The sequence below is a fragment of the Rhinopithecus roxellana genome, chromosome 15, assembly GCF_007565055.1.
Source record: "Rhinopithecus roxellana isolate Shanxi Qingling chromosome 15, ASM756505v1, whole genome shotgun sequence".
NCBI lineage: Eukaryota > Metazoa > Chordata > Mammalia > Primates > Cercopithecidae > Rhinopithecus > Rhinopithecus roxellana.
This window is the reverse complement of record NC_044563.1, coordinates 107,885,302-107,999,479: the sequence shown is the minus strand read 5'-3', so window position 1 is coordinate 107,999,479 and position 114,178 is coordinate 107,885,302. Positions and strand designations below refer to the sequence as shown.

Here is a 114,178-nt window from a genome sequence, read left to right as displayed (position 1 = left end):
AACAACCCTAACACGTAGGTTTTGTAGGGTGGCAATGACCAAATCAAAAAATGAAAATGAGTCTTGCTCAGTTTTGAGATAAAAGGACACGCACATCTTTTTCTTTAGCAAATGTCACTGTGGTTTCAAAGCCTATGTGTGATGTGCGATCGGGCAGCATTTTTAAAGTATTTCCTGCTCAACCATAGGGTGAAATGATGCAAGTAGTGAGTCCTGCAAACAGCTGCACTACATTCTTAACACCTGCAAAAACAACAACAACAAAAACCCAAAAAAACCAAAACAAAACAAAACAAAAAAGAAACAAAACACACACACACGAACAGTTTTCAAAATAATTATGCATTGTTTTTAATTTTTGGCTTGTTGGTTTTCTGTGGTATTCAAACTCTGAAGGACCCTCCAATTCATTAAACCTGCAGTTAGAAAATGAGTTTGGGAGCTTTAAAAGAATTTGCAAACAGGGGAAAGATTTCACTTGCATTATGTTTTCATTAATGCACTTGAAACAACTTCTGGAATCGCCCTAGGGACTATTCCTTAAAAAAAAAAAAAAAAAAAAGAAAGAAAGAAAAAAAGTTCGAGGCTCCAGTCCTCTATTCAGCTCCGCCCTGCTCCTTTCAAGTGAGCCCCAGAATCACCTCTTGGCTTGACAGTTTCCCATTGCGGGGCAGCAGGGCCAGGGAGCTGCAGATCTCTCCTTGTGTGAGAGAAACACAAGCGCGGAGCTCCCTTGACCTGCATCCTCCTCGGTATTTTTTGTTGTTGTTGTTAAGTCAAAAAGTTTGGGTTTCCTGAAATCGTTGAACTGGATTTAAGTGCAGGGCCCCCCTCTCCGCTCTCCCCAGCAGGGTGAGAGTTGCTGAAGGGGAGGAGGAGTGGGATGGTGTGAAGTGAGGTGGGGGCCGTTGGAGAGAAACTAAAGCGAGGTGCCCGGGACAGGAAAAGTGGGAGGAGGAGGAAGAGAGGAGAGGGAGGAGGGGGAGGAGGAGGCCGTAAGATGAGAGAGGAGGGAAACGTGTCACCAGCCCGGCTGTGGGAGCTCCGCGGCCGATGCGTTTGTTGACTAGCTCTGGAGAGGAACCGAGGCTGGACGAGACCCCATCGGAGGGCAGAGCTGGGGGAGGAAGGAGGGAGGGAGGGAGGGAGAGCTGGGCAGAGCGCGACGGGGAGAACCATCCAGGTCGCTCATTTCTCCCCGGTGAGAAAACTTCCTCGGGAAGACCGGAAACTTTTTCCTAGGCGTGCGGAGTCTGGGGCGGAGGCGAGCGGCGGGTGTGCGACTCGGTGTGATTCACGCCGGACACCCCAAGGAGGTGAGTGGTGGGTGGGGGGCGTCTCTGGGAGGGGCCGGAGTCATAGGCTCAGCAACCGCGCAGGATTGAGCAGAAAATTACCGCGCACTAATCTCACCCGGCGCGGCGGGGCGGGGGTCGGGGGAGGAGCTGGGGAAAAGTGTCACATTTGGGGGGCAACCAGGTGGGAACTCCTGCATGGTTAAGGATCCTCCGATCGGACGCTGCAGGCAGGCGTAGGGGATCCTACTCGCGACCACCATGGTGGGGCGGTGGGCAGGCCACGCTGCCGGTCTGCTGTTTAGGGTGGCTGAGGTACCGCCGTGGGGTGGGATGGGGATGCTGGTGATCACGGGACCTAGGCTGAGCCGGGAGGTCGAAAAAGAAAGTCGGCTTGTTTGACTCTCTTTTTCTCCGTCGGTCTGGGGCGCAAATCTAAAGAGCTGTCCCCGCATAAGCGCGGGTGATTTCGCGCCTGCAGCAGCCTTTTCCCGGCCGTCCCCCTTTTTCTGGAAGGAGGCGAGGGAGAGAAGGGCAGGGAAGGGAGCCACTTTGTCCCGTGCGCTGATGCACACGCGCGCTCTGCGGACTAGGGCGGGCCAGGGCCCAGCCCGCGGGGACCCCGCCGGGACGGGCTGCGAGCAAGCCCTGGGACGGCCCAGCTGCGGACCCCGCGCTGGGAGGCCGCAGTATCCCCCTTCGGTTTTATTTCTCCCGTCTGCCTTCCTTATGGCGAGACTGTCCTCTGTGCGCCTACTGTGCGCGCACGCCGGGCTCGCTGCACGCAGGGGGCGCTCTGGGGACCCCGCCCCGGCAGCTAGGACCCTGCCTGCCCAACCCTCCGGCCGGTTTTCTTAGAGGCCGCCGCCCGGGATGGGACCAGGCTGTGTGCTTGCTAACTGTGCTTCAGGAATCGGCTCTGGGATGCCTTCCTGTCTGGCAATAGGGGTTTCCCCCAGTTCCACCCAGCCCCTGTCCTCGGTCACATGCCGCCGCCGCCTCTTCCTCCGCGGTGTCGGGAGCCCGCGTTTTGTTTGTCAGCAGTTAGGCGGTGAGTATTTATAGACGCCACGGCAGTCCTGCGGTGTGCAAGGTTTCAATTACTGCGATGCACTCCACAAGACGAAAGGTTCACGCGCTGCGTCTGAGCTGCACGTCTGCCCCGGAGACCCGCGTGGAAAAAACTTTGGGCTGGAATCTCCGGGCTTCCCTGCTTGGGCGGAGTTCTGGACCTGTTGCCCAGACGACACGTGCACATTCAGATGACCCATACTAAGGACCAAAGGGATGCCACCGGCCCAGTGGACGCCTTCAATCCCCCACCATCCTTAAGGGACCCTTGCTGATCAAGCCCGCGAGACTATCATTTTTGACCTCTCTTTGGTGATCCTGACCACTGTAGAAATTTGCAGTCATGACATTTCATTGCCCTACATACTGCAAAATGTCAAAGTGCTGAGCTGTGGTAAATTGCTCTGGGGTGGAAGGCGCTGTTACAACACGAAGCAGCTAGCGGGTCAGACCGGAGGGGGAATGGAGCTTGCAGAAACTAATTTAGCCCCATTTAAAATTTAGCCCCTGGTAAGGTTCTCAGTTCGACTGAGGAAGGTGCAGGGCTCCTGTCTGTGGAACCTGGCTGGTTAGTCTTCTCTGGTTGCAGCCCTAGAATCAGGATCAAGGGTGCTGTTTAGAGCGGTTTCTGTAGAATGTAGCTTTGCAGATAAGGGAAGTGATGCTTCATCAGTCCACAAAGTTGTCTTTAGTTTTTCCAACTGCAGCCATTGCTCTTTGAGTATGTTACTGATGCTTCTAACAACTGGAACCATTAATATGTAAAAGAAGAAAGGCACTAGAAATAAGAAAGTCAAAAAAGGCTTAGTTTAGACTAGTTTGTTTCTCAAGGGACGGACCTCATTTCTTTCAGATCCAGCCGGCCATGGATATATATTTATTTCTGTGGGTGAAATTTCAATAATGTTCTGTGTTTGAACATTACAATATGTGCCACTTGTTTTAAAAAGGGGAAAGGTGCAAACACCTCTTGAGGTCTTAAAATGTTTTAAACTTTGCACTGAGAGACTTTGATAATATTATATACTCCTCATGCAAACAATGATATAGGTACTATTATATCCCTATCATATAGATGAGCCCACTGAGGCTTGGAGAATTTAAATAATTTGTCTAAGGCCATAAACACAGGGATGGAGCTGAGAATGGATTACAGATTTTTACTCCAGACTTGTAGTCTGGAGATGTCTTTCCCTTCAATTCTCCATTGTTGATTAGCTCACATTATAGTTGATTAGATTGATGGTTTTTTATTTATTTTTAAAATTTAACAGAGTGTTACAAATTGGCTCAGTTATTGGGGAAAAAAGCCCTAATCTTGTCTTTAGAAAACCATTACACTGATTATCTGAAAATCTCTTGCTAATAGTCCAGACCTAAATTATAATCCTCACTTTGCTCCTTGACTTAATGTATCTTCAACATTAAAGCCATTTATCTTTAGAGAATTGAATTCAGTAAGGACTTTGTGGATTACTTAATTTTTTTCAGATTTCTCCATACTAATGATTTGTAGGTATGCATGTGTCTGTTTTCCTGTGGCTGTTCCTTTCGTACAAGGTGAAATATGCTGAAATTTCTCTTAAATTGCAGCCTTTTTCCTTTTCATTCTTTCTGCAGAGCTAGACCTAATACAGAATTGATTTGAAAAATAGTGTGTGAGTTCCTCTGAAAGATCCCTACAATGTCTAATGTTCATCATTAAAGGTTTGTTCTCAAGAGTTGCCTCTCTCTATGGAAAATGTAAATACATGTTAAAGGCAATGCTTGTAGAAATGACCGTTTGTTAACAAGTCAGTGTGAATTAATATGTTAGTTGCTGAAATATAGGAATAAAATATTTTGTGGATTTTGTACATAATACGGGTTTTGGAATTGGGGAACAAAGAGAGCAGTACCCTGATAAGCAGAAAGCACTGTTTTACAGGAGATTTCACATGGAGCCAAGGAGGGGGACGGATGGCAGTGATGGGGCATCAGAGGTGAACTTGAGTTAATTCACATTTTTGTCAGTACCTGGGGATGCAGGATTTACTTTGTAACTTGTACAGTTAAAGCAAATGAGCTGACTTATTTATTGGGCAACTTCTGTGAGCCAGCTATAGCTATGGTAATGGTATTCGTGCCTCCCAACAACCCAGGCAGGAAGATATTATTTTCTCTATTTTCAGATGAGAAAACGGAAACTCAGAGAGGGTTGTTACTCCCCCAGTGTCACACAGCCATGAACTCAAGCGTCTTGCTCTTTTCAGTACATTTTGATATCTACTCTTGAAGGCCTTCCATGGAGAACCCAGGGTCCCAAGTTCTCAAGAAAATCCTAGTGGTTCAGCATGGAAGTTTCTGGATCGGAAGTTTCTGGATCAGGAGTCAAGGCTGGAGCTATTCAGGGACTGTAAAATGAGGGGACAGGAGGTGGGTGAACAATGAAGCCTGAAGGGACAGTCTGGATAATTCTTACAGTAGTGATGCCACAGAATAAGGAAAGTCACGCCCTGTAGTTATAGTGAATATAGAGAATTACTAGCATTGGCCTGGGCGAGGATAGCTGTCACACTGCAGAACACACCATACGAGGTTCCCAGAAGAGAAGAGTGGGGAAGTGTCTCCACCTCCCTCCCGATGTCTTCTGCTGCTCGATGTTGGCTTTATAGACAATATAAATTAGGGAGCCTGTGGGACCTGTTTCCATTTTAATTAGACTTGGCCCTTTGAGGTTCCAGTCACCCAGTCTCCCTCTTTAAATATTCTTTTTTTATGCTTTGCCAGTTTATGGCCTTTGTAGATCAGTCCTTGGATTTCATGTACGGGAGACAGAAAGAGAAAAAAAAGCAAAGGTTAGTGATTACCTAAATTGGATTAAGTTCTGTCTAGCAGCGTTTAAAGAAATGCCACTTGCTCCCTAATTATCATCAACTAAGAATTTAAACGGTCTATGAAATTTAAGCTGACTTTTTTTTTTTTTTTAAACTCCCTGAAATTTCCAGCTGTAACATATTCTGAGATTTTAGAGGCTTTTATATATTCTTCTAATGTGTAGAGGACATTCTCTGCTTCCCCCCCCGCTTTTAAAAAATATTGCATTTCTAGAGCAGGGTAATAAATGACATCACTATATACTAACTTCATTAAAAAGCAGAAGCTCACAGCTAGGCTCAGCTAGAAGGGTTTGTGGAGAGCGGCAGAAACGCGTCTGACTGTGGCCTGTGGGAAGACCTGATAAACATCTACCCCCTCCAAACAACCTGTCGTTATTATTTGTTCAATTTATTTAGCATATAATTATATGTTACATAAAATTATGTATTTACTCATGTATTAAACTCGCAAAGCTTTCATTCTTCTTTTTCTCTCCTCAATTTTGAGGTGCGAATATATTTCCCTCACCCACACATCAATATTGTGGTTTCACTTTAGTTGGTTGCCGAATGCCAGCAATACTTCCACTTTTCCGTTCTCTCCTTACTTTACCTATTACAGAACTTTCTCCAACTTGCTGGTTCTTTTTTTTTTTTTTTTTTTTTTTTGAGACGGAGTCTCGCTCTGCCACCCAGGCTGGAGTGCAGTGGCCGGATCACAGCTCACTGCAAGCTCCGCCTTCCGGGTTTACGCCATTCTCCTGCCTCAGCCTCCCGAGTAGCTTGGACTACAGGCGCCCGCCACCTCGCCCGGCTAGTTTTTTGTATTTTTTAGTAGAGACGGGGTTTCACCGTGTTAGCCAGGATGGTCTCGATCTCCTGACCTCGTGATCCGCCCGTCTCGGGCTCCCAAAGTGCTGGGATTACAGGCTTGAGCCACCGCGCCCGGCCTGCTGGTTCTTTTCGACACAGGATGCGTCCCGTATTTTGTTGATGGCATCTTTGACAGCAGTTGGGTTTCCAGCAAATACTAGGATTAAGGGACTGCACTGCACTCAGCTGTTTAGGAATTGGAGTATATGTCAGCTTAAGTTGAGCCTGGAAGAATAGCTGAAAGGATTTGTTTTTGTCTTCTTCCCAAGGACAGAGGGCAGGGTAGGGGTGGGTGGGGAGGGGGAGAAAATCTACCATTGGCTCTGATGTGTGTCTGTATCAGACTGAACTAGGCTGTCTCAAACCCTGTCACAACCTGCTTATGACTTCAGCCGCGTAAATCCTTGGTGTAAACCCTTTTACGCTTGCCATTTAATTCTAAATACTTATTTGGAACTGGTTCAATATCTTTCCCCAGATGTCTTTGGGGAGACCATATTGACTGCTGCTGTCATTTTGGAGAACAGTTTCATCATGCGAGCTCCTGGACATCACCACTATGGGAGCAGTATGGCCGCTTTCCTTGTAAAACATCTCGCAGGCTGAATTAGTGGGTAAACATGGTACTCTTTTGTGGTGTTTGGGATAATTTTTTATTATTATTATTATTCACCAACAGGACAATAGATTCCTTTCAGGCCTCTCCACCCGCTGGGCGTGGTGGCTCACATCTGTAATCCCAGCACTTTGGGAGGCTGGGGTGGGTGGATCATGAGGTCAGGAGATCTAGACCATCCTGATTAGCATGGTGAAACCATGTCTGTACTAAAAATACAAAAAATTAGCCGGGCATGGTGGTGCGTGTCAGTAGTCCCAGCTGCTGGTGAGGCTGAGGCAGTAGAATCGCTTGAACCCAGGAGGCAGAGGCTACAGTGAGCCAAGATCGCATCACTGCACTCCTGCCTGGGTGACAGAGTGAGACTCCATCTCAAACAAAAGAAAAGCTTCCCACCAAGGTTGGTATCAACTTTTCAGAGAGGCAGAATTGTTAAATGAGCCCTCATTTTGGTCCTAATGGGCATCATGGAGATAACACAGGTTGAGGAATTGAGATCTGCAATCTGATCTCAGCTCTGCCATGAGCAAGCTGTATAATCATGGTGAGTTATTCTGGGCCTCAGTTTCCCTATTTAAAAAGTAATGACTTTGGCCTACCACTAAGGTTCCATTCTGTTCTAAAATTCCTTGATGGCCAAGGAAGCGTGGTCTCGAGCTGTGCTTCTGAAAGTGCATGTGCATCACCTGGAGATCCTGTTAAACCACAGAATCTGATTCAGTAGGTCTGGGCTGGGGCCGGAATGTCTAAGAAGCTCCCAGGCAATGTTGATTCTGTTGGTTCCCAGATCACAATGTGGGTAGCAGGGCACTAGAGCCTTGGTCAGGGCTTCCCAACCTTGGCCCTATTGATGTTTTTGGCAGATAATTCTTTGTTGTGGGGACTGTCCTGTGCATAGTAGGATTTTTGGCAGCATCCTTGGCCTCTACCCATTAGATGCCCATAGCACCCCTCACTCCCATAGTTATGACTATCAAAAAGTGTCTCCAGGCAGTGGGACAAAATCGCCCCTAGCAGAGGACATTGGTCTAGACCAGTGTTACCAAGCCTAGTTGTACATCAGAATCACTTGGAAGATATCTGGAAAGTACAAATTTAGGTATCTTGGACCCAGTGAATGAAAATCTCTAGGGGAGGGCCCAGGAATCTATATTCTTTAAAAATCAGGTGATTGAGATGGCCTGGAATTCTTCTCTTTGAGAGTCTGAAAAAGTACAAGATCTACACCTGAGTTCTGGTGTTATCCCTCCATAGCTATGGGACCACACAGGCAAGCTGCTTAAATGCTCTGAACCAGAAACTCTCCAATTCTAAAATAGGAATAATAATAGTGTCCACCTCCTAGGATTGTTGGTGGTCAAATGGGATAACATGAGGAAGAGCTCTAGTAACTATAAAGTGCTGTGCAGATGTTAGTGGCAAGTGTTATACCACAGGCCTCTGGAGTTTAATTTTTTTGGTTCAATTACTTTTTTTCCCCAGGGCTGTATTTCTTTTTCTTGAGACTTAGCTCTGTAACCTTCACAATATGTCTTTTCATCATTCCTTTGGCCCTCACAGTCAACAGCCTGTGTACATTTGTCCCCACTCAGTCTCATGCAAGGGTCTAAAACTGGCAGCCCATGGGCCAAACTTTGGCATCAGACATGTACTGTTTGGCTTGCATTGTATTTTGGGGAAAAGAAGAAAACAAGATGATTTTTCCACTATTTAAAAGTTGGGAGAGTTGACATCTGAACACAGGTTTTCAGCTTTTCTGTAATAAACCAAAAGGAGTCTGAGGACACTCTTTAGTTTGCCACATTCCCCACCTGGCCCGCTAATCTTGTTCACATTCTCTGCTTTGGTCTGCTGTAAGCATTGTTTCCCATCCCAGCTTTAGGCTTTCCTGTCTTTTTCTTTTCTTTTCTTTTCTTTTCTTTTCTTTTCTTTTCTTTTCTTTCTTTTCTTTCCTTTTCTCTTCTCTCTTCTCTTCTCTCCTCTCCTCCCTCCCCTCCCCTCCCCTCCCCTCCCCTCCCCTCCCCTCCCCTCCCCTCCCTCCCTCTCCTCTCCTCTCCTCTCCTCTCCTCTCCTCTCCTCTTCTTTTCTTTTCTTTCTTTTTTTTGAGATGGAGTCTTGCTCTGTCGCCCAGGCTGGAGTGCAGTGGCAGCGATCTTGGATCACTGCAACCACCAGCCTCCCAGGTTCAAGTGATTTTCCTACCTCAGCCTCCCTGAGTAGCTGGAATTACAGGTGCCTGCCACCATGCCCAGCTAATTTTTGTATTTTTAGTAGAGATGCGGTTTCACCAGGTTGGCTAGGCTGGTCTCAAACTCCTGACCTCAGGTGATCCACCTGCCTCGGCCACCCCTGTCTTTTTCTTTAATCATGACCAATTACTATTCCCTTTTATTATTATATTATTGTAGGAGCCATATCTGGCTCATCTTTGTGGCAAGGGTAGTAGGTACTCCCTAGATATTTGTTGAAATGTGATGTTTTCATCCTACACCTGGTCTCTCATAGTTAAGACTTGAATACACCTTGAACTTTTAAAACTTCTTACATATGAAAGCTTGTTTTTCCTTCTCAAAATTTCCTTTCCATTCTCCAGGCCCCATATTCATTAGACTTATGGGCAAGGAAGTGGAGAACCTGTAGTTCTCAGCTGACCTTTCATTAGCTTTGTTAACTCTAGAATGTGAGTGAACCTTTCTGCCTCAATCTTGTCTCAGTTGTCCATCTTCAGTTACATCCCTTGGTGTCTGCTTGCATTTATAGTATTACTTTTGGATATTTCCTTAGAAACTCTGAGCTCCTTGGGGGAAGATAATTTATTCTTCTTTGCCCCTTGTAACTTCCTTTACTCAGATCCTGGCATCCAGTGGGCACTCTAATATTTGGTTGAGTTAAATGGGCTTGAATTGGACTCATTACGTCCATGAAATGATCATATGTGGCTATTTCATCAGTTTTCTGAGTCTCTATTCAATGCCTGTTATACCTGGCTGTACTACCTGAGAAGAAATTTCCCTTCCCTTCCTCTTCTCTTCTCTCCTCTCCTCTTCTCTTCTCTCCTCTCCTCTCCTCTCCATTCTTTTCTCTTTTTCCTTCCTTCCTTCCTTCCTTCCTTCCTTCCTTCCTTCCTTCCTTCCTTCCTTCCTTCCTTCTTCTTCTTTTCTTTTCTTTTCTTTTCTTTTCTTTTCTTTTCTTTTCTATTTTTTTTGGAGATAGTGTCTCACTTTATCACACAGGGTGAAGTGCAGTGGCGTGATTATAGCTCACTGCAGGCTTAAACTCCTGGGCTCAAGGGATCCTCTTGCTTCAGCCTCCTTAGTAGGTATGACTACAGGCATGTACCACCATGCCTGGCTATATATTTTTTATTTTTTTGTAGAGATGGGATCTGGCTATATTGCCCAGGCTGGTCTCAAATTCCTGGCCTCAAGGGATTCTCCCACTTTGGCCTCCCAAAGTGCTGGGATTATAGGTGTGAGGCACTGCACCCAGCCTCATCTCCTTTTCTTATGAAAAAAACATTTTATCTTATTTCTGCAGTGAGAGAGTGGAGCTAATTTTTTAAAGTTGCACATTTTAATCTAGAGCACATTTTCCCACACTTAAAACTCTTGTTGGCTGCCAGACTGTAGCTTTTGACTACTCTTTCTCTCACCAGGGTTTTATATACGTTACATGTCAGAAATGTAATGACTCACTCACGTAATGGTCAGTCTTAGCTACTGCTTGTGTCTAGACTTTTTGGCTTACCATCTGGTAGGCGCTGTGGAATCACTCTGGATGACATTTGTGGGCCACACCCAGACAATATGCACTTCAAGAAACTTGATACTTAAAGTGGGCTTATAGATGAGTAAATAAGATGTGTGGTTATTTCCCACAGCTTTGCTTAACTTGTACCACAGAAGGGGATTTTTCTGGTGATTATACAGTGGCTTGCAGGCCAATGTGACGATGACGTGATGATATAATTACTTCTAGGTGCGTCCAAATTGTCAGCTTTCTGAATCCTGTGGACACTTAGTGAACACTGTTAAGCAGAGATAAACACTTGAGTGTGTATCCTGTTTGCCCTAATATTTATTGTTGCGCCTAATATTTATTGTTGTGCCTAATATTTATTTATTGAGTCTGAGAGTCTGGACTCTCAGGCTCTTCTGTCTGCACTCGGTTTCCAGTAGCGCCTGAGAAAGTTGTCACTTGCTTCCTGTTGAGCCCTTTCCATAGTTCACAGTTGACCCTTAACATTTGCTTGTTTGTAAGAGTCAGTGTTCATTCCTTGGCTGGCTGTTGTCTCCTAAGAGTTGCAAAGATTGGTCCTTAATAGAAACAAATGTGCTATGCTATGTAGCAGGCACTTCTGCTCTGCCATGTCTGTAGGCTCCACTGACCAGCAAACAGACTCAGGATTGCTCACCTATGTGGCCCAGGTCTACGTCCCCGTGGACAATAATGCTTAGGTGGACCCAAGTTTAGTCAGCAGCAAAGAAAATTATTCTGATCTCTCAGGAAAGGGAAGGCCACTCTTCCTGGTGACTTGGAAGTGCACCTTTTATTCCATCATTTAAAAGTATTTGGGCAGGCATGGTGGCTCACACCTGTAATCCCAATATTTTGAGAGGCCACGATGGAAGGATCACTTGAGGCCAGGAGTTCAAGACTAGTCTGGGCAACACAGCAAGACCTGTCTCTACAAAAAATTAGCTGAGTGTGGTGGTACACACCTGTAGTCCTAGCTACTCAGGAGGCTGAGGTGGGAGGATTGCTTGAGCCAGGAGGTCAAGGCTGCAGTGGGCTGTGATTGTGCCACCATACTCTAGCCTGGGTGACAGAGTGAGACCTTGTCTCAAAAAAAAAAAAAAAAAAAAAAGAAAAAAAGTAAAAATAATTAAAAATATGTTAAAAAATAAATAAAATAAAAATATTTATTGGGTACCTTTCATGTGCTCAGTGCCATGCTAGACACCGGGATATGAGAGTGAACAAGACGGGCAAGATTTTTGCCTTTAAGGAGTTTCCATCCTGTCAGGGCTCATCAGACACTGAACAAGTAAATAAACACAACAACTGCAGCCTGGTCTGTGGGTGCCACAAGGAAACAAAGACTCCTTGCTTGAGGGGCAGAGTCCTCTTGCTCTAAGGTAAGAAGCTATGGGTGATGTTTATGAAGGGAAGCAATGGGTGGCGTTTAATCTCTCAGCTCTGTGTGTGGCACACACAAGCATTGTTTAAAACAGAGGGGTCAGGAGTTCAGGCTCTGAAATCATACAGGATTTGCCTCTTGGTCCCCCTTCCTAGTCTTCTGCCTTTGGGCAAGTGAATCCCTATGCTTCGGTTTCTTCATCTGCAGAATGAGCCTAATGAAACCTACCTCATTGGTTCAGAGTAGAAATTAACTGAGGTAATAGATGCAAATAGAGGCTTGACACAGTCCTGACCATCCTGGCCAGCCTCTGATGATAGTTAATATTATTCTAATCAGCAGTCATCATGATAATAAAATAGTCATGGTAAACAATTGATTTGACCAAATGGCCCCACCGCTTTTGAAAATTTGCTTGTGATCTAGTTTCCATCCAGTAGTCTGGCCCTGGGGCAGGCGTGGGGTCCAGATCTAGTCTCCTATGCTGGCTTGGAGGGTTCTGCTTTCTGTGTGTTTCCTTTAGCAATATCTTGGGTGCTGCTGGCTTACCCTGTATCTGGGTGTGTATATAATACATAGGGGAGGGAGTATGTCATACATAAGGCTTCATAGAGAAATCGATAATGAGTTGAGAGTGAGTTAAGACAGAGAGCCGCTAAGTGAAGAGGCTGGTGAATTAGATAATGTGGTAGGTGGGAGTTCAAGCATGGCTGAGGGATGGTTCTGAGTTTGTGTTGTGTTAGCGTATCAGTCCCTGCCTCCTCTCTCAAAGGTTCTCAGTGTGTATGGCTCCCAGGGTAGGGGCTGAATGCACAGCCAGAGATGGTGAAAGAACATCGTGGCCATCAGCTGGGCCAAACCGTTAATTAACTGGTGAGTCAGCAGACCCAGAGAAGTGAAGTGACTTGCCCAAGGCCACAGGGACTGATTAGTGCAGGCTTACCTTATACCTGGCTTAGGCTCCGCATAAAAGGTCTAAGAAGACTAGAGGCTGCAGCTGTGATGGTCGTAGAGTAAAGGTCACAAACCTACATGTTTGGCCTTCAAAGTGCTGGTTGGCCTGTTGAATTAGTTGCCAACACTTACAAATCCAGTGATTTCACGTTTCTAAAAGTTTGGATTTTTGGCTTTTCCTGGGAAATATCAGATCTGGCAAAACTGGGCTTATATCCGAAGATGGCAAACAGCAGATCGGATTGAGTAGTGGCTGCCTCCTTTAGCCAGGGCAGGTGCTGGTAGTAAAGCAAGCTTACTGTCCACACCTGCCTCACTCCCTAAGCTGGTCCCAGCCTGGCCCTTTGGGCCTGTTTATGATGCATAGTGCAGAAAAAAGAAAAGAAATTGGTTCTTCCTTTCATCTACTTTTCCTGCCAGTGTTTATTTGCTAGCCCATATGTTCCTGCACAGGGTCACTCCTGTTGTGGAATAAATGCTGAATACACAAAATTGGTGTCAAATGAATGAAGTGTCATTGCTAGAGTCCAACTTGGGATCAGAAGCTGAATCTTGACTTCCTCCTAACAGCTGGGTGACTTTGAAGAAATCATATGACCTTTATTTGTTGTCTTCCTTTTGTGAAAGGGAGGTTAAGGGAGTCACTATTGCCTTTACACTTAGTTATTTGAAGAAGTAAGGCATTGTCATGTTTCTGAATTCAAAAAGTCCAAAAGGGCTTGTAGAGAAAAGACTTCCCTACTGTGTCCCTGCTACCCAGCTCCTTGCCCTGGGGGAGACCAGTGTTATCTGTTGCCGGTTTGCCCTTCCAGAGACATTTTACGCACATGCAATGAAAAGGGTAAATGCTCTTTTTTATCTTTTTTACATAGATGGTAGCATAATGTACACATGGCTCTGTGGTTAGCCTTTCTTTCATTCAAGTTTGGCTCTTTTTTTTTCCTTTATTTGAGATGGAGTCTTGCTCTGTCGCCCAGGCTGGAGTGCAGTGGCCGGATCTCAGCTCACTGCAAGCTCCGCCTCCCGGGTTCACGCCATTCTCCTGCCTCAGCCTCCTGAGTAGCTGGGACTACAGGTGCCCACAACCATGCCTGCCTAATTGTTTGTAGTTTTAGTAGAGACGGGGTTTCACCATGTTAGCCAGGATGGTCTCGATCTCCTGACCTCGTGATCCGCCCGCCTCGGCCTCCCAAAGTGCTGGGATTATAGGTGTGAGCCACCGCGACCTACCCAAGGTCAGCTCTTTCTTAGAGCTGCTTTGCCTTCCAGTATATGGGACACCATAGTTTACATATGGCCAGTTCCCTGTGGGTGAGCACTTAGGTTATTTCCAGCTCATTGTTGTTATAAAGAAGGCTGCAGTAAAACCCATGTTACATAAGCCACTTGATGTGCCTTGAATAAAATTCTTGGAAATAGATTTGTTGGGTCAGAGGGTATGGCCTTTGTCACTTTGATAGATCTTGTCATATTTCCTTCCGCAGCAGTCAAGTCAGAGTGCTCTCCCTGCAACAATGCGTGCGAATGCCTGTCTCCCCCAACCCCACCACCCATCACCTTGTGAAGCCTAAGAGAGTTTTGCGAAGAACACAATGTTGTTTAAAAATATTAATAATAACTATAGCTTTTTGGGCCTCTACTCACGGCCAGGCCATGATCTGGGTTATCTCAGTTTCATCTTAACAACATGCACTTAAGCATTACAACCATTTGACAGACAAGGACACTGAAAATTCAGAGCCTATGAGGAACACACACAGGTCATCCAGCTAATAAGCTGTAGAGGCTGGATTTGAAGCCAAGTGAGTCAGATTTCAATACCCTGGTGTTTACTCATGGTGAAGCCCCATGTAATTTTTTTTTTTTTTTTTTTTTTTGGTAGAGTTTTGCTTTTGTCACCCAGGCTGGAGTGCAATGACGCCATCTTGGCTCACTGCAACCTCCGCCTTCTGGGTTCAAGCAATTTTCCTGCCTCAGCCTCCCGAGTAGCTGGAACTACAGACACCCGCCACCATGTCTGGCTAATTTTTGTATTTTTAGTAGAGACAGGGTTTCACCATGTTGGCCAGGCTGGTCTTGAACTCCTGAGCTCAGGTGACCCACCCACCTCGGCCTCCCAAAATGCCCGTGTAATTTTAAATGTTGGTGTTCTGAGCCAACACCTGCTTATAGTTCCTGTCTCTTAGCAGTGATGCTTCACATACACCTGGCTCATTTACTCATTCAGAGAATATCTATGGAATTCCTGCTTCACTAAGCCCTGTGCTAAGCCCTGGGGATGTACCTGAGAACATGACAGATAGTGCCTGCTCTTATGGGCCTCACAAAACTATAACAAATAATTCTGTAGTCATTTATTAAGGCAGATTATGACAAGATGACGAAGGAGGTAGGGAGGGTGCTCTCTGGGGTAATGGAACCTAATCAGGGGTGAGGAGAAAGGAGGGCCTCTCTGAGCAAGTGATGGTGGGCTATAAAGGGGGTGCAGGTTTGAACCTGGGGAGTGGGGTGGGAAATATTTCACATAGAGGCCACAGCACATGGAAGGATCCTGGGGCGGGGCAGAGCAGGTGCTGGTGGAAGACATGAAGGAAGGCCAATGAGAGGAACTGCAGAGTGGTGAGAAGTGAGGCTGTGAGGATGGAGTTTGTGAATTTATTTTAAGACTTGTGGGGAACATTTGAAGGCATTGCAGCAAAGAGTGACGTAAGCGTGGTGGGCTCTGAACTGTTGGGTTCTAGTCCCAGCATCCTTTCTCATGAGCTGTGTGACCTGAGACAAGTTAAACACTAGGCACCTCCATTTGCTTCTCTGTAAGCTGGGGTTGGTAATAGCACCTGCCTTCTTGTGGTCGTAAGATCAGACACAGGTACTCCCAAACAGATGCTTTCATGTAGTTTTGAGTGCCATATGAGGTATGAAATAAATGAGACATTTTAACCCAGTAAACATGAATACATTTGTTTTCTCCAAATGTGATGCACTCTGATACTTTCTATTCTGTTTCACTAAAAGTCAAGACCTTCTATTTTTAAAATGCTGAGATAATACATGGCAAGTGCCCGCCTCACAGTTGGCAGTCAGTAAATGGTGCTATCATGATCATCAAGGTTGTCATTAGAAAGACCATTCTGACTGCAATTAGAGAATGGATCAGTTGAGTTTGACTGATCATTATCTAAATCCTGGTGGCGTGGAAGGACATTGGGTCATTCCTGTGTTCATGGCCCAGGGAAGGATTTGCATCCTGGGCTTTCTGACTGCAGAAGCTTCCGAGGGTTATGTGTAAAAGAGGTCATCTCTCTTGTTTCCCTGCGAACTAGTTTCTCCTTGTTTTCCAGGCAGTCACATCAGGTGGCATGGCTGTTTTCTTTGACTTCTTTGTTATTTACACTCAGAATGGCTTTTTCCTGGAAGCCTCAGAGTTATTATAAGCCACCTACTTCTTTATTTTAAATTGTTGGGCCACGATTCTACTTCCCTTTTCAGAGTCAAAGGTTGGAGCCCTAGTGGAATTCATTTGCATTTTCCACTAAGTGCAGTATCTTCCTCTACCCACTGCCCCAGTAGGCAGGGCTTTGCCCCATCTCTATGCCCTGGCTGTGGCAGCTGTGAGGAGAAAGTGAGATGACACATTCTTTTTCTCCAAGAAACACATCATGGAAGTTTTTGAAGAAACTCATGTGAGCTGAGTGTTAGCAAGGCCTGTGATACCTCCCAGTAACTCTGTAACCGCCACAGAATTTCCTGGACCCAGGGCCTGGGCTTTCCAGATAACTGAAGTGAACCCTTTCCACACCAAAACTTTTAAGTTGCTTTTGAAGGGAATTTTTCTTAATGTAACTGGCATTGGTCTTTCAGAAAGGAATATGGACCAAAATTCTAGTTTCTCTAACTCAGAGACATTAGGCATAGAACATTTCTTCTAATTTTTAATTTTTGTGGGTACTTAGTGTGTGTATTTAGGGGGTACATGAGATATTTTGGTACAGGCATGAAATGCACAATAATCACATGAGGGTAAATGGGGTATCCATCACTTCAAGCATTGTTCCTTTCTTTGTGTTACAAACATTCCAATTATACTCTTAGTTATTTTAAAATACAGTTGACTGTAGTCACCCTATTGTACTATCACATACAAGATCTTGTTCATTTTACCAAACTATATTTTTGTACCCATTTAACATCCCCCCTTCCTCCCACCACCAATACCCCTTCTCAGTCTCTAGTAACCATCATTTTCATATCTCCGTGAGTTCAATCATTTTAGTTTTTAGCTACCACAAGTAAATGAGAACATGTGAAGTTTGTCATTCTGTGCCTGGCTTATTTCACTTAACATAATGATATCTAGTTGCACCCATGTTGTTGCAAATCACAGGATCTCATTCTTTCTTGTGGATGAAGAGTACTGCATTATGTATATGTGCCACATTTTCTTTAGTCTGTTGATGGACACTTAGATTGCACACAGGTCTTGGCTATTTTGAATAGTGCTGCAATAAACATGGGAGTACAGATATCTCCTTTATATTCCTGATTTCCTTTCTTTTGGGTATATACTCAGCAGTGAGATTGCTGAATCATATGGTAACTCTATTTTTTGTTTTTTGAGGAACCTCCAAATTGTTCTCTATAGTGGTTGCACTAATTTACATTCCCACCAACAGTATATGAAGGTTCCGTTTTCTTCACATCTTCACCAGCATTTGCTATTGCCTGTCTTCTGCATAAAAGCCATTTTAATTGGGGTGAGATGATATCTCATTGTAGTTTTGATTTGCATTTATCTGATGATCAATGATGCATTAGTCCATTTTCACACTGCTGTAAAGAACTACCTGAGACTGGGTAATTTATAACGAAAAGAGTTTTAATTGGCTCACAGTTCTGCATGGCTATGGAGGCCTCAGGAAACTTACAATCATAGGGGAAGGCAAAGGGGAAGCATAGTGGCAGGAGAGAGAGAGAGCAAGAGGGGAACTGCCACACACTTTAAAACCATCAGATCTCATGAGAACTCATTCACTTTCATGAGAACAGCATGGAGGAAACTGCCCCCATGATCCAATCACCTCCCACCAGGTCCCTCTCCTGATACATGGAGATTATAATTCGACATGAGATTTGGGTGGGGACACAGAGCCAAACCACATCAAATGATGTTGCACATCTTTTCATATACCTGTTTGCCATTTGTAGCTCTTCTTTTGAGAAATGTCTATTCAGGTATTTTGCCCATTTAAAAATCAGATTATTATATTTCTTTCCTATAGAGTTGTTTGAGCTTCTTATATGTTCTGGTTATTAATCCTTTGTCAGAAGGATAGTTTTAAATATTTTCTCCCATTCTGTGGGTTGTCTCTTCACTTTGTTGATTTGTATCTTTTGCTGGGCAGAAGCTTTTTAAATCAATGTGATCTCATTTGTCCATTTTTGCTTTGGTTTCCTGTGCTTGTGGGGTATTACTCAAGAAATCTTTGCCCAGTCCAATGTTCTGGAGAGTTTCCCTAATGCTTTCTTTTAGCAGTTTCATAGTATAAGGTCTTAGGTTTAAGTCTTTAACCCATTTTGATTTGATTTTTATATATAAGATGGGGTCTAGTTTCATTCTTCTGCATATGAATATCCAGTTTTCCCAGCACCATTTATTAAAGAGATTGTTGTTTCCTCAGTGTATGTTCTTGGAACCTTTGTCAAAAATGAATTTACTATAAATGTATGGATTCGTTTCTGGGTTCTCTATTCTGCTCCATTAATCTGTGTGTCTGTTTTTTATGCCAGTACCATGCTGTTTTGGTTACTACAGCTCTGTAGTATAATTTAAAGTCAGATAGTGTGATTCCTCCAGTTTTGTTCTTTTTGCTCTGGAAGATTTTGGCAATTCTGGGTCTTTCTTGGTTTCATATAAATTTTAGGATTTTTTTTTTCTATTTCTGTGAAGAATGTCATTAGTATTTTGATTGGGATTGCATTCAATCTGTAGACTGCTTTAGATAGTATGGACATTTTAATACTATTGATTCTTTCAATCAGTGAACATGGAATGTCTTTCCATTTTTGTGTGTGTGTCCTAGAAGAGGCAATTTGGACATAAAGAGAAACACCAAGGGCATGAGTGCACAGAGGAAAGACTATGTGAGGGCATGGCTAGAAGGCAGCCATCTGTAAACCAAGGAGAGAGACCTCAAAGGAAATCAACCCTGCTGACACCTTAATCGTGGACTTCTAGCCTCTAGAACTGCAAGAAAAGAAATTTCTGTTGTGTAAGCCATGCAGGCTGCTGTATTTTGTAATAGCAGTTTGAACAGGCTAATACAGGGGTAGCAGTAATGGAGGCAATACAATAAACCATAGGTAGCATTTATCAAGCACTTGCTGTGTTCAAGGAGCATTCTAAGTCCTACTTGAGTCATCTCATCCAATATCTTGCAAATCCTAAATCACCTGCTCAGTGCTCCACAGGAAGTGGTGACACCAGCCTGTCTCGGGTGACTTTTCTCCCAGCTTCCACTGCACCTGTGTCTAGCGCCTGTACAGTTCCAGGAACCATGCAAAGTACTTCATAGACAATCTTTCTGGTCACCACAACTCTTCCTTTTCCCACTTTTCAGATGTAGAAACTGCAGCTCAGTGGTGTCCAAGGTCATACTGTGAGTATATTGGTTTTTTGTGGCTGCTATAATAAATGACCACAGCTTTCATGGCTTCAAACAACAGAAATATATTCTTTCATGGTTCTTGAGGCCATAAGTGCAGAATTAAAGTGGGGCAGGGCTGTACTCCCTGTAGAGGGGAATCTGCTTCTTTTCTCTTTCAGCTCCTGGTGACTGCATTACTCCAGTCTCTGCTTCTGTCTCTACATCACCTTCTTCTCTATGTGTATCTGTGTCTTCTCCTCTTCTGTCTCTAGTACCTTCTGCATTCCCTTAATAAGGACACATGTGATTGTGTTTATGGCCCACCTGGATAATCCAGGACCAGCTTCTCTTCTCAAAATTCTTATCTGAATCGCATCTTTTGCCATATAAGATAATATTCACAGGTTTTGGTGACAAGTGAATGTATCTTTGTAGGGGGTTGGGAGATGTTTTTCTGCCTACCATAGTGAGCGAATGGCAAAGTGACCATTGATTTCAGGGTTTATCTGCCGCCAAAGCTCTGAATGATACACACTTGTGGCTGTACATCCTTCAGAGCTATAAGCATTATACTTCTCAACATCTTTCTGCAATGCTATTTCTAGGCTCTGGTAGGGCTGGGCATTAGAGTCATAACTAAGAATTTCTGGGCCCTTTGATTCAGAAGTTCCACTGCTGAGAAGCCACCTTACAAACGTGGTCATGTCATCCCTAAGACCCACAGATACACTCATTCTTTACAGTAACAAAAAAGGGAAACTCCCTAAATATCTACCCATAGGGGACTAGTTAAATAAAACGTAATACCTCCTAAATGGAATAGCCAAGCTACCATTAAACATAATAAAGTAGATCAATATGTAGTGATATGGGAAGATGGCCATGACGTGTTATTAAAAGGAAAGAAAAACATTACTCATTCTTATTAGCATATTAACAAGAATGTGTGTGTACACATGTGTACAGCTATTAAAAATTCAATAAAATTAAAATTCAGTTCTTCACTTGCACTAGCCACATTTCAAGTTCTCAGTGGTCATATATGGCTAGTGGCTACCATATTGGACAGCACAAATACAGAACATTTGTGTCATCTCGAAGTTCTACAGGATAGAGCTGCTCTATACTAAGTGGCTAGAAAGAGGCCTTTCACTATGTATGTTATAGAGTTATGTGAATTCTTATGTTTTTTGTAATATATGACCAAGTATGCTATTATCAGAAAAATAGGGGCACATAGAGTTTCCAAGGTAACATTCTATTTCTTAAGTAGGTACTAGTTTATTATCATTATTTATTTATTAGTTTTTTTTTTTTTTTTTAAATAGAAACAGGGTTTTGCTCTGTTGCCTAGGGTGGAGTGCAGTGACATGATCACAGCTCACTGTAACCTCGAACTCCTGGGCTCAAGCGATCCTCCTGCTTTAGCCTGCTGAGTAGCTAAGAATACGGGCAAACACTACCATCGCTGAACAATTCATTTTTATTTTTATTTTTTGTAGAGACAGGGTCTCACTACATTGCCTAGGCTGGTCTCACCCTCCTGGGCTCAAGCAATCCTCCAGCCTCAGCCTCCCAAAGTGCTGGGATTATAGGCGTGGGCCACTATGCCTGGTCTACTATTATTATTTAAAATATATGTTTGTGTGTGTATAAACTCTTAAAGCATGTTTCATAATGAAAACATTTTGAAACATATAGGAAAAAAGATAAAAGGAATCTCCTGGCAGGCTCAACAGTGAGCCAGGCGTGAGGCTGGGAGACATCCAGCCGGGGCTGAGTCCCTGATCTGACAGCTGTCCAGCCTTAGCCGAGTCAGGCACCTGCTCAGGCCTCAGTTTCCTAATTTGTGACAGACTGTCTGCTCCATCTGCCTTACAGGATTGAGGTAAGACTTAGAAGCACAACTGTGGGTGGAAAAACACTTTCAAACTGAGGAACTTGCTACAGAGAGGTGTAGGGTCAGTAAATAACGTCATGAGTTATCAAAGGGCTAAGGAGGCAAGCCTGGGTGCACTGTGAGGGGGATGGGGGCTCAGAGGACTTGTCTGCTCCTCAGTGGAGTACTTCCAGATGCCACTGGGTTACCAGAAGCAGAGGGAGCTGCTGTTGTATCCCCACTGCTATCACGGCTTGGCAATTTAGGAATAACTGCAACAACGTGATTTTATTTATTGAACGAGCTCTTATGTAGCACTTATTTGCCAGGTACAGTTCTAAGTGCTTGACAAATATTTACTCACTTAATCCTCCTTCAACCCTCAGGCAGTCACTCAGGGTCATTTCATGTGGGAGGAATTTGAGACTCAGAGAGGTCGAGTAACTTGATCAAGGTTACACAGCTAGTAGGGAGTGGGTGTCTAAGGCAACTGTGCTTTCTCCTTTCATCCTTTCTCACCACTCCTCTTGCCCCATCAAGTATGGTCATAGAGTTCCTTATGCCAGTTTATTTATCTCAGGGGCATGAGATTGAACTTTTGATATGAAATTTGGTTCCTAACTTAGTGGCTTCAGTTCTGGTTTTCTGACTGAGTTTGGTAGCACGGAAAAGTGGGAGTGGGCTAGGGAATGAGGCACCAGTCAATGATCTGTCACTCACTAGCTGTGTGACTTTGGGTAGGTTACTTAACTTCTCTGATGTTCAAGTGTTTTGTTTTGTTTTTGAGATAGAGTCTTGCTCTGTCACCCAGGCTGGAGTGCAGTGGCACGATCTCGGCTCACTGCAACCTCTGCCTCCTGGGTTCAAGCTATTCTCCTGCCTCAGCCTTCTGAGTAGCTAGGATTATAGGTGCGCCACCACGCCCGGCTAATTTTTGTATTTTTAGTCAAGACAGGGTTTCACCATGTTGGTCAGGCTGATTTCCAAACTCCTGACCTTGTGATCTGCCCACTTTGGCCTCCCAAAGTGCTGGGATTACAGGCATGAGCCACTGTGCCCAGCTCAAGTGGTATTTTGCGAGGGTTGAGGAAGTTTATGTATTGAGACAATGCTTGGCTTCATGGCAGCCAGGCAGCCGATGCCTTTTTTTTTTTTTTTCCCGAGAGAGACTGAAGCCTCGCTCTGTCGCCCTGGTTGGAGTGCAGTGGTGCGATCTTGGCTGACTGCAACCTCCGCCTCTCGGGTTCAAGCGATTCTCCTGCCTCAGCCTCCTGAGCAGCTGGGACTACAGGCACACACCATCATGCCCAGCTAATTTTTGTACCTTTAGTAGAGACAGGGTTTTGCCATATTGGCCAGGCTGGTCTTGAACTCCTGACCTCTGGTGATCCGCCTGCCTTGGCCTCTCAAAGTGCTGGGATTACAGATGAGAGCGACTGTGCCCAGCCTAGCCAATGTCTTCTTAATTCTTATATCTTCCTTCATCTCTTTTCTCCCCTCCCCTCCCCTCCCCTCCCCTCCCCTCCCCTCCCCTCCCCTCCCCTCCCTCTCCTCTCCTCTCCTCTCCTCTCCTGTCCCTTCCTCTCCTCTTCTTTCCCCTCCTCTCCCCTCCCCTGCCTTCCCTTTCCCTCCCCTCCCCTCCCCTCTCCTCCCCTTTCCTTTCTTTTTTGATGAGTTTTGCTCTTGTTGTCCAGGCTGGAGTGCAATGGCACGATCTCGGATCACTGCAATCCCCGCCTCCCAGGTTCAAGCGATTCTCCTGCCTCAGCTCCTTGAGTCACTGGGATTATAGGCATGCTCCCCCATGCCCCGCTCATTTTGTATTTTTAGTAGAGGCGGGGTTGCTCCATCTTGGTCAGGCTGGTCTCGAACTCCCGACCTCAGGTGATCCACCCACCTCAGCCTCCCAAAGTGCTGGGATTACAGGCTGAGCAGTGAGCTTAGTCTTGAGGATGCAGAGGTGAATAAAGCCCTATGCCTGTCTTCAAGGAGTTTGCAGATTGGCCTAGGTGGGAGCTGGGGAACATGCTCAAACAGGTGTCGGGGAACAGCTCTCACAGTCCTAGCTCTCTTCCTGCCTTGAGCACCCTGGACGAGTTTCTTTGTTTCTTTGCTATACCTTTGTCATCTGTAAATGGGACCTGGACTGGCCCCACTCCGAGGGCCCATCTGTTCCTGTCATTTTCTGATTTGTCAGATTTAGGTCAGGACAGGCCTGCGCCTGCGGGCCCAGCGCTGTAGCAGGTGAACCCAGGGTGTATCAGCGTTTCCCTTTAGGGCAGTCTTGTCAATGCTCCCAACGGCCTCCTCCTTCCTCCCTGTGCTGCTCTGGGGAGGTCTCTTGGCTCTGCCCGGAAGTCGGAAAGGTGGAGACAAAGACAGCTTCACATTCTCTTTAACTATCAGCGTTGAGAGTGGCGGATTCGGGAGGAGAAAAATGAGTCAGTGGCAACTCGTGTGTGACTCTGCAGTTTATGAGTCTGCGGGAGCCACAGTTGTAGGCTGAAAGTGACCCTTATTTAAGAGGGGCTGAGTGTGTGGATGGAGCTGCCCTGGTGCTTTGCTGGACTAGGCGGCCTGGGGACACTAACTGAGAAGTGGATGGGGACAGAAGCCAGCCTGTGATCCTCAGTGTCTTACAGTTTCCTGGAGAAGTGGGTGTCTCGGCAGGAAGGTGGTGGGTAAACACCTGGAACGATCCATTCTGCTCACTTTTCTACTTCCCTGTACCAGTACCATGGAATGAGAGGCAGCTCCATTAACTTGTTTAAGATCCTCATAAAGGGAGTTAATAGCCTGTAATTACACAGGTGAATTGCAGTTAGCAGGCCCATTTGAAGAAGGGCAGTGAAATGGATCTTGTCTTTGTAGTGTGACCTTTACTGGATGAGTTAAATCCCAAAGCTAGCCGGTTTAAGGATACGGAAGGACCTTGTGTGGCTTTATTTCTTCGTCACCTCATTTGTTAGTTTATATAGATCTTTCCAAGTGGCAGTGGCATTTATGAAGCTGCTGAGACCTTCTGAAACTTGACAGGCCTGTTGTGCTTCTTTTGTTAATAAAGTTTAACAAAACTGTTGAACTCATTCTGAGCAGGGGGTGAAGGGGCAAAGACTGTACAGAAAAACAGGACATAAGTCTGCTTTTTCCTTAAAAGAAAAAAGTTACGAGACAGGACAAGTCATTTCTTTTCTGCCTCTTCGTATCACAAGTTCCTTGTTGCTATGCCTGTTGCCTGCAGACAGCTGCTAACACCTCCCGTGCGCTTTTGATGGCTTGCCTCCGTGCCCATCTGAGTGGCCTAACTCACTCTTCTGACCACAACAGCATGTTCGATTTGGAGTTGAGACTTCGGTTCCCCCTTCTTCAAATGCTAACCAGCTGGAGTTGCAAAACCTTCTCCCCTGGCAACCTGAAGGTTGACTTAAGGCTAGAATATCTTTTTCTGACATCATTAGTTTTTGGGACATAGCAGAGTTAGCTGGTGAGAGAGATGTCAGTGAACATACTTCTGGGCTAAACCTACTAAACCCGCAAGTAAAAAGTGACTACGAGATTCGTGGTGTTTCCTTTTGTCCTTCACTCTGCTGAACTCTAATACTCACCTTTTAAGTCATTCCTTAGAGTCACTAAAGGACTTTTGAATCACTAAAGAATAAGAGACTGAAATTACAGGTCCAAAGGTGTCGAGGAAAGAAAGAAATTCATCTGAATGGAAATAGCCAGTCCTTGAGGCCCATGGCTGTGCCATGCTGCTGGCCATGTCACGTGATCTCATTTCGTTTCTCCAGTCCTGGAAAGTGGGCATTAGTAACAGCTGAGGACTTTATACTCAATGTGTCCGAAATCACACAACTTGGGAGTGGCCAAGTTAAGACTCAAACCTGAAGCCACTGCCTTTAACTGTGAAGCCGCAAAGTCTCCCAGCAACTGCTACAAGGGGTTAGTGTCCTTGAACCCGACCCTGCAGGGTGAGTTGGGTTTAAATAAGCAGAGGGAAAAAGGAAGAGAATTCTGGGTAAGAGGAGCAGTTGGTATGAGCAAAAGTGTGGTGGAAGGATCAGGCATGACATAGAAGAGTGCCTGCTGGTTGTGAGCTCCATGGCGCAGGGCACCATGGCCTCTGGAGCCATCTTATATCTCCCAGTGCCTGAGTGCCTGTGCATAGTAGCTGCTCAGTAAATATTTATTGCATGAGTGAATACTTGAAAAGATAGTTATCTTCTCCATAGACTGAGTACCCTGAGGGCAGGGATTTGGTCTTAGAAATCTTTGGATGTTCTGCAACTCACAGTGGTTAATAAATAGCAAAGATTCAGTGAGTGTGTCCTGTTGAAATGAGTGAAGGAATAGCAGGTAAGGGAAGGTGAGATGTGCCTGAGTGAAGAGACACTGATGCTTTGAGAAAAACTGAGCAATACATTCAGACTGGCATGGTAAGGGCGTATCATGGAAGGTCATCAATGCCAGGATGAGGAGCTCTTGTGTCCTCCTTGAGACATTTAAAAAAAATCTATCTCTTACTGCACAACATCATGGGCCACAGAAACCCAGGCAGTGCCCAAACTGATGGGTGCATATTAGAACCAGAGTCTAGCACAGCTTAGAAATCATTTTTCTGCAGGACTGGTCTTAGCCTTGCCCCATTGTCACTGTCTTCCTACTTGCGGGTGACCACACTGTTACAACGAAAAAGAGATCTGTACAAACCTGTGAATGGGAACCTGCAAGGGAATAGATGCTATTTCTGGGTACCACAGTTGTTTTGGGGGTAGTTAGGCTGGAAAGTCCCAGCCAACTTCCTCTAAGAGGTGTTCTCAGGCCAGGAGTTCTCAATAAAAGCTACCCTCTCTTTTCAGGTGTTGGCTACATTTGTGGTTTTAAGAAAGCCTGAGCACCTGAAGGCAGCCCTTGGAAAAGCCCTTTCCGAGGGCATTCAGAACCTTCTGCTCCTAGAGGTGAAGCTGAACTGTCACCAGGACTTATGACCCGTGGCTTTGCTCCCATTCTGCCCGGCGAGTTCCACAAGATGGGCTCTTTCCGCAGGCCTAGACCACGCTTCATGAGCTCCCCCGTGCTCAGCGACCTTCCCCGATTCCAAGCAACTCGGCAGGCTCTGCAGCTGAGCTCCAGCTCAGCCTGGAACAGGTGAAGGAGGCCGCAGGATGTGGGGTGGAGGGCTGCCAAGGGCCATGGCAGGGAGGGAGGCATCCGGGGGCTGACTGAGCTTCTGCTGATTCTGGGAAGGCCGTGATTATGGGGGTAAATGATGACAAGAGCAAATTTTTTTTCCCTTTATTTAGAGACAGGGTCTCACTCTGTCACCCAGGCTGGAGTGCAGTGGTGCAATTATAGTTCACTGCAGCCTCAAACTTCTGGACTCGAGCGATCCTCTCAGCTTCAGCTTCCTGAGTAACTGGGACAACAGGCACATGCCACCACACCTAGCTAATTAAAAAAACAATTTTTTTTTAAAGGACTGGGGGGGGGGGGGGTCTCACTATACTGCCCAGGCTGGCCTTGAACTCCTGGCCTCAAGGGATCACTCCCACCTCAGCCTTCCAAAGCACTGGGATTATAGGTGTGAGCTACCACACCTGGCCAAGAGGGGACGGTTTTTTTTTTACATCCAGTGTGTCTGTTAGCTTTCTTTGTTTCAGTAGCCAGAAAATAGACCACTGAGAGCCTCTGGCCTGTCAGAGTCAGTTTACCAGACTGGGACAGTTGTACTGGAATTACAGTCACTAGTCATGCTCATTAGTCACACCTGAAACTGTCAGCATATCCGAGAGTGGACTTCTATAAGTAACCTTAAGTAACTTACTTCCTACTTCCTGCTTGGGAAGATAAAACATGTCTGTGAAAAATTAAATGAGTGGCATAAACCAAAGATTATGAAGACCTGTGAGCCACGGGTGCTTAGAAGAGGAGGCACAGAGTTTTGTTAGGTTCTAGCCAACCTTTTGTGCACCAAGAATTGAGCAGACTGAATCGGCACTGTGTCTTATATGCTTGTGGGCTACTGTTTTTCAAATCTTTACAGATACTGTTTGGAGAAATTAAATGCACCATTATTTTGAAGCATGACTGAATTCTTTGTAGTTTGGGTCATTATGGATCTTTTCTCTTTTCTTTTTTTTCTTTTTTTTTTCTTTTCTTGAGACAGTCTTGCTCTGTCACCCAGGCTGGAGTGCAGTGGTGTGATCTTGGCTCACTGCAACCTCTGCCTCCCAGGTGCAAGCGATTCTCCTGCCTCAGCCTCCTGAGTAGCTGGATTTACAAGTGCACGCCACCACACCTGACTGATTTTGTATTTTTAGTAGAGACGGTGTTTCACCATGTTGGCTAGGCTGGTCTCGAACTCCTGACCTCAAATGATCTGCCTGCCTCTGCCTCCCAAAGTGCTGGGATTACAGGCGTAAGCCACCGTGCCCAACCCATTATGGATATTTTCAATGAATGGACACAGAAAGCATGACTCTGATGATAGGGATGGAGAGAGGGGGTTCCAAAATGTTTTGGTGTTAAATGGATCCCTGTTCTTTAAAGAAAAGGCCAGGGCCCTTAATACAGACAAGATCGTAAGCAGCTCCTTTGCTGAAACACTGGGCTGTTGTCCTAGAGGCTGTGGAGTAAGCCCTGATATGGCCTCTCAAGGGACTGACTCTACTGCCCCTACACCTCACAGGAGTGGAAATATGAGGGGCCTGTAAGGCTGGCCTGCGGGAAATTCTTCCAAGGAAAGTGCTGTTAAAAAGGAAAGGAATTACCGGTTCATGTTAGTTCAAGGCCACCAAGCTTCCCTGTGAAGACAGTGGCTGTGAAAGAACCCCAGGCATGGGTCAGCTTCTGCTGGCAGGAAATGCCATTTGGAATCTCCCAGGCCCATGCAGTTTCCTGCAGTCAGATCCCATTGCCTGCCCTTGACTGTGGCTGCACCAGCGGGGCCGCCAGCGAGGTGAGGGAGGAAGACCTGCTGGCTTGCAAGAAAGCAGGGGCTGCTTTTGAGTCCTTTCGGCTTCCATCTTCCTTTCTCTCCAAGGACACTGAGGAGGAAATGGAGGATGGATGGAGAGTGTGACCAGGTTTGTGCTATGAGCTTCCTGGTCACTCCACCCACCTTCAGCCCTGAGCTGCTATTGAAATGGCCCAAGAAGAGAGATTCTCTAACCAGGTGTTATTCTCTTTTCCTGTAGCGTTCAGACTGCTGTGATCAACGTTTTCAAAGGGGGCGGCTTGCAAAGCAACGAGCTCTATGCCCTGAACGAAAACATCAGGTATGTGGCAGGCCAGACTTGGTGCCATTTTCCCGTATAAGCCTGAGCAGGGGCAGAGGGGCTACCCCCTTAGGAGCCTTAAGAATTTTTTTTTTTTTTTCCCTGCTTGGCTCTTATTGCTTCTTCTGTCAGCTATGCTGCTTTCATGGCTGTTGTGTTCTGAGACCTATATCTGTCTAAACTTCTGATCCAGAGAGAATCATTTGTTCAGTATGTAGTGTGTTTTGTGGGGGTAGGGGTAGAGGGTTGATAGATGGCAGGTGTCATTTATTCTGCAAGCATTTATTGTGCCCCTCCTAACCATTAGGCACCATAATAGGCAATTCAGCTTGGTTGTTGGAACCAGACTGCTTAGGGTTTTATTGCTGTTCTTCCTTTTACTAAGTGTCTTACCAGCAAACATTTGAGTGCGTCTCTGTTGGCCAGGCACTGGAGAGACAACAAGGACCAAAGACAGACCCTGCCCTCCTGGAATTTATATTCATTGGGAAGGGAATCATGAGTCAACTAGCCACACATGTGAAATGTAACAGTGCAACTAAGACAGCTACTCCAACACAGCTGATGTGATGAAAGCATATGTTAGAATGATTGATTTTTGTCAAGGAGGCCAGGAAGGGTGGATGTGATGCTGCTGCTGTGATCTGAAACATCCACGGATATTACCTAGGTGAAGAGAGCTCCAGTTGGTAGAAACTGCGCATGCAAAGTTCCTGTGGTTGCAATGAGCAAAGAACCAAAAGGAGGCCCATCCACATGCGTAGAGCACCTGAAGTTGGGTAGTTGTGCAGTTAGGTCTGTGTTTTGGTGAAATGAGAGCAGCAAGTCAGGCAGGGCTCAGAGCACCAGGATCTTCTAGGGATAGCAGATTGATCCATCAGGTCTTTTTTTTTTTTCTTTTGAAATGGGGTCTTGCTCTGTTGCCCAGGCTGGAGTGCATTGGCGCCATCTTGGCTCACTGCGGCCCGCGCCTCCTGGGATCAAGCAATTCTCTGCCTCAGCCTCTGGAGCTGGGATCACAGGCGGCTGCAACCATTCCCGGCTCATTTTAGTATTTTTAGTAGAGACGAGGTTTCACATCTTGGCCAGGCTAGTCTTGAACTCCTGACCTCATGATCCACCCACCTTGGCCTCCTAAAGTGCTGGGATTACAGGCATGAGCCACGGCGCCTGGCCTCCATCAGGTCTTTTCAGGCCCTGGCATTCATTTGTTTCTGGATATGTTAAGTGTAGAACTTCAAGGCTAAAGACCCAACCCTGGAGTGGGCAGAACAATAAACAAGTACATTGTTCTGGTCCTGTTTACAGATAGTTAAGGCCTGTGTTAAGGTCAATGGGGTGTTTTAAGAGCTCTACTTTCATTAAAGTCTTTAGAATTGTATTAAATTTCCATCCATGTTCTTGAGTTTCACATCTTATATAAATATGGAAGAAGACAAAAGATATCTAGCCCAAGGCCTCATTTTACAAAGGAGGAAACTGAGGCCCCAAGAAGTTGAGTGACAGGGGCAAATCTGGGTCAGCCAACCCCCACATTGCCAAGCTTCATTCTTCTCCAGGGACTAAAATTCTGGCCTTTCCATGAGGTTCTTTAGTTCACAATACAAGTATAAATAAATAAAACAGTGACTCAGGAATGTGCTAATTGTTCTTCACTTTGGGAGGCTGATCCTGAAATTGTACTTAAAAGCTCTGTTTGTGGACAGCTGGGATAAGTACAGGCCAAGCCAGATTTCACCAGCCCAGGTAGCCCAGGGGCTGCTAACTCAAAAGACTTCAGGTACCAAGCAGGTCTTCTGAATGGGTGAAGCTGGTGTGGGTGCCGGGTGGTGAGATCTTGTCCTCTGTCGAAAGAGGATTACCCTGGCAGAACACAGGCCCTATGATACATCTCTTATTTTTCAAGAAGAACTGGAAATTGAGATGTTTATGTGAAATTTTCTGACTTTTAAATGTTGGTAAATCCAAATTTCCCCAAACATTGCAGACCAAACAAAACACATCTGTGGACTGAATATGGCCAAGAAGCTGCCCTTTTATGATACTAGTCGTTGCATGCATTGGGGAGGTATTGCTGCTTTGGGGTGTTGAGTCCCCAAAAAATGCTAGGTACCTTCCTCCTACATCAATACATTCAACCCTCCCCACAGCCCTTTGTTATGAGTAGTTGATAAATGAGAAAATCATGTATTAGAGAAATAAAATAACTTGTCCAAAGTCACACAGCAATGAGCAGTGGCATAACAATTTGAACTCCTTTCTGACTTAGATACCTCTAGTAGTCTGCTGGGGCTGCCATAACAAATACCATAGACTGGATGACTTAAACAACAAAAATGTATTTCTTGATGTTCTGGAGGCTGGGAAGTCCAAGATCAAGGTGCTGGTCATTTCCATTCCTGGCGATGGCCCTCTTCCTGGCTTGCAGATGTGTACTTTGTGTACACATGACCTCTTTTGCATTCGATGGGGAGAGCTCGCTCTCTGATGTCCCTTATAAGGACACTAGTCATGTGGGCCCTACTCTCATGACCTCATGTAACCCCAAGTATCTCTCAAAGGCCCATCTCCAAATCCCATCAAATTGGGGGTTAAGGCTTTAACATATAAATTTTGGGGGGATGCATAGCAACACCTTTGTTCTTTGGGCAATATTGTAGTGTCAGAAAGAGAGGTCTTATGCTGGGAGAGGGATTAAGCTGATGGTTCCTGATCTTTTTTTCTGCCATCGTTCCTTTCCCGAGGTCTCTGTGAGCCCATCTCTTATCATATCCTGTGACTAACACCCATCCTGAGGAGCATGACACTCCCCCAGCCCTCCTTTCCAGGGTTGGAGTTAGGGCTACTAGATGTCCTCTGTGTCTTGAGTGATTTTTCAGACTAGTGGGAACTACATATGGTTGAAGTTTGAAACTATTTGCCCAGATATAAATTGAGCCCAGAGTAAGCCAAAGCTTAAAAAAAAATCAGAGCTTTCTTCCCCATTTTTCTGTACCTTGCATTCTAGCCACACTATATTAGAGAAGGCCAGAGGATGGAGATAGGCTTTCACATCAGAGACGCAGATTATAACTGAGGATGTGAAGTATCTCCCAGGGACTGAATGTGACCTGGATGTCCCAAGTTGAATAAAGCCAACCCTCCCACATCAGCAAGTGCCTGTGTGGAGGTAAACACAGCTGCCTTTATTCCAGCATCTTAAACACTGAAGTAGGCTGCTCTCTGGTTACATTCAAGTAGACACTTGGGTTTTGATTTTCCTTTTGGAAGACTTGTTTGCAGAATAGATCTATCAACTCAACATGATTGAAGCAGGACTGGTGGAGAGGGTGGGGCACAGAATGGTAGGGATGTCAGAAAGAGATGTGCAAACAGAGAGGCCTCAGTTCTTCAGCCCATTTTTCAGTTGTGACAGTCCTCTTATATGCAAGAGGATTTGTGCTAGGTTTAATAGAAATTTTTAACCAAAGAGAGCAGTTTCTGGATTCAGAGAGACCAGCGATCAAGATTGGGCTAGCTGCGTGACCTTGGGCAAGTGACTTCATTTTTCTAAGTCTATTTTGTCTTTTATGAAATGAGGATAATAATAGCCCTAACCTCATGGTCACTGGGAGGATTGAGATAATGCTAAAAGCATCCTTAGTACAGGGTCTGGTGGTTTAATAAAGTTTAATAAATATTAGCCATATGATTCTTATTACTGTGAACACTTAAGAAATAGTAAAGTGATACATAATGGGTGAGTACAGTGCATGAAAGCACAGGCCGATGTGATGAATTTCCCCATGAATAGTGCTGTGTATAACCCTCTCCTGGCTGGGTGTCATGCTCCCACTTGTAACCCCAGCACTTTGGGAGGCTGAGACAGGAGGATTGCTTGAGTCCAAGTGTTTGAGACCAGCTTGGGCAGCATAATGAAACCCCGGTTTCTACAAAAAATTACAAATAAAATTAAAAACTGGGTGTGACGATGCACATTGCACTCCAACCTGGGCAACAGAGCAAGATCCTGTCTCAGAAAAAACTTCTCCAGCAGTTTGGATGAGGTGAGCTCACTTTGAACTAGAGAGTCTGGGACAGAATCCTCAAAGAGTGGTGCCTGGAGTTGAAGTTTGGGTGAGGCTAAGTTCTTACAAGGAGAGCCAGCTGTTTCTCCTTTCCACAGAGAAAAGAACAAGAGGAAATGACTTTCTCAGTTCTCCATTCTACTCAAGCCAAATGGTAATAAACGTTTTGACGGAGTATCCAAGTCTGGGGTCAAAGCCTAAATCACGTTCTTTGGGTCACTCATCCCAGCCACCCTGGCCACTTTCTATCTGTGGAGTTAGTATGTAACTGGGAAATACAAATTTATTTAAATAGTAGCCAATGCAAAGGATGACTAGGAAGGAAGATGTTTTATGTAGCTGGGTCTTGTAATGCAGTAATCATTATAAGTGGCCTTTCCATTTAAGACATGTCTTTGAAAATAGACTGTATTTTAAATGTTAGCAGATAGACTTTGAAGTAACTATGAGGAAGAACTTGGGACTGAGGAAGGTCAAGTTCTAAAACACAGTATTGGATCCAAAGACAGGTGTCTCCATACTGTAAGAATAAATCCAGCTGGGCATGGTAGCTCACATCTGTAATCCCAGCACTTTGGGAGGCCAAGGTGGGCAGATCACGAGGCCAGGAGATCGAGACCATCCTGGCTAACACAGTGAAACCCTGTCTCTACTAAAAATATATATTAAAAAAATTAGCTGGGCGTGGTGGTGGGTGCCTGTAGTCCCAGCTACTCGGGAGGCTGAGGCAGGAGAACGACGTGAACCCAGGAGGTAGAGATTGCGCCACTGCACTCCAGCCTGGGCGACAGAGCGAGACTCCGTCTCAACAACAACAACAAAAGAATAAATCTGTCAGGCCAGGTGCAGCGGTTCACCCTGTAGTCCCAGAACTCTGAGAGGCCGAGGCGGGTGGATCACCTCAGGAGTTTGAGACCAGCCTGGCCAACATGGCAAAACCCTGTCTCTACTAAAAATACAAAAATTAGCCAGGTATGGTGGTGTGCACCTGTAATCCCAACCAGCTATTTTTGGGAGACTGAAGCAGGAGAATTGCTTGAACCTGGGAGACAGAGGTTGCAGTGAGCCAAGATCGCACCACAGTGCACTCCAGCCTGGGGGACAGAGTGAGACTTTGTCTCAAAAAAAAAAAAAAAAAAAATCCGACAGAAATGTCTCACCTCAATATAGTGGCCAGTGTTGCCCTGTGTAAAAGTCAGGGCACATGGTCTGTTGATATGAAAACCATAAATCAGAATATTTCCTATTGAAACTGCCTTAGGAGGCACAGCTTGCACATTGTAACATCTCTCAAGGTAAGAAAATGACCTTTCAGAATAGACGTATTCTGGCTAAATCCCCAGGCATCACAATCAGCAATTCTGGCTTCCCTAAATTTCCATCTGCTGGAGTTTGGGCTGATTCTGGGAATCTTCTTGTTTTGAATTCTCTGTGGGGTGTTAGTGCGGCTTTTAACACCCCTCTCCAGCCTCACCCCTGATGTGGCTGCGTTTTGGCAGCGGGGACAAGTCTGGGTTAGAGGTTTGAGTTTCATGAGCCCTTCCAAGAACGAGGGCAGCTAAGCTGACACAGGAGTGCGCTCTCCCTAAACAGTCTTTTCTGCCAACTCTCCCACTGATTTTATGCGACCGAGAAGAATTAGAAAAGTGTGAAAAAAAAAAAAGCAAGATTGATGTTTCCTGGTTCTTTGAAGAACCTGCTTGCCAATGTTCTTGTAAGTTCTTATTCAGTCTTTGAGTATTGGGGTGTGTGTGTCAAAGGAGGGGCCATTGATTCATTGATTCTTTTATTGAATAAATGTGGAGTACAGGGCTGTATTCTGGGGTGGCCATTGAGTAGGTGGTTTGTGTCTTGGAGCTCTTACAGCAGAATGAGAGAGGAACTGGGCAGGTAGTTCTTGGGCAATGCTTTTAGAGGGGTGAAGGTGGAATCTGGAGTGCTGGGAGCCTGTGGAGGATGGGCACATAATTAGACCTAGGAGAAAGTGATGCCCAAGTTGAAATCGGAAGCGGGAGCAGGCAGAAAGCGCAGTTGAGGATCTAACATTCTTGCCACCACCACCACTCCATGCCCTCCCGCCTCCTCAAACTCCCTGGGAGGACTTTTTCTCTGCAGAAATAAATGCTCAGAGATGAGGTTCCCAGAAACCAGAGATGAGTTATCTGCAGCCGGCCTGAGACAGGAAACGCACATTTTCCTTCTCTCTCCAACCACCCTGCTTCTGTTCTTGTTGGGAGGGAGGAGGTAGTGTGAAGAAAACCCCAGAGATTTTCAAGGAAAGAGGAGGTTCCAAGAATTGTGTTTGATCTCTGACAGGTCTGAGTTGAAATATCTTCCTTCTGAGTCAGTTGCTTGCCGGAAACCCAAAGGGAAATCCACCTCCGATTTTTCCATCTCTTTAACAGAGTCTGTTGACTGTAGGAGAGGGGGACCCACAGTAGTGGGGAGAGCTGGGAGGGGACGGGAGGAAGGTGAGCCTGGATCCAGCTCACAGGCTGATATCATAGACCAGTCCCTGGCCTGATGCCACGAGGTAATGATAACCGCAGACACTTGCTTAGCGTTTAGTATGTGCAAAGCTCCAAGTGCATCATATATGTCAACTCTTTTAAAACTCCCCACACCCTGTGAGATAGATAGTGTATCCCTGTTTTACAAGGAGGAAGTACAGATACAGAGAGGTGGAATAACTCACCCGGAGTCATGTAGCCAGTAAGAGCCTGAGCTGGGATTTGAACCGAAGTCTCCCATGTCCTTAAACCCTTAGTAGGTGGGCTGCAAGAGCCACACAGAGCTGGCATTATCCAGATTTGGGCTTGATGTGCCTGGGCATAGGTTCATGAATAGATCATGAGGGGGGCATTGGCCTTCTGAGAAGCCTAGTTTTGGAGGGATTAAGGTGAGGTCTCTTCTTGGTCTGGGTGACTCTGCCTGATGATGTGTTACTACTTTGTACCTGCTGTGGCTGAGAAACAGACTTGGTTTTCAGGTTAAGAAGGGTTATTAGAAATGGCAGATTGGAAACCCATGGGGTTGGCGCATGTGGTGTTTGGCCTAAAAGTTGTTTAGAAATCTGGACATCTCACCTAAAACTCCAGGTTTCCAGACTCTCTGGAAAGGTCAGATCTGGGCACTGGACTCAAGGTCTGGCATGGAGCTTGTCAGGGGAGCTGAGGCCTGGCTGCTGGCTTTAGAGGGACTTTCTTGGTCTTTACAGTACACACTCACTTGCTTCCCTTCCTTGCCTGCCTGCCCCTGTGGCATGGGGGGTACCACTGCCTGGTTAGGTTGGCCTCCATTTGAATTGGGATCTACCAGGGTATGCCCCTGGCAAAGCTCTGAGCATCAATCTCATCAGCAAAATGAGGATACACTCCTACCTGTGAGGCTGTTGGAGAATTTGAGATTCTGTGTGCAGACTGCTGAGCATAGTGTGCCGCATCACTAGGAGTTCAATAAATGCTCTTTGTCGGTTTTCCTCCCATGTTTCTCACTGTTCCCATTGCCACCCACTAGGATGCAGACACCCAAAATGTGAGAGTACTCCATGTCCTGAGTCAAGGATACCACCTCCCATGGGTTCCCATGGAATGGACCAGAGAAGGGGAGGGAGTCTTTCTGTCTGTTCCGACTTAAGAGAAGCTGTCTCCTTGAAACATATCCTATCGCAGAAGTGAGGTGGGTGATATCAGGACATTCAGCAATCAGGCTGGATGGGCACTGACCGGCTACAGCATTGGGCACAGGACTCTGGAGGACCTCTGCTGTTCCTGGATCTTGAGGTGGTCTGGGCAGATCTCGCCAAAGGGCCAGGGTGCAGGGCTAGGGAACTTTGGGCAACCCCTACTTGCCAAATGGCACAGAAATGTTAACTACTGATATGGTTATTCCAACTCATCTTGGCTCACCTGCAGCACTTCTTGCAAGCTGCCTCATCCTCTTTAACCTCATGTGGTAAGAGAGTTGGGACAAGGAGAAGGATTTCGCCGCCTTTGGTCTTTCTCTGTGTGCAAGGCAGACTGACTCTGTCCGAGGTGATTTCCCTCTGTCACTTCTGCGCTTGCCCACTCTGCTACCATCCTGCTGTCCCTGTGCCTCTCCACCAGCTTGACTCCAGCTTTTAGTAATGCCTCCTTTACCTTTCAGCCCACAGAAGTGGGAAGTTGAGTTGACAAGACGGTGAGGCGTGAGATCGCAGGTCTGTGTAATAACAGGAAATCCTGTCAACTGGGGTGGTGTCTCAGCTGGTCAGCCTGGAAGGGAGACAGGGTGAGATCATGTAGACCAGTCAGTGCTTCCCCATTTTTTCCCCCTATTATGCCTCCTTTTGGCTTTTGGCTGAACTTCACACCCAGTTTCTCATTTTGGTCAGGCCCCATGTAAGTGTCCCTTTCACATTACCCTCAGTTCCCAGCTTCCCTTTTTCTAGCTCAGTGGCTTGTGGTGGGGGTTGGTAGCAGTAGAATTCTGTTTTCAAATGAGACCAGGCATGGAAGTCCAATATGTGAAACAGATGGCATATGGGGGCTGCTGAGGCTGAGGGGTTGCTTTCATGTCAGTTACATGTCCCGGCAATTCTCTTCTCAAAAACTCTGCCTCCACCTTCCTACCTTCTTATCCTTTCATCAGCTGGTCTGGCCCTACCTAACATATTACCCTCTTTATGAATTTCTCCTGGGTCCTCAATCCCAGGCATAGGAAATGCTAGTGTGGCTGTACTTGTAGGAAGATGCTGAGAAGCAGTGGGCTGGAGTTTTCAAGACCTTGGGATTCAGAGTCTTGGGTGAAGTCATAGCAGCTCATGCTTGCCAAACCTTGCTGTGGGCCAGGCAGCGTTCTAGCAGTTTGATGAGGATTAACCCATTTTACTTGTACAGTAATCCTATGAAGTAGGTATCCTTATCCTCCCCACATTCTAGGTGAGGAAACTGAAGTATGAAGAACCAGTGAATTCTCCCAGGTCATTGCTAACAACAGCTGCTAAGTGGCTGCCAAGATGCAGAGCCGGGCAGCTCTGGGCTCCCTGATTGCAACAAGACACATGTTATCTCTGGCCTGTGCTTGCTCGGGTCAGTTTCCTTGTGTATTAAAAGTGAGGCTATTATTGCTGCTTACAGTTCTGTTTTAGGCTTAAATGTGGGAACGCCTACATTGTTGACAGTGGTTTCCAGCACCCAGTAAGTGCTCAATAAACTTTAATTGGAGAAAAATGCCGGGTTCCAGCCTAAGAGCAATTTGTTTGTTATTCCTTATGATGATGATGATTGTTTGTTTTAACAAGTAATTGCTTTTCTGTTGACAGGGCAGCAACCCTAGGATAGAGTGGGAAAAGTGGAAGGGAGGCTGCCAGATTCTAGGCCTGAGCCTCCAAGGAGCTTACGGCCTAGGTGTTAGGAATCAGGGTTTTCATCTTTCCTGCATCTAGGGAACCACAAACCACAGCCTCTTTAATTTGGCTGTCTCTCTCCAGCTTTTCTCTTCTTTCTTGTCCTTTACAAATTAAATTGGTAAACGTGAGTAAGGCTGTAGGGTGAATTGTCTCATTATGATTTTGGCCTAGGTTTCTAATGCCTTGATATTTTTTATTCTCATCTTTTGGGTAAGATGAACCTCCTGTACCCTATAAAAGAGTGGACCAGATCACTCTCTCGTGGGGCACAGGAGAAATCATTGAGCTCTGTTTCATCCTTTTCTTCTGGCATCCAGCACCATGTCTAACACATAACATTATGTTTTCAGTAAATGGTTAAGATTCAAATAATTAATTAATGGGGTCTCCACTCTGAGTTCCTTCTTTTTTTGATAGGGGGAAGGTAGCTTTTAAGTGGGGAAGTGTCTGCCAAGTTCCACTGGAGATGGTGTGTTGGAACAGAGGTGTGGAAAATCCCCTTCTCTCAATTCAGCTGAGACAAGATAGAGTTTTTTTCAGAAACATTCTTTCCTTATAAACCAATGCAAGCAGAATAAACAGAGTATAGACATGGATTGTAGATTTGCAACATGACTCAGCCACGGTCTGCTCACAGGCTGGCCTAGCCAGCGCTGCTGGGGACTCCTGGCCCCCTTTCCTCATCTTTTCACTCTCTATAGTCCTGGGAAAAAGGGTTCTTGGGTTACTAGCTTGAGGCAGGTCTGGACTGGTGGGTTCCCAGGACTTGTGGGATTCTCTGTTAGCTGGTACCCACCCTGCTTCCTGATGTGCCCTTGATAGGGACTTATGCGATTCTTTCTCGAGCTTCTGACCATTCTGCAATAATCTTGGTGGTGGTTATTAACTTCAGAATCTCAAAAATTTGTTTCTTTTTTTTTTTTTTTTTTTTGAGACGGAGTTTCTCTCTGTCGCCCAGGCTGGAGTGCAGTGGCCGGATCTCAGCTCACTGCAAGCTCCGCCTCCCAGGTTTACGCCATTCTCCTGCCTCAGCCTCCCAAGTAGCTGGGACTACAGGCGCCCGCCACCGCGCCCGGCTAGTTTTTTGCATTTTTTTAGTAGAGACGGTGTTAGCCAGGATGGTCTCCATCTGCTGACCTCGTGATCCGCCCGCCTCGGCCTCCCAAAGTGCTGGGACTATAGGCTTGAGCCACCGCGCCCGGCAAAAATTTGTTTCTGAATAGGATTGTATTGACGTGGTTCAAAAATTTTACACATATAGCAAGGGTATACAATAGAGTCTCCCACCCCTGTATCCCAGAAACCAGTTTTCCATTCTCTCTTCCTTGAAGATAAGTATTAGTAACAGTAACTTATTGGGTATTCTTCCAGAGTTTCTTTATGTGTATATAAGAAATACATATGGAAACACAGTTGATAATACTGGATACTTTATACAAGGTCTGTGGACTGGAGTGGGGTCTGGTGATGTGGTGTCTGCAGGACAGCATCTTCCCCAAACTTCAGGGAATCGAGTTGGCTAAAGTGTTGTGTTGCCCTACGTAATTTCCAGCAACAACTTCAAGCTTCTCCAAGGCTTTACCTGTAGACATGAAGAAGAGGACACACAACCCAGTACTTTTTTACATATGATTTTAAAAAATGCATATGTGGATCAGGCACAGTGGCTCATGCCTGTAATCCCAGCACTTTGGGAGGCCAAGGTGGGCAGATCACCTGAGGTCAGGAGTTCGAGGTCAGTCTGGACAACATGGTGAAACCCTATCTCTACCAAAAGTACAAAAATTAGCTGGGAGCAGTGTTGGGTGCCTGCTATCCCAGCTACTCAGGAGGCTGAGGCACAAGAATCGCTTGAGCCCAGGAGGCGGAGGTTGCAGTGAGCTGAGATGGCACCACTGTACTCCAGCCTGGGCGACAGAGCAAGACTCCGTCTCAAAAAAAAAAAAAAAAAAAAATCAAGGAGCTATATATTTCAATTCTAAGGGCCTATGGGGAAACCCATTCATATAGTAATACAGACTTGAACAGCAAGTTATGTAAGAGTGGAATTGACCAACAAATGTGTTAATGTAATGTAAACTAAAATGTGTATTCTTGTTTTTCTCTTCCCATTTTATAAGATAGCCTGTTGTATGTACACACTGTTCTGTATCTTGCATTGTTTCTTTGCTTACTATGACTTAAATCTTTCATGTCATTATTTAGAGCACTTCTTCACTCCCTTTTTTAAATAGTTGCATAGAATTCCATTGCGTGGATGAATATAATCTTTTTATTAGCACTTTATTGGTGCATATTTTATGTTGATTTCTATATTTTGCTGCAATGAAAAACTCTGCACGTATGTGACATGTGACCCTGTCTAACCATGTTATCATGCCCAGACAGAAGGCAGGATTTTATAAGGAATAAGGGCAGTGTAGCTTACGATTTGCCCACGTAGAGCAATAGAATCTTGCCTTAAGTGATCAATAAGGTCTTTTCTGTTCAGATAATTCTATGAACAGTACCTAGTGGAGAAGGCTTTGCATTCTAGATTTGATAAAAGGACAAGTGTGTGGTTCTCCTACTGTACCTGGCTATGGACCATTATATTTAAAGTATATAAAGCAGTTTACCACATCCCATCTGGTTCCTCCTCAGTAAAGAAATAGTTATCACTATCAGCATGGTAGAAGGCCCCTCTTCATGTTCTACTTCTTTATTCTTCCCCATTACCATCTCATCACCCGTTATAGCTGCTTCTAGCTTCAGAGTCCTTTCTGCTAAGTCTTTATCTTGGAAGTTGCATTGTCTGCTCTTTAGCTTCTGCTCTGTTAGGCTGATTTCTACCTAGACTTCTCTTCCTGGAACACTCTGCAGAATTCTGGCCTTGGCTGTGGCTTGCTGCACCCTGGCTGCAATGTAAGGCTCCTGGGCTTCCACCCTTCCTGTAGAGTGAAGCCCCTTCCTGCCCTGCCTGATAGAAGGAGAGGAGATGTCTTGGATTCCTCAACTGGGTAGCACCAGGATGCTTTTCTGCATCCCACTGTGAGATGCCTGGGGCAACCTTTATTTGTTCAATCATATCCAGCCCAAACTCATAATTCCGGCACCAGCATAGATCCCTCCTCCATGCTGCTCTCCAGGAGGATGTCCATAGTTTTTTATCTTGAAGGCCCCCTTAACCCCGACGTCTTTCTTTTTCAGTCTTACCCATGGCATCTTCATGAGCACAGTGTTTTCCCACTGTGGGTTCCCTGGGACACCAATTCCACAGCGTATTATATGATCTCAGAACCATGTTAGTCCCTCAGCATCATGAGTACCCAAGATACCTCCCTGGGAAGCTCTGCCCTAAGTAGCCTATTGTTGGGACTTGTTTTTCCACTTGTGCGGAAAGCTTGGCTTCTTCACCTATGGCGTTGAGACTTCCCAAGGACCATGAGGACTTTGTTAGAAGGTGTTTCTCCCTCCTGTGGTCAGAAGCAATCTTCTTACCTCTTCCTGTTTCAAAGCCTCTATCCACTTTAGGCTGCCCCGTAGGTTGCTGTTTCCTGTCTGAGAGACACGTCTAGCCTCTGCCTCAAAGACTAGCGATGCCCAACCTGCTCTTAGTCCAGTGGCTTTTGACAAAGGCTTCCTTCTCTTGGATCAGACCTGCCCACATCTGGGAGAACCCCTGGGTTGTGTTGACGGGGTGGCCCTCCATGAGACTGCCATTAAATTGGCCCTCAAAATGCAGCATCCACGAGAGACATATTTTCTGTCATGGGAAAAGGAAGGTATTTTCTTCGTTCAACGTGTGTTTGTGGTTTTCCAGGGCTTTTTCTGGCACAGAAATTCAAATCGTGTGGTTCTCTCTTTTTTTGTCTTAATTTTATTGTGCCTGTTTTCTCTGCACAAAACAACATCTTGCTGTAACCTCTTGTTTATCCTTCAGTGACGTGAGTGAACATGTTTTGGGGGAGTGAATCCTCAGCAAGGGTTGTCAGAAACTTGAGCATTTGCTCCTTATTAGCCATAGCCAATGGGATGAGTAAAAAAAAGCATTTGAAATCCTGAAGGGTTTACTCCCTAGGGAACTCACTGGATCTGGGGAGCAAGTTATTCTTGTTTTTTTGTTCCCTTACCTTGTCTGGATCAAAATAAAGAATAGTATGGGTGGTTCCATTATTTGTCACAGGGAAAAGGAGAGCTGGTGTCAATATCCCTATTTTCCATTTGTATTTTATTAGCACTTAAGATTCATTGAAATCATCTTGTGAGTGTATTTATTAACATGCTATCTATCCATCAGCCCCCAAGAAGAGAGCAGAGACCTTGTCTGTCTTACTCACCTTTGAACTCCTGGTGCTAGAACAACGTGTAACACATAAAGAGCCATTCAACACATCTTCATTGCTGGATAAATAAAATCTCTCTGTTCTCCCTGCTGTGGCCCACCTTGAAGACTGCTTCAGTCCATTGGGCATGGGTTGTAAGACCACCCAAACCATGGTACCAAGTTGAATTTTGGGTTGGGGGAGGGGTTCTGGATTTGGAGGAGAGACAGGGTGGAGTTATGGGAAAAGATGTTGATTTTGCAAAAAGTCTGGGTTCAAATCTTGGCTCTGCCACTGACTTGTTTTGGGGAACTCTCTGAGGCATCATTTTTTAAATCTGTACAGGAAGAATAATAATTACTCCTACCCCCGCTCAACATACACTTTATAATCCTTGGTTGAAGAATGTATGAAAAATGCGTTTTAAACTATAAAGTGCTCTGCAAATGTGGAGGAGTGCAAAATGATGGTCTTTCTTTTCTTTTTTTTTTGCTTCATATAAAGCCAGGTGCCCTGGCCTGCCCCTAGCAGCTCTGCTGGAATTAGGATTTCCTGTGGCTGGCTGCCCTCTTCACAGTGCTACTTTCTCAGAGTGAACTGAGGAACGCGTCTTCTAGGATTTCCATTGCTACAATTCCATGATAACAATGGGGTCAGGGGGACCAGGACCTAAGAAAGTGCCCCTAACTTCTCAGGCCTGGCCCCACCCCATGCCACTGGTGAGCACATTGTCACCATGAGCTGTACCATCAAGGGCCGCTTGACGGTGTTTCTCTTCTCCCTTCTCCCCAGGCGGCTGTTGAAGAGTGAACTTGGATCATTCATTACAGACTATTTTCAGGTAAGCTGTGTGGATATGAGCATCCGTCATTATCATGCATGTGGGGGCATGGACCTAAAGGGGGTGGCCAGTACTGTACAATTGGACATTCTTTCAACAGCCAAAATTACATATCCCTAGTCCCTGCTGTGTGCTGTGTGTTGCAGAGGGGCACCAGGCCTGAGTGTCCCAGCAGTTAATGGAGGTCCCAGTCCCATGCAGCAGTTCTCAGGCATTTTGGTCTCAGGACCCCTTTACACACATAAAATATTTTGATCCTTGTCTGGATCAAAATAAAGAATAGTATGGATGGTTCCATTATTTGTCTTATGTCTATCTTTACCATAATAGAAATTAAGGCTGGGCGCAGTGGCTCAAGCCTGTAATCCCAGCACTTTGGGAGGCCGAGACGGGCGGATCACGAGGTCAGGAGATCGAGACCATCCTGGCTAACACGGTGAAACCCCGTCTCTACTAAAAAATACAAAAAACTAGCCGGGCGAGGTGGCGGGCGCCTGTAGTCCCAGCTACTTGGGAGGCTGAGGCAGGAGAATGGCGTGAACCCGGGAGGCAGAGCTTGCAGTGAGCTGAATCCGGCCACTGCACTCCAGCCTGGGTGACAGAGCGAGACTCTGTCTCAAAAAAAAAAAAAAAAAAAAAAAAAAAAAAAAAAAAAAAAAAGAAATTAAACCTGAAGAGCTTTAAAATATGTCTTAATTTATTTAAGTAATAAGCCTATTACATACCAGCACTAATTACATTTTTATGAAAAATAACTCTCAGAATAAAATAGTAAGGAGATGTCTGCATTGTCTGGCTTCATAGAAGACAGTTGGATTCTTATATCTGCTTCACTTTCAACTTGTAATGATATTGCATGTCATGTAGTTTTGGGAAAACTCCACTGTAAACTCGTGGATAATGCAAGGGAAAAAAACAGATAGCTTAGTATTACCGAGAAAATAGTTTTGACCATGGGAATCCCCCAGGGGACCCTGAATCATACCACATCTGGATCCACTGTCTGGATCAGTCAGACTTCTCCCTTGTCTATAAAGCTCTAGCATAAAGCTAGTTTAGAGTTTAAGGTTCCAGGACCAATCAGAGGATAGTTTCTCATTCACAGACACAAGCTGTTTTCATGACTCTAACCAAAGGCATGGTGGAGACGGAATGGGGAGTGTTGGGTGACAAGGAGTAACTGACTGGATGGCACTTTAGTGAAGTCAGAATCCCCACTTCTCATTCATTTGCTGAGTGGGCAAGCTGTTTCACCTCCCTGTGCCTCGGTTTCCTCATCTGTAAAATGCGACTAAACATACAACTTATCTTAAAAGGTTATTATGTGCTTTATGTGAAATAACACATGCAAAGCACTCTGTACATAGTGTGCAGGGGGACAGTATAGGGTAGTGGTCAAGATCACAGACTTTAGAGGCAGAGTGCTTGGGTTCGGTGCCCAGCATAGCCACTTACTAGCTGTGTGACCTTGAGCAAGTTGCTTTACCTCTCTGTATTTCCTTTTCTGTGAAACAACAGTAATAGGACCAAACCTTATAGGGTTGTCGTGAAGACTAAATAAGTTATTTATAAAAAGTGCTCAGTGACTAGCAGAGAAAGTAAGACAGTAATAAGTGCTTACTAAATTTATATAAGTGCCTATGTGTTATTCTAAGGTGTAATCCATCTCTTCAAATGGAAAAGTAGCATACAATGCATAACATCTTGGTTTCAGGTTAGCAATATTATTCTGTATCCAAATAGAGCATACTTTTAATAAGACAGTTTAAAGAGATTTTAGGTTTTGAAAACAGTACAGGCATCCGTTTATAACTTTTCTTTATGAGATTCAGGAAGCTTAAACTTTTACATGCACTTTAAAAGAATGACATGTCAGTTGTTTAAACACACACACACACACACACACACACACACACACACACACACACACACGGACAGCTCCTCTAAATCTGGACAAACCAAGACCCAACAGAAGCCTGGAATTCAATCTGGTCATATGTCTCAGCTGCTTGGAAGACAGCTGCTGTTCAGGGAGACAAAAACATAAAGATTAAGAGAGAGATAATTAGTCACAAATGTGAATCATTTCAGTTGCCTTTGACTCAAAGGTCAGTCTTGGCCTCACTCTCTTCTCTTGCTGTCTCTACTGATTGATTTTTTAAAAATCTAACTACAGAGAAGTGGTTTTTCAGTCAGTCCTGGAGAAACCTGCTGGGTTGAATTGCCTTCCTCCTTGACATTTAAAAGCTCCATGGTTTGGTGTGGTTTCAATCAGGTTTTAACTGTCGTTTGTCTTTTGGGCTGGGGGTTACCCCTAGGGTGGATAGGAAAGGGTGTTTGGGTGGGGACTTGTTTATCTGGGAAGCCCTGAGGTTTTTGGGGGCGGTTAATACTGCTTACAAAGCGTGCCAGATGCTTAAAAACTAATAACCACTTGTCATTTCCTATCGGGAACCTAATCAGAGAAGCTGCTATATGAATAGAGTCTCTTGCCAGGGGTGCGGGGCGAGGACTGGTTTTCACAGTTTTAAATCAAAGTTTAAGGTGCTGATCTGGAAACAAGGCTCTCCTAGATACAGTTTTTTTTTTTTTTTTTTTAAATAGATTTTAAGTGTCATGTGGGCACACCACTTCTTTCTTTCTTTCTTTCTTTCTTTCTTTCTTTCTTTCTTTGGATTGGAGTTTCTGGCTTTTTCTTTTTCTGTCTTGGATTTTTCTTTTTTTCTTTCGTTCGTTTCTTTTTCTTTCTTCTTTCTTTTCTTTCTTCGTTCTTTCCTTTCTTCCTTCCTTTCGCTTTTTCCTTCGCCTTCGTTCCTTCCCTTTCCCTTCCTTTCTTTCCTTCCTCTCCTTCCTCTTCCTTCCCCTTCCTCCCTCCCTCCCTCCTCCCTCCCTTCCCTTCCCTTCCTTTCCTTTCCTTCCTCCCTTCCTCCCTTCCTTCCTTCCCTCCTTCCCTCCTTCCCTTCTCTCTTTCTTTCTCTCTCTCTCTCTCTCTCTCTCTCTCTCTCTCTCTCTTTTGGTTCTCCACTCCCTGCAAAGTTCCTGGAACATAGTAGATACTCAGTAAACCTTCTTGGGAGACAGGGAGGGATTTTCTGCCACAGATCACTGAAATGATTTTAGGTGATGCGTGCAATGACATTAAATAACATTAGGCCTTGTGGTTAGAAACTGCTCTCCTCTTTTATTTTCCTTTCACCCTTGGCATTGTGCTGGAGAGGATCTTGAGTGGCACCATGGTGTCCTCTCCCCTCCTCCAGGACTTCGTAATCTCCCTTGTTTGAAGAAGGAGGAGAAGTCCTCGAACTTAGTGTCTTCAGCTAGGGACACTGACTAGTTAGGATTTCTTAACATTATTTTGTTGGCATTGAGTTGATCATTGAGTTCCATTTCACTTAGTGTAAATGATGTCGCTATGGTTTCTATTTTAAACATATTTATATGTTTAAAAAGTGGATTGATATAAGAAAAATAGTATGCAAAGAATAATCATGTAGGTGGCCCTGGCTCTGGCCCTAGTCATGCAGGTGGTTCAAGAGAGACTCAGATTTGGAAAGCCCATTAGCAGGTATTGCTTAAAAATGGGCTGGTTTCAAACCATTCACTTTACAGAAGAAATCTCCATATAAGGAGGCACGTCCCAGAGGGAAGGCTTGTAGAGGCAAACTTAGCCTTCACGTTCGACTGTCAGATGTCATTTCAGGAGGGAAAATCAGGAGGAATGCCAGAAAGTGTGTTCCTCCAGTAAAGGGGCAGAAGGAAGGCCTGAGGACAGATGAGGAATGGAACCCAGGGGTGGACAGGAAAGTCACCAAAACCATGGCTCTGGCTGTTGGGAGAGGCGAAAGATGGGCTTCCTGGGTGCTGGGCTCTGCACTGCAGAGGCTCAGATGGCCATGCCCAGGCATCTGCATTCAGCAGTCAAGTCTGTCTCCTCACCCTGACCCCCAACTCCGAGCTTGCCACTCGGACAGCCTTTTCCGTGGCTCTGCTTTCGAAAGCGAACATTCTTATTTTACATTCTGTGAGTCTTAACACATGTCCCACTTTCCTGAGTGGGAAATAATGAAAATGACCCCGGGTGAGGCCAAGAGAAATCATGTAGGAAAACTGTGCTTATCTCATGCCTGCACACAGAGAAGACAAGCTGTGTGATCTGCGGAAGCCCAGAGAGACATCCATAAGGCACTGTCTGGAAAAGTCTCTGACATTTCCAGTATAGACTTTTTTTCCTTTCCCTCTGTTTTGAATGGTGCCCGGAAGGAAAATTGGGGTTTCCAAGAGAAACGCTATATACTAGTGACAGCTCTGAGGGATAATTGGTTTCTTGTAATTTTTGAAACTGATGATATGAAACATTCTGGATTTTCCTATTTACCTAATTAGGTATCTTGGTGGTTCAGAGCATGGGCGTGTTTGCAGATTATACTTTCTGCCATTCTGTATCTACTGGCTTTGTTGCATGTGTTATAAGCTTTTCCCCCAAGCCCAGAAAGTTCAATTCCTTTTGTTGGAACTGGTGTTTTACTTGATAACAGAAACTCAGGCTAGAGTCGGTGGCTTTGAATGGGTTAATACTAGGAAGAGAGGAAACTTAGCTACCACAGTTGTCAGTAGGTCATGGATACTTGGTAATGTTTGAGATACATTTGTGTGTGCGCATGTATGCATATATATTTATTTTTCCATTTGCTGCTAATATCTGCAAGAGTCCCAGGAGGTCAGTTTTCCCTAGAGTTTACAGCATATGGCAGAGAGCTGAAGGAGTGTAGCATTAACTGAAGACCTGAATGGATGGCAAAGACTTTAAATCAGACCCAGAAAAAGCAATTATACTTTGTGGGAACAAAGATAGGACCTCTGAGGATTCATGGCAAGCTGGATGGAGAGAAGATCAAGAGTGGTGAAGGTAACTTTTGTGATTTCTAAATCCAAATTGAGGAGGAGACAGAAGTTTCAACTGTTCTTTGATCAGCTGGACAGGCTTCTCTAACAAGCAGGACTCCCAAAATGGAAAAAGAGCTAATTGGGTGAACAGAGAGTAGTAAAAGGAATTCCACATACACTCTTCTTTAAAGGTAAAATTGGGGCCTATCCACCCAGGGGGGCTTTGAACAAATGGAACGAGGATCTGGTGAGAAGACAGAGGAGAAGTTACGTTTTTAGGTGAGAGGTCATTAGAGGTTGCATTTTTTTTTTTTTTTTTTTAATTTGGCCAGTACTTAGAGAAGAACAGCATTGTGGAATCTGTAAGCTTTGGGGTGGCCTAGAAGCTCCCATTGGCCACCGTGAGGGGGCGAGAATGAGGTGGAGCCAGACTGGGGGCTTCGAGAAGCATCCCTGGGTGTCTTGGGCTACTCACTGTGGGGCTCGCTGCCTGCCAGAGGTCACTTTTCAGCAGCTTTGCCGTTTTTTTTTTTTTTTTTTTTTTTTTTTAAGACGGAGTCTCGCTCTGTCACCCAGGCTGGAGTGCAGTGGCCAGATCTCAGCTCACTGCAAGCTCCACCTCCCGGGTTCTCACCATTCTCCTGCCTTGGCCTCCCGAGTAGCTGGGACTACAGGCGCACGCCACCTCACCCGGCTAGTTTTTTTTTGTATTTTTTAGTAGAGACGGGGTTTCACCGTGTTAGCCAGGATGGTCTCGATCTCCTGACCTCGTGATCCACCCGTCTCGGCCTCCCAAAGTGCTAGGATTACAGGCTTGAGCCACCGCGCCCGGCCAGCTTTGCCTTTTTTAATCTCCTTAGCAATTATTTGAATTTTGTGCAATTAGTTAAGTATTTTGATTGTACTTTTATCATAATTTATGAGTTTATCCGGAAAAAATGGATCTTAAAATTGATGACCACAGGTCTTAATATAATTGAGATAAAGATGGAAATCAGTAGGCTTGCAGAAGTGGCAAATCTTTATCCTCATTGGACTCAGGTTATTGCACATCAGTTGTGGAAGAAAGGAGCACATAGGTACCAAAGGCTGAAAATATATCACCCAAAAATGAGCTCTGAAGATGAGGTGTAATTAGGGATTTCACAATCCTTTCAAGCTCTATGGGGACAGAATTCCTCCTAAATCATGGAAGTGTGGTATTCTACATGAGTATGTATTTGCAGGAACTCACCATGTATGCAATTTGGTGATTCATTGTAGATGAGAAAGGAATGGCAGGAGCCAGGCTTAGGGCATAGATGGGGGAGGCATAAAAGGTAGGAGCAGATGCTGGAAACAATGTGGTATTAAAATAGTGGAAACACTCGGTGATTCAGTGGGCATGAGAAGTAGAAACTGAGTTGGAAGTGTCGGGAAATTTTTGTTCAATAAGGAAAGCAATAAGGTGACTTTCTCTGAGGCTCTTTAAGAGCTATAAGAACAGAATGAATGATAATGGTAATGACAGCTAATATTTTCAAGCACGTACATGCTGGCCATTGCTCCAAGCTGAAGATTCTCAAAGTATGGTCCCCGAACCAGGGGCTTCAGTATCAGCTGGGAATCTGTTAGAGAAGCAAATTCTAACTGAATCAGAAACTCTGGGGTTGGGGCCCAAGCAATCTGTTTTTTTTTTTTTTTAAGACAAAGTCTTACTCTTGTCACCCAGGCTGGAGTACAGTGGCACGATCTCAGCTCAGTGCAATCTCTGCCTCCCAGGTTCAAGCAATTCTTCTGCCTTAGCCTCCCGAGTAGTTGGGATTATAGGGACACCCCACCATGCCCGGCTAATTTTTGTAATTTTAGTAGTGACAGGGTTTCATCATATTGGTCAGGCTGGTCTCGAACTCCTGACTTCAGGTGATCCACCTGCCTCGGCCTCCCGAAGTGCTGGGATTACAGGTGTGAGCCACCGCACCCAGCCACAATCTGCATTCTGATGAGTCCTACGTGATTGTGAGGCATGCTCAAGTCTGGCAGTGCTTTCAGCATTTCTCCTGGGCTAACTCATTTATTCCTCCTGATGACTGATGAGGATGGTTCTGTTATTATGTATGCCCCTTTTACAGATGCTGCCACTGAGACTCAGAGATGGGGGTTATTTGTCTAAGATACAAATACATACAGCTAGTAAATGGTGGTGCGAAGACCCAGCCCAGGTCATCTGGCCACAGAAGAAAAATCTCTTGGATTATATTTAAATGCCCTCAAGGAATCCCCAGGAAAAAATCCCAAAAACCCAGGCAGGAGGAGTTCCAGGTTTACTTTATTTGTTGTTGTTTTTGTTTTGAGTGTTCAGCAAATCAGACATGGACTGTCTTCCTTCTTCCTTATAAACATAACCTTTTGAAAGCCCCAATTCACCCTTGAATTATGGCTGAAACGGTGCTAAATGAAGAATTAGTATTAGCACCGCGTTTCCACTTCTTCAGTCTCCATTTGGGGACTTCTCGTGAGTCTCATCACACTCACACACACCAACATTGGCTTATTAGGAATTCTCTGGGCCTGGGAGTAAGTTGTGTTTGTAAGGCTTTGTTGTTTATCTAGGAAGGCATCCAGGTTCACAGGAGATGTACACATCATTAGAGGTGATGGCTGGCTTTTCAAAGTCATAGAGAAAAAAAAACTGGAAGTGGCCTATGATTTCCAGCCCTGGGTTTATGCCAACAACGGGAAACTTCCAAGACATTGATATCTCCGGAAGCAAATGTCTGGGGTGAAACTGGTTAACACAGGTTCTGGGAAGGCAGAGCAACACAGCTGCTTTCCCTCTGGGGTAAGAAAGAATATCTCATTTGGGAATGGAATCCACTCGAGTGCCAGGCACTCCCCTTGCTAGATGTTGAATGTGGATAGTCGGGAGGAAGGCCCAGCTGGGTGGAGGCCCTGTGGCAGAACCCAGTTACATGGCCTGAGATTGCCAAGCCAACTGCCCCAGTATCTGAATCTGTAATGGATCCCATCTGCTTTCTTCTCTGGGCAAGGACATAAGAAACCTCTCTAAGGCAGGAAAGCATGATGTCTAAAAGCACCAACCCTTCTACCAGTAGATCTGGGTTCTAATCCTTGTTAGAACACTGACTAGCTGTGTGCCCTCAGCCTTGTTACTTAACCTCTCTGATCATCAGTTCTCTTAATAGTAATCCAGGTGGAATCATGGGACCTACTTCATATGGTTGATGTGGTTGCTAAGTGAGGTGACGTATAAAAAGTGTCTGGTTACATAGTGAGCAGTCAACAAGTGATAAGTATTTGTATCAGTATTTTTATTACTATTGCTAAGTAAACCAGAAGAATATAATAGGGGGAAGATTTGGGCTTTGGATGCAGACCAACCTTGGTGCAAAGTCTGGTCTCACATTTGCTAGTTGCTTCTTTGAGCCTCAAATTCTTTATTTGTAAAAAGTGGATAGGTTGTGGTGAAAGTAAAATGTGAGAAGGCAGCAAAAGACCATAAGACAGTGTCTGATACTGAGTAAAAACCAATAACTGACTCCACTGGCATTCTTACTGCCATTATCATCACCCCTAAAACATTAAAAGGGACGGTAGCTAGCAGCCTTAGCATTTACAGAATTCCTGCTTCCTGGTCTCCGTGGAAAGTTCTTCCTGCTGGGAAGATGGGGTTCTCCCTGGTGACCCATCTCATCTGGGTCCCTCCCACCGGGTTGGGAAGGTGCCTGGTTGGCAAGAGGCATGCATCGTCGGTAGCCCCACACCACCCACGGCCACCCTCTGCTCTGTTCTGCCCATTCCTCCAACTCGCTCTGCGATGACCCGGGAGGAGCCGGGTCTTTCCTGTCCATTGAAGACTGGTGGTTTTAGATGCCTTTCCCCAAACATCTTGTTTACATTTTTCCTAGCTAAGCCTCATTTTTCTGTTTGCAGCCCGTTTTTATATGTCTTAGGAAAAATAGATATGTCAGCTGTTTTTCTTTTTCACTTCCATCTCCTCTGCCACTTCATAAGAGTGCGACTTGACTGTGTCCAAGTTCATGTATGGGGTGGGGAGAGGATGCATTAGGTAACAATGGGCCCAGTTCCAAGTCCCAAGTTGCTTCCTGGGTGGTTACTATTTAGTAACCGTTTTTGGCTTAGTTTTCCGCCTGGGGAGGTGGTGGGGTTGGTGCCATCAGGCAAGGAGTGGGACAAGAGAAACTTGGGCCTTCTCCAGCTCTGTTACCATACAGCTCCGTCACTACAGCTCAGCAGCCAGCAAACGTTCAGAAACTTCTGTAGTCAGGCATTCGTCAGGGGATGGGAATACTGTGAGGTGAGGTCCAGGAAGACTGGACACTTAGGAAGAACACACAATGCAAGATGGCTGCCTGAGCCAAGGCTGGGTTTCGCCCCACCTTCAACCCATTTGAGCAGGCTTAAGCCCCACAGATGTTAAGTTGGCATATCTTTAGGTGAAGTGACAGGGTGAGCTTCATAATTTGCAGAGGCCAGTCCAGAAGGAACATGTGGGTACTCAGCATTCTGTGCAAGGACTCCTGAATGCCCTTCTTCTCACTACCTCTAATGTCAACACTGGTGTCCCTGGCTTCTTCTAAAATAACTCTACTAACCAGACTGGTATAGGGATGCCAATCTCCCCTTCCCACGGGCCTGCCACTGCAGCTTATAGTGGGCAGCGGTCCCCAGGAGATTGCACGTCTGCACTGGGCACTCTTGGTACCTAGATGGAGGGTGGGTGAGAGGTCCCCATTGAGTCAGCAGCAATTGCACTGCAGCACTGCCAGTCCAGGGAGTGCAGGATGGCTGGAACTATGCCTCTCCCCAAGACATTGCAGGGCACATGCCCAGTCCTGACTCTCCCTGTACTGGTGCAGAGGCCTCCACCAACATGACTTTGTCAGCACCTTGGGAGTAGGGTGACACTGGTGATGGAGCCTAGGCACCAGGGGTGAGGTGTAGGTGCCTGAAAATCCCTCCTGGGGAGGTGGTGAGGAGGCAGGGCCATGAGTGAGCTGAGGCTTTAGATGCCAGTGCATGTTCACTTATAAAACACAAATTCAAAGATAAAAATACTAAGAATCAAAGATGGCAACTGCAGAGCACCCAACCGCAAGTGGAGGCCTTCAGAGTACAAGGCCCTTAAGAATGCAAGACCCTTTGGGGCCAAATTCTCTAGAGAGGAGATTTGGGGTTCAGTTTGAGACCCATTAGCAAAGCTGGAAGATGCAGCTGTGGCTCGGATGTTGGAGCATAAATGAATGGGCACACCTCCACTGGGTGGATGGCAGTGGTTCCCCAGTGAAGAGGGGCCTGGGGCTTGGCTAACTCAAAAGATCCTTACTCTGATAGTGTGTGCTGAATAAAACATGAGTAGTAGAGAGACTGAGCCTCACTCTCATGTCTTTTACTGGAATTGTGGAGAGGGAGACCCTACTTCTAGCCTCAGTTTATACAACTATAAGGTAAGAGCAAAATCTACAGACTCCTGGGAGCAGGGAGTTATATAAGGATTTTCAAGATACCTTTGAAAGGTACTGTAGCCTCCTGGAAAATGGAAATGGATCCACTAAATATCATCAAAATGTGTGTGACCAATTGGTTTTGACCATAGGACTGGGGAGAGGAGAGAATGTCTATATGATTCTTAAGACCCCTTCTAACCTCAAGTTTGTGTTTCTCTTATTTTGGTCTAAGCTATAGAATTTCCATGCTGTGTATTGTGAGAAGTTTTAAAGGAGTATTTTCTTTATCATTTCTCCATAATATAGGAATAATTACTTTTCCTTGAAAATATATAAAAAAGATTTTTTTTCCTAATGGCTCCTTGAAGGGAGAAGACCTTGAAAGGAGAAGAAAGGAAAATCCAGGCCATGTTTTAAGGTTTATTCCATAAGATATGGACAATGTAATTTTCCAATGATTTTCTAATTCAAATGAAGAAAATGGCAACAAACTTAGGGACCCTATAGCACTTATTCTTCTTAAAAATATTCTGTCTTTTATCTTGGCTTCTTAAAAATAAAAAATGATTTTTATCACTAAAATAGTCAGTATATATATTCAGTAAATATTTATTAGGTACCTACTATGTTCTAGGTACTATACCAGGAGCCAAGGATATTAACTAAAATAAGACATGCCCTCACTCCTAAGGACCTAAAATTCTAACAGATGAATGGTTTGAATTAATTTCTGTTAACTCATACTATCACCTGGACTAGGTTTTTATTTCTGTCCATGCCTCAGTTCCCCCTATCCTCCCCCCATGTAAATAATTATAGCGATAGAACAACATGATGAAAATTGCATCACAGAGGCAATCTTTATTACCTCTATAGGTGGATTTCAGAAATGTGAAATTAGGGAGGGTTAAGAAAGTTGTTTTAATAGAAGCCTGGGACATCAGTGTTGACACTAGAGGTACTGAGAAGAATGGCATTCAGGAGCTCGTGCACAGAATGCTAAGGGGACGTTCTGAGAACCTTGCCTGGACTAGGTGTAAGGGACCAGCCAGGCGGAGACTGCAGGGCACAATTGAGATTTGTGCTCAGAAGTATTCAGGTGGAGTGGTTGCCATCTGAACATACCTCCATAGACCACTCATGTCCCGCTCAGCTGTCACAAGATGTCAATTTGGTGCTGGGGTATTTTCTTGCTTTCTGACCCAGAAAGTCTTGCCATGACCCAGCTGGGATTCATGAACTCGGCTGGAAGCTAAAGAACAGGTTAGGGCTTTGTCTTTACTGCCTGTGTGTTTCACAGCTCTTTGTGAAGGAATTGCTTTTTTTTTTTTCTTCTTTAACAAAGTTGGTGTATTCCTATATGGTGTCACTGTAATTTTGATTTGGTATTCTATCTGCCATCTTGAAACTACATGGTGGCTGGTTGTGGTGGCTCACGCCTGTAATCCCAACACTTTGGGAGGCAGAGGTGGGCAGATCACTTGAGGTCAGAAGTTCGAGACCAGCCCAGCCAAAATGGTGAAACCCCGTCTCTACTAAAAAAGTACAAAAATTAGCTGAGCATGGTAGTTGGTGCCTGTAATCCCATCTACATGGGAGGCTGAGGTGGGAGAATTGCATGAACCTGGGAGGCAGAGGTTGTAGTGAGCCAAGATCCCACCACTACATTTCAGCCTGGGTGACAGATCAAGACTCCGTCTCAAAAAAAAAAAGAACTACATGGTGACCAGTTACTTTCTCAAATTAGGTCGTATTTTGTAAATCCTAATAGGAGTGTGAATTTGCTTAATGTGTATCCATCGCAGAAATGGGATAGTACCTTTGATAAAATGTTCTATTAGTACATTTTATAAAGGCCCATTCACTACTGACTCTCGGCCTCCCACTCCTTTTGGGAAGTTGGGCTGAGATAGCAGTTATTACTATTACTATTGGTTACCACCAATGCTGATTACTAAGGACATAAAATACTGTGTGTATGTGCTTATAGTGATTAATCATGTTTATAATGATTAATGTGTTTATAATGATTATAATGAAGAATGTTATGGTATTGCTAGTATGCCATTTTACAGAGGAAGAGCTTGGGACTCAGGGAAATTAAATACAAAATCCCACAGCTAGAATGTAGCTGACTGGAACTTGAACTGATGCCCAAGTTCTTTCCACTCTGCTGCATATGCTTCTTTTATCATTGCAATAGGGTCTAGGGTTTTATAAAGGTGAAGGCTAAAGAATGCATTAGGTCCTTTGGTAAGACACATTATCACCTTTGCAGCTGCCTCTCCCATAATCATAGGCCTTGTTAATCTAATAATGTGACACGAGTGTAAAGACACCAGCCCGTCATTGATCTCTGAGCTTCTGTGACTTGCAGAGAGGCTGCTCCATGTCTTAGGTGGCCAGCTGTAGCCTTTCAAGGGAAGAAAGGGGTCTGGGTGGGAAGACTTGCTGGAAGGCAGTGAAGTGGAGTGGAAAGAACATGGCTTACAGACTCAAGAAGACCAAGTCTGTCTCCCTTGAGCAAGTCTCTTCACTGACCATCAGTAAAGTGAGGACAGTAGCACCAACTTGATGGGACTGAATTAAATGAGATGAAGGATATAAAGCTTATGATGTAGACAGGACACTCAACAATTGTTAGTTGCAGTTGCAAGAAGACTTTACTTTTCTCTTTCCACAATTTCCCATGTGCACATTCATCGACAGATGCATATTCACTGCTGCTTTAGATTTTGCATGCAGTCTCTTTCATGCTAGTGTGAGAAGCCCTAAATTTATGTTTTTTTAATATGTTATTTCTGCATAGTTTCCCATTGCCTCAGTGCTCCCTTTTGTGAGTTTAGATCACTAAGGGCCTCTAGGTCACTGGGTGTCAACAATAGCAAATTCATCCAAGCTGTGTCACGCCTCTTTCCTGGTCTGAGGGATGAGGGTGGCGGTTGGGTTTGCCTCTTATCTCACTCACTCTTTTGCTATGAGAAGTCTTACTGTCTTCTCCTGAAGCCTTGGCCTTCCAAGAGGAAAAAAGGCTTCTTAAACTCGGAGGCATGGCTAGAACACAAGTGCCTAGAACTCTGTGCCCTTGCCCACTGGAAGTGGAAGAGGGTTCATCACTCACGCTCTAGAGTTGCCCAAATTCTTATGTTCTTTGTTCTCTTTTGGCAGAACCAGCTTCTTGCAAAAGGACTGTTCTTTGTGGAGGAGAAGATCAAGCTGTGTGAAGGCAAGTACAAGACAGCCCTGGTAGATTGGGGCCTCTGTGACTCAGCCTTTGATGTCTGAACAGCTGAGATGCTTCTGTCCAGAAGTGACAGACTCCAAGCGAGTGATTCACCCTGTCTATGTCCTCCCTACCTAGGCGGCAGCACTTTCATTTGAGTCAGCTGCTCACAGCATTGCAAGTCAGAACTGTGTTTCAGAAAAATGTAGTGGGATGGGGTGGTTTCCTTGGAGACCTTGTTCAGGATTTTTTTGTTTGTTTGTTTGTTTGTTTAACGGGATGCAGGCTAAGGGTCTCTTTTGAAGGAATAAGTTACTCTGTGAATCCATGCTATTTCTTCTGGTCTGCCCCAAGCTATTTCCTACAGACCTTTGTAATATTTCTGGGGAGTCATAGAGTAGTCCTGTCCATTTGGGGGACATTAGGCTAAGCAGGTACTCACTCAATAGGGTATGATTTGATAGACAAAGGGAAATTTCCTGATCTTAGATTTTAAAGTCCAACTGACAGGAGAGAAAGGAACTGAATGGAGATGGAAACAGGTTCCAAAGGCAAGAATTGGTCAACCCCATGACTCTACCAAGGGCTACTTTTAGCTCCCACCAAAGTGGGACTTGATCTTAGCTTGCCACCTACTTCTTGGGTGACTTTTGGTTAGTTACTGGTTTCTCCAAGTCTCAGCTTTTATCATTTTTGAAGTGACAAATTGGGGTGAGGGGTTGTAGGGAACATAAGGCACATGAGTGGCGTAGCACCATACCTGGCACACAGCAGGTGTGCATACCAGACCCTTTCTTTTTTTGTTTTCTGCTCCAGCCTAATGACCCATAGATCAAACTTAGTTCCAGGCCCAGACTTATTAGGTGTCGTGTCATCATCCTTTTGTTTCTCCCCATTCCCTGGGAGAGACACTAGTGTGTCCAGGAAAGGGGGTCCTAGAAAGACAAAGTAGGGAGGAAAAGGAGAAACTGACGCTGTAAAGTTCTGAGGTCCGGCATACGGTAAATGCTTACCAAGCCTTGGGAAGAATAGAGGTTAGAAATTAACCTTTGCACATTTGAGAGTTGACTGAACCTGTAGCCATTCTTCCCTTGAATACATCGATGACACTATTTTTTTTTCAAACTTATAGATACCCAGTAACCCAAGGCCTTTAGAAAAAAATTTTAAATTGTGGTTAAACAAAACCCCACACAATATAAAATATACCCTCTTTATAATTGCAGTACTTTACAGTTCAGTAGTGTTAATTATATTCACATTGTTGTGTAACAGATCTCTAGACCTTTATCTTGCAAAATGGAAACTCCATGTCCATTGAACAACTCCCAACGTTGCCCCCTTTCCTCAGCCCCCGACAGCCACCATCCTATTTTTTGTTTCCATGCTTTGACTACTCTAGGCATCTTATAATTGGAATCATACAGTATTTGTCCTTTTGTGACTGGCTTAGTTTCATTCAGCATAAGGTCCTCAAATTCACGTTGTAGTATGTGACAGGATTCCCTTCTTATTTTAAGGCTAATATTCCATTGTATGCACATGCTACATTTGCTTTATCTTCTCACGTGTCAAAGGAAGGGGCTTATTCTTAGGTGACTTGCTTAAGAATTTAGTGGCTCTTTTGCATTTTATTTATTTATTTATTTTTTGAGACAGAGTCTCACTTCTGTAGCCCAGGCTGGAGTGCAGTGGCGCAGTCTCGACTCATTGCAACCTGTACCTCCCAGGTTCAAGCGATTCTCATGCCTCAGCCTCTTGAGTAGCTGGGATTACAGGCACCTGCCACCATGCCTGGCTAATTTTTGTATTTTCAGTAGGGGTTTCACCTTGTTGGCCAGGCTGGTCTCAACTCCTGACCTCAAATGATCCACCACCTTGCCCTCCCAAAGTTCTGGGATTACAGGCATGAGCCACTGTGCCCGGCCCTCTTTTGTGTTTTGGAGTCAGGCTAGTACAAAAATGTGGAAGACAACTGCCTGGTAAAGGGAAGGGAAAGAAACATTGTCCCTAGTCACATAAGTTGTATGTATGTTATCTGGGGAGTTATTACAAGCTCCTGGAAATGTGGAAAAACAGCTCTATGAAAAAGATGCTGAATAAAACCAGAGGTTCAAGTGCCCTTAAAAGGGGAAGTTGAATGTCTCTCACCCAAATAACCCTCATCATAGATACACTCAGAGTGAAAACTCAGAAATGGGGCTAGACAGGATGAACAAAGTTCATCCCACATTCTATGCCCCTGCTCTGGCGTGGCTTGAGAGCACCAGGCCTGGGGTATTCTCTCTGAGTCTCTTCTAGTCCCGGAGTTCTGGGTGTTGGAGCCTTTTCTGTACAGTGAATGGGGAGCCTTTAAGGGACTCTGCCATCTTCAACCAGGCATCTCTACTTTTTAATTTTATGTATTAGAACTCCAAGAAAAATTTTGTTTGGATAAAAGGATTCTCTTGCTATAAAACAAAGTTTGAAAACAATTAATATGATATGTCCAGTCACTGAACAAACTCCTCTTTGTTGACATCTCTGCTTAGATACTTACATGTCTATATATACACACCCCTTCTTTACTGCTGCAGAAAAGACAGGTGGTTGTTCATACCCACTTGTTGCTCTTTTGTGAGCAGAAGACGCCATGTTAAGTTCATCTTTTCTAGAGCCTTAGTGACCTTGAGTCTTAGGAAATTTCTGACACTTACCTATATACTTCTGGTGACCTAAACTGCTGCATTACATTAGAGGGCAGATGTATAGGACAGTCATCTAGAACTATCTATCCAACCCCCTTCATTTTTGCAGAGAGCTAAGTCCTTGACTTATGGGCTGTTTCTGGAAGGGAAGACACCTGTGTTCTTTAACTCTTTCTCCCCCAGGGCTGCCCTGTTGCTGTGTCTGTGTCTGTCTGATGTTCTTCTCTGAACACTTTCCAAAACCTCTATTACTCTCTGAAGTTTGCAGCCAGCAATTAGACCTGGGTTCTTGGGAGGCGTCTTACTGCTGCTAGGTTGCAGAATTACCTTGTGTGTCAATGAGCATCCTGTCTTGGCACTGAAAGGGGGAGTAAGTAGGCACCAGTGCTGACCTGCAAGGTTCTCTCTTCTTCCCTTCCTTCAGATCAAGAGGGTCTCTGCTTGTCTTGGTTGTAGAAGGCTTAAGATAAGGGACATCAACAGAGAAGCTGGAGTCACCTTTTACCATTTCGGGTACATTATCCAGGTGCTGGAGTTCACCTTGGTTCTAGGAACCAGGATGACTCAGTATGTGAGATGGTCCTTTTAGACTTCCCCCTCCTCCTCCCTGCAGTGAAACAGCATAGCCTACGTTTGAAAGAGGATACTGACTGCTTCAATCAAATGTTTATTTGATTATCTACTATGAGCCAGTACGTTGCTAGGTGCTGGGGAGTCAGGAGTCGCAGAAACCATCACAGCATTACAGGCCCTCATGGAGCTCACACATGAATCAAATCATCACCAAGTATAAAACTGTACCCAGGACAAGTACTAAGAATACAATCTGTAGCAGAGTGGTTTGACCAATGGGGAGAGACTTTCTCCTAGAAGTGATGTTCAAGCTGCAACTAGAAAGATCAACAGAAGTAGGTTAGGTAAAGAAGGGAGAGAAAGAGCAGTCAAGGCAGAAGGGCCAGCACATGCAAAGGCCCTGTGGCATGAGAGAGAAGGCTGACTACAAGAGAGATAATTAGAGCTCAAAGGCCAACAGGAATACAGAAGAGGATCAAGACCCAGAAGGAGGAGATGGATTTTCCCAGGCTGTGTAGATCATATTATTCAGGTTTTCTTTATCCTAGGAGCAAAGGAAAATGTTCATGCTAACTATTAAGTCCTGTTCTACACTGTCCCATATTTGGGTTAAATGGTAACCTCCTTCCACTCACCAGTCCCAGTATCTGCAAAAATCTATACACTTGGCACTTTCCATCCATTCAAGCAAAGCTTTTAAAAGATTGATTTATTGAAGTGGCTGCACCATCCTTAGCACTAGCAATATAGTGATGAGCAAGACAGGCAGGGCCCCATTCCCACTCCCATTCCAGTGACAAGACAGAGAAGAAGTGAATAAACCATTCCAATAAAGTGTGATCAGTGGTTTGCACAGGAAAGTTGAGGGTGCCCTGGATTTGCATTTTCCCCCTGTGAATTTCACCCTGACCTTTCAAAATCTGCACATCTTTGGACCTGCTGGCTACTAGTCATGCCCTTGTTCTATTCTCTCTCCCCAGCCACTGCTTTTATTGCCCATTAAATTAATAGACAGTGCCAAATGAATCTTTCAAGATTTATTCAGTGCAACTGGCAGTGTCTTGCCAAACGTGTCTCTCAGTGTCTAATCTTGGCTGACCCAGTTTCTCTGCCTGGGATGAGCTGAGGCAGTGACCAATATCAGCTCTGATATCTAGGTCATTAAACAGCAACTGCTATGCAGGCTCCTCTCTGCTAGGGCCCGTCTTTTCTGGAGGTGCAGAGTTCCTCACACAGCCTTCCGATGGTATTGGGTGACCTGTGTGCTCCAGCCTGGGGTAGCAGGGACACTTGGCTGTAGCTTAGGCTTCCTGATCCTAGGAGTAAGTAGGGACAGCATCAGAAGTCAGGTGCTGTGTTTTGCAGAGGGCCTTTTCAGAGAATGCTGCCCTCCCAGTTACTGTAAAGAAGTGGGTGGAGAAAACAGTTTCCAGATCCTCTTTCTGCCTCTCTCCATTGACAGCTGAAACCCAGAATAAACCCAGTGACTTAATGAGTAAGAAAACAAAACAGTATATAGCTGTGCACATGATCTTCCCGGATTAGCCTGGCCAAGAGCATGGGTTCTGGAATCACAGCTCTGCCTTTGAGCTGTGTGACTTTGGGGCAATTAGTTGGCCTCTCTGAGCCTGCAAAGCAGGGGGTATTAGAGTCTGGTCATGAGATATCTTATAGGTAAGTAAACTAGCATTGTGCTGGATAATGTTGTAACCATTCATGTGATAACAGTTACTGTGTGATTTTAAGATGTCAGCTCCCTTTTCTGGATTGGAGGATGGAAAGGCGTATTTGCATATTTTCCATTGGATTTTCCCACCCAGTCCTACATTTACTATAGTAACACCTTGTAGATCAAATGTAAGTAATGTGCTGTCTTCCCTCCCCACAACTAATGCTGCGTCTCCCATTCAGAGTCTTACTAGTGAAGACTGGTAAGTTTAGATTACTTATTAGTAAGACCAGTGAGCTAAGATCAATGCATGCATCCTTGTGAAATGGAATATATTTCTGCCCTGAGAATTTCTGTTGGTCTTAGCCTGGAATGAAGATCCTGCAGTACCACACCTCTGCTCTCTGGGCTTTAATAGCTCCTGGCTGCAAGTTTGTTAGCATGTGCAACTTGACATTTTATGTGGAACTGTCCTCTGGCCTCTTCTACAAATAATGACAAATTCTTTTCTTTCTTTCTCCCTTCCCATCTTCTCACCCTCTTGTAGGTGAAAATCGCATTGAGGTTCTGGCTGAAGTCTGGGACCACTTCTTCACTGAGACTCTCCCTACCCTGCAGGCAATATTTTATCCAGTTCAGGTTAGTCTCACTCGGGGAACACTTCCTGCCATCCTCAGCAGTCTGTCTTCTCTCCTGGCCTTTGCAGACTGGGGCCTCCTGGTAAATGGGAGAAAACTTGGAGATTGGGCACTTGCATTGGTTAAGGAGTTTAGAGATCTTTTAAGGGCTCTCTGGTTCTATATTTAGTGCCTAACTTCAAGTGAAGAAGAGTGCCTGCATAACTAGCAATTTTTAGGCTCTTGTTACCCTCTTGGTTTTGAGTATGTCTTTATATTATTGGAGTGGTTTGTTTTTCTTAGTTTTCAAAAGTAGAGAAGTTGGGGGGAAGGGAGATTTCTTGTTTCTTTTCTTTCTTTCTCCCCTGCCTCTTTCTTTCTTCTCTCCCTTTTTTTTTTTTTGAAGCACAATTTTAAAGCAAGTTTGCTGTTGCCTTCAAATCATGAAAAAGGAGTAACATTCCGTGTTCCTCTGTAAGGGATCCTACGTGATTTAGAAGGAAGAGCACTGGACTAGGAATCTGTAGACTTAGATTCAAGAGTGTGGGTTTGGGCGAGTCATTTATCTTCTGTGAGCATGGCTCCATCGTATCTCTGGCAAAACGAGGAATTTAGAGTAAAATATGAATGACACCTCTAGTATTCTCATTCTGTGGCCTCCACTCCTTCCACCATTTGTGTTGATATCCTTGCCCCCTTGTCTCTGTAGAGCTAATACCACCATGATCACTGCCAGGTCGATGCCACCCCTAAGGAAGGTTGACCTGTAGATGTTCCTCTCCAAAATACATGTCTCTCTCACTTAAGCTGCAGTGTACTCACTCTTCTCTCCTCCCACTGTGGTTGAGGCTTCGTATATAATTAGGTATTGTTGAAGTGTGGGTGTCGTATGCAGAGGAACACAGCCATTAAGCAATGGGTAGAATGACCTTATGCCAGAGGTCAAGGCCCACGTGGACTGTTTGGTCTGAACAGTGTTTTAAAGGAATTTTGAATTGCTGAAAACATATGTCAAATATCTAAAACCTGGGAGGTTAGGCTTATAGATTCCATTTTCCATGTTAGACCCACCCCATAACATTTCCAGTAAGATGGTACAGATAGAAGCCTCTGTCCTGTAGCCTGCAGAAACCTTCCCCCTCCTTGCAGTAGTCACCCATCAGCCATCAGTGAGTCTTCTCTCAGGAAGACAGACATGGGGATAAGGTTGCCAGATTAAGCATATAAAAATACAGGATGTTGGCCGGGCACAGCACTTTGGGAGGCTGAGGCGGGTAGATCACTTGAGCCCAGGAGTTTGAGACCAGGCTGGGCAACATGATGAAAACCCATCTCTATTAAAAAAATTTAGCCAGGCATGATGGCATGTGTCTAGTCTCAGGTACTAGGGAGGCTGAAGTAGGAGGATCATTTGAGCCCAGAAGATCAAAGCTGCAGTGAGCCGAGATTGCACCACTGCACTTCAGCATGGGAGACAGAGCAAAACCCTGTCTCTAAATAAACAAACAAACAAACAAACAAACAGGATGTTGAGTTATATTTGAATTGCATATGGAAGCAAATAACGCAATATTTGGGACACATTTATACTGAAAAACTCTTCAAATTTAACTGGGCATCCTGTGTTTTATCCGGCAACCCTACTAGAAGGGGGGTTACAGTAAAGGCCTGGATTTGTAAGTCGACAAAGGGACATGTTGAATCAGTACCTGGCGCCTCCTGTGTTTGTTTATTTGTTTATTTATTATTATTATACTTTAAGTTCTAGGGTACATGTGCACAGCGTGCAGGTTTGTTACATATGTATACATGTGCCGTGTTGGTGTGCTGCACCCATTAACTCGTCATTTACATTAGGTATATCTCCTAATGCTATCCCTCCCCCTCCCCCCATCCCCCGACAGGCCCCAGTGTATGATGTTACCCACCCTGTGTCCAGATGTTCTCATTGTTCAATTCCCACCTATGAGTGAGAACATGTGGTGTTTGGTTTTCTGTCCTTGAGATAGTTTGCTCAGAATGATGGTTTCCGGCTTCATCCACGTACATACAAAGGACATGAACTCATCCTTTTTTATGGCTGCATAGTATTCCATGGTGTATATGTGCCACATTTTCTTAATCCAGTCTATCATTGATGGACATTTGGGTTGGTTCCAAGTCTTTGCTATTGTGAATAGTGCCACAGTAAACATACGTGTGCATGTGTCTTTACAGCAGCATGATTTATAATCCTTTGGGTATATACTCAGTAATGGGATGGCTGGGTCAAATGGTATTTCTAGTTCTAGATCCTTGAGGAATTGCCACACTGTCTTCCACAATGGTTGAACTAGTTTACAGTCCCACCAACAGTGTAAAAGTGTTCCTGTTTCTCCACATCCTCTCCAGCACCTGTTGTTTCCTGACTTTTTAATGATCACCATTCTAACTGGTGTGAGATGGTATCTCATTGTGGTTTTGATTTGCATTTCTCTGATGGCCAGTGATGATGAGCATTTTTTCATGTGTCTGTTGGCTGCATAAATGTCTTCTTTTGAGAGGTGTCTGTTCATATCCTTCACCCACTTTTTGATGGGGTTGTTTGTTTTTTTCTTGTAAATTTGTTTAAGTTCTCTGTAGTTTCTGGATATTAGCCCTTTGTCAGATGGATAGATTGTAAAAATTTTCTCCCATTCTGTAGGTTGCCTGTGCACTCTGATGGTAGTTTCTTTTGCTGTGCAGAAGTTCTTTAGTTTAATTAGACCTCGTTTGTCTATTTTGGCTTTTGTCGCCATTGCTTTTGGTGTTTTACTCATGAAGTCCTTGCCCATGCCTATGTCCTGAATGGTATTAAGTAGGTTTTCTTCTAGGATTTTTATGGTTTTAGGTCTAACATTTAAGTCTTTAATTCATCTTGAATTAATTTTTGTATAAAGTGTAAGGAAGGGATCCAGTTTCAGCTTTCTACATATGGCTAGCCAGTTTTGCCAGCACCATTTATTAAATAGGGAATCATTTCTCCATTTCTTGTTTTTGTCAGGTTTGTCAAACATCAGATGGTTGTAGATGTGTGGCATTATTTCTGAAGGCTCTGTTCTGTTCTATTGGTCTATATCTCTGTTTTGGTACCAGTACCATGCTGCTTTGGTTACTGTAGCCTTGTAGTATAGTTTGAAGTCAGGTAGCATGATACCTCCAGCTTTGTTCTTCTGGCTTAGGATTGTCCTGGCAATGTGGGCTCTTTTTCGTTTCATATGAACTTTAAGTAGTTTTTTCCAATTCTGTGAAGAAAGTCATTGGTGGCTTGATGGGGATGGCATTGAATCTATAAATTACCTTGAGCAGTATGGCCATTTTCACGATACTGATTCTTCCTATTCATGAGCATGGAATCTTCTTCCTTTTGTTTGTGTTCTCTTTTATTTTACTGAGCAGTGGTTTGTAGTTATCCTTGAAGAGGTCCTTCGCATCCCTTGTAAGTTGGATTCCTAGGTATTTTATTCTCTTTGAAGCAATTGTGAATGGGAGTTCACTCATGATTTGGCTCTCTGTTTGTCTGTTATTGGTGTATAAGAATGCTTGTGATTTTTGCACATTGATTTTGTATCCTGAGACTTTGCTGAAGTTGCTTATCAGCTTAAGGAGATTTTGGGCTGAGACGATGGGGTTTTCTAAATATACAATCATGTCATCTGCAAACAGGGGCAATTTGACCTCCTGTTTTCCTAATTGAATACCCTTTATTTCTTTCTCCTGCCTGATTGCCCTGGCCAGAACTTCCAACACTGTTGAATAGGAGTGGTGAGAGAGGGCATCCCTGTCTTGTGCGGGTTTTCAATGGGAGTGCTTCCAGTTTTTGCCCATTCAGTATGATATTGGCTGTGGGTTTGTCAGAAATAGCTCTTATTATTTTGAGATACATCCCATCAATACCGAACTTATTGAGAGTTTTTAGCATGAAGGGCTGTTGAATTTTGTCAAAGGCCTTTTCTGCATCAATTGAGATAATCATGTGGTTTTTGTTGTTGGTTCTGTTTATATGCTGTATTATGTTTATTGATTTGCATATGTTGAACCAGCCTTGCATGCCAGGGATGAAGCCCACTTGATCATGGTGGATAAGCTTTTTGATGTGCTGCTGGATTTGGTTTGCCAGTATTTTATTGAGGATTTTTTAATCGATGTTCATCAGGGATATTGGTCTAAAATTCTCTTTTTTTGTTGTGTCTCTGCCAGGATTTGGTATCAGGATGATTCTTCATAAAATGAATTAGGGAGGATTCCCTCTTTTTCTATTGATTGGAATAGTTTCAGAAGGAATGGTACCAGCTCCACTTTGTACCTCTGGTAGAATTTGGTCATGAATCCATCTGGTCCTGGACTTGTTTTGGTTGGTAGGCTATTAATTATTGCCTCAATTTCAGAGCCTGTTATTGGTCTATTCAGGGATTCAGCTTCTTCCTGGTTTAGTCTTGGGAGGGTGTATGTGTCCAGGAATTTATCTACTTCTTCTAGATTTTCTAGTTTATTTGTGTAGAGGTGTTTATAGTATTCTCTGATGGTAGTTTGTATTTCTGTGGGATCGGTGGTGATATCCCCTTTATCATTTTTTATTGTGTCTATTTGATTCTTCTCTCTTTTCTTCTTTATTAATCTTGCTAGTGGTCTATCAATTTTGTTGATCTTTTCAAACAACCAGCTCCTGGATTCATTGATTTTTTTTGGAAGGGTTTTTTGTGTCTCTATCTCCTTGAGGTCTGCTCTGATCTTAGTTATTTCTTGTGTTCTGCTAGCTTTTGAATGTGTTTGCTCTTGCTTCTCTAGTTCTTTTAATTGTGATGTTAGGGTGTCAATTTTAGATCTTTCCTGCTTTCTCTTGTGGGCATTTAGTGCTATAAATTTCCCTCTACACACTGCTTTAAATGTGTCCCAGAGATTCTGGTATGTTGTGTCTTTGTTCTCATTGGTTTCAAAGAACATATTTATTTCTGCCTTCATTTCGTTATGTACCCAATAGTCATTCAGGAGCAGGTTGTTCTGTTTCCATGTAGTTGAGTGGTTTTGAGTGAGTTTCTTAATCCTGAGTTCTAATTTGATTGCACTGTGGTCTGAGAGAGTTTGTTATAATTTCTGTTCTTTTATATTTGCTGAGGAGTGCTTTACTTCCAACTATGTGGTCAGTTTTGGAATAAGTGCAATGTGGTGCTGAAAATAATGTATATTCTGTTGATTTGAGGTGGAGAGTTCTGTAGATGTCTATTAGGTCTTCTTGGTGCAGAGCTGAGTTCAATTCCTGGATATCCATGTTAACTTTCTGTCTCATAGATCTGTCTAATGTTGACAGTGGGGTGTTAAAGTCTCCCATTATTACTGTGTGGGAGTCTAAGTCTCTTTGTCGATCTCTAAGGACTTGCTCTATGAATCTGGGTGCTCCTGTATTGGATGCATATATATTTAGGATAGTTAGCCCTTCTTGTTGAATTGATCCCTTTACCATTATGTAATGCCCTTCTTTGTCTCTTTTGATCTTTGTTGGTTTAAAGTCTGTTTTATCAGAGACTAGGATTGCAACTCCTGCATTTTTTTGTTTTCCATTTGCTTGGTAGATCTTCCTCTATCCCTTTATTTTGAGCCAATTTGTGTCTCTGCGCATGAGATGAGTTTCCTGAATACAGCACACTGATGGGTCTTGACTCTTTATCCAGTTTGCCAGTCTGTACCTTTTAATTGGAGCATTTAGTCCATTTACATTTAAGGTTAATATTGTTATGTGTGAATTTGATCCTGTCATTATGATGTTAGCTGTTTATTTTGCTCATTAGTTGATACAATTTTTTCCTAGCATCAATGGTCTTTACATTTTGGCATGTTTTTGCAGTGGCTGGTACCGGTTGTTCCTTTCCATGTTTAGTGCTTCCTTCAGGAGCTCTTGTAAGGCAGGCCTGGTGGTGACAAAATCTCTCAGCATTTGCTTGTCTATAAAGGATTTTATTTCTCCTTCACTTATGAAGCTTAGTTTGGCTGGATATGAAATTCTGGGTTGAAAATTCTTTTCTTTGAGAATGTTGAATATTGGCCCCCACTCTCTTCTGGCTTGTAGGGTTTCTGCCAAGAGATCTGCTGTTAGTCTGATGGGCTTCCCTTTGTGGGTAACCTGACCCTTCTCTCTGGCTGCCCTTAACATTTTTTCCTTCATTTCAACTTTGGTGAATCTGACAATTATGTGTCTTGGAGTTGCTCTTCTCGAGGAGTATCTTTGTGGCATTCTCTGTATTTGAATGTTGGCTTGCCTCTCTAGGTTGGGGAAGTTCTCCTGGATAATACCCTGCAGAGTGTCTTCCAACTTGGTTCCATTCTTCCCATCACTTTCAGGTACACCAATCAGATATAGATTTGGTCTTTTCACATAGTCCCATATTTCTTGGAGGCTTTGTTCGTTTCTTTTTACTCAAACTTCTTGCTTCATTTCATTCATTTGATCTTCAGTCTCTGATACCCTTCCACCTGATCGAATCAGCTACTGAAGCTTATGCATGTGTCACGTAGTTCTTGTGCCATGGTTTTCAGCTCCATCAGGTCATTTAAGGTCTTCTTTACACTGTTTATTCTAGTTAGCCATTCATCTAACCTTTTTTCAAGGTTTTTAGCTTCTTTGCAATGGGTTTGAACATCCTCCTTTAGCTTGGAGAAGTTTATTACCGATCATCTGAAGCCTACTTCTGTCACCTTGTCAAAGTTGTTCTCCATCCAGCTTTGTTACGTTGCTGGCGAGTAGCTGCATTCCATTGGAGGAGAAGAGGTGCTCTGATTTTTAGAATGTTCTGCTTTTCTGCTCTGGTTTCTCCCCATCTTTGTGGTTTTATCTACCTTTGGTCTTTGATAATGGTGATGTACAGATGGGGTTTTGGTGTTAATGTCCTTTCTGTTTGTTAGTTTTTCTTCTAATAGTCAGGACCCTCAGCTGCAGGTCTGTTGGATTTTGCTGGAAGTCCACTCCAGACCCTGTTTGGTATCACCAGTGGAGGCTGCAGAACAGCAAATATTGCAGAACGGCAAATGTTGCTGCCTGATCCTCTGGAAGCTTCGTCTCAGAGCGGTACCCAGCTGTATGAGGTGTCAGTCAGCCCCTACTGGGAGGTGTCTCCCAGTTAGGCTACTTAGATGTCAGGGACCCACTTGAGGAGGCAGTCTGTCTGTTCTCAGATCTCAAACTCTGTGCTGGGAGAACCACTACTCTCTTCAAAGCTGTCAGACAGGGACGGTTAAGTCTGCAGAAGTGTCTGCTGCCTTTTGTTCAGCTATGCCCTGTCCCCAGAGGTGGAGTCTATAGAGACAGGCAGGCCTCCTTGAGCTGCGGTGGGCTCTACCCAGTTTGAGCTTCCTGGCTGCTTTGTTTACCTACTCAAGCCTCAGCAGTGGCAGACGCCCCTCCCCCAGCCTCGCTGCCTCCTTGCAGCTTGACCTCAGACTGCTGTGCTAGCAGTAAGCAAGGCTCCATGGCCATGGGACCCTCCAAGCCAGGCACAGGATATAATCTCCTGGTGTACCATTTGCTAAAACCATTGGAAAAGTTCAGTATTAGGGTGGGAGTGTCCTGATTTTCCAGGTACCATCTGTCACAGCTTCTCTTGGTTAGGAAAGGGAATTCCCTGACCCCTTGTGCTTCCTGGGTGAGGCGATGCCCCACCCTGCTTCAGCTCACACTCCATGGTCTGCACCCACTGTCCAGCAAGCCCCAGTGAGATGAACCCGGTACCTCAGCTGGAAATGCAGAAATCACCCATCTGCGTCGTTCACGCTGGGACCTGTAGACTGGAGCTGTTCCTATTTGGCCATCTTGGAACCAGCTGCCTCCCGTGTTTAAAGGCAAGCTGAACCAGATCCAGGACAGCAACATGGTACCACCATTTCAAAGGACCCTGGGTCTCTCTTCAGGCCTTTTGTGTAGGGAATTCTAGGGTGCAGGTGTCCAGATGGTTCTAGAATGGAGAATGCAGGATCTGGGTGGACATAGCCCCAGTATAGTCAAGAGGGCAAAGGTGGAGGCAGGGGATGGGGAGGGTCTTAAAAGCTCAGAGCCAGGCAGGAGCCCAGACATGTGGGTCTAAGGATAGCTCTGTTTTGGTTCTCTTGAAAGATGGTAAGATCTGGCAAAAATTAATATTGCCCCTATTCACCTCCTCACTCCCCACTGACTGACTTGAATTCTGCTTCTCTTCTCGAGTTTGCCATGGCCCCAACCTTGCTGGCTTCTCTTTTCCTGTCAACTCCTGAGACCATTCACATGTGCTAACCCTGCTTTATTCAATTAGCTGAATTGGGTATGGGTGAGATGGGCATGTCCAAATTCAGATTGTGGACAGGAATATTCCAGGGAGGTGGTGAAGATCTCTAGCAAATGGGCATCAAAGGTATATAGCATACCCAGAAGGAGGCAAACTGTGCCTTCCTCCTCCTTTTTGCTCTCAGCTGATCAGGTTCACATATTTATTGTTTTATGGGACTGTATGCTCTTAGGCTTTACTTTTTCTTAGTGCTTAGCCTAGAGAAACTGGATGGCATTTGGGTAACAGGGATATGCACTGTTATTTTTTTGGAGGATGTAGGTTGTGAGGAGACAGGCTTGGTTTTCTTATGCTTTCCCCCCATCCCCAAGCCTAAAACAAGAAAAGAAAAGCCAATTCTGGATTACTATGAATTCCTTCTCTGATTCATTGTGGGCCTAAGAGATGGCTAAGGCCTGGTAACAAGCCAGTGCTCTGGTTAATGGCCCCAAATGATCCTTGAAGAAAGCAATGATTAACTTGTTTATGTGGCAAGTTAATCAGGTTGGTATAAACCAGGTACCCCACACCATCCCTTAAAAGTATTTTCTGCCTACATCGAAGGCCAGATTCTGCATTTAGAAAAACAATTTATGGGTTGGAAACCAGCAAGGAGTTCTCAAGATAAAGCCCCCTGCCCCTCACCCATGCTGGGGAAGAATTTAGATATTGAGAGACTGGGATATTGGAGCCAGTTCTAACATAAACGGTCGTGGCATGTTGCTGTCCTTGGCCCGGTTCAGCTCACCTTTAAACACAGGAAGTACTAGGTACCAATTCAATATGCCCCACTGGTCGCTTATAAATCGAGGCCTTTTCTTCTGAGAGTGTAATGTTTAACCATGGGCTCAGAAGTCCCAAAGGCAAAAATCCATCATGTTCTCCAGGTGAGTGCTATAACTACACAGGCCCAGTCTAGACCCAAAAAACTACAGGTATTTCATATGAAGAAGTGATGGCAACAGAATAATCTGGGTAAGAAATGAGGGAGGGGGAGCAGCACCAAAGAGGAACAAAGTGGTTCAAAGCATGAGCTGCTGAGTTAGCTCATGACTGACTGTGTTTGTCTGTTTGTGTTGCTATAAATGAATACCCAAGACTGGGTAATTTATAAAGAAAAGAGGCTTGTTTGGCTCATGGTTCTGTAGGCTGAACAAGCAGTGTAGTTGCCAGCGTCTGCTCCGGGTGAGGCCACAGCAAGCCTTCACTCATGGCGGAAGGCAACAGGGGAGCCAGTGTATCACATGGTGAGAGGAAGCAAGAGATGAGGAGGAGGTGCCAGATTTTTTAAAACAACTAGCTCTCTCATACTAATAGAGTGAAAACTCACTAAGGAGTGAGAGCTCGGCCAGGCGCGGTGGCTCAAGCCTGTAATCCCAGCACTTTGGGAGGCCGAGATGGGCGGATCACAAGGTCAGGAGATCGAGACCATCCTGGCTAACACTGTGAAACCCCGTCTCTACTAAAAAATACAAGAAACTAGCTGGGCGAGGTGGCGGGCGCCTGTAGTCCCAGCTACTCAGGATGCTGAGGCAGGAGAATGGCATAAACCCGGGAGGCGGAGCTTGCAGTGAGCTGAGATCCGGCCACTGCATTCCAGCCTGGGCGACAGAGCGAGACTCCGTCTCAAAAAAAAAAAAAAAAAAAAAAAAAAAAACAGAGAGCTCACTCATTACCAAGGGGAGGGCACCAAGCCATTCATGAGGGATCTGTCACCATGACTCTACCTTCTACTAGACCCCACCTCCAACACTGGAGATCACATTTCAACATGAGGTTTGGAGGGACCAAATATCTAAGCCATATTATTCTGCCCCTGGTACTCCAAATCTCATGTCCTTCTCACATCGCAAAATACAATCATTCCTGCCCAATAGTCCCCTAAAGTCTTAACTTGTTCCAGCATCAACTCAATCAAAAGTTCAAAGTCTCATCTGAGACTCAAGGCAAGTTCCTTGTACCTATGAGCTTGTAAAATCAAGAACAAGTTATTTACTTATAAGATACAATGGTGGCACAGGCATTGGGTAAACATTCCCATTCCGAAAGGGAGAATTTGGCCAAAAGAAAGGGACAGCAGGCCCCACTTGAGTCTGAAACACAACAGGGCAGGGCAGACATTAAACCTTTTTTTTTTTTTTTTTTTTGAGACAGAGCCTTGCTGTGTCACTCAGGCTGGAGTACAGTGGTGCGATCTTGGCTCACTGCAAGCTCAGCCTCCTGGGTTCACGCCATTCTCCTGCCTCAGCCTCCTGGCAGACATTAAATCTTAAAGCTCCAAAATAGTCTTTGACCCCAAGTTCCACGTCCAGGGCACACTGACGCAAAGGATGGGCTCCCAAGGCCCTGGGCAGCTCTGTCCCTATGGCTTTGAAGGGTGCCAGCCCCTGGGTCTGCTCTCACAGATTGGAGTTGAGTGCCTGTGGTTTTTCCAGGCTCAGGGTGCAAGCTGGTGGCTCTGCCTTTCTTGGGTCTAGAGAGCAGCAACCCCTTCCCACAGCTCCACCAGGAAGTGGCCCTCTGTGGACTGTGTCAGGGGCTCCAACCCCACATATCCCCTTGGCACTGCCCTGGTAGAGTCTCTTTGTGGGAGCTCCACCCCTGCAGTAGGCTTCTGCTTAGGCACCCAGGCTTTTCCATACATCTTCTGAAATCTGGGTGGAAGCTGCAAAGCCTCCTTCTCTCTTGCACTCTGTGCACCTGTAGACTTAGCACTATGTGGATGCCACCAAGGCTTATAGCTTGCTCCCTCCAGAGTAGCAGCTGGAATGGTACCTGGGGCGCTTTGAGCTACTGCTAGAGCCAGAGAAACTAGGATGTGGGGAGCAGTATCCTGAGGTAGCACTGGGCATCCCCTGAGCGTGGCCTCCAAAACCATTATTTCCTTTTAGGTCTCTGGGCGTGTAATGGGAGGGACTGTCCCAGAGGTTTCTGAAATGACTTCAAGGCCTTTTTAAAACTGTGGTCTTGGCTATCAGCACCTGTTTCCCTTTTAATCATGCAAATCTCTCTAGGAAGTGATTGTTCCACAGTTCTCTTGTATTTCTCTCCTGCAAATGCCTTTTCCTTCTTCACTGCATGGCCAGGCTGCAAATTTTCCAAATTTTCATGCTCTGTTTCCCTTTTAATTTTAAGTTCCAACTTTAAGTCATTCCTTTACACCTATTCCTCATTTTAGGCTGTTAGAAGCAGCCATGCCACATCTTGAATGCTTTGCTGCTTAGAATTTTTTTGAGACAGAGTCTCACTCTGTCACCCAGGCTGGAGTGCAGTGGCACAATCTCAGCTCATTACAACCTCCACCTTCTGGGTTCAAGTGATTCTCCTGCCTCAGCCTCCCAAGTAGCTGGGATTACAGGTGCCCGCCACCACGCCTGGCTAATATTTGTATTTTTAGTAGAGACAGGGTTTCACCATATTGACTAGGCTGGTCTCGAACTCCTGATCTTGTGATCTGCCCGCCTCAGCCTTCCAAAGTGCTGGGATTACAGTTGTGAGCTACCGCACCCACCCTAGAAATTTATTTTACCAGACACTCTAAGTCATCACTCTTAAGTTCAACCTCCCCCAAATCCCCAGGGCATGGACACAATGCAGACTAGTTATTTGCTAGTGCATAAAAAGGGTGATCTTTATTCTGGTTCCCAATAACTTCTTCATTTCCATTTGAGACCACCTCAGCCTGGCCTTCACTGTCCATATTTCTATCAGTGTTTTAGTTATAACCATTTAACTAGTCTCAAAGAAGTTCCAAACCTTCCCTTGTCTTTTTGTCATATTTTGAGCCCTGAGCCCTCCAAACTCTCCCAACTTCTGCTCATTACCCAGTTCCAGAGCTGCTTCCACACCTTCAGGTATCTTCCTAGCAACATTCTACTCCTTATACCAATTTTCTGTATTAGTTCATTTTGCATTGCTATAATGGAATACCTGAGACTGGGTAATTTTGTTTTGTTTTGTTTTGTTTTGTTTTGTTTTTTGAAAAAAACAAGGTTTATTATTTGACTTACAGTCCTGCAGACTGTATAAGAAACGCAGTACCAGCATCTGCTCCTGGTGAGGCTTCAGGAAACTTTTACAACCATGGTGGAAGGTGATGGGAAGCCAGTGTATCACATGATGAGAGAAGGAAGCAAGAGATGGGGGAAGAGGCACCAGGCTCTTTCAAACAATTAGCTCTGATGTGAATTAATTGAGAACTCACTTATCACCAAGGGGAGGGCACCTAAGCCGTTCATGAGGGATCCGCCCACATGACCCAAACACCTACTACTAGGCCTCACCTATAACACTGGAGAAAACATTTCAACGTGAGATTTGGAGGAGACGAATATCCAAACCAAGTCACTGACCTGGGTTCACGTCCTCAGTCTGCTGCTTATCATCTTGATATTCTTGGGAAGATAACTTTGCCTCTCTGAGCCTTGGTTTTCTTCTAGAAAATAATAAAACTTGTTTCACAGGAGTGTTAAGAAGAGTAAGTGAGATAATACATGAAAAGCACTTAATTTTGCATATGACATACAGTAAGGGCTTAACAATTATCATCATCATCAATATCATTATCATTACTATTCTCTGTACAATAAAATGTGTTGGAATCACAGCAGATAATCCAGTTATTTGGACGTGGTTTTCCTGTGTCATGGGCTGAGCAGATGAGTTGACAATGGATGACTGTTGAGTGTCTACCATATACTGGCACTGTTATGGATGAGTGTCTACCATATACTGGCACTGTTATGGATGAGTGTCTACCATATACTGGCACTGTTATGGATGAATATCTACCATATACTGGCACTGTTATGGAAGTGTAGGCACAGCTCATGAGAGTTGCCTAAGTGGGGTCATGACATGTATTTTCCTAATCATCCTACTTAAGAAATCATCCTCCCAGTTGGTGTGAGACAGTAGGATCTCTTATACACTGTTGCTGGGAGTACACATGGATGCAGTCTTTTTGGAGAGCAACATGGCAGTATTTTTTTAAAGACTTTTTAAAGGCATATTTGGATTGAGCGATTTTCCTTTGCAGGACAATAATCTGGATATGCTGACAAAATATGCCCAACATGGCATGGATAAATATGTTTGAAACACACACACACGTGTGCAAATGAAAGCATCTTGGTCAGGAGATGGTTGGTTACACAGAGTGTGTTCATACAGTGGTAGAATATTACGCAGCCTTAAGAGTGAGGTAGGTCAATATGTGCTGGTATGAAAAGATTTCCAAAATATACAAAGTGAACCAAAGCAAGCTGCAGAACAGTAGGAGGGGTAGTGTGGTTTTGTGGATATAGGAGCTTTCTGGAGAAATCCAGAATATAAGTAAAAACCTCAAGGAGCAGTTACCAGTGTGGAGTGAGAATAAGAGATTAGACGAAGAGGACTTGTAACTTTACCTTAAGCCCTTTTTTCTGATCTCTTTTAATCTTTGCCTTTAAATGTTTTATGATGTAAATACAAAACCAAAAACAGTAAGGCAAAATAATTGTCTATTTGGAGTGCAGTTCTGGGGAATGAAGAGTCCTTCGGGATGCCTTGATGACCTTCTAGGGAATTCCTAGAAAATCAGTTCTGGAAAGTGATTTGGCAGTTGTTGGAGCAGGAGGTCCTAGAATTGTTTCCTTTTGCCTTGCAGTCTTTCCTTCCCACCAGAATTGCTGTTCTAATTTCTAGAAGGTTGCCTGCCCCAGTCTTCCTTTTTCTCTCTTCCCACATTCTATAGTTTAAATCAGACAGTTCTATTGTTCATTTCCCTGGAAGGTTGTAAACAAAAAGTTGGTTATGTCTCCTCTGCTTCCAGCATCACACAGGACCAAGAGCCAGGACCTGGCCAGAATAATGCTGCCTAATGCTGGCTCTCTCCTGTTGCCTTAGCATCTCTGTCCATCAATCCATCCAACAGAGGTAGTACCAACTGGCCAACTTTTAAAACATATTGAAGGAATAAAACCCAATCAAAGTCCCTCATTATAAGATAACTTAAAGCACTCAACATAATGTGAGCTCTGTAATTTTTTATGTTATTGAAAGGTATGGGTGGTGATTGTGTGTATCTGTTAGATGTGGGGGATCAGGGGATGATATGGAGATAGCAAAACCACTCTTGACCATGTTTCTATAAAACTCTATGGAGTTGCAGGAAATAGAAAACATCCTTAAGCCTTCATCAGCTTGGGAGGGTACCCTAATGATGTCTTTGGTTCTACCAAGAACAACCGACTTCTAGTGTGCATTTGTATGTATGTGTGCAAAGGAGAGTCTGAAAAATGCACCCTCTTTTCTGTTTTGTTCTTGAAAAACTTGAGGAGCTCTAAAATCAGGAAGTTTGGGTTTGAAACCCAGCTCTACTTTGGGTGTATTATAGTAACTCTCTGGGTTTTCGGATGTTTCATCTGTGAAATGGGTTTGGCTCTACCAAGAGCAACTGAGTTTTAGTGTGCATTGTGTATATGTGTGCAAAGGAGAGTCTGAAAAACGTACCTTCCTTTCTCTTTTGGTCTTGGGAAACTTGAGGAGCTCTAAAATCAAGAAGTTTGGGTTTGAAAGCAGCTCTACTTTGGTTGAATTATAGTAACTCTCTGGGTGTTTGGGTGTTTCATCTGCGAAATGAGTTTTATAATGGTACCTATCTCAAAGGGTGGTTGTGGGGATTACATGTGTTGTTTACATCTAAACTATGCAGAATCATGCCTGGCACATAGAATTTAATACATGTTAGCTTATTGATAGTTATTATTTTCACCTTCTGCTCCCTACTGCATCCCAACAATTGAACAAATCCCTTTCCTCCTACTTTCCTATTTATTTTTCTTCCTCAATTATTGGTATTTATACAACAATCTAAGAGGTCCCATGTTTTTCTTCTTTATTTGTATGATAGCTGTTCAGATGTATTATAGATGAAGTTGGGAAAACAGCCTTGAATGTAGGGAGGTAGTATTGATCATCTTCTTTGTTTCTCCCATCTTTCTCTTTCTCTCCTTCCCAACCACTTATAGCACTTATAATAGTGTGGCCCCGATTATATGTGCCTTGTATTGTCTTTGGGTCATTTAGGTAGGCAGGTTGTATTGTCTTTGGGTCATTTAGGTAGTCATGCCTTATCTTAATGACATTTTAATTCTAGAGGAGCCTGGTCTTTGGCTCTTTGAAAGACACACTGGCCCTTGCAGATGCCTCATCCTATCTTTGGTGCTATGTAAACATGTGTTGTCTTGAGCTTCACATGATCGGTGGCAGATTCAGTGAGATCTCACCTCACAGCCTTCCCTTCTCTGTCCTCTCTAGGGCCAGGAGCTGACTATCCGCCAGATCTCCCTGCTGGGCTTCCGAGACCTGGTCCTGCTGAAGGTGAAGCTGGGTGACCTGCTGCTGCTGGCCCAGTCCAAGCTGCCCTCGTCCATTGTCCAGATGTTGCTCATCCTGCAGGTGAGGCTGTGCTGGAGCCTTGCCCCAAGGCCAAGGGAGGGAGCGAGGGAAGAGACTGCCTTTTTGAGATAAGGGGGAAGGAACCTAGTGACCAGAGCACCTTAGCTTGGCTATTATTTAGTTTGTTGTTTCATTCGTTCGTTCATCTGATGTGCATTCACTGAGCACCTGTTAGGTCTTGGTGCTGTGCTTGGTGCCAAGATTGCACTGGAGAGTGAAGGAAGCATAGTCTTTCATTCAGGAAGTAGATACCCTTTTCCCCTCTCCAGTGATGCCAGGGAGCCACAAGTTGCAAGTCACAGCAAATAATACACTTGGGCCTAGCTTAAGCAGATGAGGAACTCCCTGGAAAGCTCCCAAGGCAGATGGACTTCAGGAGGGATTACAACCAGCAATGAGGCTGTCTCAGGCCAGGAAGCCACCATCCTTCCTCTGCTTCCTAGTTTCTACTTGTATCTGGGCTACCTTGTCTGTCTTCGTCTTGTCTATCTTTCCTGGACTTGGTCTTTTTCTCCCTGCAGGTTTGTGTTCTGTGTTTGGTTTTTACCTGATCGAATGTGATACCTCACAGTTGATGTGCTTCCAGTAAGAGACTAGCTAGTGGCTGCCTAGTGTCACTCAATCCCAATTCTAAATCAATACTAGGAAGTTGAGCTAACACTTATTGGTCCTTGGCTATGTGCCAGGCACGGGCCAAGGGCTTTAAGTGTGTTGTTTCCTTAATCAGATAATCCAGACAATCACCGTATGAAGTAGGCATTGTTATTCCCATTTTAGAGGTGAGGAAAATGAAACCTAGTAAGTTTGTGTGCTTGCCTGAGGTCCCTCAGCTAGGAAGAGGCAGTAAGATTTGGAATTATGCACACTGTGCTTCCTCCCCAGAGGAAATAATTGAATTGGTCCAGCTTGGGCTAGATGATTCCTCTTTGCCCTATCAGCCATGACCCTTGAATAAGATCAAGCAGTATAAACATGGCCTTGGCAAACTCATTCCTATGGGTGGGGCCACACAATTCTCAGAGAGTAGGGTTTTTGGCTAGGGACACCCCCAAGAGGTGACTGCTATGCCTCTTCATCTCTGTAACAGGTTCAGATGCTGCAGCATTAGCTCTGAGCCCTTCCTCAGGGAAGATGGCTTCATCCTTGATCAGGCTAGTGGTGACCCCTTGCTGCCCTCACAGCAGTGATGGAATGTCAGGCATTGGGGCCCCAATCCTTCCCCCACATCCCCCAGCTGGTGTTATGTTTCAGTCCTTGAAGCTGGGCCATATTTCTGGGCATTCTCCCCCTTTCCTATAATTAGGAGGAAGAGTTGCCTAATAGGATGAGGGTGGGTGTAATTGGCCGGAATGCCAGGTCAAGTATTTTTATGGAAGAGATGGAGAAGGAGGGGGATAGAAAAATGCATGTGGGGCTCGGGTCTGAGAAGCCTTAATTAGATCATGCTTCCTGAATAAGGAGTCTTGAAAATGAGCCCTTTGGGATTCTGATAGGAAAATTCGGAAAGTTGGGCTCCCATCTTCCCATTTCAGTTTATAGTAGTTTAGGGCTGAGAAGCGATTCCTTTGTGTTTTGGGTGGTGGTGGTTTGTTTGGTTTTGTGGGAAGGAGAATTGATCCAGTCCTGCAGGTAAAGGCTCTCACCTGTCACTACTGGAACAGGAGGGCCTGTGTCTATAATGAAAAACACCTATCACAATCCAACATTCTGGGCCCTGTGCCAGGTAGCCCTGCAACCATATGAGAAAGCTGTCATCATAGCCCTGAGTCCCCAAAGACAGGTGAGACTGCTTGCCCAGGAGAATCTGCCCTCATGCACTCTGGTCCCCACCCCAATTTGCTCTCCATGGGACGGCCTCAAACTCTTCAGTGGTTTCCAATCGATCTTAGAAAAACAGCCCAAGTCTATACCCTTGCCTTCGGCATCTCCCACCCTTCCATCCCTGCCTGGAACCTGACTTCTCCACTGCTCTGGTCTTCTTGGCTTCTCCTGGCTGCCATGGGATCTTTGTACTTACCATTCCTCCTGCTCAGAACACTTTGTTTTCCAGGCCCCTCAAGCCTCTGTCTAATCAAGGCAGGTCAATGTTTTCTCCTTGCCCTTGAGCCCTCAGCACCCAGCACACTCTTTGACACATAATAGGTATTAATTAAACACTGGCCATGGAATATAGTAGAAGCTTGAGCAGGACTGACTCTGGGTCCCTGACCTCACACCCATGTTGGTGACCATCATGCAGGGCTTCTCTTGGCAGAGGGAAGTACAGTCAGAGAAGCTCTGGGGTCATGGTGAATTTCCAGAAAGTCAGGCAAGGAAGCAGTTCCTCCTGTGTCTATACCATTATTTTCCCCATCTCACAGCTGAGATGGAGGTTCAGAGGAAGTGGTGACCTTTCTCAAGGTCTTGTACTCATTGATAACAGAGCTTGATTGCTCCCCATCCCTTAGCCCTTGTCTTCCTGCCTCCACTTAGCCTTTCTTGGCAACTACTGCCTTCCTTTTGCAGTCTCCCAGGGTACTGGGAAACGCCCCACAGGCACCCTACAGACCATTAAAGATCGTCCACTCTCCTGCAGGGCATCTGGCATCACTTCCCCTGAGGGCTTCCCAGGAATGGTGCCTTTGGCCCATGTTCTTCCTCGCCAGGAGCTCTAGAGCCTGGGGCTGGGGGTATGACTGTGAAGAACTCGGATCTTTCCCTGGCCCAAGTCCATCTTGAGCAGCAGGGGCGGTGGCCTCTGGATCTGAATGAAACTTCCAGGTGGCACTGCCCTGGGGCCATATCTGCTACAGGAAATGTGGGCCTCAGTACTTAGAATTGTCCATTATCTCCCTAGACCTGCACTTTCCACAGTGCCATGAGACCTGGGGCTGATATTTTTCAAAACTACCTGACCCTACTACAGAGAAAGAAGCTCTTAGGCCTTCAGCTCTGTCTTTTCTGTTGCTCTTCCACGGTGTCCCTGACCCAACTCTACCCTTCCCAAAATGTACAAATACTCCTACAGTGGGCCCACGTGCGCTGTCTTCAGACTGCCCCAGTGAGAGGCAGAGTCAGAGATACAGACCAGTGCGAAGATCAGTTCCCTTCCAGCTGACGCAGACAGGTCCTGAGACCACCGTAAGAATGGTGCATTCTCAGGGGTCCCAGCCAGGCAGAGTGTGCAGCCGGTGCTCAGAGGACCCTGAGCTTGTTTTTATTTTCTCCCATCGCCATTTGACATTCTTAATGAGTTTTGAACATGAGGCCCTGCATTTTCATTTTACGCTGGACCACACAAATTCCATAGCTGTTTGGCAGCCAAGCCGAGGGCTGAGGACAGCACCTTGCTAGAGGGCTGTGCACAAGCCAAGTTCTCAGCAGTGACTTTTCTGGGAGAAAACCATCCAGCTCCAAATCACGTGTTCATTATCCATTTTCTTCCCACCTTTTGCCACTTCTCCTTTTTCTGTGGTCCCTCCCTGTTTCGCATGTATGGAAGGTTTGGGGGAGAAGCCACTCATTTTCTCTGCATCTCTTCTGGCCCTGTTTCTACCTCCAAATCTGCACCATAGCCCCCTCCTCAGCCTCCTTGTATTTCCTGAAGCTCTGTCCTCTCTCCCCCAGCCCCTGCCACACCCATCTCAGTGTGATGGTACCAAAAAGGGGCCAAGGAAGAGCCTGTTTCCTTGGCAGCTTACATCTCCCCCTGGGATCACCAGCCTGCAGGAGTCAGCCCTTCCTGACTCATTACCTGACCAGTTTCCCCTTCAATCCCTGAAACACTGCACTGGAGTGGAGTCTACTTTGAAAGTGAAAGTGATTTACAGTCTACTCCATTTCGAGAATTTGACATGTTAACCCCTTGGGCTGGGCACAGCCCCATGGAGACTTGTTTCTTTCCTGGCCAGTCCCTTCTTCTGCCAGATGGGCTTTGCTTCTTTGCAGCCCCTCAACATGACAGCATGTTTGAGTCCTTCCCAGCAAGAAGCTGAATTCCCTAGGAGTCTGCCCGTTTTCTAGAAAACATTGGTTACTGGCTTCTTTCTGCTTTTGACTGTTCTTTACTCAGGGCTTCTGTCATGCTGAGGTTTTTAACTGGCTCTTCATTTGGTGCTAAAACTATTCCTGGCTCTAGAAGAATTCTCCTTTTCTCTTATCACCCTGAACTTTTCCATATTCTTTCTTCCCTTCTTTTCTAGCCTGTTAGCAAGTGGCAGAAGAGGGGATCAGAGCCAGATAGCCTGGGTTCCAGTCCAGGGTTTTTGCCATTTACTGGCTGTGTTTTTCTGGGCAAGATATTTAAGCTCTCTGGGTCTTTAGTTCTTCATCCATAGAAGGGGGATAATAAGAGGACCTTCCTCTTTGCATTATCAGGAGACCTCTGTGCATTATGTATGTTAAATGTCTCTTGCTGTGTATGAACCAGTGCATGTGGATAAGATTATTGTCCTTGAGACCAGTCAGATCTCAGCCTTGGAGGTGGGACACCCACGCTGTATTGGTGGCCCAATGGGAGAGGCTGCTGTGGTACTAACCATGCACAGTTCTAATTGCAGTGACCCATGGCGAGTGACTAAGGCTTCACGCCTCAGTTTCCTTCATTCTAACTGCAGCGATGCTGCCTGCCAGCAACACAGCCTTGTACATTGGAGGAGGACAGTCAGGATTTGTTGAATGAGAACCTGCTGGTCATGGCAATGAACACTGACTTTTGTGTATCTTGCTTGTTCATTTTCCAGAGTGTTCACGAGCCCACAGGCCCAAGTGAGAGTTATTTGCAACTGGAGGAGCTGGTGAAGCAAGTGGTTTCTCCTTTCCTAGGCATCAGCGGGGACCGTAGCTTCTCAGGCCCCACGTACACGCTGGGTAAGGAGTGCAGCTGTCAAGTTGTCAAGAGGCCTGGTGATCACACCAGCACTGTTTAACTGAGCACTGATGATGTGCCCAGCCTTTTGCTTCCTGTGTGGGTCAGTGCAAATCTGTGCATCTTAAGCACTCATGTTCCTGGCCTCTGGAGGTTGCAGTAAACTCTACCCCTTGATGATTCCTCCCCAAGAACCGATACTATGCCTTTGTGGTGGTGCTTGTCTGATCCACATCTTTGATTGTGGCTTTGATCATTTTGGTGTGCCTAGGACATTAATCTTTCTGTATCTGATACCAGAAACTGTGTTTTGTTACACTCTTCCTCTGGGTGAGTAGAGAAAGCTACTGTGATGGATTTCCCTTTGAAACCAACTGGAAATGCCAGGCCAACTTGTATGCGTGGCCAGATGTTATCGAGCTGCTGTCTCCCACTCCATTTCTGTAGGTACCACCACATGGCAAGGAAAGGGGCTCCTGGATTTGGGGACAAATCCTGTTGGGGCCGTTTTTTGATGGCTGTAAACCTAGCAGTCAGTGAGTGTCAGGCTCTGTACCAGGCACCTTGGAAAATCTGGAGATGAATCAGATCTGTTCCTTCTCTCAGTGACACTGCAGTCTAGATGGGTTCAGTACAAATATCTCTATAATATAATACAAAATAGCTCTCAGACCAGTCTTTGTAGAAATAGCTGTATGATAAGGCTTCTAATAATAATAATAATAAACCCAGTTATTGTCTGAAATATAAACCCTCACAATGCAGAAACGTTTTATTCATTATTCTGTCCCCAGGAATGGTGCCTTGCATATAGTAGGCACTCAAAAAATGTTAGATGATGGCAGCGACGGTACTTCGGGGCCAGGGGAGCCAGCACCCACAGAGAGATGCAGAGGCGGAAATGGATTACTCAAATTGGGAACCTGATACCCCCTCTTCTCGCTTTAATGGAGTTGTAGTGGTTGAGCTTCAAAGAAAGGAGTGTCCTCCAGTGAGGTTCCTGCCCCTTCCTGGGCCTCTCTACCACAGCAAGAGCCAGGGCCAGCTGGCAGTTTTCACCACCCTGGTCATGTTTTTCTGGAGACACCAGCTTAACCACAGCCACCACAGATCGGAGGGTGCTGGCCTTAGCCTGCTGCCTGCTGGTTTGTTCTCCCTCCTTCCTCCCTTCCTCACTCATTCCTCCCAGGAGCTGGAACGAGCCAGTTTCAATGACACTGAAGGAAAATAGCCTTCTGCAGCCCCACTCTGAGCTGGGCACCATGTTGCTGCAGTCTCCCTGGAGCCCACGTTCCTGCTGGCTCAGCTCACCGAATTTGGGGGACAGGGGCATCCAGGGAGCTGTCAGGATGTCAGCAAGTTAGCTGGACCATGGCAGGAATGCCACCATTGTTTGGGCCTAATGCCAGTGTAGAGGAAGAAAAACAGTTTTTCTTCCAACCCTCCTAAGCTCTTAGTTGGAACAGACCCCTGTAACACATTAATAGGAGAAAAACAAATAGAAGCTTATTAATATTGTATGTTTCATACACACATGGGTCACACCCAGGGAGTTAGTAGTTCTTAAATACGTGGCTTTGAATTTCAGCTCATATAGCATCTTCAACAACAAAAACTAAATTTCCAGAGAAGTGGCAAGGCAAAGAAAAACAACTTGGAGTCAGGGGAGGCAGCTTGTGGCAAGGGAAATAGATGGCAGATAAGGGCTGGTTAGTGAGGCTTGTTCATGTAGGTTTCTCTGGTGCCATTGCCGGCTGATAAGGGTCTAAAATTGTCTTCAGTGGTTAACCTTTGCTCTCCCTGGTAGAAGTGGGATGGGATACCTTTTGTCTTTATACATCTATATCCTGTCTTTAAGCAAATAGAGGGAGGACAGAGAGCTTCCTGTATCTGCGTCTTAACTGCCTTCAGTTCATAAATCCTTATGCCCAAGAGTCATATTTTTTGGTGGATTATTCTGGTGTCCTATCCCAGGAACAAGAGTCGATTGGGAAGCTTGTTCAGTGAGGACTCACTCTAAGAGGGGATAGCTTTAGCTTGCCAACTAAAATAAGAATAATGCACATTTTTGCCAAATTATAAAGTAAAGATTCGAGGTTTTATTCTTGTACCGAGGACAGTCCCTGCCTCTGGTGAGTTGTCACAGTAGGGGCAGGGAGGGAAGGATGTGACCCTCTTTTGGTTAATTTTAAATTATTTCAGCAAATGTGTACTAAGACCCTGTCCTGGCACTCTGGGAGGTGCTGTCTGTAAATGAAGCCAACCCATTCCTGCCCTCCAGCGCACACAGCCTAAGGGAGAAGTCACAAACAAGGCATTGTCTCATCAGAGTACACTTGCTCTGAGGGGGAAAAGTACAGGGGCCATGGACCCAGGGCATGCAGACTTCACCTTGACTAGGGAATCGGGGAAGACTACCTGGAGGAAGTGATGATGTCTGCGATGGGACCTGCAGGATGAATATGAGTTAGCTGAGTAAACAGAGAGGGATGACTATCCCCAGGCCAAGGGGAGGACCTTGGGAGGGTTTGGAGGAGAGGTGATGAGCAAGAGGAAGGAGTGTTAGAGGAACTGAAAGGGCTTCAGAGTTGCAAGGAAGTTGATGGCAAGGGAAGCTACTGGACACAGACCTTGTCCTGGACATGGTGCTGGGGGCGCTGGATGCTGGGCCATGGAGCAGACACTGCTCTTCCCAGGTTTACAGGGGAAGAAAGTGAGGATTCAGGTCACGTGGAGCCAGGATTACAGAGCCTTGAGTTGTGGATACTTTATCAGCTGCCCCGCGTGCACTGTCATCACCTCCACCCCCACTGCCCGCTGCCAACTTTGAGGAGGTGACTTTATTCAGGGACAGCTCAGGAGGTGTTCCTTAGCCCAAGAGGGATCCTAAGCCAGACATTTCACCCCATGTCTCTGGATACTAAGAAGCTAAAGTGGTCACAGCGGTGCCCATCCTGACTGAGGACACGGCTTTCCACATAAAGAGAGGACTCTCGGGGCCTCGGTCTGCCCCTTAGTAAAAGGTTTATTTTGCCTGTGGGAGGGGTGTTGAGATGGCTGGCTGAAGTAAAAACTAAGGAGTGAGGTTGGAGGTGAAAAACCCCTTAAACCTATGGGAGGGCTTTGCTGCGGCTCACTTGGGCCGGAGGATGGGTAGGCGTGGTCGCAGGTAGGCGTGGTCGCAGGTAGGCGTGGTCACAGGCAGCAGGGGCCAGCCATCCCTTAAGAAGCCGCCACTCAGGCTGGATAACTGACCAGGGTTTTGGCATGTAACTCGTTCCATCCTCCAAGGTACTGTTGTGCTTTCAGTCTCCAGGTCACCTGCAGGGCAGGTGGCCAGAGCCAGAGAAGCAGTTTATTCCCGGGGCTCCGCACTGCACCCACGCGCCCGCGCGTGTTTGACTGCACGAGGATTCTCGGGAGGTCTCCCTTCCTGCCACCCTATTCTCACCCCTGGGTATGCATAGGTCGGAGGCCCATGATGGGAGTGAGAGAATGTGCTCCCCTCTCCAAAGCAGCCACTTTTCTGCAACAGTGGCAGTTGGCGAGGGAGGAGGAGGAGGGTAGTGAAACTTTTTGTAAAAGGCCGACTCCTCAGAGGCTGGCCCTTGCCCCACCTTTCAAGTCCCCGAAGTCTCCAGGCTGTTTCCCTGCTGTTTGCAGGGCCCTCCCAGCGTGTACACTCAGCAGCACGCTCGACTTCTCCCACACAAAGGCCCTGGTCTCCCACAGGCCTCCGTCCATTGTGTCTCCCGGGGGAGGGCCCTTCTCCTTCAGGATACTGTAACTTCTCTGCGTGACAAGCCGGCAGTCGCGGCTTTCAGGTGCCAGCCTGGAGAGGGACGCCCACCACGGGCTTGGTGTGCTGGGGTCACAATGGCCGTATTATGGCGGTCGCTCCGGTGGGGCCTGGCCAGGGAGCCTGGGAGATCAAAAGCCTGGGAACCAAGTCCCCAACAAAGGGCCCGAGGACGGCCTTCTCCAGGCTTTGCTTCTCTCTGGGGGTTTGAAAGGAGCTGCTCTTGCTGGCTCCGGTGCCGTGGATGAATGCCAGTGCTCAGCAGGGCTCCTGGTGAGTGAGGAGGGAATAAAGCCTCCCCTTGGCCTCACCCCGTGTGAAAGGGACGAGGAGGCGGCAGAGGTGGCCTGGAGATGCCAGCTGAAATGGCAGGACCCAGCCCTCTTCCTGCTGAAAGGGCACCACTGCAAGGGAAGGGCTGACTTGGAGCCCCAGGGGGTACCCACAGGGTAGTCAGTCCCTTAGTGGGAGATTCCCTTCCCTGGGTGACAGGGCCCTGCCTTCCCGGGGGCAAAGAAGGAAAAGGTTGGGGAGGAGAACAAGAAGCAAGAGTGTCAGTCACTGTCTGCCAGTCGTGGGCATGGCGTTCAGTTTTAAGGCCTCCCAAGGGGCCCAGCAGGCCTGACCTCCCAGTGGGGACACAGCTGACGCACTTGTCTGAGGCTTGGCTCTGGAGTCTGGCGGGAACTTAGCAAGGAAACGCTGTCTGCCTGTCTGCTCGGAGGACTCAACACAGCCTTGTGGTCCCTGTGGTCCTGGCTCTGCCCACACCCAATCTTGGGAATGAAAACATTCCACCCAGAAAGCAGAAGGAAGAGCTGTAGCCTCTCTGGTGAGTCATCAGCAGGGAGAGAGAGGCTGAGGCAACTGTGGAGAGAGCAGGGCCTTGGAAACCACAAGAGCTGGGGCTCAGCTGTGTGGCCTGGAGCAACTTCTGAGCCACAGAAGGCTGAGCACAGAGGCCCTGTCCTCCTATTCAGGGCCAGCAGGAGGAAGAAGTTGTCCTGTCTCAGGAAAGGGCCAGGTAGAGCTGCCTGCTATGTTATGGACCCCAGCTAAAGGCAGCCTGGCCCCTGTGAAATCACTCTCCGGGGAGGTTATATGTACCTCCCCAATCCCTCCCCTGGATCCCAAACCACATCCTTGGCCTTGCCAGAACATGGCTGTATTGCCATGTTCTGTTTCTCAGCCTCTCCCTTACACTGAGCTTGCTTGTTGAGAGCAGGGATTTTGTATCCCAGGACCTGGCACAGACCTCTCCTGTGAGTGAGTGGTTCAGTCTGTAAGTCAAGCCTAGAGAAGCACAGCCCATCTGAAATAGACTTTGTGACTTCTCTTCCTTCTTCTCTGAATTTCCAGGGTGCTGTCATCTGTATCTCTGACCTGACATTTGCCACACTGACCTGTTCTAACAGTTATTTGTGTGTGGGGGTCATGAGCTGGGCCTGTGCTGTCAGCTCTGGGTTTGGGTCCTGGTTTCCTCACTCACTGTGACTGTAGTTATTCCACATCTCAACTTCAGGTTCTTCTGCAAAGTGGTTAGAAGCCATCAGTGGAGCACCTCCTTTTTGATACAGTACCTAGCATCCCGTAGATGCTCAGTAAATAGTTGCTCCTAAGAACTCTTGCCCCTGACATGTGAACATACATGCATGGAAGTACACAAGTGTGCTGGGCTCAAGCCCCTGTTGGGGGCCCCACATCAGATTTATGTTTCTTTTCTTCTCTGCAGCTAGTGCAGCATTTTGCATGTACAGGTAATAGTGTTTGTTGAAGGTGGGGACAGGTGGTATGGGGTCTCCTCCTCCAGGGCAGCCCCCCTCACTCTGGCTCCAGCTCTTGACCTGTGAGCAGCCAGAGGGGCTTCTCTTGTCCGTTTGCTGCCTGGGCCCTCCAAGGATCATTGGAGACACCTTTCCCTGGCTCATTCCCATGGGTTGGGACCTGTGGAAATCATCAGATGAATTCTCATTTCTTCCAAAGATGCTGCATGTGTCTGCCATGCAAGTAGCTTTCCCATTCCCTTGATTTACCCTCTGTCCTCTTTGGTCTCAGCCTTTCTTCCAAGTTTCAGTCATGTTTTAAAATCTAACATTAATACTGTATCTTTCCAGATACCCCTTCCCCAAAGAGAAGAGTCCCCCATACTCTTATAAAACATTATTGAGGCAGAGCGCAGTGGCTCACACCTGTAATCCCAGCACTTTGGGAAGCCGAGGCAAGCAGATCACGAGGTCAGGAGATGCAGACCATCCTGGCTAACACGGTGAAACCCCGTCTCTACTAAAAATACAAAAAATTAGGCGGGCGTGGTGGTGGACACCTGTAATGCCAGCTACTCGAGAGGCTGAGGCAGGAGAATGGCGTGAACCCAGTAGGCAGCACTTGCAGTGAGCTGAGATCGCGCCACTGCACTCCAGCCTGGGCGACAGAGTGAGACCCCATCTCAAAACAACAAACAAAATTATCGAAATCTCTAGCAACAATAGAAATAATGTCGCTACTGTCTGGCTCTTTTGCCCTACCCTTTGCACAAACCCCTCCTGGCAGGTAGGTACCCAGTCTCAGGAGCCCAGACATCTGCATGCAGCAAATGCTCCCCAGATAGGTCTTTTCCCGTCTCCCGCTAGGCTGGCTGTAGGGTTCAGGTCCCAACATGGATTTCCCAACAGCAATCTAAAGTGTGTACTTCTATCAGCAGTGAGAGAGAAATGACTTGTTCTCAAGGGCGTTTTTTTTAAGGACAGTTTTTCAGTGGGATCCTTGCTGCTTTGAACTCTTCTGGTGCTTCTGTTTTATAGTTATTGATTTTGGAGATCATAAAAGTAATGCAGGTTATAAGAATGTGGGAACATTTTAGAAATGTGTAACTTGGAGAGTACAAGTGTCCATGCTTCACAAAGAACTGCCAGTGCCTGGCATAGATGCTTTCTTCTTGGTTGCTCCTTGGCGTTTTGTCTCCTATCTCCAAAGAGGGAAGCCAGTGTCAGCTACTTGTCTAGCACCTGCTGGGGGCCAGTGTTTGCTGTTACTTGACTTCAGTAGGGGGGCCGCTTCAAAGGACATGTCTTCTGAGGGCAGCAGCAGTCCCTTCAGACACAGCAGCGTGTAGTGGGGACAGTTTGGGCGCTGCCATCTGGAACCTAAGAGAACTGGGGCTGATCCTCAGTCTTCCTCATCTGTGCAGTGGGTATACTGAGAACAACTCTGTTTTGGAGGGAGATTGGGACTAAACAGCGAGATCCTGGGTGGGAACACACTGTACACTCTAAATTCTATGTATTATCCTTTGATTTTGAAAAGTAGTTGTTACCACCAAATAGGCCCCTTGGGCTTCTGAGCCAGTAGACTCAAGATTTAGTCCAAAGGGTTAGAATTTTATTATCTTCATTTTTTGTACACACACACACCAGTCTGATGACAGGAGCTGCTGTGAGCTTTGCACATGGAAGTGGGCAGGTCTTGCTGTGATCTCCTTCTGGGAGCATGGGCTCTGGAAGTGGCTGACACACATGTCTAGGGCCCTCCAGATCCACTGCAAGAGCAGAGAGTAAACTAAAGCAGCATGAGCCACATGTCCCCATGGCCAGTCTGCGAACAGCATGGTTTGCTTTCCTCTTGGAAAGTGGGGTATTCCCCCTCCTGTCCAAGTGTGGTGGGAATACTGATACCATCGGGCCCCACTCCCTTTCTTCCCACTGCATTGTCCTGCCTGGATGGCAGAGGGAACACCTTTCTCTTGGGTCTTCCGTGTGTCGGGGATATGGGCGCTGTGGAAGGCAGGGACAGGTGAAATTGGGTGTGTGAATGGGAAGCTGGGGAGAGGTGTGCTCTGGCACAAAGGGAGGCTGAAAAGAAGAGGCCCGGAACAGAACCCACCCATCCCCCAGGCCTCTGAAACTGTGTTTCTCCCATGGCCGTGCCTTCAAATTCACTCTCTCCCAGGCCAGACCAGCTGCAGTGGCTGGACTGTCCCATGCCTCTGCCTCTCTCAGGTCCAGAGCCATCCAGCTCCTAACATGATACCGGGCCTAGGTGGCAGAGGAGGCAGCACTGCCTTGAGAGGACCATGGGTCGGGGGACTTCTCTGGGACCAAGGGACCCAGCCTTGTCATGGTGCTTATTCTATTTCAAACTCTGTGCAGGTTTCTGCCCTGGCGCAGCCTGTGTGAAGGTGGGAGAGCAGAGGCCCCGGGAGCTGGGGTGTTGCTGTCAGATTTGCTTCCTCTCTTGGGACTCTACTCCCCAGGCTTTGGTTACCTGAGTGTTTCGGTTCTTCTCCTGCCTCTCTGACCCACCCTAGGGTTTCCTTCCTTCTGGAAAGGCAATGAGGATCACCTGGTTTTTGGAGGCTGCCATCTGTGCTCCAGTCCCAGCTTTGCCTCTTCTTTGTAATGTGGAACAAGTTATTTAACCTCTTCCGTGCTTTAATTTCCCCATCTGTAAAGTGGCAGTGGTGATAACAGTACCCACTTCATTAGGTTGATAATTTGTTCATAGATACAAGATGCTCAGATTAGCACCCAATGCTCCTAAGTGCTGTCCTGTGTGTTAGCTGTTAATACTTTAGGCCCTCTGAAAGTAGTGCTGTTAGCTCCTCTCATTTTATCCACCCAGCACAGGTGCACACACCAGAATAATTTAGTCCTTTACCCCATCTTCATTTTCAGAGAGGTCACATTCACTCGGAGGGCCCCAGCCATTACTAATTTCCAGAGGACTTTGATTTTCATATCCTAAAATGTTTTCTTCTTGTCATAAAAGAAATGCCCACATATGGAATGAAAATGTTAAAGACATATCAATGAAAAGATAAAGAAATTTTAAAAATCACCAGGTAATACCTTTACCCAGAGATGATAACTAGATATTTGGATGTAACCTTTCCCAGTTTTTATACATAGGTGTGGTGGGTGAATATAGCACCCAGTATAACCCCAGTTTGGCTTAAAAAGGGACTAAATGCACATAATACTGTTGTTTATATCCTGCTTTTGTCACCAAATATTATCAACATTTCTTACTGTCCTTAAATATTATTTGAAAATGACCAAATTTCTGTCTTTAGATAGAAACTTCTTTTCCCAGCTCAAAACTGCATGTCTGTCTGCCCGTGGAGGTTGCCCCCCAACATCTCAGATGCGATGTGGCCAGGCCCCGGCACTGGGTCTCACCAGCTGCCTCCTCTGCATCTTCCCCATCCCTCACCCCTCCCCCAAGTCTGCTGTTCCCTCCTTCTGTCCCACAGCTCCTCCTCCCTGCCCCGCTCCCAGGATCTCTTAGTTGTGGGGTTCTGTAGTATCTCTGTGGTGTCTCTGTGGTGTCTCCAGCAGTCATCCTCCTCACCTTACCCATATCACCACAACGCTACTTCCTTTCCTCATCACCTCTCACTTTGATGTTAGCATTACCTTTTTTCACATGCAATCCATATTTATTATAGAACATAATACCCGAGCCTTCTCCCTGGCTTTCCTCGCTGCTGGCCTTGCTGGCTCCAGCCCATTCTGCCACACTTCTGCCCAAGGAAGCTTCCTGAGCACAGCCCATCCTGCCCTGTGACCTTCGATGTTAACTGCGTCCCCGCAGCTCTGCTGCGACCTGGCTGATGTACTACAGGTGCTTCCATCTGCCTGCCCGGGCACCTCTCCACTGTCTCCTGGACTCTGTTCCAGCCAGGCTGTGACCTGATGGTGCACCTGTCTCAGCAGCTCTCTCAGGCTGCTGCCATTGCTCAGAACTCTGTCACCCCTTCCCCGCTTCTGGGAGTTCTGCCATCCTAAAGGTCCACCTCCAGTGTACATCCTCCTGGCAAGTTTCCTATCTCCAGATGGGCATGCTTTTTCCAGCCCTTGGAGCACCTCCACTTGGCTTGTCCTTCCCTTGAGGTATGTCACCTACCCTAGTTATCTTTGGGCCTTGGATGGGCAGCTAGAAGAGCAAGGGTCTGGAGAGAGACAGACTTGTTTGAGTCCCAGCTTAAACTACCTTCTATCTATATGACTTTGGGTAAGCTACGTCCTCTCTGAGACTCAAGTTTTCTCGTCTGGAAAGTGGAAGCTGATACTATACCATGAATTAGGTTCAGTTTTGGGGAGGATTCAAAGGATAAAATGTCTAGGTTTAGCAGTTTCTGGAACATGATGAGAATTCAAAAGCAGCAGTGTAGGCTGGGCGTGGTAGCTCACACCTTTAATCCCAGCACTTTGGGAGGCTGAGGCGGGTGGATCACCTGAGGTCAGGAGTCCAGGATCACCCTGGCCAACATGGTGAAACCCCATCTCTAGTAAAAATACAAAAATTAGCTGGGTATGGTGGTGGGCACCTGTAGTCCCAGCAACTTGGGAGGCTGAGGCAGGAGAATCTCTTGAACCTGGGAAGCGGAGGTTGCAGCGAGCTGAGATGACACCATTGCACTCCAGCCTGGGTAACAAGAGCAAAACTGTCTCAAAACCAAAAAGCAGCAGTTGTAGAATTAGTACCCAGTCTTCCTGTGTCTACCTCCTTGGGGTGATCCATGGAACCTAGCCTGTTCTTTGGTGATGCTAAAGACTGAGTCCAGGAGAATTGACTTGAACAGAACGTAGGTCTGAGATCCTTGACCTGGCGGGAGATGAGGGTCATTGATAGCCCTGGTTCCCTATGATTTGCAAGACAGTCCTGCTACCTTGGGTTTGACAACTGAGGTAACTCCCCAGTTATCTCTTCCTCTGGATTTCAGCTTATGAAGGCTCTTTTATGTCACCTGTTGGCATGGGAGAGGCCACTCCTGCAGGAAGCCAGGGTGCTTCTTTTGGAAGCTGGCCATCCCATGCCCAGGTCCTCAGGGGACATTGTTTGAAAGGGAATTTTAGGGCAAATCTGATGAAGCTCAGGCAGCAGCTGAGAAACACACCAGATTCCCTTGACCCTTATCTGTCAAGGAAAGTCTGTTGGTGACCACCTAATATGTGGGGTAGGGTTGGTTACGGGCAGGATCTGGCATAAACAGGTAAAGTTGTAAGAGAAACATTTAGGTATCACCAAATTCCTCCCTTGCATTGTAGTAGGGCTGCACCTAAGAGCTGCTCCTAAAGGTTGAGCCACCACCTTGTTCTTTTCCCCTAGTTGGATTAGGAGCTTTTGAGCACCAGTACCCCCTCCCCAATAACAGTCTTTGCTGATTCTTCTCTTGCAGCCAGGCGGCACTCCAGAGTCCGGCCCAAGATGACTGTCCTGAACTATGCTTCCCCGATAACCGCAGTCAGCCGGCCACTGAATGAGATGGTCTTGACCCCACTGACGGAGCAGGAGGGGGAAGCCTACCTGGAGAAGTGTGGCAGCGTGCGGCGGCACACAGTGGCCAATGCCCACTCGGACATCCAGCTGCTGGCCATGGCCACCATGATGCACTCAGGCCTGGGGGAGGAGGCTAGCAGTGAGGACAAGTGCCTTCTCCTGCCACCCAGCTTCCCCCCACCCCACCGGCAGTGCTCCAGCGAGCCCAACATCACCGATAGCCCTGATGGACTGGAGGAGGGGGCCGGGGGCAGCCAGGAGGGCTCAGAGCTGAACTGTGCTTCCCTCAGCTGAGTCGCCACCCCCAGGCCTTTCCACCTCCTGTTTTGCAACCAGGATGAGGACATCTCCATCTCCATGGATTACTGAGGGGCCTCTTGCTTTGTGCAATGCTGCCTTATTTCTTTTAGGGTACTGTCCTGGTCAAAATGCCCTACGGGGAAACCGTTGTTGTGAACCTCTTCATTTTGGTGACTGTGACCAGTTCTTTGTAGCCACCAATTGTAGTGACCAATTGCCTAATGGTCACTTTCTGACTCCAGCCTTGCCAGCCTGACTCAGATCCTCATCTCTGGGCCTTTCCTCCTCTGATGTTGGATTGCCTAATGTTCCCAATGACATATCCAATACTCCTGGCATTTCTGGAACAGGAGGTTGTCAGGACCACACATACAACCACCAAGGATGTGTTGGCCTTTGGAATTCCCCTTTAGGTTCCTTGTGATGTGGTGGGTTATGGGTGAAAAATTAGTGGAGAGGGAACTCCTCTCCCCCATTTTGTGTAGAGTGAAAATAGCCTGCAGCCCCTACTCAGCAGGGCTCTGGGAATGTGCCTGCCTTATTTTAGTTTCAGAATTGCTGGGAAAGTTACCCCTCTGGTGGGTGAGGATCTGTCCTCACCTATATCCACATCCTATGTGCTGCTTGCACAGAGGCCTTTGGCTTTTGACCCAGAGGGGCTGTGAGGCTGGAGCTGCCTTGTCTTTTATTGAGCCTCAGCATTTCCCTCTTAGGCTTCCTCTCAAGCTCAAGGAACTCACCCCCCGATGCCTCTTGTCTCTGTCATTTCAGAAACGGACTTTCTTATCATGCTTTCCTGTGGTGGGTGTGAGGGGCCAACTGATACCAACCAACTAGCCTGTACCTGGATTTGACTTGAATTTTTAAAATGTGTGTTGTTTCAAAAACAAAGTTTGCAAATTTTGCACGTGGGATCTTGCACTGTTCATTTCCACTGGGGTGAGTCTTCACACTAAAATCACAAGCAGAGCTCCTGGGAAAAGAGACTGGAAGTGGTTCAGGATAAAGAGATCTATGGTGCACAGAGCTTTTATGTCACAGAGCTCTAGAAGCAGCTGGACTTGAATCCACAGTGGCCTGTGTAAATTTGTAAATTTCATGGTTTCTAGGAAAAGCTGCATTGGGGTGGGGAGACCCAGTTTGCCTCATGGGCAGAGGATTCTTCCAGGAAGCATGGAAAATGGAATGTTTCTATGCTTTACAGTGTGGGGAGAGAGGGGAGATGCCGGCGGGACCTTTTCGCAGGATGTTTATTCCCTGTGGTTAAAGAAATGCCCGGAATTTCTAACATGTGAAGCACTTGGGGGCTGCAGGCCATAGCACGGTGCTGCATCCTTCTACTGCTCCCTCCAGGTCTGGGGGCTTTTATCCACCTTGAATCCCTATCCTCCTCTTTGTAGTTGTCTGTCTCACTGATAACAGCTCCAGGAAAAAAGACAAGACAAGGCTCCTCCTCTGACCCTTCCTGTTGATGTTTATGAAATCTCAAAGAGCTGAGCCACCTTGGCTTCCAATATGGCAAGAGGGTGCTGGGAGAAGGTGAAGATCAGCCTAAGCTGCCATGGTGATGAGACCTTCTCATTTAACTCTTGATGGCATTTCCCTTCTGGGTGAAGATTTGAAGTATGATCAGAATTGTGCTCTTGATGGCTGGGAATTTAGAAATTTAAGAGTTATTTCATTTTCATTCTAAGAATGATGGGAGAGAAATGTCCAAAAGATCTCTGCTGATCGGCTGAGAATTTCAAACAAAAATAATCATCTCTGTGTATGTGTTGGATAAAGTCTACAAATTGACTAACATGCATTAGCAAATGGAACATCAGTAGGTAGCAACATGATGATTTATGTAACTGATAGCTTCTGTCCTTATTAGTACACTTAACATTTGAGACTAGTATTTATTGATCCAGGCAAATTAATTAATCATGCTTGGGCTTACTTTTTCAGTTTGTAAGGTTAATCACATGTGATCACATGTGCATGCGTGCGTGTGTATATAAATGCCTTTTCCATGTCTTAAATGTCCCTGATGAGGAGAGCAGTCATCAGTTAAATATATAAGCTCTTAAAATGAGAATGGGAGTGTCAGTATAGACCCAGTATACTTAATTGCTGATGACTGTTAGCCAGTTTACAACTTTACCATCGATGTATACACTTGATATTTGTGCAGTAAATAGACTATACCTATAAAAATTTTATTGATGTTTATGATCGTGTTAGCTATCAGAGGGCTATTGGAAGAGTGATAGCTGAGGTGTTTTTAACCACTTTTTCTCTCCTAGATTCGTTTTCATTATTTATGCTAGGTTTTTCCTGTGGTTGACATTTGATGACAGGAAGCAATCATGACTCTTCGAGTGAGCTCACAGAAACCTTTCATGTTGTCTGTTTCCAAAACGAATTCAATAAACAACATTTTGTCCTTGCTGGGTGCCCCAAGGGTGTCTTGATTGAATTTGCAAGTATAGCAGTCAAATTAGATCTTTTTTTCCCTCAAATTAGATTTTGATGCATCCTTCCCTCAAACTCCCTGCCCCCACTTCTGCCTCCTCATCTCTTTTCCTGTTGCCTCCACTCCACAGTCAGACAGCAGCCTTAGCTCAGCCAGTCTTCCCTGAGTTTTGTTTGCAATCCTGGACTGGATTGGCAACTCATTTCCTGGAGAAACAGATTGTGGAGCTAGAAAATACTGAAAAAAGTCTGAGAAGCCAACACTTTTTCTAAAACCAGCTTGGCCTTTCTTCCCAGAGTATTTGACCTAGAGGGAACACTTAGCATACATACTCATGGATGATCTCATGTATTCCCCTGATTCTGTTTGGCAGAGGAAATTTATCATATTTTACTCTGCATAAATACTTCTAGGAGGCCTATAGCGGCAACAGTCTGAGACCTCTAAAGGCTTAATAAGAGCCTTTGAAGAAGTGTGACTGATTAGTCATCCTGTAGGAGGTAAAAGGAGAGTGTGTATGTTTCGGTTGAGCCTTTGCAGGTCATAATTATGGTAAACAACCACTGAGCATTCTGTCTCAATAGGTTTCATGTCATTAGTGTGCCCATGACATAGCAGTGCACCATCATATTCATTCATCCACCCGTCTACCCATCAAACATTTGTGGAGCTTCCATTGTGTGTAGGCACTTTTCTTGGTACTAGGGATAAGGTGATGGACAAATAACCAAGATGCCTTCTCTCGTGGAGCTTACTCTAGTGGGGAAGGCTGGAAATCAGGTCAACACAAGCATCACAACTACCGAACAACACTGGATGAAATGGCAAAGTGCCAGTGACTGGAGAGTGAAGAAAGGATGACTGTGGGTAGGACGGCCAAAGGAGGTCTCTCTCCAAGTCAACTGACCCAAGAGCTGAGTGACAAGGAGCCAGCCTTACGATCTGCTTTGTTTCCGATCACTGCCATAACTACCACAGACTTAGCAGCTCAAAACAACTTATTATTACAGTTCGTCGGCTGGGAGTCTGACAAGGGTCTCACTGGGCTGAAATCAAGGTGGTGTCAGGGCTGCATTCCTTTCTGGAAGCTTTAAGGGATGATCTGTTTCCTTACCTCTGCCAGCTTTTAGAGGCTGCCCATATGGCTTGTGGCTTTCTTCCTCCATCTTCAAAGCCAGCAGTGAATGGTGGTTGAGTCCCTTTCACATGGCATCACTCCAAACTACATTCAGCCTCCCTAGGACCCTTGTTGATTACATCGAGCCCATCCAGATAATCCAGGATTATTTCCCAACTCAAAGTGTTTAATCACATCTGCAAAGTCTCTTTTGCCTTGTAGGATATATCACAGGTACTGTGGAATAGGACGTGGACATCCTTGATGGGGGAGGGGGAGTCATTATTCTGCCCCACAGAATGATGATTACCACATAATCCTTAGTTTTTGCTGCTTCTACTGATTACTCTTTGTGGGTAGCAAGCTCCTGAAAGACCAGCTGAGCTACTCAGGAATCTCCTTGTCTTCCGGCCCAGTGGAATCCGATGGGAAAAGAGAAGGAAAGCAAGATAGACAAAAAGTGTCCACCCCAGGGGCTCACCCTGCCTTCACGCTAAGGAGCAGTGGTAAGTTGGCTGAAGCTCTTCTGAAAGTCCTTAAATGGCCTTGAGCCCCTCAGCTGGCCAGAGATGCACTGGTGTCCTCCCTGGCATGCTTGCTGTTGTCTCCATCCCTTCTCAGCTGGACTGAAGATTTCTGTGGGTACTGCTCTGCTGCCGCCTCTGCTGAAATATCTCTCCCAGCAGGAGAAAGGCCAGTCATGGGATGTACTTGGGAGCCTGGGAAGATGAAACTGCAGCATACAAGTGCTGGTCTCAGTGTACAGGGGAGACTGGGTGGCATGGCCTGGGGACCTTATAGCCTGACCTCCACCCACCATGGCCTAGACTCCCACAGAGACCACGATTCTGTAGTCCCAGGCTCCAATCTCTAATTGCCTCATTGCCTTCTGTCAGGCCCTCACCATCCCTAGTCTGGACTTGCACAACTTGCTACTTTCTGTATTTGTGTACAGACTCCATCTCTCCCTTATGGACATTCCCATTTGATCTAAGGTGCAACCCCTGCTTAAAACTTTTCCTTGGCTTTCAATATAATCCATACACCTGAACTCGACTTCAAGGTCCTTCACAAGCCGACCCCACCTACCTTCCCAGCCTCATTGGCTGCTCTTTGACTCCCTTGAGTTGGAGACCAACTGCTTCACCAGGGCTGTTCATTGTCCCAGGAAGCTGCCTTCCATCTCCATACCCCCTGCCATGCTCCCACTGTTCCCTCTCCCTGGGGGCCTCCCCATCACTTCTCCAGATAGAAGCAGTCACTTCAACCTCTATACAGTCTCAGGGGCTTAATCCAGGAAGGCAAGAATGTGTAGGATTTATATTTGCAGGCTTAGGGCCTCACAATACAGAGAAATTTCTAAGTCATGTGCATTGAATAAATGAATGGGATGGTATAATTCTGATCTCCATCCCGCCCCTGCCAGGTATGTGCAGAAAGGATGCCACCTCTCTCCTTTTTCTCCAGGTAGGGAACTTCCCCATGCAGCTGTCTCCAAGCATGTTCCAACTGAGGCTGTGTGCCCAGGTGACCCAGTGAACACAGGTGGGAGTCTGAGCCCTTCTTGCAACTCCTCCCCTTTGCTCCAGCCAATGTCTGCCACTTCCCTGCAGAGAGTTAACCCTGCTCACGGGGCTGATGTTTTGCTCCAGAGCCAGCTCTTTCTCTTGGCCTGCCCTCTTTCTGTCTGTGGTAAGAGATTGCTTTGGGACCTGGCAATCCTGAGGACAGTGAGAGTACCTGTTGTTTGCCATAGGGCCATCTCTTTGAAGAAACTCTCCTGCCAAGAAGAGAGAATGTCCCAGGCCAGTGAGCTCAGACAAGAGCCTCCTTGCCCCATTCTGCATTCAGGAATCCAGAATGAGGGCCGAGTACTATGCTGTTCCTCACAACAACCTTGCAAGGCAGGTATCACCCCCATTCTGCAGATGAGTAAACTGAGCCTTGGGTCTTTTAAGCAATGGAGCTAGGACTTGACCCCAGGTTTACCACAAGTCCAGTGGTCATCCCCTTCTATTCTAGGAGGTACCCTAGCCTGATAGAAAATGAAGAATAACTAAGCCAGGGGCATAATCTCCTCAGCTTGCTACAAGGTAAGAGATGTTCCAGGGTTTCTAGAAAAGCTGAGGAACAAAGCTGCATCTCTTGCTTTTCTGCAACCATTTCTAGAAAACCTCATGGCGTAGGGAGTGGGGGTGGGGGACTCTGGTATCCTGGACAGTAAATTTCCTATGTAGAAAAGATTTTGGGGCTTTTTAAAAAAAAACTTATGTTAAAATTTGTCTTTAAAAAGTAATAATGTTTATATTTAATTTAATAATTTTGTCTTTAGAATCAATATTCTATTTCAGATGCAAAGTTTAAACATTTTTTATGCTTTTAAATTCAGCTTACAAATTTTATTCTATTTTATAAGTCTAGCAGATCGTGGCAGTAACTTTGGAGGAGTGTTTGAATAATGCTTGCTCTTATTTACAAGCATAGCTCAGCACTTCAAACATTTTTAAACAAATTTAGAAATTCAATATGTTTATTTTTTAACTACTTTGGTTTTTCTGACCACAAGCAAAATCATCCCAAATTTTAACCTCTTATAGAAGCTAATAAATTTAACTTAAAAGAGAAATCTAAGTCCTCTTCAATGTTTTTATACTCTACTTAAACTTAGATGTCACCATTAAAAAAACACAAGTCTAAATTAATTCTCAATTATACATTTTAAAGTGGAGTTGTAAAACTGCACTCTAGTGGGCTTTATTCTCTCAAATATCACATTCTGAAACACCAAATAGGCACATATTCCTTCCTAATATAAAATATTAATGCTATAGTTTTGTTTCTTTTAAATATTTCTACCCTTAAATCTAAACCTCCCTGAAGTGTTGGTGAGCTATTGTCTCTCAGTTTCGAGCCTTTTCCTTTTTTTGTGTTGCTGTGGCTGGGATTCTGCAAACCACCTTGCTGCTTTGTCAGCTGGGTCCCTGGTAGGTTCTGCTAATGGAGGGCGCTAGAGGGAGCCTGGGGGACTGGTAGAGGGAGAAGAATTGGACTCATCCTGTCTTTGTCCACATTACCTGGCACAGACAGCTGGGTACAGCAGCAGTATTGAGTTACTGTTTGCAGTTTATCCACATTCCCAGAACCAGCCTCAACATCTCCCCTTAGAGATGCAAGCACTGTCCAGCCTGGGATCCCTCCTCAGAATTCTGAAGCCCTCTGGAGCCCCTCCTCTAACTTTTTAAATTTCAATAACCCCTAACACTCTTTTTGTTTCCCCAGTTCTAAGGGTGGTAGTTGCTTCTTGTAGTTACCACCTTTGTGATTCCTCTGGGTCCCCTCTTTGCCATCTTATTTGTCCAATTTCTGATTAATAATTCATATATTAAATTCTCTGTTAAAATAATTGATGTGGCCTTTGTCCTCTGACTAGCCCGGACTGATGAACCAGGGTTGAAAAAATACCCACTAAAGAAGATAATAACCATTCCAGGTAACCAAGGCAAATCACTACCAGAAATTTCCTTCGGGTGTGAGACCCAGATCTGCAGACATTGAGTGGATTCTTCTCCCCACACCTAAGAAAACCCTATCACTTCCAGTAATTTTGGTGGTTGCTTCTCAGCATTCTTGAGTTTATAGGTGGAGCATACTCGATTCTTGTCTGAGTCCATAAGAGACACTGGGTCCTATTTGTGGTTACTTAGTCAATGACTTCATAGCTTAAAAGAAGTGACCTTGGGGCCCTTGTTCCTGTATCGTACAATTGCCTAGTTCTTCAGTTACCTTCAGCAGTATGCGTTTCTCACTAAGTCACTCATTAGATTGGCTTTTCATTTCCTTGGTGATTCTAGCCTATGTCCAATGACTTTTGAGAGAAACCCTAAGCCATGTAAACACCTTGAACCAAATAGACTTCTGAATTCTTTTATATTCTCAGGACTGTGTAACTCTTAACAAGTGCTTAAATTTCAGTCTGATATCAGTTAAATATCTCAGATAGCTTTGTTTGTGGTCCAACTTATGAGGTCATTTCATTCTCTGTAGGCTGAAGTAAGGATTAAATTATTTGCCTGCCAACAGAAACTTTTGCTGCCTAGTCTAGAGCAGTTTTGAGAAGGATTCAGTAAGTGGAAATTGCATTAGGCTTCTGGTTCTGGCCATATGGGAATGGCTTGTATCGGATTAATTTTCCTTATAAAATAATTAGGAAAGCTGGGCAAAATATATAAAGGAACTGTTCAAAGGAACTGGAGAACATCCAGTGCAGGCAGGACTTGAGAGGCTGTGATCCCCAAGAGAAAGGAAACATGAGGAAAGCTTCATATTCTTCCTGGCTTTTCCCGAGAGGATTTCCCCGAGTCCCTGGAGGGGGTGAGGGTACAAGGGAGTAAACAGCAGAAAGCAGCAGTCTGACTAGGCTAAGAGGAGAGCTTAAAGCTGCCAGAGCTGCTGGAGTTTGAAGGTAAAATGATAGGAAGGGCTGAATGAGAAATATGCACACAAGTTCCCCTCAAGTTGTTCGCTGACTCCTAAGATGCGCACGTACAGTGAGAAGTAGAGGAAATCAGCAGAAAGGAAAACTACTGGGATGCTAAATACGGGAACCAAGTTCCGCTGCCACGTGATGCTGAGAGGTTCAAGTCCCACTGGTGGAAGGGCTTTGGCAAACATCCTGGGCTTTGGATGAGACTCCCTGAAGGGCCACAGTCTAGGAGTAAGGGTCATGCCCCAAAGCAAGCTAGTAGACTTAAACATAACTATATCAGTAATTATGTATGAAGTAAACACTCTGATGAAAATACAAAGTTAGTAAAACAAGATGTTGTTTATAAGAGACACACATTGAATATAAGGACACAGAAAGATTGAAAATAAAAGAATGGAAAATGATATACCACATAAACACCAGCAAAAGAAACAGTGTTGCCAATTTAGAATCATGGAAATTTCATAATGATAAAAGGTCAATTCAAAGAGAAGATATGAATTGTAATACAGGTTGAGTATCCCTTACCCAAAATGCTTGGAACCAGAAGTGCTTCAGATTTCAGGGTTTTTTCAGACTTTAGAATATTTGCATTATACCTACCTATCAATTGAGCATCACAAATCATAAAATCCAAAATCCAAAATGCTCCAATGAGAACTTCCTTTGTGCATTATGTGGGTGCTCAAAAAGTTTTGGATTTGGCGGCGTTTCAGATTTTAAATTTTTGGATTTGGGATGCACATACATAAATTATCATTTACTGTACATAAATTATCATTTACTGCTCATCGACTATATGCCAAGCAACATCCTAAATATTTCATATTCTTTGTCTTGTGTAGTCCTCTGAGCAATTTCATGAAGTAAATATTATCATCCCCGTTTTGCTAGATGAGGAAATTAAAGCTCAGAGAGGTTGAGCCACTTGAGCAACTTGCCTAGTCACACAACCAGAAAACAGAAGAGACAGCATTCAAACCTAGTTTTATCTAGTCTCTTGCCCAAGAGCTTTTAATCGCTGCTCTGCTTTCTAAGCACTGTTCAAAGGAACTGGAGAACATCCAGTGCAGGCAGGACCTGAGAGGCTGTGATCCCCAAGAGAAAGGACACATGAGGAAAGCTTCATATTCTTCCTGGCTTTTCCCCTGAGAGGATTTCCCCGAGTCCCTGGAGTGGGTGAGGGTACAAGGGAGTAAACAGCAGAAAGCAGCAGTCTGACTAGGCTAAGAGGAAAGTTTAAAGCTGCCAGAGCTGCTGGAGTTTGAAGGTAAAATGATAGGAAGGGCTGAATGAGAAATATGCACACAAGTTCCCTTGTGTGGTATGCTTGCCTGAACTAGTTGGAGAGGTCCTGTGCACACAGGAGTATTATTTAACCCAAGGGCAGGACATTCTGCAGGGACTCGGAACTCTGGACTGAAAACCAAAAAAGTAGTCTGTCTGACTCTCTCTCTCTCATACACACACACTTCTTTGTAAATGCTCTGCCTTTGGGTACACATGATCCCCAAAAGGTTATCCCAATCTGAGTCTAAGGAACCTTCCAATTCATGGACCACAGCCTAACATCTTTGAATTTCTTGTTCCAAATCCTCAAGAATCTGATTGATCTGATTCAAGAATCATGAATCCATCCCTGATCCAACCAGCTGCTTCTAAGGAGCACCATCTCACATGGTTTTAGACTTCACCTCTGTTAAGTCCTTCCCTTGGAGTTGAAGGGGAAGGGTTCAGCAGTTCTTGGGGAAAAAGAGAGACCCGTCTGCCCCAGGCTGAATCCATGCATGCATATGTGGGTGACCAGAGCAGAAAACTTCAGATAATCTTTCCCAAGCAACCTCTAATCATGGTCTTTCCCCCAAATGTAAATATGGTTGAAAGAGGGGACAGGCAGCAGGCTTATGTAAAAGGGGCTTGGAAGTCCTGAGAGAGTGAGAAACAAATGGGCCCATCTTCAGGTGGGAGGGGCAACATGGAGGAAACCATGAAATAAAGCACTTCCTAAAGTGGGCAGTCTGGGGATGGAGCCTCATATCTGCCTTTGAGCTACAAGAGGGGCACTTTCTCTCAGAATATTGCCATGCCGCTCCTCTTACTATCTGGGCGGGTGCAACTGGAAAAGCCTCCAGAGAAAATCGGCTACGGTTGTGGTATTTGCTGTTGTGATGGACAACTGGAATTATGTAGGGGGAGTCCAAAAAACCTATGGGTTTTCCAAGCTTCTGAGACCTCCAAGGATATTTCTGTGGCAAATAATTGTAATAACAACATTTAATACTTATTTAGGGTTCACTGTAGCCAGTTCCTAGCATAATCCTTGCTTTCTCTATCTTATTTCCTTTAACCCTCATATCAACACAGCAAGGTAGATGCTGTTATTATTAATATTTTACATGTGAAGAAACTGAGGCACAGAGACGGTAAGTTAACCTGTCCAAGGCCATGGAGTAATTAATAAGTGGCAGCCCCAGAATGTGAACCAAGACATAGTTCGGCTCCAGAGAATTTGCTTTGAACTCCAATGTAAACTCCTCCACTCTTTGGAAAATGTAATATCAATTGTCAAGCAGAGTTAGAGTCATTAAGAAAGGCAAGAGCTTGCCGGGAAGCCCCTTAGAGCCCCTGGTTTTCCATAGGGAAGTTGGTCCACTCAAGAGAAATCCCTTCTGTGGGCTGTCCTCACACAATGCGTGAGAACCATGAGGCTCAGCCCCAAAACCTGCCACCAGAAAGCCAGTGGGCACAAGGTAGGGAAACAACTCACAGATAAATCAGGGGTCACTATTTAGGGTTTAAACCCCACCTTCTTTTTTCTCTGTCACTCTGCTGCCACTGCTGGCAGTCAGATCCTTTCTCATGCCCAGCTAAACTAGCTGTGTGGCCTTTGGAAAGTCTTTTTCTCTTCTGCAAACTATAGTTAATCATGTCTGCCTATCTTGCAGGATTAGAAGGTACACACACACACACACACACACACACACACACACACACACACACACACACAGGTATTCATACACATATAAATACATATGGCAGAGAAAAGGTTTAGGCTATCTCTGAGTAGGTAAAATCATGAGTGTTAAGTGTTATATTGCTCCTTTAATTGTCTATATGTTCCTAATTTCTGTAATAAGCATGTGACATCTTTACTATGAATAGAGTTTAAAAACAAACTTCAACTGGGGGCGGAGCAAGATGGCCGAATAGGAACAGCTCCAGTCTCCAACTCCCAGCGCGAGCGACACAGAAGACCAGTGATTTCTGCATTTTCAACTGAGGTACTGGGGTCATCTCACTAGGGAGTGCCGGACAATTGGTGCTGGTCAGCTGCTGCAGCCCGACCAGCGAGAGCTGAAGCAGGGCGAGGCATCGCCTCACCTGGGAAGCACAAGGGGGAAGGGAATCCCTTTTCCTAGCCAGGGGAACTGAGACATATAACACCTGGAAAATCGGGTAACTCCCACCCCAATACTGCGCTTTAAGCAAACGGGCACACCAGGAGATTATATCCCACACCTGGCCGGGAAGGTCCCACGGCCACGGAGCCTCCCTCATTGCTAGCACAGCAGTCTGCGATCTAACCGCAAGGCAGCAGTGAGGTTGGGGGAGGGGTGCCCACCATTGCTGAGGCTTAAATAGGTAAACAAAGCCGCTGGGAAGCTCGAACTGGGTGGAGCTCACAGCAGCTCAAGGAAACCTGCCTGTCTCTGTAGACTCCACCTCTGGGGACAGGGCACAGCTAAACAACAACAACGAAAAAAGCAGCAGAAACCTCTGCAGACGCAAACGACTCTGTCTGACAGCTTTGAAGAGAGCAGTGGATCTCCCCACATGGAGGTTGAGATCTGAGAAGGGACAGACTGCCTGCTCAAGTGGGTCCCTGACGCCTGAGTAGCCTAACTGGGAGACATCCCCCACTAGGGGCAGTCTGACACCCCACACCTCACAGGGTGGAGTACACCCCTGAGAGGAAGCTTCCAAAGTAAGAATCAGACAGGTACACTCGCTGTTCAGCAATATTCTATCTTCTGCAACCTCTCCTGCTGGTACCCAGGCAAACAGGGTCTGGAGTGGACCTCAAGCAATCTCCAACAGACCTACAGCTGAGGGTCCTGACTGTTAGAAGGAAAACTATCAAACAGGAAGGACACCTATACCAAAACCCCATCAGTACGTCACCAACATCAAAGACCAGAGACAGATAAAACCACAAAGATGGGGAAAAAGCAGTGCAGAAAAGCTGGAAATTCAAAAAATAATAGCGCATCTCCCCCTGCAAAGGAGCGCAGCTCATCGCCAGCAATGGATCGAAGCTGGTCAGAGAATGACTTTGACGAGATGAGAGAAGAAGGCTTCAGTCCATCAAACTTCTCAGAGCTAAAGGAGGAACTACGTACCCAGCGCAAAGAAACTAAAAATCTTGAAAAAAGAGTGGAAGAATTGACAGCTAGACTAATTAATGCAGAGAAGGTCATAAACAAAATGACAGAGATGAAAACCTATGACACGAGAAATACGTGACAGATGCACAAGCTTCAGTAACCGACTCGATCAACTGGAAGAAAGAGTATCAGCGATTGAGGATCAAACGAATGAAATGAAGTGAGAAGAGAAACCAAAAGAAAAAAGAAGAAAAAGAAATGAACAAAGCCTGCAAGAAGTATGGGATTATGTAAAAAGACCAAATCTACGTCTGATTGGGGTGCCTGAAAGTGAGGGGGAAAATGGAACCAACTTGGAAAACACTCTTCAGGATATCATCCAGGAGAACTTCCCCAACCTAGTAGGGCAGGCCAACATTCAAATTCAGGAAATACAGAGAACGCCACAAAGATACTCCTCGAGAAGAGCAACTCCAATTGCTCAACACATAATTGCCAGATTCACCAAAGTTGAAATGAAGGAAAAAATCTTAAGGGCAGCCAGAGAGAAAGGTTGGGTTACCCACAAAGGGAAGCCCATCAGACTAACAGCAGATCTCTCGGCAGAAACTCTACAAGCCAGAAGAGAGTGGGGGCCAATATTCAATGTTCTTAAAGAAAAGAATTTTAAACCCAGAATTTCATATCCAGCCAAACTAAGTTTCATAAGTGAAGGAGAAATAAAATCCTTTACAGATAAGCAAATGCTTAGAGATTTTGTCACCACCAGGCCTGCCTTACAAGAGACCCTGAAGGAAGCCCTAAACATGGAAAGGAACAACCGGTACCAGCCATTGCAAAAACATGCCAAAATGTAAAGACCATTGAGGCTAGGAAGAAACTGCATCAACTAATGAGCAAAATAACCAGTTAATATCATAATGGCAGGATCAAGTTCACACATAACAATATTAACCTTAAATGTAAATGGACTAAATGCTCCAATTAAAAGACACAGACTGGCAAACTGGATAAAGAGTCAAGACCCATCAGTCTGCTGTATTCAGGAGACCCATCTCACATGCAGAGACATACATAGGATCAAAATAAACGGATGGAGGAAGATCTACCAAGCAAATGGAGAACAAAAAAAAAGCAGGGGTTGCAATACTAGTCTCTGATAAAACAGACTTTAAACCATCAAAGATCAAAAGAGACAAAGAAGGCCATTATGTAATGGTAAAGGGATCAATTCAACAGGAAGAGCTAACTATCCTAAATATATATGCACCCAATACAGGAGCACCCAGATTCATAAAGGAAGTCCTTAGAGACTTACAAAGAGACTTAGACTCCCATACAATAATAATGGGAGACTTCAACACTCCACTGTCAACATTAGACAGATCAACGAGACAGAAAGTTAACAAGGATATCCAGGAATTGAACTCATCTCTGCACCAAGCGGACCTAATAGACATCTATAGAACTCTCCACCCCAAATCAACAGAATATACATTCTTCTCAGCACCACATCGCACTTATTCCAAAATTGACCACATAATTGGAAGTAAAGCACTCCTCAGCAAATGTAAAAGAACAGAAATTATAACAAACTGTCTCTCAGACCACAGTGCAATCAAACTAGAACTCAGGACTAAGAAACTCAATCAAAACCGCTCAACTACATGGAAACTGAACAACCTGCTCCTGAATGACTACTGGGTACATAACGAAACGAAGGCAGAAATAAAGATGTTCTTTGAAACCAATGAGAACAAAGATACAACATACCAGAATCTCTGGGACACATTTAAAGCAGTGTGTAGAGGGAAATTTATAGCACTAAATGCCCACAAGAGAAAGCAGGAAAGATCTAAAATTGACACTCTAACATCACAATTAAAAGAACTAGAGAGGCAAGAGCAAACACATTCAAAAGCTAGCAGAAGGCAAGAAATAACTAAGATCAGAGCAGAACTGAAGGAGATAGAGACACAAAAAATCAATGAATCCAGGAGTTGGTTTTTTGAAAAGATCAACAAAATTGACAGACCGCTAGCAAGACTAATAAAGAAGAAAAGAGAGAAAAATCAAATAGACGCAACAAAAAATGATAAAGGGGATATCACCACTGACCCCACAGAAATACAAACTACCATCAGAGAATACTATAAACACCTCTACGCAAATAAACTAGAAAATCTAGAAGAAATGGATAATTTCCTGGACACTTACACTCTTCCAGGACTAAACCAGGAAGAAGTTGAATCCCTGAATAGACCAATAGCAGGCTCTGAAATTCAGGCAATAATTAATAGCCTACCAACCAAAAAAAGTCCAGGACCAGATGGATTCACAGCTGAATTCTACCAGAGGTACAAGGAGGAGCTGGTACCATTCCTTCTGAAACTATTCCAATCCATAGAAAAAGAGGGAATCCTCCCTAACTCATTTTATGAGGCCAACATCATCCTGATACCAAAGCCTGGCAGAGACACAGCAAAAAAAGAGAATTTTAGACCAATATCCCTGATGAACATCGATGCAAAAATCCTCAATAAAATACTTGCAAACCGGATTCAGCAGCACATCAAAAAGCTTATCCACCACGATCAAGTGGGCTTCATCCCTGGGATGCAAGGCTGGTTCAACATTCGCAAATCAATAAATGTAATCCAGCATATAAACAGAACCAAAGACAAGAACCACATGATTATCTCAATAGATGCAGAAAAGGCTTTTGACAAAATTCAACAGCCCTTCATGCTAAAAACTCTCAATAAATTCGGTATTGATGGAACGTACCTCAAAATAATAAGAGCTATTTACGACAAACCCACAGCCAATATCATACTGAATGGGCAAAAACTGGAAAAATTCCCTTTGAAAACTGGCACAAGACAGGGATGCCCTCTCTCACCGCTCCTATTCAACACAGTGTTGGAAGTTCTGGCTAGGGCAATCAGGCAAGAGAAAGAAATAAAGGTTATTCAGTTAGGAAAAGAAGAAGTCAAATTATCCCTGTTTGCAGATGACATGATTGTATATTTAGAAAACCCCATTGTCTCAGCCCAAAATCTCCTTAAGCTGATAAGCAACTTCAGCAAAGTCTCAGGATACAAAATTAATGTGCAAAAATCACAAGCATTCTTATACACCAGTAACAGACAAACAGACAGCCAAATCATGAATGAACTTCCATTCACAATTGCTTCAAAGAGAATAAAATACCTAGGAATCCAACTTACAAGGGATGTAAAGGACCTCTTCAAGGAGAACTACAAACCACTGCTCAGTGAAATAAAAGAGGACACTAACAAATGGAAGAACATACCATGCTCATGGATAGGAAGAATCAATATCATGAAAATGGCCATACTGCCCAAGGTTATTTATAGATTCAATGCCATTACCATCAAGCTACCAATGAGTTTCTTCACAGAATTGGAAAAAACTGCTTTAAAGTTCATATGGCACCAAAAAAGAGCCTGCATTGCCAAGACAATCCTAAGTCAAAAGAACAAAGCTGGAGGCGTCACGCTACCTGACTTCAAACTATACTACAAGGCTACAGTAACCAAAACAGCATGGTACTGGTACCAAAACAGAGATATAGACCAATGGAACAGAACAGAGTCCTCAGAAATAATACCACACACCTACAGCCATCTGATCTTTGACAAACCTGAGAGAAACAAGAAATGGGGAAAGGATTCCCTATTTAATAAATGGTGCTGGGAAAATTGGCTAGCCATAAGTAGAAAGCTGAAACTGGATCCTTTCCTTACTCCTTATACGAAAATTAATTCAAGATGGATTAGAGACTTAAATGTTAGACCTAATACCATAAAAACCCTAGAAGAAAACCTAGGTAGTACCATTCAGGACATAGGCATGGGCAAGGACTTCATGTCTAAAACACCAAAAGCAACAGCAGCAAAAGCCAAAATTGACAGATGGGATCTAATTAAACTAAAGAGCTTCTGCACAGCAAAAGAAACTACCATCAGAGTGAACAGGCAACCTACAGAATGGGAGAAAATTTTTGCAATCTACTCATCTGACAAAGGGCTGATATCCAGAACCTACAAAGAACTCACACAAATTTACAAGAAAAAAACAAACAACCCCATCAAAAAGTGGGCAAAGGATACGAACAGACATTTCTCAAAAGAAGACATTCATACAGCCAACAGACACATGAAAAAATGCTCATCATCACTGGCCATCAGAGAAATGCAAATCAAAACCACAATGAGATACCATCTCACACCAGTTAGAATGGCAATCATTAAAAAGTCAGGAAACAACAGGTGCTGGAGAGGATGTGGAGAAATAGGAACACTTTTACACTGTTGGTGGGATTGTAAACTAGTTCAACCATTATGGAAAACAGTATGGCAATTCCTCAAGGATCTAGAACTAGATGTACCATATGATCCAGCCATCCCACTACTGGGTATATACCCAAAGGATTATAAATCATGCTGCTATAAAGACACATGCACACGTATGTTTATTGCAGCACTATTCACAATAGCAAAGACTTGGAATCAACCCAAATGTCCATCTGTGACAGACTGGATTAAGAAAATGTGGCACATATACACCATGGAATACTATGCAGCCATAAAAAAGGATGAGTTTGCATCCTTTGTAGGGACATGGATGCAGCTGGAAACCATCATTCTTAGCAAACTATCACAAGAACAGAAAACCAAACACCACATGTTCTCACTCATAGGTGGGAACTGATCAATGAGATCACTTGGACTGGGGAAGGGGAACATCACACACTGGGGCCTATCATGGGGAGGGGGGAGGGGGGAGGGATTGCATTGGGAGTTATACCTGATATAAATGATGAATTGATGGGTGCTGACGAGTTGATGGGTGCAGCACACCAACATGGCACAAGTATACATATGTAACAAACCTGCACGTTATGCACATGTACCCTAGAACTTAAAGTATAATAATAAAAACAAAAACAAAAAAAAAAAACTTCAAAATTCCAACACCATTCATGATAAAAACAAACAAAACAATTTAACAAACTTGGAATAGAGGGAATTTCCTCAACCTGATGAAGGACATCTGTAAAAACCTACAGCAAACATCATATGTGATGGTGAGGGACTGAATGCTTTCTCCCACAGATCAGGAGCAAGGAAAGGATGCCCGTTCTTGCCTCTTCCATTCAACAGAGTCCTGGAGATTTTAGCCAGGGCAGTCAGGCAAAAAGGAAAAACAAAGGCGTCCAGTTTGAAAAGGAAAAAGCAAAGCTGTCTTTATTTCAGATGACATGATCCTTTATGTGGAAAATCTTGAGGCATACACACACCCACAAGCCCCTCTTAGAAGGAAAAGACAACTATAATACAACGAGGTCAAAGGATACAAGACTGATGTATCTCTATATGTGAGCAATAAATAGTCCAAAAATGAAATGAAGAATAACTTTCCACTTATGGTAGCATCAAAAAGAATACAATATTTCAGAAGAAATTTGATGAAAGAAGTGTAAATCTTTTTTTGAGGGACATTAAGGAAGATGTAAGTAGTGGGAGAGACATTTCATGTTCATGAATTGGAAGACTCAGTATTGCAAAGATGGCAATTTTACCCAGGCTGATCTACAAATTCAATGCAATTCTGATCATAATTTCAGTAGGCTTTTTGGGTAGAAATTGAGAAGCAGATCCTAAAATTTAGGTTGAAATACAAAATATTTATAATAGCTAAAACGATTTTGAAAGGGAAGAGCAAAGTTGGTGGACTTTCACTTCTAAATTTTAAAACTTATTATAGCTACAGTAATAAAGACAAAATGCTATTACCACAAAGGTAGATCAATGGAACAGAACTGAGAGTCCAGAAATAAATCCTTACATTTATAGTAATTTTTTTTTTTTAACAAAGATGCAAGGCAATTGATTGGAGAACCATTCTACATTGTTCAACAACTAGTGGTGGGACAATTAGATACTCACCTCATGCCACACAGAAAAATCAACAATGGATTGCAGGCTTAATGTAACAGCTAAAACAATAAAATTTTAGAAGAAAACAGAGAAGAAAATTGTTGAGATACTGAGTTAGTCAAATATTTCTTAGATATGTTATCAAAAGCATGGTTCATAAAAGAAAACCATTAATTAGACTTCATCAAAATTCAAAACTTTTGCAGTTTAAAAAACACCATTAAAAACATGAAAAGTTAAGCAACAGGTTGGGAGAAAGTATTTGTAAAACACATATCTGTTCAAGGATTGCACTCAGAATTAACAAAAACTCTTGCAAATCATTTAAAAAATGACAAACACCTCAATCAAAAAGAGGCAAAAGAACCGAACAGACATTTTATCAAATAAAATATACAAATGGCTAAATAGCACATGAAATGTTGCCCTACGTCATTCGTCATTAGCAAAATGCAAATCCAAGTGTGAGATACCATTTCGCATTTACTAGAATGGATATAATAGGATAGACAATAACAAATGTTGGCAAGGATATGGAGAAATGAGAACCCTTGTATATTGTTGGTTGGAATGTAAAATCGTGGAGTCACTTGGAAAAGCAGTTTGGCAGTTTCTCAAAACCTAAACCTAAAACTGTCATATTACTCGGCAATTCCATTCCTAGGTATCTCTCTAAGAGAAATGAAAACATGTCTACACAAAAACTTGCATGACAGTATTCATAGTAGCATTATGTATGATAGCCAAAACTGTAAACAACCTAAATGCCCATCAACTGAGACATGCATGGATAGACAAAACCAAGCATATCTATGCAGTGGAATTCTAATCAGCAATCAAAAGGAAACAAACTGCTGACACATGCTACATCATGAACAGACCTCAAAAATGTGCTAAATGAAAGAAGTGATACACAAGAGACCACCTACCGCATGATTCTATTTATATGAAATGTCCAGGGGAGCTGAACATAATTTATAGAGACAGAAGTAGATTACTAATTGTTTGGGGCTGTGGATGGCAATGGGGATTAAATGTAAATGGGCATCAGGGATCTTATTGCAGGGATGAAAATGTTCTAAAACTAACTGATGTTGATGGTTGCACCATTTGGTAAAGTTACAAAAAATTATTGTACACTTGAAATTGGTGATTTTTTAAATTGCAGTAGAATATGCATAGCATAACTTTGCCATGTTAACAGTTTTGGGTATTCAGTTCAGTGGCATGAAGTACATTTATGTTACTACATGATCCACCTCCAGAACTTTCTCCATCTTTCCAAACAGAATCTCTACCCATTACACAATAACTCTACATCCCCTGCTTCCCCCAGCTCCTGACAACCACCATTCTGCTTTCTCTGAATTTGACTGCCTTAGGTACTTCATTTAAGTGAAATCATGCAATATATGTTATTTTGTGCCTAGCTTATTTCACTTAGTGTAATGTCTTCAAGATTCATCCA

General features: G+C 45.0%; 1 protein-coding gene across 6 annotated transcripts; it reads left to right on the top strand.

Annotated features, from left to right (window-relative positions):
- Positions 1 to 642: 642 nt before the first annotated feature.
- PRR5L (proline rich 5 like) lies at positions 643 to 96,730 on the top strand. 6 transcript variants are annotated; one of them, XM_030917609.1, is made up of 10 exons: positions 643 to 752; positions 1,243 to 1,316; positions 26,190 to 26,478; positions 28,527 to 28,607; positions 43,160 to 43,208; positions 56,729 to 56,786; positions 62,260 to 62,351; positions 77,935 to 78,075; positions 82,797 to 82,923; positions 93,898 to 96,730. In XM_030917609.1, the coding sequence occupies exons 3-10, from the start codon at positions 26,315 to 26,317 to the stop codon at positions 94,290 to 94,292; spliced, it is 1,107 nt and encodes a 368-aa protein (XP_030773469.1). In that variant the 5' UTR covers positions 643 to 752; positions 1,243 to 1,316; positions 26,190 to 26,314; the 3' UTR covers positions 94,293 to 96,730. The 6 variants fall into 6 exon arrangements, with proteins under 6 accessions (XP_030773469.1, XP_030773470.1, XP_030773475.1 ...); XM_030917610.1 differs by lacking the exon at positions 643 to 752 and adding an exon at positions 808 to 929; XM_030917612.1 differs by lacking the exon at positions 643 to 752 and having other exon boundaries at positions 1,156 to 1,316; positions 26,190 to 26,288; positions 26,377 to 26,478.
- The last annotated feature ends 17,448 nt before the right edge of the window (positions 96,731 to 114,178 follow it).

What these genes read in the sequence shown, in the direction of transcription:
- PRR5L (XM_030917609.1), top strand. Translation starts at nt 26,315, where the DNA reads ATGACCCGTGGCTTTGCTCCCATTCTGCCCGGCGAGTTCCACAAGATG. An exon ending in TCCAGCTCAGCCTGGAACAG is followed by an intron (nt 26,479 to 28,526) that starts GTGAAGGAGGCC and finishes CTTTTCCTGTAG; the next exon opens with CGTTCAGACTGCTGTGATCA. An exon ending in CAATATTTTATCCAGTTCAG is followed by an intron (nt 62,352 to 77,934) that starts GTTAGTCTCACT and finishes TGTCCTCTCTAG; the next exon opens with GGCCAGGAGCTGACTATCCG.